Below are 144,179 nucleotides of genomic sequence, written 5' to 3'. Positions count from 1 at the left end.
ATACTCTAATGACTAGATGATATTTTGTTTTATAATAGTTGGTTAACATGACCGGAACATACTCAAAGATACATACATTTTAAGACATTTACATTTTTTTAGCTATGACAGCTCAATAACTTGGCGAAATATTACAGTCTTACAGTCCTATGGTAAATGCGAACTTTCATTCATTCATTCATTTATTTTTCCATCTTCAACAAAACTTGAAAATATGATTTTTTTTTAACAGAACATATTTGTCAACATTACAAACTATGATAAATGAAATTCATGGATATAAAATTGATATGGTGAAAAAGAAAAAAGCACAAAAACATTCTGAAGTTTAGAAAAATATACAGGAGGTGGTTGGGAATGCTGAAGAAGCAGTGCTTGTAGGGTCTGACCCCCAAACATAGTAAAACAATTATACATAACATCTTGGTTATAGTTTTACAATGACTGTTAATCAAATACATGTCAATCAAATATATTTTGATTCCTACTACGAATAAATATCAAGACATATCAGTTACTTCAAATTTCTAAGTGTAGATTATGATATACTACTACTCGATCATTCCATTTGAAACTAAATGTATCACCTCAAGCTCTCCCGTTACAAGTGACGTAATTCAATACGTCACAAGAGGGGATGATCTAATGCAGACATCGGACAGCAAAAAAAAAATCATCAGATAAAGATAATGTGGATGAAATAGAAAAATGAAGATGAGAAAAAGAGATCGATTGAGAAGAGAAAAAAAGAAGGTGAGACACAAATTCATTTTGCTTGTATATAGCGTTACCTGTTCGATCATTTATCCCAAATCTGATAGAATTCTTTAAATATCTCTCTTCTACCCAAGCAGTGACTTCTGGCTCAAAACAACAATCAGATCTCACATCTCTTATAGCTAATAAAAGCAACAGCAACTCCGTATAAGAATGGGGAATAATGCTGAAATTTCCCTAGCTGATAATTACAGCTTGTTTCCACGCATTTTAATGTTCGAATACAACATAAATTACTCTTTTAAAGTTGAAGCAGGGATCACTGTTCATCCTCATATCTTAGTCCTGTGGGATGTGAATTACCCCCCCCCCCAAAAAAAAAGATTGTAAATTAAAGTCTCACCCATTAAATCATTGAGCAAACTTTCGCATGAATACGAACAGAATAAGATAATCGAATTCAATAACAAAAAGAATTGTCCTGTTTGTTTCCCATTCGATCAAACCTAGTAATGTATGTCAAAAGCAAAACAAGCAACTGGAGTATTTCAGTTATAGCCTGCATCCGGCCTGCATGGTAACGTGTACCAGACTATTCTTATAGCTTGTGTTGAGCATAGGTAAATGCAGGAACAAATTGGCTAATGAAACAATAAACTTAAAAAGAAAATGTGCATTTTGGTCATATTCATTTTTATGGCCCTGCATGCCCTGCTAAGTTTTGTCAGTTTCACTTTGTGTAACTCCTTGAACCTGATACCAAGTTATTCACTTCCCTTCCTTATCACAGATTTAGCTTGAGATTATATCAATTTTTAAGGGGTGCAATTTAGGTTTACATGACAGGGGCGGATCCAGGAATTCCGAAAAGAGGGGGCGCGTTTACAAAATTAAAGGGGGGCGCAGGCACCCCTCCCCCATTTTTTTCTTTTTATTTCTTTTGTTTCAACAAAAAAATAAAGGGGGGGGGGGCGTGCGCCGGTTGCCTTCCTCCCAGGATCCGGCCCTGCATGAAACAGAGACTTATGGAGTAACGAGGGTTTTTTTTTTCTAACTGCATAGAATTTGAATGTCAGGTATAAGTGGAGCAACAAAATCTTTGTAACTTGTTTGTGACTTGTCAGTGAAGGTCAGACTTGTGATACTGAAAGAAGAGTAAATTGTAGTCAGACTTTATACAGTTATATGCTGTTTGTCTAGAGCTCACTGTAGGACGCTCATAATCAAACACATTTTCTTATGCCAGAATATTCAGCACCTCAACGTTAAATGTTAAAACATTCAAAGAATACTATTTCATTCGAAGACATGTAAATCAGTATTGGATGATTTTGCACAAGCATACATAAACTCATTAAACGTTTATGGATGTTTTACTTGAAATGATCAGGGACTATCATTGACTATAGACGAACTGAAGGGCAATAGATTTAGCGAGATAAAAAGAACCCATGCATTATTAATACAGTCTATAGCGCGTATCAGGGCAATAACCCCCCTCTCCCCGCCCCGGTTAAATACTGGGTGAGGTAAAATTAGGGTAAAAATTAGGGTTAGGGTTAAGTTTAGGGTTAGAGTTTGGGTTAAAGTTAGGATTAAGTTCAGGATTAGGGCTAGGGGAAGGGTACGGGTTAATTTCTCAGGGGGTAATTGCCCTAGACACCTGTAGGGAAATAAACCTTGGAGGATGCAGTGTGCACGCATTCCTCCCCGAAAGAGGGCGCTCTTCAGTTCATACATGTTCAATCTGGTAAAGGGCACTCCACGTCTTGTGTCACAGCTGTGAATTACCCCATTTCATTATTCGCATTTATTACTCATCATGGTATAGTAAAGTTCATTTCATTTTATTTCTTTATTGTTCAAATTATGTATAAAACATGACATGGCAAATTAGTTTTGTCACACATTCATAAACACATATTGACAACAGGAACCCGTTTCATAAAACTTGTCATTAGAGACAACTGGCAAATTTCTATGACAAATTTGCTCTCAGCCAATCAGATGCAAGGATTTCAGTAGCTTGTCACATCTATGACAACTTGTCACTGATGACAAGTTTTATGAAACGGGCCCCAGATAAATAACAAATTACATACAAAACATCAAATGAATACTCAAGAAATAAAGGGAACTAAGCATACATCACAACACAGACTAGCGTCATGTGTTGAACGTGCAAAGAGGACAAAAACAAAACAAATGTTGTAACTGGCCGTGCTTTACCTTTGAAATGGTCGATCATCCATAAATTACTTCAACGTTTCGACATGATTAAGGTCATTACAAGTGTATGAATATTCATGTTAGTATGCGCAGCACATGCATGTGCAGTCCGTTAACACACATGTAAACTTGATTCATTACGATATTGTACTCACTTAGAGTATCCCACAGAAGAATCCATTCTTCTAAAATGCTGCTGCACGACAAAATCGTCTATCACATTTGACATTATATCGCATCAAATATGTAAAGTCTATAAGGAGTGCAGAAAGCAATCTCACCACTCTCAAACTCTTGAAGATAGTACCACCATCTTCCTGGTTTTTGTATTTTGAAATCAGTGATGAGATTGTGCACGTGCTCCAAATCTCTAGTGTATCGATTGATATTGACGAGACCCTCCTCGCGTTTCACCCAGGCTACAATGACCGAATCATCACGACAAACAGCTGGGTAGCCAAACATACCCTCATTCATCAAGACATTTTCCCTCCTTCCCATACCATCGCCATCAAGGCAGACGACAGCAACTACTGTATCTCTCAGTATTAGTTTCCTCGTGGTGTGAAAGGAGAATAATTGCCAAGGTGTAAATCCATCACATATTATTTCCCTGACTGCCTTACCACCCTGTGGGGTAAATACTTGGATCTTTTCGGACGTCCATTGACCCACGTAGATATTATCATCTCTATGCACAGTGAGATAACCATATCGTGCTTCATTGAAGCTCATCGTCTCGAACCTTACGTCGAACTTCTCCCACTGTGGAGTGTAGAGTGATATCTTATTTTCGTGGTCACGTACAGCACTTCGACCATCAGACAGAAATCCAATGCTAGTCACACGGACATTCAACAGCACGGCCTGCTGTAACTTGCCATCAGGGGAGTAGAGATAGATTCCACCTTTATACGATCCCACCGCCATCTTACCGTCTGGTGCACGAGTCATACAGTCCATGCTGTCTGTCATAGAGAGCTCAATGTCTGCTTTGATATCCCATGTGCAACCTTCCAGCTCTCCCAAATAAAGTTCATTGACCTTCACGTGTCTACTAAATGAAATCTTCTTAGCTCGTTCTGCCACACTTCTCGGTGATTGGTCGTAAGGATCATCTCGTCCCAGAACGCTCTTCAAGTTCTCGCACAGCGTGTCGTGTGCAAGCAAGGCGTCTTTCTCTAGCGGTACCTTCACACCGTCAGTTACCAACTCTTCCATAGCGTTCATTTGACGAATTATTTGCCGATTTTCTTCCTCCATGACTTTTAAGTCCTTCTCGAATTTTTCAGACCATCGTTTCACTTGACATTTCAGGGCCTCTCTTCTGGCTGACAATAGTTGCATGTATTCCTCGTACGTCTTGTCGATGTCATCATTGAGCTTTCTCATCATGTTTGTTATTTCATTTCGTTGTATTTCTATGAAATCGATATGATTTTCAATGGTTTTTTTCTTTGATTTTGCCCTTTCTTGTAACTTCTTGATATTTTCTATCAATCTCTCCTCATGGATAGCTGCCTCTTCGATCTGATGCCCTGCTTGTAAATGTCTTAACATCCCGCACTTACAGCAGACGTACTCCCGACATCCGATACAGAAACACTCCTCATCATCGTTAGGATGTTTCTTACACTTCCGTCGTCTCTTAAGCGGAACTTTTCCCGAGAGCACCTCGCTCATGGCTACCACTGTGTGAGTGGAGAATGGTGTCCAGCCGGAATGTTTTGAGTCACATAACTTACACATATATTTCCCACAGTCCTGACAGTAGGACACAGCTGGTGGCTTTTCATCCTTCTCACAAACTGTGCATGTTGGATTCTTCGTTTTAACTTCGTCCACGAGAGAATTCAGGGGTACGACTGTTTGTAATTTACTCACATCTCCACTGGGTAGGGGCGTTCCTTTCCTGCATACAGGACATGTTATAGTTCGTTGGTTTGGCTGAGTTTGAGAGATACGTTCCAGACAGTCTTCGCAGAAGGTATGAGAACATGCCAGTGATTTCGGTTGGTTAAACAGTGTCAGACAAATGGGACACTCCAGATTCTGGCTGCTGATTTGATGAAACGTTGCCATGGTGTCTGTTTGTCTAATAGCAAGAGATTCAAACAAAACAAAACAAAAAACACATAGCGGTAAACGCACCAACGAGTACAAAGAGAAATTAGATACTAATATTAATTTATCAAAATAAAAAGAGAGGTTAATGGGAAGCATGGTGCAAAAATGTTTGGATTCGTAATAAAGGACGAAGTAACGAAGCGCAATGTAACAGAATTTTGTAACTTTGTTCACTATACCTGTTTTCAATATGAATACTTTAAAACCGGGCTCAATAAATCTGATTTGGTGGTTCATTTGAATGGAGGAGATCACAATTTGTGTAAACTTCGATGGGATGCTTTCATTATTTTCGTCTAGTAACATCCTTCATTGTTGATTTGAATACATACATCATACTTACCGCAATTCTGGATGACTCCCCCCCCCCCCCCCCCCCATCATCCCAATAACACACCCACAAATCAAGCAAATGAAAATTATTCAAACAATAAACAAAAAGAGAAAGAATAGTGACGGAGTTTTTTCAACATAGGCCCACTTCTTGCTTCTGCTAACTAAGGCGAATGCAAAATGTTTGCTTCCAAGTTATTAGATATCAACAATTCAGTTCATTTCAATTCATTTCAATTCCATTCAATTCAATTCAATTCAATTTATTCGGAATTTTCTGCATTGAGCATAATGTTACAAATGATATACAGTCATTTTTTCTAACACAATAAGGAATACAGTCTACGTACATCCAAACATTATTGAAGTTTATGCGTACAATGGGCCGTTAACAGCTTGAAGAATAGAAAAAGAAAACACGTCGGTTGGGAGCTACTCAGGATAGTGAAACAGATGGTCTGACTGAATTATGGTACATGTATTGTGGGATGCAATTCTTTAATTGGTATATGTGGGAATGAGTAAACTTTGTGGGAATTGTTTCTTTAATGAGTGATTAAGCAATGTTTTATATCATTTGTCGCATGTTTGAGCACAAATCCACGACGAATGTCTTTATTATGTGGAAGAGCTGTCTTTTATCGTTGCTTTGTTCCCCCCCCGTAAAACAAATCAAAGTCAAAGGGGCTAAACCAAAATTAACACATTTCTTTTCTCTTTCTTAAAGAGGTCTTCGTGGATTTACACCCACCACATCATTCCATTTGGATTTAATGAAATATAATTTTATTATTGTCATATTACTACTTAGAATGCATGAACTTTGCACAAAGTTTCTCTCCGCTAGTGCACAGTCGTTGGCAGGGGTTAAGCAGCATGACTCAGTAATAGCAACTGAGATATTCTTTTTTTATCTTGTTATGACCCTTTCGTCCGAATGCCGGGCCCTGCCGGCGCCGCTGCATTACCGGAAAGACTTTTTATTTACGTGCATATCTGATTATACCTAAACTGCACTTACCTTTCAACCTTGATATTGACAATGACATCAGTTGGCCGCATCTTGGTTTGTTTGTTTGTTTTTGTTTTGTTTTGTTTTGTTTTTGTTTTTTGTTTTTGTTTAAACTGAACTTCTTCCCCATAGAGCACTATTGATCAGCAGAGTATCATTTATTTCCGCTTCTGACGAATCAAACAACATACCAGCTTACATTTAAATCAGATTCTAAAAATTTTGTATAAGATAAACAAACGGCTGATGTTTTTGACGATCGGGACAAATTCAATTGGTCTGGATTTTCCTAAGCTACCCGTAGATAATGTATACAGAATGAATTTTTTTATTTTTGTCAAGACAGTGTCCGTGCACAGTTATAAATCACTCAAGAATGTCCCGTTTGCACTCTTGTAAACTTGTGAACCCTTTCATTGTAGTTTGACACAAGAATTTTCCTCCAGATGTACATTCCTCCTTCATGTCTCACCTTCACAAACTATCTCTACGTAAATGCATAGACGTTCGAAGGGGCTTGTCAGCATGACTCTGTTAAACAACCAATCAATTTTTTTTACCTTAACTGTTAGAACACCTCGTTCGTATGCTATTATTGGAGTAATTATATTTCTGTTATTACCATATAAGCGCCTTGTCTTCTTTTATAATCATTGTTATTTCATATTACGCATACGAATTTACCTCACCAACGTTAAGTGTAGGAGGATTCCATTTACTTTTGTAGACATAAATTTAGCGAGACTATATGATGTAAAATTTATTCTATTGTATAACATAAAATTTTTTTATTTTTGTCAAGACTGTGTCCGTGCACAGTTATAAATCACTCAAGAATGTTCCGTTTGCACTCTTGTAAACTTGTGAACCCTTTCATTGTAGTTTGACACAAGAATTTTTCTCCAGATGTACATTCCTCTTTCATGTCTCACCTTCACAAACTATCTCTACGTAAATGCATAGACGTTCGAAGGGGCTTGTCAGCATGACTCTGTAAAACAACCAATCTAATTTTTTTACCTTAACTGTTAGAACACCTCGTTCGTATGCTATTATTGGAGTTATTATATTTCTGTTATTACCATAGAAGCGCCTTGTCTTCTTTTATAATCATTGTTATTTCATATTACGCATACGAATTTACCTCACCAACGTTAAGTGTAGGAGGATTCCATTTACTTTTGTAGACATAAATTTAGCGAGACTATATGATGTAACATTTGTTCTATTGTATAACGTAAAAATGTATCAGTATCATTATTGTTATTATCAACGCACATGCACTGCACACCCCCACACATGCACACACTCACATTTACATTCACGCACAGACATTGCAACGTACTACACAAAATACATGGCCCCAGAACAACCATTCTCAACTTTGCACTCAAATCCTCATGACTCATAACAACGATCATCCTGACCAGGGTATCATAAGTAATCACAGTAAATACTACACTATTTCGGATTTCAATAATATGTTCAAATCTTCACTTGATTCCACTGCAAGTCATGTTAATAATTCCCGTAGTAATTCCACAAATAGGAATGATGACACTAATTATAACCCCATTAAAGATTTTAGCTTATTCCACTGGAATGCTAGAAGCTTAAACAAAAATTTTGATTCATTTGAACTACTTCTTCTTTCTTTACAAAATTTTCCCTTTTCCGCAATCGGTATAACTGAAACTTGGCTAGGGCACACGTCTCCAAATTTGTTTAGTCTTGATAGATATAAAATATTTCGCTCTGATCGTAAGAGAGGTAGAGGGGGAGGGGTAGCCCTATATATATATAACGAATTGCGAGTAAAAATAAGAACTGATATTGATATTGAAGGTTGTGAAAGCCTGTTTGTGGAAATCATTAATGATAAAATGAAAAATAAGATAATTGGTGTTATATACAGGCCACCAAATCATAAAACCGAAATGCTTTTAGAAAATTTTGATGAATGCCTCAACACGATTACACAAGAAAATAAGGAAATTTATATTATGGGCGACTATAATATTGACATGACGAAAATAGATACTTTAGCGGTAAAATTAAAAACTATTCTTTTTTCATATGCTTTCCATTCCCATATTGATAACCCAACAAGAATATCCCAAACATCTAAAACCTTGTTGGATAATATTTTTTCTAATAACTTTTCTGTAAATAAATTCTATTAATGGTATTTTATATTATGATATATCTGATCATTTACCGATATTCATTATTCTTCGTTATTCTGAAAACGTCAAAAGTATTTCAAAACCCAGGCCGATAATGTACAGAAAAGAATCAGACGAGAATATTGAATTACTTAATCTTGATTTAGTGAAGGAAGAATGGCAAGAAGTGTATCTTCAAAATAACGCCGATAAAGCTTATGATATTTTCCTAGATAAACTTTTATATTATTATCGAAAAAACATTCCTTTAGTTAAGAAAACACACGCAGAATGAACAAACATCCCTGGATTACAAAGGGAATCATCAATTCAATAAAAAACCGGTAATAAATTGTATAAAACTGGCGATTACTACCCACAATACAAAACATTTTACAGATTACAAAAAGTATAGAAATATACTCAGTAATTTGATTCGTATTTCTCGTAAAATGTATTATTCTGATAAGTTTTGATAATCAAAAGGATAACGTAAATGGTTTATGGGAAAACTATATATGAAATAACAGGTAAAAATAATAAGGAAACATTGTCCGTTTTTTATAATGACAACAAAGAACTCATAAACCCTGATGAAATATCTGACGCTTTTAACTCATACTTCGTAAATATTGGGCCCCCACATTAGCTTCAAAAATAAAAAACAAACATGTTCATTCAAACTTTACTGAATTTCTTCCACCAAACTGCGACAAATCCCTTTTCTTTACCCCAACAGATGAGGACAGAAATACTGGAGATTGTTAACAGATTAAAACCAAGTAGATCTAGTGGCCATGATGAAAATAAGTGTTTACTATACTGAAAGAAAAATCATCAAACAAATAACCACACCTTTATCTTACATTTTCAATCTTTTCACTGTCTTCTGGAATATGCCCAAACTCATTAAAAAATTGCGACAAAGCAGTTCCAATTTTCAAACAGAAAAGACGACCCTTCTCTTTTAACAAATTATAGACCAATATCGTTATTACCTAGTATTTCTAAAATTCTGAAAAAATTATTCATAAACGCCTGTACATTTTTCTTCATGTAAATGACCTACTTATACCTAATCAGTTTGGATTTAGAAAGGGCCATTCCACTGATTTAGCTATAATTCAATTGTTAGATAAGATACTGAATCTTTTGCAATAAAAAACATTTTATAGGAATTTTCATGGATTTATCAAAGGCTTTTGATACCATAGATCATGATATATTAATTTACAATTAAAAAGATATGGTATTCGTGGTTTAGCACTTTCTTAGATTACTTGATTATTTATCCAACAGAAAGCAATATGTACTATTTAAGTCATCTAAATCTCCGAATTCTAATTATTGTATGTGGTGTTCCCCAGGGATCAATTCTTGGCCCCCTACTGTTCCTTGTATATATTAATGATATAATAAATACATCTAAAACTCTTAAATTTATACTTTTTGCGGATGATACTAATATTTTTTACTCCCATGAGAACCTTGAAACACTGTTTAATACTCTGAACACGGAAATAGACAAAGTCTCCCGATGGTTTATATGTAATAATTATCCCTTAATGTCTCTAAAACAAATTTTATACGTTTCAAACCTACTGCTTCACAGAACATTAACAGCAGTTATAATATCAATATTGATGGATTATCTTTAACTGAAGTAAGATTTACTAAATTCTTAGGAATCACAATTGACTCGAGTTTAACTTGGAACGATCACATTCATAATATCCACACGTCTGTCTCAAGAAACTGTAGGAGTTTTATATCGACTGAAAAACTTCATTTCTCAAAATGTCCCTGACTATTCTATACAAATGCATTGATCTTACCACATATCACATACTGCAATATCGCTTGGGGAAACTGTGGCTCAACTAAAATTAATCCAATTTTTACTCTCCAAAAACGTGCTGTACGTTTGATTACCAATTCCCGTTACTTATCCCCATCCAATCCCCTATTTCGTCAACTAAAAACATTGAAAATTGAGGATCTTCACACCTTTCAAACTGCTGTTTTTATGTATAGATATACATTTAATTGTCTTCCAAAATTTTTTGATGGCTTCTTCACTCCAAATTTCACCGTTCATTCATATCCAACACGTCAGTCGTCCGATTACCATCTCGAAAACCCCAGAATCATTTTAGCTCAAAAATCATTAAAGCACAATGGACCAGATATTTGGAATTCTTTACCCCCTAATTTAAAACAACGTACGTCGTTGAACATTTTCAAACGAGAACTAAAAAACACCCTCATAATCCAGTATACTTCTGACACATAAATATTCATACCACCTGGTCAACAAACACCCTAAACAATGAGTTCACGGCCATAACTGAAGTAACATTCACCTCATCACACTGATACACAAAATAACACTCAACGTACAAACCAAGATTCATCCCAACACAATGCACACCGCACTGCACCGCACGCCCTTCGCACAATTACTTCCCACTCAGTGAGTGGCAAGATTTTCTTTATGTATCTCTTCGTTGAGCCCATTGCACAATTACCCCCCACTCAGTGAGTGGCAAGATTTTCTTTATGTATCTCTTTACCTGGGGCCATCATCCTCGTCAAGCTTAGCTTATGATGATGGTCCCCTGCATTTCATTTTTATCATTTCCTGTTGCTTCCTTTCATATATGATATTCGTTCTTGAAAAAAAAGAAAATGTATGTAAGATCCAAACGTTACGAATATTAGCTGTGTAAATGACTATGTAAGTATTTTGTTGATTTGTTGATTTGTATTGATTTTGAAATGCAGAAATAAAAACTGAACTGAACTGAACTGAACTGAACTGAAATATTTGACACCAGGGGGAAAGTAACTCGTGCAACAAAAGAAAGAGAACAAGGAAGAGGACGAGGACATCGTCATAAAAATTTACGGATACAAACATCCCGAGGTGTTAATACTCTCATTTATCTCTGCCCATTACAAGCTTATTCACGCGCTAGTATAACTGTGTCTATATAGTTTACAAAGTATTACCAATTTTAACTCTGCTGATGTTTCTAAAATTTTGTTGTCATGTTAACAACTTTCGGGGACTCAAATTTGTTGAAATGCATCTTAAGGAAGGGAGTATGTCTAACATCATTATTTCATGAACCAATTAGCTGCACATGACAACAAACGCTCTTTTAGTAAATTTGTCACTTATCTGCATACACTATAAAAGAGTTCAAAAATAACCATGAATAGCATGCACCTCTCTCTTGTGTTTCAGTCGTTTAAGTTATGAGGAGGACGTGATTGAGCAAGCCACTGTTAATACAGTAAAAAGGGAAGTTCTAAGGAGGTCTGACCTGTACCAAGTTCTACTCATGTCTCCCAATTCCTCAAACGTCGATCGTTCTACACTAATTTCGGATAAGTCCTAAGGCGATGGTCTATATTCAATTCAATTCAATTTTTATTTCATTTTTCGACAAGAAAATATAGACATCAATTTTTGGGGAGATAATGATAAATACATTTTAAACAAAAGCAGCAAAATCGTAACAGAAATGTTGACCTAACAAACAAGGGAGAATCAATCGTATAAGCTTATTTGATAAACATGCGACAAATTTTGTAACACTTAGTGTCACGCACGAGTAACATGCATGTGTGTATATCGTTTCCTATGCTTACCAAGTATGCCGCACTTCCCGGTTCAAAATTGCTGATTTATGTCTGGTTCCGAAGTCCCGCTCGGAAGTATGGGATCAAAACCTGTTGGTCTGTTCAGCGAAGGCGAACACATTCATATATATATTGAATGTGGTCTTACTTTTTAGACTAAGACCCAAACAAAATATGAAAAGTTAGTTTTTGGACAGAGAGGTGCACTATGTTCGCACTGACAAAATGGCAGCGATTAAAGCAGCTTTCAGAACAATGTTTGCATATTCTTCGTGACCTTACCCTCTGAACGCTTCTATTAATAGAACTGATAAGTGGGTTTTCCCCCATATCTCAAACATTATGTGTTTATCTGAAAATCACAGCGCATTGTGCCATAATTATACGCTTGAATGAATAAACAGCGCATAATGAAATTTCGCTTTGTATAGTGAGCTATTCATCTGACATTGATGAACATTTTCTGAAAAGAGAAATATATCAACAAAAGTCGTCTTTTTAAGGGATCACTTCAACGAGTATCTTAGTAAAATGAGACAATTGGTCTGTTGGTTATTCAAAAATGTCCGTCTTTTATCCTTTTGGTACATAATCATCAAATTTTCTTTTTTTTTAATTCCTGAGACTTATCAAACCACGAGAATTTAAAGAGTCTAGATTGTGTGCTGATGTATTCATCATTTGATGTTCTGATACATATCATGTAGAAAACTAAACTTTATTACTGATATATCTGGAAGCATATGATTATTGCATTCCACTTGATGCTGCATGGTGTTAACGAGGATACCGCAACCTTCTGAAGTTGGGGAGGGATGGTTTAGGATTAGGGTTTGGTGGTGGTCCTGGGTAAATTCACACAAGAAGTAAACGTTTATTTTGAGACAAGTATGCATGTCACAGTCTGCAAAAGACTTTGATAAAGTTATAGGAGGGGGAGAATATCATGTTTGATCAACAACCTCCGAAACATTCATATCGAACTGTAAAACATAGCAGGATTTTTTTTCTATTTGTTTGTTTGTTTTACTTTTAACTTAATTTAACTCCGGTTAGTTTTGTGAGACATTCTGCCGAAGATATATTTTTAATTAATCTGAAACGATGCCCTTTATCAACAACCATGAACAGGGAAAATAAAAAAAAAACAATAATTATTTTCAATCTGTTGGATTATAGAGTATAGCCATATTATTTAGAATACATGTCCTTCATGTTTTCGCATCACTAAACTGGAAACACATTTGTCATCCCTGCCATGTCATAAGCCAAAACTTCGAATTTAATGAACTGATCCTTACCAGTCATATACTTTTGTTGTTGTTGTTCTTTGGTAGCGGGTTTTTAGTTAACACCGTAGCTGACAGTTAATGCCAACGGAGACATTGGGCTGAATCATTAATCTTTATTGGGAGTTCTAAGCATCAAAAGCAAATGTGATTATGGTACTATATAGTAACGAGTCTGACTCGGTGGAGGATTAAAACATGGTTAGTACTGATACAGAATCTCCCTATGATACATCATATTAAATATTTGTCAAGAGTGAAGTGAAACTCCAGTCTGTGTCAAAGTTGACGCTGTTTTTTTGGTTGTTTGTTTGTCGTTTGTTTTGTTTTTGTTTCTTGCATGTCAGCTAAAGAAACCCGGAATTGGATAAGCTGATGAAACCCGGAAGTGCTCCCTCCCCCACACACACACACTTTTGAAAACGTGGCGCCGGCGATGAAGTGTCATCAAAATCAGAATCCCTTCCACCACCACCCTAAAAAAGAAAATAAATAGATAAAAAGTAGAATGAAACAAATTTCGAAGTTTAACATATTAAGCTCATGAAATGATGATAGCAATCAGACTGATATCGGACAACTTATATTATCATGAGGTGATAATATTAGACACATAAACCTCCACTGACTTTCCTTTATTTCATTTATTGATTTAGCATTGTTATAGAAATGAATGGTCTCATCTCCTCCAACTAAACTTGCACCTACTTCTTACAAGTACATGTACATATGTATATGTATATGTATATATATATATATATATATATATATATATATATGTGTGTGTGTGTGTGTGTGTGTGTGTGTGTATTCATTTGCTGTGTTATATAGTCAAATTATTGACAAGAAAAATAAAATCTATATTATTTTCATGCACAAACTTATAGATTTGTATTGTCATGGGAACATCACGGCGACTATATTTGCATAAAACGTGTCTTTGTGGCCTATCTCTCTTTCGACAAGGAAGGAACAACAACAACAGGAGAATATTTCAAATGCCATAACTTATCAATGCTTGTCTGGTTTTGCAGGAATATTTTTGAGATTGCCGGAATTTACACTTTTTATTGAAAAATAAAGTGAACTCATCCATTCGAGAAGTGTTGTTTTTTTTTTTAAAGAGAGGGAGAGAGAATAAGACCCTTCTGCTATAAGCTTATGTCAAACAAATATCTTCTTCACTCCTCGTTTGCTGTAGATTTGTTAAAGGCAAGAAATAAAAAAAATACCTGTCATGATATTATGAGATGTGTAACACTGTGCTGCGTGTCACTGTGGGTTTGTGTGTGTACTTACGTGTTAGTCACGCAGAAGTTTTTGCTTTTGCTTTTAACCTGATCAATTTCTACCATTATTCTCTACTGTTTCATCATTACGCCATTTCCACCTCATTCTCAATTTCACTCAAGCACAAACACACCTACGAGTTTTAACACATAAATGTTTACACACACACACACACACACACACACACACTCACACATGCATCACGTACACAAAGAAACACAGTGTAACTTATCATGCACGCACACATCCATGAATACAAATAAAACCATGTAATACTCTCAAAATGCCAACACAATGAAACAGGCTGAAATGAAGAAGATCTACATGTCAAAAGACAATGTTTATTAACAAACATCATGATAAACAACAATGTTGCTGAATTTAAGTCAGAATCATCGCGAATGTCTCAGATAACAAAACAGAGTTCTGGAGCCGGAAGCATACTGAAGGGTTTGTTTCCAGCAAAGAGTCAAATAAATATCTCAACATGTGATATTACACATCACATCTCAGTCACTTCTATAAAAGTGAGGCAGCATCTCAGCGTTCAGTGCGGTACGAAGAAGGCGCAAGGATGACCAAACATGTAGAATGGCGACGGGCTGTGGTAGAGACTCCCTTCATGGTATGGCGATGGATACGAAGAAGTTGGTCGGCTGCTTCGGGAGAGGAAGTCTACAGACATCAAGGGATTGGTGGCGCCCTGCCGCTTTCGATGAGATGTCGTCTGCTGTAAACTCAGGATGTCACGCTCGTCGCTAATACGGAAAGTCGACCAGGAATCCGGTGATCGGCTGCTACGAGACAGGAAATCGACTGACATCGCTGAGTCGTTGATGGCGACCTTCTTGGGTGGCGGTGTGTTCTGATGGTCGATGACGTCGCATTCCGTTGATCGCTTACGCTTTCCTGTGGATGAAGACTCCGGTCCCTCGATGTCGGATGGTCTGTTGATCTGGTTGTTGGTGTCTAGTCGAGTAGAGAGGGAGTTGAGTGAAGCTCGACGAAGCCGCGAACGGCGATTCTGAAACCAGACCTGAAGATTAAAAAAAAGAAAGACATGACTTTACCCTATGTGCTTCATGCAGAAACAGAACTTGTAATGGACATAAATCCTAGAATAAAGCTGATACACAATGTATTTGAGGATATTGTAGATAGTAGTTGGAGGGTATGGCAAATTGTTTTTATGCAACAACTGATTAACCACAAAGAAGTCACACATTTTGAGAAAATAATGAATTTTTAGCTCCGGGCAATGATTTTCTGGCTGGTACTGAAAATGTTTGAGTTCTATATTTACGTAGGTAACATCATGATATTCATTCTAAATAAAGAAATCCAATGTGTAAACTGCATTTAACAACAATCATATCATTTTGTCGTTCAAAGTCATTAAAACAATTTATGACATAAAATATAGACTTGATGATATATGTATACATCTCTATCATGATCATAAATGTTTAGATATCTATGAGATCAAATTAAATCATTTACAGGATTCTTCTTCCGTGGTTGATTGCATTTATTCATTCATACAAACGTAGGTGTAGAACATCTTAAGCCTTACAATCACTTTACACAGCCCTGATTTTACATACTTGTATTCTGTCTTCATCGAGGCCGAGTGAGGCAGCCAGTTTCTCTCTCGAAATGATGTCGGGATATCGGTCGATGTCGAATTCAGCCTTCAGCCTCTCGAGCTGCCATCCGGTGAACACGGTCGGACGTCGACGACGGAGGCCTTGGGTAGGAACGGACGTCGAGACTTGAGAGAGAATCGAGAGCGGTGAATCAGCCATGCTGAATTGGATTGGTTTTGTACAGATGCTGGTTTGTAGGAAAAACCTCAGAGGTGCGACTTAACTTCAAGAAAATCTGAATGAGGTGTGGTGATAGAATATATCAAAGTAGCTGGTAGCCTTGCAGTGATTAAGTGGGTTATGAATTGGAGAAGCCACGCACCACTTTCACAAGCCTTAACAAGCAAAGTTGTTTGATTGGTCTAATAAACCGACCAATAGGCGTGACAGGATTAGCGATTGAGGTAAAGTTGTAGTTTCATGAATGCCCACAGACTTCCACTATTCAAAGGGGAGTGCGAGTGTCCTAATCTATGTCGCAAATACAAGAGAGCTATCACTTTTCCTTTGTTCATCAGCGATCTGATTGTCGGTCCGCTGCCAACAAACCAAACAATACCCTTGTAGCAACTTCCTGAGAAAAGGAACAAAAGGAGTAGAGGAACAATAGACTATTTCTTGGGCTCGTCGTACAGTCGATTTTTACATCGACTGTACATCATTTTACAGAACATAGTTCTATTTACAGATCTTTGAAAACTCTGAAACCCATCTCTGAAAACTGTCTTGATGAAGAGCAAAACCAAATTTTTGCCCATGCTCAAGATGACATTATTAAATACAACTTCACTAACAGTCACCTTTGGAAAAAAGGGAAAATGAATAGATTCGAAGTTTAAATAATTTATATGGGGTACTAACGTCATCGACTCTTTCGCCTTAAAAAAGAAATACGAGGAACATAAGTCACATTAAACTCCAGTCCGACTCATTTAATGTTCTTGACTTTTTTTGTTTGTTTTTCTTTAACTTGGTGGCCCAACATTTTTTTTTTTTCTGTGGTCCCGGGCCACCTGTTCACAGCTTATGTCGATCACTGTGTAATAATAATACGCAAATATGGACATCTATTGGAGGTTGAATTTGATGCTTACTTTAACAATAATCTCAAGCTGCAATTTGCTGAACATAGTCAGGAGTCGATGTCGCTTGATAGGATCGGACTTTGAAGTGTGATCGAGAACACTAATCTCCGTGTAACTATCGATAGTTTACATAGAGTTTAGTGATCGAGAAGAGAGTGTAATAAATCAGCCATGTTGGAAAGTGGATACGACCTTAATTTAGTATAAGGCATGTAGGGTGAGAACGTTTGACGTGTGCAGCTAAGTGAAATACATGTATATATATATATATATAAGTTTGGGTGTGTGTGCAAACGAGAGAGTGAGTGAGAATGGGGGGAGAGACCTCTTTTCTGGTTTCCGAAAAAAGACACCTAATATTCAGGTTTGACTGAGATACTGTAGCGAGGGCCTTTAACAGATTCACTCTAAAGATTTGGGGTTGCAGTTGTTGACCATTTCATTGCCAGTTCACCATCTGGCTACCCCCTAATTACACCCTGCAAATGAGACTTTTACCACCAACCGAGATTCTCATATGTAATGTAATGAAAAAAAAGGACAACAGAGAAACAGGTTGTGCTTTTTTTTTTGCGACGCACCTAGCACTTAGACGATTTTCTCACGTTCCACTCGGGGTGTGTTCGATTGCTACAAACAATGACAAACAAAGCGAGATTTAGGGTCAAAACTTGTGCGCAGCTGTGACTTCTGTTTCACTGCATTCCGACATTCCGTCACGTAATGAGTAACAAAGAAATTTATCCATGCCAATGGAATGCCTCCAAAATGTTAATCTAATCTTTCTCTTCTCCAACCCTTGACACACACACACACACACACACACACACACACACACGCAAACAAACACGCACACAAACAGTCTAAGGTATCTTCAAAACAATCAATTAATGTATCCCATCATTTTATTTGATTTTGCTTCATTCGATTCAATGTCTTCACATGTACACCTCTCATACTCAGCAATGTCGTGAGTCAGTGATCTCTTGAATCATACACTTCTACGTAAATTAAAATCAGATCAAGTTGATCTAATTACACTATACTAAGGAGAAAGAAGAAAGAGAACAAATACATGCACACAAAAGGCTGTCAAAGACCAAGTTCTTGCAGAAATGTAAATAATTGTTTGATACAGATTTGCACGGTTAATTAACTTTTGTTGTTGAGAGGAACCTTAAAACTAGTCAATCTATATGGGCGTGAAATCTCTTCGTACATTTAGAGTGTACAAGTATTTTAACATTTGTGTTCATAGTGCTGTATTGTGGTGATAAATTCTTACGGTATTCTCACCATTTTGTTTTTACACGTACTATTCATGTCGGCTTCAAACCGCCACGTTTTCCCCCTTTTAATAAATAAAGCTTTCCGGACTGGCAGTATTTGGGGATGTTTTTCAAAATTTTGTTGTTTTTTTTACATCCTCACTTAATGACATACAAATAATCAATTGAATTCATATGAAGTCTAAAAGAAAAGGGTATCGTTCTCCTATTTTGAGCGTAGCTTTAACAAGTCGAGATGAAATGGTTCTTTGCTGTCAAGGGTAAGATTGGTTATCATGTTGGTCCGTATACAGGAAAAACAGGAGTTTTCGCAGATGTTCCATTCGTTATATACTACCAACTTACTATGGCGGATGACCGATCGGCGTTCAAAATGGTCACAATGTGAGCTGTCGGATTTCGCTGTGATGCCCACTTTTAATTTCTTCCTTCATATCACTGCCCTTATAAGGTAATGTGTTTGCTTTTTCTTTTCTTCAATCAAATTTTCTATTCATTTTCATCCTCCTATGTTCGGTCATTAAGATCCACTTCATTAATGTCCCTGGACTGTTGTATGTATATCAGTGAAAGAGTTAAAACAAAAAGCAAATCAATGAATTCAATTCAATTCAATTCAATTCAATTCAATTCAATTCAATTCAATTTAATTTAATTTAATTTAATTTAATTTAATTTAATTTAATTCAATTCAATTCAATTCAGTTCAGCTCAAAAGAAACCAATAGAGTTCTAATTGTTAACTCGCCTCAGCGATATTTTCGGAGAAAGTGCTTGAACTCTACAACGTTTGAACAGAACTCAAGGGTTCCGTGCATCTACACCCAAAAAAAATGATTCTTTCATATCAGTTATTACCCATTGCACGATAGGTTAACGGCCTTTACCCTGTGCAATCACCCCTGCCCTATACGAGAAGTAATACATAATAGGAAATTACTTGTTATGAGTAGCTATGAATACGCTTACGCCTAAATGGGCTTATCGAAGTTGATGTATTTCATTTATGGTAATCTCTGGCACGCTGTTCTACGCCTTGTTGCCAGTAATGCCGATCGTTCGTCATGATGAGTGCATATAGCGCCGGTATGACTGAGACAGACTCAAAATTGCTAAACGATGACATTGATTTTCATATCATGAGCATGAGTATAATAATATCAGGCCATCATCTGGAGTCAATGTCTGCATGAAACAACATGTAAATTCAGATATCATAGTACGAATTATAGGAAGGGCGTCTGATACGAAGATTGAGGGCGAAAAAGTACTTCTGAAGTTTCAAACTTCAAATCATAACGATTAGCCCTGAATCATTCGACGTCTACTTGGCAAAGGATAAGAATAAACAGGATATAAAAAAAGAAGTTATCAATATAAAGACACTGCTTGAGAGATAGGACTGTACAATATTATGAGTAAGACAAGAAGTACGATTACAACTGCAGCAAAAACAAAAACAAAAAACAACTCAACCTAAGATTTCATTAATTGTAAATATACGATGTCAAGTTTGATGTATTATTGTGAAATGTGAAGTGAAACAAAAGAAAAGTCATTTAGGCAAAACGTTCGACCAATTGTTTGATCCAAACTATGATGAAATTAATGATAATGATAAAGATGATAAAAATGATAATGATAATGATGCTAGTACTCCTAATAAGGACCATGCTAATGACAATGTCAATGATAATGATAGCAGTGACAGTTATGATATGAAGTTATAAATGGCAGTCAAGCAACATGCGTTCAAAATGAACTTTAACTATCTTCGTGCACGGGGTGTGTGTTTTCTAAGAACCATAACCAAATTTAGTTATATCATGCTATGTCATAATTCTTTTTCCATAGGCATTTTCTCTTTTACCACACTTTATACTGAGAATATTAGCAGACACATGTTTGTTTTCATAATTTTCTCCAGTTGATATGTGGGTAGGTAGCGGTGGCTCTTGATGATTAAATTCAATTAAATTAGATTCAATTCAATTTATTTCAATTCAATTCAAATTTATTTATACATTTTTTAAAGGGAATACAGCATGAACAAAAAAACAGTTCAACATGTAAATCACGTATTTGAACGTCAAAACCATAACTAAAATACAATGCGAAGTGTCAGGCAAAATGCATGGAAAATAAGGTCAGATGACATCATTATTGTCTGACACATACACGCACACACACACACACACACTCACACACACGCACACACACACACACACACACACACACACACACACACATGTGCAGCAGATGGGGGGGGGTAGCAAAAGCCACTGTCCTATAAAGCCTAATCCTTTTTTTTACTGCTCGTTATATGTTGTTACAACATAAACAAATACAAACAATAACAATAAAAACAATAACTCCCATCAAACATGGCTATAAAGCAGGGGGTTTAGCACTTCACTTTAATAGACTAACAATACGATATATTTCAACGACTTGAACTATCACGTCGGAGATATTGTCCGCCTATTTTGCAACGGTGTCGTCTTACGCAGAGGGATGTATGCCATTATTTGTCGAGATATATTCATCAGGAAAGAGAGCAACCCCCCCCCCTCCTCCTAAAAAGAAAAAAAAAGAAAGGAAAAGACATCTGGTGGAAATTGCGCTGTTTTACGGCTACTTCGTTATATCCAGATAGCGTCGATGAAAACAATGAGATCCGACACTGATCTATGGCTGCCCTGCCATTGCAACAAATCTATTATCGTTGCTGTCGACATTTGAAACTTGCATGTGAACCCGGTTTCCTTGGAACAGTGTGTTCTGTGTTCAGCACATATTTCTGTCTAGACATTTTTTTTTTTTTTTTTGGGGGGGGGGGGGTGATCATGATAAGCGATGGAAGATGACCGGGAAGGGGGAAAGGTGGGGTAAGATAAGACCCCGAATGGATGTAGAAAAAAAAACCGTAGTCGACATTACTCAGAAATACATAGACACAATTATGTCCATGTGGGGGTTGGAGAAAAAAACAGGGTCATTAAAAGAACAGTTGTTACTATTTTGTCTAATAAGTAAAGTTTAGTTCATCCATTTATCTTTTTTCTGTTTATATTGACAGAAAATACCCAAGCCGCGCGCGAACAAGACAAAAGGGCACAAAACGAAATAAATCAGGAGTAAATAAAAAATGGATCATCGAAACAATGATTTTTTTTTTTTCGATCGGCAGATTGGGCAAATTATATTCTGTACTCACACCGAAACACTTTTGCGATATGAGGGTCTTAGTGACGCACTAAAGCAGCGAGCATTGTTTAACACACATTTAACATAATGCAGCGTCTACAAGGCTATAGTTACACTGATCGCAGGAAGTACTAACTTTTACATTAAATGGGTGCAAAAAGTCATAACTGCAATGAAAGCTCAGAACTTCTCAAAAAGAGAGGATGATTTCTGAAGAAGATAAAGGATCTCCACTTTCAAATAAAAGGAGTTACATGTCCTTGATTACAAAGTAAAAGTATGAGAAATAAACCGGAATTGAAGAAAAAGATGCTCAGTTTGAAACCACAGCTAGAACTGAAGGACCTACATGTATATAGATGCCTACAATAGTCCTTTCTCCGCTTAAGACAAATGCATCGCGTCTGGAGAGTGCGCGGATGAAATTTCATATCCGCGGTGTTACATGGTAATCGCCGATGGTGAAACCAAGACGAGTTGCCACAATTCCCTGTTTCGTCACTCCAAAAAAACGAAAACGATAATAACATCGACAGCTACAACAACACAAACCAAATGTCATTCCAACCCAACCCCTCCCCCACCATTCCCTTGGTATAGGGGTCGGCATTTCCAAACTGTCGCATCGAGTGGTAGCATATGGTAGCCTCGCAATAAACAGTTCTTATACTTCTCGTGTCTTCTCCTCTTTTTGCTTTTTCATCCGTGAAATCCAAAATGATGGTGAAGGAACTGACTTGAATCGAAAGTGAACTGAATTGAAAGTGAATTGAATTGAATTGAAATTGAATTGACTGGACGGTTGATAATGTGATGAAGAGTATCGATGCCGACACTCAACCGTATTCGCAGCCTCCGTCAGTGCGCCAGTAAAATGTCACCTTCCCTTCGTGTCTGTAGTGGACTGGCAAAAAGTTTGGTTAAACATACACATTTCAATACGTGTTGCTTCATGGTTCGTTGCCACTTGCAACAGTTCCTTTTGATGTCGTCTCGCAGTTACAAACTATTCCCTTGAAACTATGACTTTCAAACATACTTATAATAATTACATAAGTTCCGTGTCATTGACAAGGTGCATTTATTCAACCGTTTACTTCCAGAGTTAGATTACTCTCATTATACATGTATTCAATTTAGTACGTCTGTACATTCTGTTGTATGTAGCTTTCACTTTGCTATCTTAAATTCCATTTTGAAAGGTCCTTTTAAACCCTTTTGTCCACTCATGTTACTACCTGACATGTCTACTAAACCATATATGATCTTTCCCTATCCATCTGTCTATCTCTGTATCTCTATCTGTCTCTATCTCTATCTATCTATCTATCTATCTATCTGTATCTCTTTCTATCTATATCTATCTAATGTATCTATCCCTATTTCTATCTATCTATATCTCTATCTATCTCTGCCTATCTATCTCTCTCTCTATCTATCTATCTTTATCCTATCTATCTATCTATCTATATCTCTATATCTCTATCTATCTTTATCTATCTATGTATTCCTCCGTCTGTGTATCTATCAATCTGTATGTATATTTCTCTGTCTGTCTATCTATCTCGGTAGCTATTATTCTTCTGAGCACCTTTGGATATCTATGCCTATGCATCACCAAAAGTAATCCCTCCTCACTCTGTCTTATCTTCCTTTGATTGGTTTCGTTTCGTTTTTGTTCTAAACCTAACTTCTGCTTCTTTCCAACAACACGAAAGAAAGCATACACAAGCGCACACACACATGCAGACACGCGCAAAGTCAACAATAGCGTGCCTAATTAGGAGCACTTCTTTTTTTTCTGTTGTGTCTCTGACTTTGTCCTCGTTATTCGATCGACCTTCAGCTTCACCTGTAGATATCACATGGACGGTATCTCGCGGGAAGAGCAGCGGGCCTGGGAAGATGGCCGGTAGCGATGAAGCTGAAAGACAAGGGGGTAGAATAGGGAGACAGAAGAAAAGAGATATAAACCGCTATCAAATTGGCGGACATTACACCGGCATTTGCCTCTGAGCTCTCCGTTAGAGACAATTACTCATCAATTATCTTCGTTAAATCACAGGGGCTCCTGACTTTTTTCTTCTTTGAAGCAACCAAGTGCTGCAAATTTCCGAGGGTTTTCTTTTTTTTTCCGAAAATACCCTGTTGCCAGGGGTGAATGAAAAAGAAAGAAGAAAAAATCCCTGGAAGGGCAGAAAGCTAAAAAGAACAATAAGATAGAAGGGAAAGCTAAACTAGATTGTATTCGTTATTTCGGGGATGTTCATGCGTTTTCCGTTGTGTTGTGTTTGTATTCTTCCGGGAAAGTGTTGTGGCGATGTTTTCGCGAGTTTTCTCCTAAAAAGTATGCTATACAAAAAGATACGGCTATAATTAGCCAAAGAGTTAGAAGAGGGCGCTATAACGATTTGAATGGAATGGGACAATTTGGCCCCATTAGACATATTGTCCACTCGGACCAATGCGGACGTTATTGTTTATAGAAATCTGTAGGAAATGGTGAGGAAACCTATAAAGAAAAAGAAAACGAACACAAAATGAACACGAACAAGTGAAATTCTTCTCTGCAGTAGGTCTTGCAGTAGAAATTATTCATTATACGTGAGATGCGTTTAATAGTTTCACCCAATTGCTTCTCCGCAAAGGTGCACCGTGCCTCTCATTCTACCCTGCCCGCATCGATTACGATGAAGCTTTACTAAAGTTCATACTCTGTACTCTAAAATACCACTTATTCCTTGTTGATAACAGAAATACAAAAAGCAGAAGAAGCACAAACACACACGCATGCACACACACACACACACACACACACACACACACACACACACACACACACACGCACACAAATAGCATATTGGTGTGACAATGTGGTTGTAATCATGAATACATGAGGTAAACTTACAACCGTATTTGGGATTCCAATATATCAGAACTGTTATGGACGTGAAAGATGCTGCTATGCTGTTGTTACTTGAAGCAAATTCTGATCGTGCGATTTCAATCAATACTCCGGTGTCGATTTACAGCTTGTTAGAACTCTTGACGCTGAGATTAGATATACAAGACGATAACCTAGAAATCACCAATAAGGAACCCATTGACAGGGACATACACTGCATTGGTCTGATGTCAGTTTCATGATATCGCCATGATCAAACTTGATGATTGTAAAGTAATTATGCTTGACTTATGTCGAAGTTCACTTTTTAATTGTTTCAGTGCATTCAAAGCGAAGACACTGATATCCAGTGGCATGGTAGCTTTGCCTGCAAACAACACAACATTACATACCAGAACGAAAATAAGCCCAACACAGCTATAATGCAGTAATGACCGGTACTTGTTTGACGCTCCCTCAAAAAAAAATATTCCCGCCATAATATTAAGTTATCTCTGATCATATAAACTTACATTAGCACGTGATTGGCGATAGAGCACGTAATCCCGCATTGAAAATCACTATTCCGGTTCACGCGTGTGGCTTGCCATGAAAAAAAAAAATGCTACTTTTTCACTGCCAGGTGTTTTCGTACGGCGATCAATACACGCAAGGCTCTATATACACAGAAACACCTGTGTTCCCCAGTCAACAAAATTCCGATAGTTGTTTTTTTTTTACGTATGTAAATTAATCTGGCCCAGCTGAAAAAGGTGGAACCACCTTGCTGTACACGTCTTTGCGAATTTTGCAGTCCGAATCATTCGATAGCCGACAGTTGGATCGATAACTCTGACACAAAATCATTCACTTACCGTTCAAAAAGAGATTATGAGTAATTATGGCAAAAAGGAGAAATTTTGGTAACAGAGCACAGCAGATGCGATTTTTTTTTTGTTAGGTATGTTCTTCAAATGCTATTTTCGGCTACCTTTAGCACACATGCTCATACGCGAGAAAAGGAGAAAACCTTCAAATTGGCGTTTAGCTCACTTCTTCCAATGCAGACTCAAACAGCCCGCCATGGATTGAAAGTAAAGACCGATCCGGTCTACAAAATCTAGAAACACACCTGCCATAAACTGCGGTGTCCCATGCACGTACGCGCATTGCGAATGCATAATTGAGCTTTTAGTTTAGTTTCGTCATATTTCACACTTTTACTCGTAACGGACCAAAGCTATGATTCCGTATTTACTCACAGATTGCCTTGTGTTGTCGATTCGCCCAAATATTGCATATAAGTTTTGTAGCGTTACGTTTATTCGTGTTATGAATTTTAATCTGACAGTTTTTATGTGTTTTGTCTAGTGATATAGACTGTATTTGGTTTTGCCTTGAACAATGACAAATACAGTCAATTCAATTCAATTCAATTCAATTCATATATTGCGGCCGCCGAAATGAAAGGGTGGCGACACCTCTGCCCATAGTTGAAACTCTCTAGGCAAACTTGTATGACAGTGTTATATAACACATGTATAGATCCTTGCCATCTGATTGGCTGAATACGGGTCACATGACATTCAGAAGAAACAACTACCCCTAATGCTCACTCTCAATGGTAGTGCAATAGTCGACTATTGAACGGTAAATCAAGCGAGCCAGCAGTGCGATAGATCCTAGGACACACTGAACTTGGGTATTGTAAAGCATTGATGCATACGCGAGTAATTACGCGCACCCGTTTGCGCTGCCAGCAAGACCGAGGTTAGAGCCAGATCTAGATCTAGACCTAACTGTAAGTCTTCCTCTTAAACAGGCTTAATGTTAGACCTAGTTTGGTCTAGACCAAGCCTGTATCATGTGTTGTATAAAACAAATATTCAATATTTTATCATTCGTACGACGGTTTGAATATTACATTCGGTGCAAGCTTACCGTTCTATTCAAGCTCGAGTTGCGTCTTTGAATAGAATGGTTAAACTTGCACGCTCAAGTAGTATTCGGAACCATCGCACTCACAAACATTGAATATTTGTATACGATTACTATTAAACAGCCCCGAAAGTTATTGGAATGCGAGTCACTTCGCATTACTACTTTATAGTGTCGTTAAAGCAGAACAAAACAACAATTACAGAACAATTTTAGTAGCGGTTTGTTAACACGCTGGCAATACAACGTCACCTGGTCACGCGTCCAATGCTTGGCATGACCATGGATATTCTTTTTTTTTTCATTAAGGTAAATCTTGGCTTTTTGTAGCACACGCAAACGCACACGGACTCACACTTACATATCAAACGTACAACTGCAGTAAGCGGAGATACAGGCGATGATAATCAATATCAATGTCGTATAGACTACGGTGTACAGATTGTTTGTGTGTTGACATTACATATTGAACCAACGGTTATACCCAAAGTATAGGCCCTACTTTGGATAACAAAGTGACCAAAGGAGCAAAAGGTTACTTTTCCATATTGTCAGCCCAAATGTTTGACGTCACACCCAGTTTAAACTTGAAGAATCAGCAAGAAAGTAGTTTTTATGTGTCTTAAACTTAGCGAACACACATTCTAGGCTTCAAATCATTCCTTCCAACTTGACCTATCAATGTACACGAATAAAGCGGCAAAATGTCAAGAATGATTTGAGATTATTATTTTTCTTTCTAGATTTAGCCGTGAAATGTCAAGAAGAACATGTTCGTGGCAGGAATAACACAAGGTGGTGCTATATAGATGAACTACAGTTGCAATTTTCCACTTCAAATTACTTGGAGCATTTCCTTTTTCCCCTCCGCGTCCTATTTGCCAGCGGGAAAAAAAATCAAGATATATATGAAGATGACAAGTGTCAATAGCAAGAGATATTGGCAATGAATTTCAGGGCGTTTTTTTCTTAAAGCTCTTTTACCTCCTTTCCAGTGATCATGAAGACGCGCCTTGGGTTTTCTCATCACGGACGGATCACGAGTTTAACATGTGATCACCACTTTGCTTCCTCGAGATAAGAGGGTGGTTTATACATGTATAAAAAAGTGACAAGATAAAAATTGATGTTACTTGTATCACTGCACATATCGAAATGCCTGACATAACTTTGTTCTGAAAGGACATAAGGATACCTACTTGAACAGCTACCAAGTACAAACTTTTGTATAACGCGTTCACACACTCACTCACAGTTAGCAACTGAATCATAAATAATATTATGTTTGTAAATATATATTCTATGTTTATAGACATACATTATCATGCGAATCTTATGTTTAAAGATATACATGATTAATGCAGAAAGATAAAAACAGAAAGCAAAGAAAACTGTAGATTTAACTTTCTGCTCTCATTCTGTATTTCTCTTTCTCAAACTTTCTGAATAATTTACCTTATTGCGATCCGAGTTTTTTTTTCACAATATTCATGGCTCATGTTCCCTCTCTATGTATCAGTTGTTGTTTATGTTGTCGTTCTCTTTCTATCTCTCTCTCTCTCTCTCTCTCTCTCTGTACAATTTTCAAACGGACTTGGTATGTTTAAGCTTATGAATATTTCATTCTTCTGTTTAGGCTGTATGATAGAATTTGTTTGTTTGTCTCATATTCAGAGTCACCCATAATCTTTATGACGAAGTAAGTTCAATCAGTCGGTCTATACCCGTTATTCACACAGGTTAAGACAAAAGTGGGAACACACAACCAGCTTTAGAGGTGAATTTGTGGTAGACCCTAGTAAAAAAAGACAACAAAATAGCAGACGACATTCTCAAGTTTGTTTCATCTTTTTTTCCGACTACTTCAAAAGAATCAGAAAGAGAGAGGGAGAGAACTTGTTTTTCAAAGATTTTGATCAAATTATCTCTTGGGAGGTCGAATGCTACGAGTCTTCCCCTGGCATATCTACGAGACAGAAAAAAAAAGAAAGGAAGAAACCGTTAGAGGATGTTTAAGATACAACTAGAGAAATTTTGCTGTAAACTGATTAAAATATTAGGTCGTTTGTTCTGCGGGCGGCTGGTAACGGACGGCACGATTTTTATATTTCACTTTGAGCTCCGAGAAGTGACAGATATCTGATTGTTAGACACCTCGAGGTTATCAACTCCTATACGTCGGGAAGGGGGGCGGGGCGGAGAAAATAAAGAAAAAAAAAGAAAAAAAGAAAAATAATAATGAAATGAGACCGTGAAGGAAACAAAGCCAGGAAACTGATTGTTATCTGTCATCGCCAATGCAAAAAACATCATAAAGGAGAGTTGTGTTATGTTTAGCATAATATCCACAGATCTACCATCCAAAGACATCTATAGAAAGGCTTATCATTGCGTATAACACCATCTGCAAGCGAAAAGGATACCCATGGATAACCTGTAAAGTATAAAGAATAAAGAGTATTCAACAAAATATAGCACGTTTTTAATGAATTCCAGAGATCTTGTTTGCCCTATTATCGCTGGTCCACATTCTACGTTGCACTTAATCTTTGGCAGTTTATTGATGGCGGGCTATTTTTTAGTGACTTATTACCGCTGGCAAACCATGTCATTATTTTGAGCCTGGATCAAAATGAGTATCGCGTGGAGGCATTATACAGTCATGTTATGTTCCTTTGATTTTGCATTTTTTTTATGTTTGTTTGTTCTTTCTGTCCTGTCTGTCCTGTCATGTCTGTCTTGTACAGAATGACTTAATATTTTTTTTGGTAAGTTTTTGAGTCGATTGGATGAGTTGTCCAAAATGTACAAGCTCTGCTTTTTTAGTGGAATCCTCATTTTTTTTCTCTCATCAGAGCATAGTAAGAAGAATGATTTAGAACTATGTTTAATGAAGTGAATTCACAATTACATTTAATATCATGGTACAGTGAACTTGTATGTACTAATGAAGATCATTTGTGGTTGTTTTTTTTTTCTTTTGAGTTCTGTGGAAGGAGAAAATTAAATAAACTTAATTGAATTGATTGAGGAATAACAACTTGTCCGGGGGCTTGGAATCGAATCCTGGATCTTCTGTGCAATTTTCTGAGTCAAGGGAACTAATCATATACCGCAGAGCTCCGAGGTTCCTAATGTTTGTGTGTTTGTTTGTTTGTTTATTTGTTTGTTTGTTTGTTTTAAATAATATCCTATGCACTTCGACCTAAATATAGGAATGAAAAGATAAACAATTTGGCGTTGTGATATACATAAAGCAACGCGTATACATTCAAGGTTCATAAACTTAATCAGATAAATTTGTTATATTATGTACATAATCATATTGAATATATGTCCAGACTCACAAAAAAGAAGACTAGCATCATGTAACCCACGTATAGAGCTCTGTGTCTTCTCTGTCACAGGGCTGTTTTAAATGCCAGTCAAGACTAACGATGAAGACTAAGATAGTCATAATAGTGATGATGACGATGACAATGATGATAAAGATGATGACAGTAAAAGTTATGATAACCAACATCATAATCGTGGTAATGATAATAACAATAAAAAGAAGGAGACTAAAAAGTAACGTTCCGCGTTCAAAGAGAGACAGAAAAAAAAAACAGGTTTTGACATTGAGAAACTCAGTTGATGTTTACCCGTCTAGAGTCACGTGGCGTCAATACCTGCGAGAGGGATATTATTGCGATAAAGATTATGATAGTAAAAGTTATGATGATAGTAAAAGTAGGTCGTTGGAACGTTGCTGAAAATCATTTATCTGGTTGATTATGACAAAATGCGTAGAGTACATAAACTAGAAAAATAACAACATTGCTGACACATGAGGTATAGGAATGACAGACAATAAAAAGTTGAATGGCAATACACTTCCAACAAGACAAGAAAAAGGTACTTCCGATAAGACTATACAAACAACATCCTGTAGTCGTAGCTCTATAGACTGATTACATTTTCCACATAGTTTTTATGTGCACGGTCTCCTATGAACTGGAAGAACTGACTGAAATTTATTTTTGTCTGCTGATGTCTTACAAGAATGACAGAATACAATAGATTGAAAAAACCCGACAGATCTGACAATTTGTACAGCATGATTCGATCGAGTGTACAGTGTGATAGATAGTGAGACCCCATTTGAGTGGTAAGAACGAGTCTTTATACGGAAGAAACAAAGTGGTTTTGTAATGATTGTTCGCTGTTTTCATTTTTTTTTCTAGCTTAAACCGGAAAGAGTGATCAGACACCCTAAATCTTGTTAATGACAAAGCAGACATAAAGTTACTATGTCTCATTGAAACTATTTCTGCATTCTTTGTATATATAGCTGGAACATTTCAGGCGTTCAGAATTAATTTGACAAAATTTTCACGGCAAGGGAAATTTTGCTTAAGGAAGCAACAATGCTTTGCCTTTATTCGTCTGCTTGTGGAAATTTCCTGAGACCACAATGAGTTTAGAACTACCTCGAGCATACAAGGCGGTATCCTGGCTGGCGTAATAATTCGTTTCAAGTGACGAAAAGTGAATTACAAGAAAGAGTAACTCTGAAACAAGCAAATCTGTCATATTTTTTTTATTACTGCGTGCAATGTTTAAGCGACTGTTTAGTAATGTCTTGATTGTAGAAATGTTGTAGGCCTATACGTCTGACCTCAAGTTAACATTGGTATTATCAGATGAAGTACTTCAGTGCGTTTGAGCAGTGAAAGTTATTATTGCCACGATCAACAATCAGATTCGGATTTTATGGTACTGGCAAACCACGGATATACATATGCTTTCCGTTGAGAAGAATTCCTTTATCAAGATTTTGGACAAGCTTTACCCCAACCTTACACACACACACACACACCACCCAAAATCAGCGTCCAAACACCTTCCTAAATCATCATTTACGACTCCTAAATTCATACCACCACTTTGTTTGTATAGTGTGTAGGACTTTTCACATTGCTCGTTCCTCTCTAAATATACTTCGTGGGTTTAAAAACAAACAAACGAACTGAACTTCCCAAAACAGGAAACGTTTTCTTTTTTCCGCCTTATCACTTCTCTGTTCTCTATAGGTGGGACCGAGGACAGGAAGGAGTCAGAGTAATTCTTGTTAAATAATATTTCGTATCAGGGCTTGACGTCAGTGGTACTTGCTTAAAGTGTACCCTACATCGAGATGAACCCACCATGATTCAGGCGCAGATAAGTTGATACTTCATTTGGTTTGGTTTGTTTGAGGTATTTTGTCACTGTAGTTGCCTTGAGGATTGAGGCAAGTTATGCTCGAAGGCATTACATAGTCTGCACCTTATGAAAGATTTTCATCACGAATGATATGATAGAGGAGGCATTTATTTTGTTAGCTTTTCCCTTATGTTTGCGTTCTCAGACTGCTTTCGCATCTTCCCTTATGATACTCAAATGATATTGAAGATTTTTTTTTACAGACAATCACTTCAAATTCAATAAGGGAACTTTACTTTTACGAAGTAGATTGGTTATGCTGGTTGAGTTAGAAAAGAACAATCGATGAATTTCTTCTTCGCTCTATAGAGTGTGGGCGTGGGCACTGTGTCAGAATGCTTGCTGGATGAAATAATTGATTTCGTCAACTTTCCACCTTTATAACAAGGTAATGACAATTACGGTGGCATGCTGTCGACAGAAACGTAAACATTTTGGAAAATCTTGATATTTGTTTTTCCAAGAAAGGGGGTGACTGGAGGAGGTGATGGCAGATGAAAGAACACAGAAAAGAAAAGGAAGAGCTAAAGACGAGCAAAGACAGGTGCCATATCACATCACACACACTTTTTAAAAACTTTTCCTTGATATTTACTTATTTCATTCAAATCATTCATTAATTAACCCATTCTGGGGGTAACATGAACAAAAACAATATAAACACAAATAAAAAACACCAAAAAAAATCCATTTTCAATTTATACTGCAAATAAACTCTGTCTTCAACATGGACAATAACTCAGTTATAAATCAATCCCAATGGTAAATTTTTCAAGAGAAAATATAAACAAATGCCAATAAATGTCCCTTAAATATATGTTGTATCATATAAATCGTACTCCACTTTATAAGAGCATCTACATAAAAACAAAAAGAAATACATTATACAAATCTAGAATGAAATCATTCATAAAACCCAACCACCCTCCCCTCCCAACCAAAACAAATTTTCATCTATCGAGATATTCAATCTTACCAAATACTATCCTAGATATTTAATCTTAACACACCCGCGCGCGCACGCACACACACACACACACACACACATAAACATAATCCTAGTGCGGATAAGAGGCCTTGGCCAATCTGGAGAGTCTGGAAAAATGAAGAACCAATGACAATAGAGAAGGTCGGTGATGAAAAAGAGATAAAGAGAAATAAAGAGATAGAGAAGAGAGATGGAAGAGTATAATGATCGGTTTCTTCGGCACACCTGCAGGATGAGAGAGACTATCACAGAAAACAAGCAGGTGTAGAGGAGAGTAAAAGATCAAACGATCAGCAGCAATGATTTTTTGTGCAAATCAGATTATATCGAAGTTTATGGGATATGATGCTCTTCGTAAGCCAGATAGATATCATCCTACCCTAATTTGAGAAGAATGCAGAAATCTAGTAGCATTAAAGGGCTCGTACAGTTTTGGTTGAGACCTATTTTCAGGATTTTAGCATTTTTGGGTGAGATAATGAGAAACCTCTTATGAAATATGAAAGAGCATGTAATTCCAAGAGGAATTCAACGTTTATTTGTTGAAAATTGGTTATGAAATGGATGAGATATCCAAAAAGAGCGATTCTGATAAAGTGTGGGACCCACACTTTTTTACGATCGCTTTGTTTTACTTTGTTTTTGGATGTCTCGGCCATTCCAAAATCAATTTTCATCAAATATACTTTGAATTGCTCTTAGAATGGCATGCTCTGTACTATTTCATAAGTGGTTTCTTGGTATCTCGCAAAAAGTTAAAAGCCAAATCCTCAGGTCTACCAATACTGTACTATCCCTTTAATTTCAATCAAATGAACATGCAAAACAAGTGTAAACGTATTTTGTATTCTATTTTGTGTAATATATACATATGAATACATTACATGTATTGCTATAACATATTGATTTTTACATCTATTTATCTATCTATCCAGCTTTATATATTACATAGATATACATACACAGATCATATACAGATGAATAGAAAGGTATGCATTTAGGCAGATAGGTAGGTTAAAGTAACGAGATAGAGATACAGAAACGCATGTTAATAACCTATCCCGTCCTGTGGTACACCATAAGTTTGATTGTTTGTTTGTGAATTAATCATTGTGGGTACATATTACGCACTACTCCTGTCATTCTTGTGCAGTTAGTCAGTTCATCTTACAATAAGTTTAAATGGCTGAACATTTCTGATAGTTGCGCAGATAATTATACCGACAGCGATATGTTAGCTATATAAACACAATGTAAAAACGATTTACACGATAAGCGTTATAATTATTATCAGTATGGTAGCAGTAGAAATACTAAGAGTTATAATCTACACCACCATCATCATATACGTGCACAAGACCCTTTCTACATAACTTCTTTTTTGGCATCCACGGCAATGTCCATGAATAACACCTTAACTCTGAGACTTACATCCTGTTTGATGTGCATTTTAAAATTTGTTTGTTTGGTGGGTGGTTTTTTTTTTTCATTTTCCTCACTGCGAACACCACTCTATGACAGACACGTGAAATGCTGCTTATTGTTTAAGATATATTGTAGATACTATGAATTAGTGGCCACCTTCTACTTCTTATCTATATGACCAACATCCATAGATATGGCATTCATTATATATTGACATATAACCATAGAATTGAATCAGAAGAGGCCAGATGTATCACATTGGATTTTTCCGATCACATCTATTGATTGTGTCACAAAAATATTCACAGTTGTAATAATCTTGACTCACCGTGTTTACTTTTATTTTATCTCTGCACAAGCTCGGTAGAGGGACATCAGACATTGAAAGGTATCATGAAATTCTCTTAATGGAAGATGTGCTTTACTTCCTGGACTAGCTTATCATAACTATCTCCTCGTGTCCTTTGAAGATGCAGAAGATTTGATTTTGATTTTTCGACGGTACCCTTCTCGACAGCCCATGTAGCTTGAAACAAAATAATTTAGGCGGCTATACTTTGAAGTTTGTCAGAGATTTCGCTTGTTGAAGGCAGAGAAGACAAATATCAGATATTTATCGCGAAGGAATCCATGTAATTAGATGCGAGATTCCAAAAGGGAGAAATGTTTATGACAATAAAAACAAAAATCGAAGCAAATGAAACAAATTCTGTTAACGTTGCTCGCTTTGAAGGTTCTTGGCTGCGGACTGCTGCTAATGAGACTCGACATAAATTTCATCTCGGAGAACGTCTTTCCACTTAGATCATATCGATCTGCCGACTGAGATCTCAATTTTGTTTCAGCTGTCAATATTTATACTAGATAATGTCAGTCAATCTATTTGCAAGGAAGGAAACGACCTTGGCTTTGTTTACAATAAGCCTTGCTGATTCTTGTAAAGATGTGTCATTCATTCTCTTCAAAGTAAAAGTAAATATAACCAGATGCTAGTTGCTTCATTGTTTTTCATCTAATAATCTTTCATCATTTTTGTTGTGTTATTTTCATCTATATTTCTTTCTTTCTCGGTACCACTGTTCTTTCTTCATATCCCTCATTTAAAGGAGACCTCCGGGTGATTTTCAGACTTCTACATTTAAACAACTATAAATTGGTTAGATTGGGTACAAGGTCTCAGAATTTGTAGTGATCGGGATAAGGAATAAAAATGTTTCAAAATTTATAGCAAAACACAATGAACAAGAATTATGTCATGGCAACTTCACCTAATGCAGGAGTGGTGGCTCAAGGAAGCAAAGCAAAAGAAGAAAGCAGGCATGACTTCTACACAGGTGAGCTAGTTTAGCTAGCGGTATTGTAATGGAATAATTACATTGCTACATTACTGAAATATGTGAGCCTCTACGTTAGCATCCGTGTTCAGTGTAATTGGTTTTGTGCTTTTACATAGTACACAGTACATGATTGTATTGGTTTATCTGCTCAAGGACCACTATAAAGTCCACAAATCTGTACTAGGAGCTTCGACTTACTAGGTAACATGATGTGAATGGTTGAATGACATTTGCTCCTGCGACAATTGCTCCCATGAAATATCTGCACGCTAAGCCAAACGTAAATTCTACCCATAAACATAACCTTAACCCTAATCCTCATCCTCACATCAAACTAAACTTAAAGCCCTAACGTAACCCTAATCCTAATCCTCAGTCCTTAGAGAAAAATAAGACCGGAGCAAAAGTCGCCGGAGCAAATGTCGCGCCACCGATGTGAATATGAAAATCGTCTGGATTTCCCCTTTAACTCTTCTTCTTCCTCTCCCAACTCTTCTTCTTCTTCCTCCTCCTCCTCCTCTTTATACTTCTCTTCTTCCTCCGTATCATCTCTTTTTCTACTTCAATTTCTTTCTCCTTCAGTCACTCCTCTTCCGTGTTTGGCGTCGAATAGTCGAGAAGAACGTAAATGTGGAAAGAAATCTATTGAAAGCTATACTGCGAGACATTTCAGCACACTTGTGTGCATTTACATGTGAGGTACACGTACAGTTTTGAATGGAATTCAAGGTTATGAAACATTAATAGGATTTTCATTACTGCGGTAACTATTGTTTGATCTGTAGATGTGTGTCACAAATGTAATTTGTGGAAATTTGATAAATAAAATGAAATAAAATGCTACTTTAATTTTGATGTGACATGTCAGGCTAACTTTGATAAAGTGGAGTGTCAAATGTGCGATGCTTTTCTGATTGTTTACATACGTCAGTCAGTCTGCAATTTCGTCATGAAATTTTCTATATATAAGTATAAACCTAATAAAAACAGAATTATATAGGCTACTTGATTCAGTGGAAGTAGGTCATGATCACGTGTGAAAACTGACAAATTCACGTTCCTTTGAGGAGCAAGAATTTAAATTCAATTGAGGTAAGTTTGAGCACGAACTATGACAATGATACCATCTTTCCGAGGCTAGATATAATGGGAGGTGAAAGGTCAGAGGTCAATGTTTAAATGCATTATTTAACAATGATTCCACTTGGGGAAAAAAAGGAAGATTATGACCAGCATGGTTCGACATGATGTGATAATAATTTGATGATAAGTAATAATAATTTTACATGTAAATCTGTGAAGAATTAAATTGAATGTTAAAGCTTGATGCTCAAGAAAGTGAAAATCTGTGGGTCGTCAGATATACCATAATCAATATTTCATGGATCTCATAATAATGACAGGGTAATTACTTGAGCTTTCCTATTGTATGATAACGGAATGCTTCCTTTCTCTGTGTTTTTGAAAATCATCATACAACTTAGACAGCAAAGTTTGGCCATTTCTGAAATTGAGTCACCACAATGTTAAACAGTAAATTAAGGGACATTCCAGACGATTTACATACTTTCACATCATGTAGTACATAAATCGACGACTCCGTGTATAGAATTGTGGAATTTATTGTGATTCTTGAGCAGAGAAACAATACTTTGAAAAACCTTAAACAAATTACACTGAACAAGGATGATGACATAGGAGGTTCACATATTTCAGAAATGTAGCAGAGTAATTCCATTACAATACCGCTTGCTTGCGAGTTCACCTGTGTATAATCTATGCATGCCTTCTTCTTTTGTTCTGCTTCCTTGCGCCCCAGCCCATGCATTCTTATGGTGACTCTGCCATGTCATCATCCTTGTTCATTGCGATTTGTTCCAAATTTTGAAAATATTCTTATTCTTCATCCCAATTATCCCAAATTCTAAAACTCTGTCCTCCGTATAACTAATTTATAGTTGTTCAAATTTAAAAATCTGAAAATCATCCGGAGGTCTAATTTAAATGATAATCATATAGTATGCTGTAGCAGACGACACGACTCATCGGCAAACTTTAATGGAGCCTAATGACATTGTGAGATTCGGGAAGCCGAGTTTCTTGGACGAGGGTTCATGATTACTTTCCATATGGTATATTAGCTCAAAGGTCAAGTTGAATCAAGTGATAAACCATGCGTTTGCGATATTATGAGTTCATGCTCAGGCACATTAGCATTGATTGAATATAAAAATGGAAGTGAACGGTAGAAGCCTACACACTTGGTACTATCTTAACTTGTGCATGATGAAACCCCACCCTTTTATAACAGAGCATCCATCTATTCCTTTTTATATGTATAAAGATTATTCAAGAGATGTTATTTTAGATTCATCCTTGTGCCAAAAAACAACAAGCAAAAGAGTAATTATACAAAAGCATATAATTAGATTAGTTGGATAATCAAGACAATAATTTTGAGAGGATATTCATACATGTATCAATATACATTTTATTCATAATATATTTCTACTATTTCTGTTGTTCATAATGTCTGTGACGTTATCAAAACCCTGTTAAGTTTTCATTGTAATTGAAAATACGATTTGTGTGAATTATTCAAATATTTTTTTGACCACCACGAAGTAACTTTTTTTTGGCAACACAAAAGTGCTGTAAATCTTTTGCAGTTACTTATCACATAATATGCAGGGTAAACAATATACAGATATACATGTTGAAATATCCTACTTATGTGTATCTTTTCATTAGTATGTATAATATATAGCCACATATACATATATATATTATCTAAAATTCAAATAGGATCTGTAACATTTCAAGATGTAGAATGAAATGCCACATAGTGCACCATAATTAGTATGTATAATATATAGCCACATATACATATTATATAAATTATCTAAAATTCTTATAGGACCTGTAACATTTCAAGATGTACAATGAAATGGCACATAGCGCACCATAATTCTTTGATGTAAGTTTACATAAAAGACAACTTTCCACACACAATATCTCTCCCGGAAAAACGGAACCATACTTCAGCTTCTAAAAAGAAATTGAAAAAAAAAGAAAGATAACTGCATAACACCTTCCCCACTTTGGAAAAAGATTCCTCACAATAGAATAATTTCTCTTCAACAAACTGACATGTGACAGCAGAAATGAAGGGCAGTTATAGTATTTGAGGAAGAAATTATCGGTTTGTCACGAAAGGCCGCAAGTTGCTGATGGAAATTCATCAAAAATTATGGGAAATGATCGTCACTATAAGCCCCCCCCCCCAAAAAAAAAAGTGATTGACAACTTCAATTTATTACGACGTGATCGGAACTCTCAAACGCATTGTTCCTCTATGGGATAATGAGGGCAAAGAGCGTAATGAAATCTTGTTTGTCGTCGTTAAGCCAATCTTATTATGATAAGCAGCAGCAACCTATAAACTCGAGCAGTTCTATTTTCTGGCATCTGACAGCTATAAATCGTTCGATCATGTTTTCCTTAAGTCTCACTATTATTAAAGCAGTCTGAACTGTCGTATATAGGCGTCGGATCTGTAATTAAAATATCTTTGCTTTGAAGCGCTATAGAGACTACGTAATATTACTCGAGTAGTTGTTCCTGCTGTAGACATGAATCTCCTAAAGGATTATTGGTCTTCTTGAATTTTCAAGATTTGTATTTTCGCGTTATGTAGAACAAAATAATAATCTACAAGAAAAACTCATATTGACTCTGTATTTTTCCACGCATGAGTCAGTTCAGCCAGCAGCTGAAAAATCAACATGTTGTAACCTAATATAACATGGTACTGTTAACTGCTATCGTCACATGATGCTATTAAATTGGAATTCGGCGGGGAGGGGTGGATGCAATTGCTATTGAGGGAGCTCCTAACCTTCAAAATCCTACAACAACTCCTCATCAAGTTTCTAATAAAGTCCTAGTCCCAGATATGTAAATATTCTCATGAAGAAGTGGAAGTCTCTAAAAGCCGAAGCAGCTTTTCCCTGTACCCAACCCGGTCAGGCGGCGGGGCGGTACGATATTTAATCTGGAGAGAAAGGCGAGCCGGACCGTCCACTCGAACTGAATAGCGGGGACGCACAATCGACCGGGTCGTGTACAAGCACCGGTTGAATCGCGAGGGGATTGCGTTACGAAGGGTCCGCCTTCGCTTCTTCATCACAAAAGCGCTACACGCAGAAATATAAACGTCTGCCTTTAATTATGACTTCAAATCCGATAGTGCAAGTACTTTTTCCAAAGCGTTTTTTTTTTTTTTTGGAGGGGGGGGGGGGGGGGGTGGGGGGTTCTATGCGTTATTAAACGTCGTCACAAGACCCAGTCTGGGTTTACATTATCGCAGATGAATGTCTATGCAAACAGTTCGAGAAAGCCAGGCTCTGTTCAACAAGCAGGAACACCCGAAGGAGAAAAAAAAAAAGACCAGTAAACAAGAACGAAATTTGGGTGATCAAGTTCGATGTTCTTTGCTATAGGACAAACATTAGGCCTGTTAGCATGCTTTATCCTAACTGAAAAAGTAAGAGATTATAATGGGGTATAAGATTAAAATTGTACAATTCATTTCTATCATGAAATACATGGAATTATTTTCTCTCTTAACGGTTGGGCAAAAAATAGTAAAAAAAATCGTTGTTTGACATGAAGACTCCACTTAGCTCAGTGTGTTCTATGGTCCTTGCACTTCATGAAAAATCAGAGAACGCGAGCGTTGTGCGCGGAGAAAAAAAAATATAAAAACGTGCGTGCGCGATTTTGCATACATCAACTGGACTGTGCATCACAGTAGTTGTACTTACCGACTATCATGTTGAGGCAGAAATTCAGCGTTTGCTTTTATTGTACAAAGTTTGAGAACATAATGGCATGTCTGAATGTCCTTGATAAGAGAATAACCATTGTGATCACCATAATCTGAAAGGGAAATTGTTACTCTCAGCATTTTCCCTAACTTTCCTATCTCTTCACATCCCACCTCCTCTTCACCTTCCCTCCCCTCTCGGTTCTCCTCTTCCCTCTCCCTCGTCCCTTTTACATTCCCATCTCCCCTCTCAATCTCCCTTCTTCACTCCTTGAGCGATTCTCTCATCTCCATTCCCCATGTCCTCTCGACATGCCCTTTTCCCTTCCCCTCTTCTCCATCTCCTGTCCCTTCTTCTCTCCCCATTTCTCCTCCCCTCCCCCTCGTTGACATCTATTATAACCATCGATCTCCTTTCCCTTTCCCCTCCCCTCCCCTTCACTCCCCCGTCCCCATCCCTCTTCTTCCGGCGTCCCTTCCCATCCCCCTTCCCATCTCCTTCCCCGCTGCTTCCCCTGCCCCTCTCCCCTCTCCTTCCCCTCCCCTTCCCCTCCCCTGCCTCTCCCCTTCCCCTCCCCTGCCCCTCCCCTGCCTCTCCCCTTCCCCTCCCCTTCCCCTCCCCTCCCCTGCCTCTCCCCTTCCCCTCCCTTTACCCTCCCCTTCACCTCTCCCCTCCTCTGCCTCTCCCCTTCCCCTCCCCTTCCCCTCCCCTCCCCTGCCTCTGCCCTTCCCCTCCTCTTCCCTTCACCTCTTCCCTCCCCTGCCTCTCCCCTTCCCCTCCCCTTCCCCTCCCCTTCCCCTCCCCTCCCCTGCCTCTCCCCTTCCCCTCCCTTTACCCTCCCCTTCACCTCTCCCCTCCTCTGCCTCTCCCCTTCCCCTCCCCTTCCCTTCCCCTCCCCTGCCTCTCCCCTTCCCCTCCCCTTCCCCTCCCCTTCCCCTCCCCTCCCCTGCCTCTCCCCTTCCCCTCCCCTTCCCTTCACCTCTTCCCTCCCCTGCCTCTCCCCTTCCCCTCCTCTTCCCATCCCCTTCCCCTCTCCTTCCCCTCCCCTTCACCTCTCCCCTCCCCTGCCTCTCCCCATCCCATCCCCTTCCCCTCCCCTTCCCCTCCCCATCCCCTCCCCTCTACCCTTCCTCTCCTCCTTCCCCTCCTCCCCTCTCCCCTTAATATTACCTTCACCCCTTCTCCTTTTCTTTTCCCTCAATCCTTTCCCCTTGTCATTTCGTCGTAATTACAAATGAATACTGTATATATTTTTTTCTCGTTCACTACTGTGTTCCTTTTGATATTTTGTTTTGATTCTTATGCCTATTGGGAGCCTTTATCAATTATTTCCCATTTTAATAGTAAAGTCTTCACCTAATTCACTGCAGGCAATATATTGTCCTTGTGTCTGAAATAGCATCGTGTATCTTCCTCTCGAAAAAAACCCCAAACAAACAAAAGCTTCTTTATAAGTTATATATTATTAGTTTTAACCACCCAAGTTATTTCAGTTTCTAGTTGCGTTTTGTACCCGTTCTGCTCCTGAGAGGCAATCGTCAAGAAAAACAAAATATCAAACTACCCATCAAAAGACAGGAAAAGAATAAGTCAAATAAAAATGAACTCTGCTCCCCGTGTTACAGTTTTATTAATTTTTTTATTTGTGTGTGTGTTTGTATGTGTGTGTGTGTGTGTGTGTGTGTGTGTGTGTGTGTGTGTGTGTGTGTGTGTGTGTGTGTGTGTGTGTAATTCGATTGTGACGTCATCATAAAGTAAAATAGGAGCTATCGTGACCAGACCAGAAAGAGAATCAGGGCAACTAATGGGTTGTGTGGAAGTGCGGAGCGCTACAATGCATACCAAGTAGGCCTAGATGGTAGTTTGGCGTTGTCATAACCAGAACGAAGCGATAAACACGCCCATATTTTTCAGGAGTCTGGCAAATGGGGGGGGGGGGGGGGGGGTACTTGAAAGGAATTTTCGGCATGAGAACTTGATATCAGTGGGTCACTCTACGTTTGACCATCGACAAACCTATTGGACATACAGAGGTGGTCAAGGAATCTTAAAAGACATCTCATTTTGCTTGAATTCAGAATTACGAGAGATGATGTACGAGAGAATACAGCCAAAGCAGTGTCTAAATACAGTCAAACCTGCCTTTAATAGCCGGCCACCTGTCTATAGCGGCCGCTGATAAATCCCCCCGAGGAAAAAGCCCTCTTGAAGACCCTGTTGATAGCGGCCACAAATTTTCTTTCTCGTGGTAGATTTTAACTTGTCTAGAGAGACCACAGAGCCGATAATTCAGTGTGGGGTTTTTTTTTCTGCTTTGCAGCCGTGCAAGTCATTCATGGGCAACATTCAGTGATCACCACTGCTGCATACGTCACTCATTCAGTCATAATAGTGCAACAATTTCGTAAACATCGGCATTGTTCAATGCATGAAACACACGTGTGCATACGTACACGCATACATGTACATTAAGTACTTATAGATGTCTACAACGATGGTACATTTATGTAGGCAACTTGGATAACCTGTCTATAGCGGCCACCTGTCTATAACGGCCACTTTTTCGTCTCCCTTAGGTGGCCGCTATAGACAGGTTTGACTGTATATATATATTTTCGATTCACCGTATGACCAGTTTTCGTTGGGAAGTTCCAATTTCCATTCAGAGAAAGTCTTACAGGTCAAATCAAAGGACCAATGGGGTTGAATAATAACGGCACAGACTGGGACGTAGTTCGTATCTTAAGTGATCTGTCACTCGAGTTCTTTCACTGGCTGATGTAGTCCCATTCTTCAGGTATAGACTGAAAGAGAACTGTGCGGCAATTGAACCGACAAAGTTATACTGAGACACTATGGCTTTCTTTCAGAGATTACATTAATCTCTATGCTTTCTTCTCACTCGAAACGCGCGCCCCGGTTGTGATGATCCTATCATAATACCTAATCACGTGTTTGCTTTTGTTCATGACAGGATGCAAGAAATTAAGGAGCAGATCGTAAAGAATAAAGACGGTCCTTTGAACAACCCACACAGAAGAAAGGTCTATCCTATCAAAGAGTTGAGATCAAAGTTTTGCCGAAGATTATTTTGGCGTAAAGTCTCCCTGTCAATCATGGCCATAATATGTCAATAGTGTTGTCTTTGCATCAGTTAAGTTGAATTGTTCTGATAGTGCTATAGACACAGGTTACGTTCAATTACTGTACAGAGAGGATGGGCCATCATCTCCTATACAATTGATGGTCATTCAATCCTCTAGGTCCTAGTTATCGGTGTGGGTATGTAAGCATACCATATATTCATTTGGTTGTGTACGTATCATATCAACGTGTCATGTATGTAAGCTTGTATGTATAAACCTGCTTTTTGATAAGAGAGAGAATATAAATGGGAGAAAGTGCAAACTTTTATATCTGATAAATGGAAGGGAAAGGTTCATGATTATGTAAATAATTATACATGCAGATAAAAAGTGAAGAAAACATAGCCTTATGATAAAAGTAATAAGACGTGTTTTACCCAGAGCACACACTGATGAGGTCCTCACGCACGAATGAATTAACAAACCAGCAACCCTTGAAAATAAGAAGGCAAAATGACAACTTCACTTCGTAATACTGTGATTCAAGAAATAAAATGCAAATCTTACAGCAACTCTTTTAAACCCTTCGATACGTATTATGCGTGTGGTAGGAATTCAACACCGTTATCAAATGTCTGTATCGCCTCTTTACTGGAATATTTGATTGTTTGTAATGATGTCATAACGACTTGATATCTGTTCAGGTTTTGTAAGAAAGCGTCGAGTCATTCTGATATAGCCACAGGGAATGCTTCCGTCTAAAGGACATGAGCTTACTGTATTACTTTTGTGCATAAGATGTATGCCGTTGTTCATGTACCTATCATAATGGCATATTTTTATACAGACATTCTGCATAGCTTGGCCTGTGAATATTTAGAAAGAATATGTGTGTCCATTTCTTTGTAGAGATTGCCGTTTGTTCGAAAGTAGTGATAGAGGTCTATAACAGGACAAACTGTTGTATCTCACATTACCTTTCCAAGCATCAAAAGACTCAACACTTCGTTTGTTTTCTTTGATCTCTCCCGTCTTCATCTCTCTCTCTCTCTCTCTCTCTCTCTCACTCACTCTCTCTAGAAATCAAGTTCATGTTGTCAATGCCAACAGTTTATTTTGGCACAAAAGCTCTTGTTTTGATAGCATGAGCTTGAGTTCTGTTCTATGTTTCGATATTATTGCAACAACACGTGGACTCCTTTCTTTCTTTCTCTCTCTCTCTTTCTATATGTATATATATATATATATATATATGTATATATATATATATATACTAGTATGAGTGTGTGTGATAAAACATCTGTGTTTATGTTTTTATGTTTTCATGGTATGGTCCTTTTGCATAGTATATGTAAGACTCATTAAAAAAAACAAAAATACTAAAAACAGAAACAAAATACACCAAATGCACAGGCACTCACTATACAGATAAACCATATGTATACACACACACACACACACACATATATATATATATATATATATATATATATATATATATATATATACACACAACTACGAGTTCATCCAGCCACACAACGGTCATACACTTCAACTTTAAACAAATATACTCCTGAATGACAAATTTGTTCAAAGAAAATGATTTGGTAATAAACCGGTGTATTTATTTACAATCATAATTCAGAATTCTGTTCAAAGCTGAAAGTCATAGTGGGTTACTATGATAACACAAACAAAACCATTGCTCCACGTCACAGAACAGGTTTCACTAGGACTCGTCACGACGAATGTCCAGGATCAAGATGGCATGATAATATATGATACTGCAATTGTTATGTAGAATGGCGATGGGCTGTGGTAATAGAGACTACAATTGCTTTGAAAGTTCGGCAGCATCACAGTGTTCAGTAAGGTACGACGAAGACATAAGGATAGTCAAACATGTAGAATGGCGACGGGTTGTGGTAGAAACTCCCTTCACGGTAAGGCGATGGATACGAAGAAGTCGGTCGGCTGCTTCGGGACAGGAAGTCTACACACATCAAGGGATTGGTGGCGCCCTGCTGCGTTCGATGAGATGTCGTCTGCTGCAAACTCATGATGTCACGCTTCTCGTTGATGCGGAGAGTCGACCAGGAATCCGGTGATCGGCTGGTACGAGACAGGAAATCGACTGACATCGGTGAGTCGTCGATGGCGAACTTCTTGGGCTGCGGTGTGCTCTCCTGGTCGATGACATCAGTTGTTGCAAAGTGTTTCCTCTTACGCAGGCAGTGGGTCTCACTTTCCGCAACACCGAGACGGTTGTCGATGGAAGGTGAGAAGGACTTGAGGGAGGATCGACGATGCCGTGAGCGACGGTTCTGAAACCAGACCTAGAAAGAAAAATGAATAAAATATGACTATTAAGAAACAAACAAAACAACAGTCTATCGTTCCATCCTAATACAAAGCCTGATCAATTCGGCCTCTTGAGACACTAGTTGCACAGCTTCGATTACAGTTTGTTTGTATAGAAACTGAATCAATATTCATTCGGTAATAAGCAGGAAGAATATTGTTGACAATAAGAGGTTACTTTATTTGCTACTATAATTTCATACTTATTATGCTATCATACTGTTTCACATAATTAAATTGGATATTTCATAGTAACAAACTCAGACTATCAGCAATATTGATATGTAGTGTCATTTAAACGCTAATTGAAATGATTTTAATTAGTTGATAACTTAAACATTGGTCGACTACATCTTTTCATACCAGATACTATGCCGTATATCTAATATGACAATGAAACCTACGTGTATTCTGTCTTCATTCAGACCCAGTGTAGCTGCCAGTTTCTTCCTGGAAACGATGTCGGGATACTGGTCGATGTCGAACTCGGCCTTCAGTCTCTCGAGTTGCCATTCGGTGAACCTAGTCTTACGTCGAGGACGAGGTCGCTTGGAAGGACCAGACATCGGGACGTGAAGCAACGAATCAGCCATGTTGGATAGCGATTTTAGCCTGGGAGATGTTTGAGCGATCGGTGACGGGTAATCGTGTTCGGATGTTCAGTCAGGTAAGAAGACAATTTGCTCGTGACTAGCTTCTATCCCAGTTGATTCCCGTCAGTAGTTTTCATTTCATGGAAAGCTACAATTCCTATCTGTGCTGTATGATATGGGAATAGTTGATTGGTCAGACTATGCAACCAATTGGATTAACGGGATGGACGAGGCGGCAGATCTATTTTGCTTTAAACAAAAGCATCCACCTCTGACCAGGCGTGGATGGTCATTAATTTGGCGGCAAAGATCAAACTGCTTATTTCAACAATACATTGACAGTATAGCCTAAAAGCTCGTGCGCGGTGCATACGCTTTAATCATTGCTCTTTTCATTCCTTTTCATTTGTCACGCTTTCCGCCTTCATTCGTGCTACTTAGCGGACCTGCCCTGCCTCCTTTTAATGGAAGTGTTATATGAGATGTGATTCAGGTTAGACTGAAGTTCCAAAGACTTCTACGCTAATGACAATGCGGAGTCTGTCAGTCAATGTCCATCTGTCAATCTCAATCTCATTCGAGACCCACTGTGTCGTCATGGGAAAGTGAAGTTGACGTTCAAACAGGATCTCATACGCTCATACAATAATACAATGTATTACCCTCTGTCCGGATTATTTCAAAGAAGTATCTTTATACGCTTCACAACAAATTGATACCCGTTCGGGGTTCATGATGTATAACTTTAAATAAAAATGAGAACTAATATGTCACTACCGTTTACTCTATTGGTATTTTTTTTAGGTAATTCAATGTTATGCATGCTTTGTTCACAATAGTTGCCCTTTGCTTTGTTCACAAAGCTTGCCGAAGGCTAGCCTTACCTATAATAACAACATCCACTGACATTGCGTTAGAAACTTACTACTGTAATACAATGCCATGTAATACTAAGCTATACGGGGGAAAAAAACATTCATGAAGGTCTAATACATTGCAGAAACGGTCTGTTTTTATGCCTGCTTCCGGGCACCATTGCGATGATGATTACGATGATGATGATGATGATGATGATGATCATTTATCTTATCTATCCAAAATAACCGACATTATAGCCAAGATATCCCAGGAGAGTCTTCATCAAATTTTGGCACTTCACTGAAGTAACAACAATGTCAGGTAGGCCTATATCCATTCGTCACCCAGATGACTCTTCAGTTACCTGCTTGCATAAAGTCCATGATGGTGCGATTTCTTTGGAAGCATGTATGGCAGTATGTATGGTAAAATAGATACCTTGACATACTATCTAGGTCTTCTTCTTGCTCGTCTTCTTTCTTTTTCTCTCTCTCTCTTTTCTTTTCTTTTTTTTTTTTGGGGGGGGGGGCACATCTATGACAGTGTTGTTAATTGCGTATACGGTATACAGCTTGGACGACACGGATTGTCTTCTTGAATATGAGTCGCAGACATCTCTATCACATCGAATGATATTTATTCTCATACATTTTTTTTAATGGTCTACATTGAATCCTTCGATACAGTACCGTAAGGCCGCATATTTTCTGTTGTTGTTCTGTTAGCTAAAGAGTTGATGATCCTGTGTCGAATAATCTTTTATACTGAAAATTCATATTGGTGGCTTTATTTGAGCACCTTCTTTCATAGTCCCATTACACTTAATATAAAAGGGGCAAATTTTTCCTATGCTATTTTGTTATGAATTATGGAATACATTTAGATGTTTATTTTTTCTTTAGAGGAAGACAGAGGTAAGCCATTTTCAGTCCATCCAATCGAGTGTAGATATTCACATTCACACTTGGGTACACACACACACACACACACACACACACACACACACACACACACGAATGTATATATATATATATATATATATATATATATATATATATATATCAGGAGCAGCAGAATTCTGCGTCATTTACAGATCAATGTCGATAGATTATTTCACAAGGATTTAAAAAGAAATGCCATAGAAAGTGTTTGAAAATTTGTTTTGCATGTGTTGTTTTAATCAAGACAATACACACACGCGATGCAAGTACACAACCGTCATGATCGTTTTAACAATTACAACAAAAAGCAGGATAAGTGAATTGGAAGTAGATCATAGATATTCATGTGCACAACATGGGAACCTCAAATCGAACCACTTTTTCAGCTACCTACGACCTTTTTGTACGAAGATTTCCGCAGATCGCGTCATAGAATGCAGTTCACATGAATATCAATGTTGTCCTTTCCAATTCGTGCTGTTGCGTGGTGAATCTTTATCTAACATCTACTTTAAAGGGATTGTATAGTTTTGGTTGAGACCTATTTCAGGTTTCTAACATTTTGGGGTGAGATAATGAGAAACCACTTATGAAATATGAAAAAGCATGTAATCATACAAGGAATTCAATGTTTTTTTGATGAAAATTGGTTTTGAAATGGCTGAGATATCCCAAAAAGAGCGATTCTAATAAGGTGTGGGACCCACACTTCATTACAATCGCTTTGTTTTACTTTGTTTGTTGATGTTCAGTCATTCCAAACCCGATTTTCATCAAATAAACTTTCAATTCCTCTTAAAATGGTATATTTTCTGTACTATATCATAAGTGTTTCTTGGTATCTCGCAAAAAGTTAAAAGCCCAATTATCATCTGCACCGATACTGTACCATCCCTTTAATTTGTGTTCATTATCAAAGGAGTATATTATACACATGTTATACAATGTTACACGTTGTATCACCGCATGAAATCCTGAGACATAGCAAATCGAGCAATGCTACATTCAGAGACTGGTCGGGCAAGTTAGTGCAGTGTTGTGAGAACAGATTTTTGGAATGAAACTAAACGATACATAATCACTGTACGAACTAATAATTATTATTTTGAATCGATCTGGACCTGAAGGAGACGTCACCGAGGAAAATAATCCTATTACATCTATTAAAAAGGAACCTTAGTAGGGGACTTCAAATTTAGCTGCAAGTACTGTGACTTTGACCGCGGCTATATATCCTTTGTTTTTGTTTGTTTTTTATTATGTTTTTTAACGGAAATAAATACCGACCTACCTACCTATGTATATGGACAACTTAAAGGGATCGTATAGCTTTGGTTGAGACCTAACTTCAGGTTTCTAACATTTTTTTTTGGGGGGGGGGGTGGAGTGAGATAATAAGAAACCTCACATGAAATGTAAATTAAAAAAACCAATTAATTCCCAGAGGGATTCAACGTTTATTTGATGAAAATTGGTTTTTAAATGGCTGAGATATCCAAAACAGAGCGATCTAAACAAAAGCTGGGACCCGCCTTTTATTACAATCGCTATGTTTTACTTTGTTTTTGGATGTCTCAGACATTCCAAAACCAATTTTCATAGAATAAACATTGAATTCCTCTTCGAACGGTATGCTCTGCGCTATTTCATATGCGGTTTCTAGGTATCTCGCAACAAAAACCTTATCCTAATCTCCACCAATATTATACTATCCCTTTAACTTGGATGATGTAGTTAGCAATGTTTCCATCGAAACCCTTTAACTTGGGTGATGGTGTTAGGAATGTTTCCATCGAAATTATTCATTACGATTTGAACAGCTCAAGGTAACATATCATCACAAGTCTTATTACAAGTCTTCTGTCACAGAACTCCCTGCTTGGTCTCGTTCAGGTTTGATTGCGTGTCCCGTCTTCTACAGCTCATCTCTGTAAAAGTCTTCTTTTATCTTCTTTGACTTTTTAAAGCCATGCTTCTTCATGAGCCGTTTCAGTCCAGCGCGATCATATGGAGCCAGATCTATTCGCTGTTAACCGACAGAATGAATTCAAGAAACAAAACACGAATATCAGACTTGATGATCGATATTTTGTCCAGCGAAAACATTATGTAAGACAGGAAATTCATGAAGCGTTGGACAGTGTACGAGGAAATGTTGGTTGCCTCTCTACAGGTATATATATTTAGTACTCCACATTGCTTAGTCGTAGGTCTGATTGATATTTCTAATACAGTGCTATTAAAACAGAAAACATTAATGATGATAATTATTGAGAGATATACATTAAGGCACGAAATAGTAAACAAATGCATAAACATGAAAGAAAATCAAACCCCAATCTAATCATTCTAACTTTTAATCCCATTCAGTGGTCAGTGGTTTGTCCCATAAGTTGCCCATAGAGGAAGAATAACATGATTTCGTTGTGTTACAAGGGATGGTTCAATCATTATAATATCACACCTTGCAGAATATTTCATTGTGGGAACCTGCATGCTGTCTTGAATGTTTGGAAATTTGAAAACGAATCTCTAAAATGCAGATGAGGTTGATGTATTCTGTTTAATGTGAAGTGATAGCGACCTGGCAGTTCTGTATAAAATCTGCTGCTTTTAACATGATACTAAGAAAAACAAACAAACAAACAAACAAACAAATAAACAAACCAGCTAAACTAAATAATACATATCAAAATAAATTATTACCTCAATCGTCTTTCCTTTAGCATCAAGAAGAAGCAAATCTGGATTAGCATGGGGGATGACTTCAAATGTGACATCATGACTGTGTGTGTATTAGAATTAAGGTTAACATGAATTCATCTTCTCTCAATTTGAACAATTCTAATCAGCGATAATGTGACAAAAAGAAAAAATGAAATTCTACTTGTCCTAATTGGTACATGTTACGCCATCAGATTCTGTAATACCCATCGATGATGCAAATTCCGCTTCATTGTCGTTATATACTAGTGCTTCTATCTGTACGTATATCACTTGAATACAACTACGGTGTATTTTGTCTCCTTTTTGAGTAATTTCCTGCCTACCTTTTTGTTGCTTATATGCGGTATGTTGTTGCTGTTCAACATTCTTTATTACATGAATAAACAATGTGACATCAAACGCCTAGGTTGCTTCCTGGATTAAACAGGAGACACAAGGTAAAGACAAAGGACAATACAGTATAACATGTAAATACATCTCACATAAAAGACATACTCAACAAATACAATAATACATAATCACGAACAAATTGATAAAAATAAATTTATATATACAAACGAATTAAGATATGCAATATTTGATTCTAAAGCATACATTTCTATCTTAATAATACAATTTTGTCTCATTCTTCTGTTTTTGTGTCTTCTATTTCCCTCTCACTAAGTCATTCTCTTTATATGTTTATGATTATAGCCATGATTTATAACATACACTATATATATATATATATATATATATATATATATATATATAATGTCAAGACTTCTGAAGAAGGCGGAGGCCGCTGAAAATTTGAGTCGAATAAAACTAATCCTTTATTGGCAAAAAAAAAAGCATTACCAGTTTATTTCTTCATTATATAATATATCATATATATTCATAAATCATGGCTCAGCAAAAACATTTTTCTCTAGTAACCCACTAACGGGGCACTAAAATCTTTGAATTTTGATTTTTGGTGAAATGAAAAAGAATTGTAGGGGCCTCAAAATGAAAAGAAATCTACAGATTTATTTTGAACGTCTTTGCCCAATTGTGCAACCAAACGATATCTTTTGAAAAATTGGTGGCCTGACATCAATAAGATATATGGCCACGGTATACATATAATTACATATATATATATACATATTTAATATATTCATAATTTCATATATATATATATATATATATATATATATATATATATATAATGATAATATACGAATACATACAAATTATCATTATCATTTACATTATTATTATTATCATTATCATTATGTGTCTGTTGTGTATAAAGTCAGTAGCGCATAAGTCGAAGCTAATTCTCCAGTCCCAATGTACAGTGTATACAAAATGCAGAGTATTATACTAAACGTGAAAAAAAAAGATATACAGTATAGAGTAAAAGAAATAGCCAACATCCCCTGAAAAAAAAAAGGATACTAATACGGCAGGTCTTCGAAGATAAATGCCCTCACTTCGGGGAGGGAGTTCAGTTGTCATCCCTGGCAGCTCTGTGAAGGGGGAGAACAAGGAGATGGAGAGAGCTCCTTAGGTTGCGGTACACTATTTCATCTGGCTCACTTCTTGTATTTCCTCATTTTCTTCAAGTGATCGCTGTGATCATTTCTATTATGACCCAAATTTTCAAAAGAATGTAAAATCATACCAAATATTCCAATTCAGTCGAACAGAAACAGGACTAAAGCATGCACGAATTTGACGAAACTAGCACACGCGCGTCAGCGTGGTTTCATCGTGTTGGTGATACATTAAGTGTAACGCCAATGTATATAAGCAGGCAAAATTTTCACAGTCTGTGGACTAGATTTCAGCTCTTCAATGTGTATTCAAAGCTATACATGATTGTACTACTACATCATTGTACCTTTAACTGATGCAATGGAGTAAGTAAATATTGACAAAAGTATAAGTTGCCACAAACTAATCCGAGAATATTGTACAGGACGCAGGATTTGTTGTGGTATGAGGAGGGAATCTACGAGAATAGTAAGTCGAAAGTCGATAGGATTTGCGGAAATAAAGGAAAAGCAGGAGATTTTTTAGTTCAACACTATAGCTCAGAAACCTATTGGTATCAACAACAAACTAGATAATCAAATATCATGATCATTTTAGAACATAAACGCGATCTCCATAATGTTAATTCTATGAACAGCAAAAACACGAAAATGCACAATTACACATTCATTATGTTATAGATTTGGATATTTATGACACTTCATTTTCACAAGATATTGTATAGTAAGCATCATAAGAATGAATGATGGTAAACTAGTTGTGAGCATGTGGTATGTATTTTGAACATTAATGTTTAATCTCGGTAATGATCAAGGTAGTAATAACACGGGAGCCTACAATATCAATTGATCTATATCTATATTGATTTGTCCTTTATTACGTGTCTTGAGAGTACAATTAAACAAATCCATCATACACCACTATTATAGTCACCTGCTAGTGTACAGCGTTTGCGCAGATGTAAGCAAGGTCATTGTGGATGAACTCACCATACAAAGGACAATAATTGGTGGTATTTCTGACACCTATCTGCTGTGCACATGAGAGATGACATAAACACTTTGGCCTATTTACGTGCGTTGTTGCAATCGCATTTTTTGATAAATCGAGGGGAAAGTAAAAAAAAAAAATAGTGTCGGCAGCTGTTCTCAACAGATGTGTTTATGTTGAGTTGAGATGATCTGTTTCATGACGTGTCTTAAAAGGGATGGAACTCAAATATTTCATATACATTGAGTAAATGCAGCAATATCATCGGAACTCATTAGTGAAACTTTGACGAAAATTGGGCAATCTCTTGAAAAGATATGATTTTTTTTTTCAAGTGTTGCCATTGCTGGATGAGAAGGCTTGATCAGACTGTGATGTCACACATAATATTATGGACAAGGATATACCGAAAGTGATTATCAAGAATGAAAAGTACACACTCCCTACCGTTTTACTATTCCCTACTAACAACAACATATTAAGGGTAATATTATAACCCCCTGTTTTCTTACAGAGATAATTCAATAAGTACTTTTTCATTATTCTAGGAAAATTAGAATAGGCAATGAATCATCTTCATTACAAAAATAGTAAATGGTAAGGCAGATAAGCCGTTTTCATGAATAGTAAAACACAGACGCAGAGGAAAGAAGAATGCACGTGTCTCACCTCGATTCTGCCACTGACAATCTTTTTCTGTTCTGTCTTTCCCAAACCTGCAGACAGTACACCGACTGCCAAAAGTAAAATGCCGACTCCAGCACCAACGAAACAGCGCGAAAGCAGCATGGTGCAACGGGCGGACCAGACCAAGTATTAAACGACAACGCCTGTGATGCAGTGAGATGTGTTTCGCTCTCGGTGGAAATCCCTGTCTGAATGCGTTACGAACAAACTGCAATCTTAACCCTCTCATGCGCCACTACTTTCAAGCATCATCGGGACCTTCCACAGTCCAGTCGCCCGTGGTAATGACTGGGTTAAATAGCTTGCGAAGCAATGGCAGATCGCGAACAAAAGACACGAGCGACAACAGATGCGTGAAACAAAAATATTGATCACACTTCCTTACAGCCGCGATCGAAATTTCTCAAATCACCAATAATTCTAGACCACTCGTTTGGTGCATCGTATCATACTATCATTGGCTACATTTGTTTCGATTTTTTTTTTCAATGACTCACTTTACTTGCCACGCAAACAGTGACAAGGCTAACTCTTTAGGGATGCATTTAGTAGCTTTTATGTTTATACTTCAACAATAAAATTGTTTCATTATAGGCCGAGGTAGAGAAATCTGATGTAGACTCTACTCCGCAGCCGGCGCGACTGGCAATTCTATACTTTGTAAAAAGAGAACTAAAATGGTGGATCACGACGTCGACAGGAAACATGTCCTGGGCCCCATTTCATAAAAGATGTTAGGATGGCAACTCTTGCTGGAATGGCAACTTTCAATAGCAACTGCCAATCAGGAAGCTGGATTCTTGTCGTTACTATGACAATTGCCATTTCAGCAAGAGTTGCTATCATATCAACTTTTCTTGAAATGGGGCACTGCAGTCTCGATGTGCCTGTATATTTTATTCGGATTGTTGTTAATGTTGTTTGTTTTGTTTTGGTGAAAATTGGAAAGTGAAATACATAGAGTAATGTATGACTGTAGTCCGGCGTCAGTGTGAAGGAAAGCTAGCGAGTGAAAATGTAGTCCTGAGCTGGTGGAGTGGGTGGGAACGCCAGTACGGATGAACGGTAAAAAACAGAGCTTACAGAGTTTTTGTATATACAGTGCCGTAGATATTGAATGTTTCATTGCAGAGAAAATGAGAGTATGCAAATGTCATTATCCATTGGTGATGTTGATAAAACTTTTCTTTGCTTGACAATAAACACATAATCTTATCTCCGTATATTTTAAAAGTAATAAGCAATCACACTAAAACATTGACTTTGGAATGTAAAGATTTATATTCTATCAATTATTTTGTTACTTTAATGTTACCATCAACACATTGGTTATATGTATCGTGTGCACCACTAGGGAAACCCCCCCTCCCAAAAAAAAAAACCCAACAACAACAACAAACAAACAACAGTACTTTCTGTGGACAGCACATACACAATCACACCCACACACACACATATATAATATACATGTATATATACATATATATATATATACATACATGATTATATAATTATATATATATATGAGAGAGAGAGATAAAGCTATATAGAGATATATACAGTGTACTCCCGTTATAACGAACATGTTATAACGAAATTCCAGTCACGACCAAGTAAAAATTCAGGCTGCAAAATCATCCGCTCTGTGTGAATGTATACACACTCAACAAAAAAGAAAGTAAACACTTTTTCCAGCACATATTTTTCATAGAAGATTTTGATCAAAATTACTGTGGTATAAACCATATTAAAGATTATCTAATTGGCTATCAACCTGGTAGGTTAATACATATGGGGAATTTCACGCATGAGTGAACACAATGAATTTTGTCCTTCAAGACACAAACGCAAAAATTGCAAAAATTGACGTTTTGTCATTCATTTGTAAACGCCCTTAAAGATAGCAATGATAACAAAAGACCAATCTAACACAACGAGATACATGAATGAAATAGCAAAAATAAGTTTTCGCCCCTCGTATCTCTTTACATCCTCAAACACAAACAAAAGGGGAAAATCAGAGTTTTCTGTCGAATCTAAATTGAAAAGACACAGGGAGTAAGCTGCAAAGGTGATGAAATTAACAGTTTCTTTATTTCATTCTTTTGATTTAGGAATAATTTAAGGGTTCACGAGACAAATTCAAAAACCAAATACAATTTTCAAATTTCTGAATTTGAAATAATATTTGAAATTTCTACCATTTTTGTTAATATTGCCTCTTTCTTGCCGTTTGAATTTGACAGAAGATTCTTAATTTTAATTAAATTACCTTTATATAAAACATTAATATTTAGCCAAATTTTCTATGAGAAATATGAACTTGAAAAAGTGTTTACATTCTTTCTTTTTTTGTGCTGAGTATATATATATATATATATATATATACACTACATACACACACGCATCATATAAACATGTAAAACATGGTTCTGCAATCCAACTACTGTATATACACTATGTACTACATGATGTACATGGAAAAAACCCACTGAGATTGTACAGCTTATCTGAATTTGATGATGAATAAAAAGTAACAAAGAAACAAAGAATGGTACATTTCAAGAGTTAGACTACAACAAGCACTACCGACAATAAGTTACAGCAATGTCTGAAAATTTCATAACATCCCTGTCAACTGAAAAGTCAAAGCACAGCCAAATTAAGTTCATATAACCTTTTATTTACATGTACATTTCAACATGACATATGTTTTACACATAAAATGGCAACCAAATTTCTTGTTCTACAGTACTCCCTGTTAGCCTTACTCAAATACATGGCATTTCATTCATATCTAGACCAGAGCAGATAACATTCAAATAGTATGTGTATGGTACTTTTGGCATTTGCTTCTTCATATAATTATCATCTAACGGACACAAACTTTGGGATACACAATCTATCAACTGGACAATGAGTGAAGCAATAGGAGATGAAATCCTGTGATCATATTTATCCATGGTCTGGCCCCCACCTATCTCAGCGAACTTCTCACCATAAAAACAACCCAGTTTTACAGACTTCGTAGCTCAAATGACATCATGCTCCTCAGTCATCCATGCTGCAAGACGAAAATTACCTCAGGAGACCGTGCTTTTGTTAGTGCTGCACCAAGACTCTGGAATAATCTCCCTCCCTCAATCAGACATAAATCATCAATGAACAGTTTCAAAAATCCTCTTAAAAACACATCTATTTCAGGAAAGCTTCCCATAGTCACAGTTCAGTACATCTCTGCATGGTTCCCAGATATCAGATATCCTTTATGAATTATGATTATGCAGTTAGTAGTCCTTTGATTTCATTATATTGTACGATCTTCAGTTAAGAATTAGATTGTGTTACTTTCTTATTAATCTATTTGGGTTTTTTTTCTTTTCATTATATCATATAGTTATGTGCAGTTGAGTATATTGACCGATTCGGGTTCGTTGAGGGCAGCAGACATTTCATGGCACTGTGCGCAGCCATAGTGGGTGTATCAGCCGACACCCCCCCCCCCCCCCGCTCTCCCCCACCCCGGGCAACATGTTTATCGCGCACTTGTAACAAAGGTTCGCGCACTAAGCAAGCATTCGCGCACTAAGCAAGCATTCGCGCATTCAGTACGAGACGCCCATTGGCTAAAGCAGTTATTCATTCTGCGCGCGTACTAATGTAGGGAGAGGGGTGGGGAATGGGAAGGGGGGTCAGCTGAGACACCCACTATGGCTGCGCCCATGCCAAAAATACACATAGCGCGTCACAGAATCGGTCAATATGCTTCATAGAAACTGTGCAATAACTATTATTATTATTAGTCCACTACTTGAGTGCCAAAGCGGCTCAATTTTGAAGTAATTTGCATTTACACCTCTCTGCATTGCACTGAACCTACGTAAAACTAGTGCATCTAAGGGGTATTTATACAAGAATTCTCAGAAACACCAGCTTCTTTTGCAGGACAAGATTAGCAGAACAAAGTTGAGTATCTGAAGTGCCAAATGTTTCTGAACTAACAGGAGCAATACAAAACGCAGGATCTGCATGTGACATGCAAATGAGGGAAAATAAGTGTTGAAATACACTGTTGGTAATGAATTGACTGACCATCAATTTTTGGATACACTCGCTTTTTGGGCTCACTTGTGATCATAGCTATGAAACATCTGATCCCTGTAACTACTATCCCCCTTGTTATAATGGACAATGAAAACAAATATTCCAGCCATAATGAACATGCCCATGAGTCATGTAGAAGTAGTACTACTGGTAATACCAAAAAAAAAGAAAGAAAAAAGCAATAAATAAATTTTCAAAAAAATCTCAGAAAACTGAAATAGACGGGCATACATAATAGATTACAGGCATGAATTACAAGTTTGCTTCCTCCATGGAATCTTAACATGTCACACTGGAGTTTTTGTTCTTAGTCACTGACTGACCACTCATTTTACCCATAGTGTGCGATTGATGAGAAAGAACAGTTGAGTACCAGTTTCCTCAAAGCAACCAGAACACTCACAAAGATGTCCAAAGCTTGGAGGTTCCAATCACAGAGGCCATTCTCACTCGCAGAGCTGTCGAGAGCTCCACACCTGACATGATGCAAAACGTCCAGCCTCTCTCTTCACGTGACCCTCCACGGCTGCCTGGCACCTGACCCGAAAGGTCCTTGCCACACCACAGGCTGCTACAGTGGACATTCAAAGGCCGAGGTCAGTGAAAGTTGAAGTAATGGTCAATGGCAGCTGAGAATGCAGCAAAGCCTGCACAACCAACAACTCCTGCCTTAAGCCCCGCTGGAAAAAAAGAGAAGAAAATAAAGATGCAAGGGAGGGAAGAAAAAAAGAAGCAATACGAGACAAAATTTTTACTGGGTTATTGTGTGCTAATTCAAATAATCAGTTGCAAGGAAGATCATTTTCATGAATCAGTACGTCTTTGCTAAAACACAACATTCTGTAATATCCATTAAAACCATTCATCATACATGAATATATTTTGAGTCCCATTGGTATGAAGAATTTCCTGAGTAAACTCATCAAGAAAAAAAAAATCCATCCTCCTAACAAATTTTTATGGCTTAATAATTGAGAGTTGTTTTTACTTCTGATATAATCATTTGGTAGCTTACCTCTGTATCCAATGAGACCTCCAGTAATACATCCAGCCATAGGACTATTCTTCCAATCACTCTGTCCACGATACTATCAAATGAGTAGACACAAGAGACAGACAGACATAAAATGAAATGAGTGAAAGACACTGCGAACTTATCAAATTTCACTGCTTTACAGGAATGCACAAGCACAATACAAGTTACACAAACTTTTTTCATTGAGTAAAGTATAATTCTTCTGACAAAATATTTCAAAATCAGCTTAAAGGGATAGTTATAGTTTTTGTTTAAATGGGGCTTCAGGTTTCTAACTGTTTTTGTGAGATAATGAGAAACCTCATATCTTCGGCTGAGAATGGTAAGGGCATTAAGTTGCCACTTAAGCCATAGTGTTTGAGGTACCTTCACGCCCTTTTCATCTCAGCGAACAATATGAAATATTATAGGGCATACAATTCTAGGAGAAATTCCAGTTTATTCGATAAAAATTGGTCTTGAAATGGTTGTTACTGTGTTTTTTTATATCTCAGCCATTTTCAAACCAATTTTCATCAAATAAACTCTGAATTCCTCTTAGAATTGTATGCTCTTTAATATTTCATGAGTGGTTTGTAATTATCTCGCAAAAAGTTAAAATCTGAATCTCCATCTCAACCAAAACTACATCACCTCTTTAATCATATGATCCAAGTCTAACATATAGCATGACAGCATTACTATAATGAACAAGTAGGTTATCACAAAATATACTGATATCTGAAAAGAGATAATGTTAGCTTATCAACAAGTTAGTTTTCATCCCGCAATTCATCACAGTCATCAAGTTAACTACTACACTGCCTAATGCTGAGAGCACTGGTGCTTATACAAGCCTTCACTTCTTCATTTTTTCCTGCTGATGTTTGCAAATTGCAGCTACATTGCATACTCACTGATTCCACGATGCACTCTGTGCCAGCAAACATAGCACCAATCAGGGCAAAGTTCTTGGCGTGGAAGAAACACTGCTTGCCCATATCCTTGATGACATCCCGTGCCCTCTGCTTTGCTGCAAGCTCAGGGTCGATGGGATTGACGCTGGCTGCAAACAGTCCAATGGCCCCACCAAGTCCAAAGCCTGTGATATAATAAACACAAACATATTTTCACTTTTGAAAGATGCAGAATTTTCCAATTTTCCAAAGTGCATACCTTTCTCATGACAATGATAAATTCTTTATAATCTAAACACAGGTTGTTTCTTGGGTAACAGACTTACCAAGTGCAAATGGTGGGTAAGTCACAACCGAAAGTTTTGTCTTCTACAATGCACTATGCATACAGCCCCCTTTAGCAAATAATTATTGGGTAAACAAAGCTAGATTTCTACTAGTATTCTGAGTGCACTTGCTAATTTTCATGAGGGGGACTCCTGCTCATGAGGCCCTCAGGGCAAGATGTTCATGAGGCCCCCTGTTCACCTCTCATCATTCTCACATCTGACATATAATTTTGTTGCTAGTTCCCACAGTGATTTTTCGTAACACACATGTCCACTCTCCATGATGAAAACAATAAAAATCTGTCTGTGCTTTTTTGACGAAAATGGAGTTTTAATCAAGCGATGTGCAGTGACCCACTGAAACATGGGTGCTACCAGGTATGTTCAATGCAGGGCTGCTGCACCTATCGGCCTGATCTGACTCAAAATTTTCAGCTGTGCGCAAAAAAGCATTTGCGTTTCTACGTATGTAAATGTACAGCTTTACCCTAGTAATAGTAGCCGGTATAGCAAAATAGCTGGCGGTCTAATTTTGGACGGTGTTCTGGGCCCCATTTCATAAAAACTTGATATGATAGCAACTCTTGCAGGAATGGCAATTGTCATAGTACCGACAAGAATCCAGCAGCTTCCTGATTGGCTGTTGCCATTCGAAGTTGCCATTCCAGCAAGAGTTGCCATCCTAACATCTTCTATGAAATAGCTTAAAGGGCCCTAGTCAAATTATGGGCAGTTTGACCTCTGTATATCATCTAGAAAAGCACTCAGAGAGTGCAGACCTCCGCCAAGTCAGCAACTCATTTCCATAATTGGCATAAAACATGCTGCAATTTCCCAATATAGAAGCGGCACCTTTGTTTAAAATGTCATCAGCAGAGCATGCGCTTTAGATATAGTGCGCGTATGTAATTCTCCAGGATGCACAGCCAGAACTCCCAAATTCCTTGACCTTATTGAATATTAGGCCCTATATGCCAAAAGTTTAAAAATTTCCTTTGAAAATCCATAAAAATTCCCTGATCACTACCAAAATCTAATCATCTGTTCCTCGAGTCATTATCAACTTTTCCTGCTTCATTTCCAGTTTCATTCAAATCCAGGCATTAAAAACTTCATCACTAATTTTAACCTCCTCCTTCCTTTTCGCCTTGGCAGAGGTAATTATCATCGGTATGAATCGTGATATAGTCCCCACCACCGCTCCCCACCGCAGTGCGCGTGCACCCGAGAGTTAGGGTTAGGGTATAGGGTTAGGTAGGGTTTTATTTAGTACGGACACTCAGCGGTGGGGACTACTGGCAGTATGTATCACGAATTACACGATTATGCCTTATAAATACGCCATCATCGATAATTTTATCGTCGTTTATTATCGACTTCTGACCGTGAGAAAGGAAAGCTCGGACACCAAGATTTTTCTAAGTGGACATTGAAATAGGCGGCGCCAGCGAGCATCCATGCGTGACTGGGCATTATTGGCATTATAAGCAGCAACGACCATGACGACCCGATAGGCGATGGATGGCTTCATCTTCGCTTCCCCCACCCACACCACACGTCCACGGCCCACGGGCACGGGCCACGCACGGCCACGTTCCCCTTCAGTACTCGGTACGTAAGTTACTCACCTAGCACTCCGCTGATGACTGTCTTGAAGGTGCAGCTGTCCATGACTCGTTCTACCGTTTGTTCTTCGGGGGTTTTAGGAGGAAAGGGAATTCCATACTGTCGCATTTCTGAGTTGTATTGTTTCTTGTTTTCCCCAACTAACGCCTCCATAACTTGAAGCAGTCCAAGTTCGCTGACTTGACCTTCATTTTGTGTCATCGACGAGGTTTCCCCGTGTGATCCACTGGAAGCGGCCATCTTACTTTGTAATACTGCCCTCAACGTTTAGTTCCGAAAGCTCGTCCTGTAAAGACTTGTGATTGATTCAAATCCATCACAAGTTTACGATTGAATGCAAATCCATCTTATAAACTAGATATATCGCTACGGCGACTGATATGCCTCCGCCATAATGCATGGCTCTCCTAATAGGTCTTAACCGTCTATAGTACAATGTCTTGACAATGTGTGATGACAGTTTCACACAATTGGCAAAATATTAAAATGACAGGTTTGCCACAAATGTGCTGAATGTTCACTGTCGTAGAACTAGGTTCAATTGGATGAATGATTAAAATGTCAGAGTGCAGGTATTTGGGGAACTGATGATTTTTACTTGACTTTTGACCCTTTTATAAGTTTATGCACTGAGTAATTTTCAAGGCATTGAGAAAAAGTATAATTTCAGTATCAAATGGGAAAATAGCATTATCTAAACCTGGCCTTTGACCTTTGACCTCACAGTTCCAAAGAGAATCACTGTTAGGTTGAACATGCATAAATATGTAAGTTTCATGAGGATACCTTGAGTTACTTTTGAGATATGGAGGAAAAAGTGCAATTCAACACTTTCACTTGACCTTTGACCTTTTGACCTTTGACCTCTTGGCAAGAAACTTCCCACAGAAAATATATCGGGTAATACATGCATACATCAAGTAAAAAAAACCTTAAGGCATTGCATAAATATAAGGAGAGTAGTGATATTTTGAGGAGTTGACCTTGACCTTTGACCCCCTGACCTTTGAACCATGACCCCCAACTTCCCTAGATAATCACTGTCCATTGGAACAAGCATATATACTAAGTTCCATGAAGATACGTTGAACCATTTGCGAGATATGGAGAAAAACATGAATTTTCAACCTTTTTTTTCACAAAATAACCTGTGACCTTTGACCTTTGACCCCGTGACCCTAAAATCCAAAAAAAGTATTATTCCCCCAGGATATACCCTCATACCAAGTTTGATGTAAAACTACCACACGGTTCTTGAGATATCGACAAAAACAAAACGGGACGGACGTACGGACGGACGGACGGACGGACGGACGGACGGACGGACGGACGACCCGAAAACATAATGCCTCCGGCCACTTCGTTGGCGGAGGCATAAAAAGTTATGATTAAAATTAAGACGGTGAACTGCAATCAATCTATCACAGGTTGCGATTTATTGCAGCTTTCAAGAGATTTGTGATTGATTGATTTCTATCACAAGGTTTACGAAAGGGCCCTGACTTTGTTTTGTTCATTCATTCTGCGGCTGAAACACCCACAATCCGTTGAGTGCAGTTACGTATCCAAGAAATGCAGTACACGTGTAATAACTTTTGAAAAAAGTGAAGAGTTGACAGGATATTTGTTTTCATATTTCGTTTCAACATGAATGATCACCCGATATTTCTTAAGGAGGCATCATTCTATAATGCAGTCTTAATCCAGGCGAGAAGAGTTTTTCATTCAGCGCAATTAGAAGGCTGTGGTCCAAGAGACTTCTTTCGCAGAGTCAGTAACATGTGGGAGAGATCAGATAAAACACTGCCAAGGGATAGTGTTGATGGTCTATCTCTGGCAGACCGGTTTTGTATCTTCTTTGCTGACAAAACAGATAACATTGTTTCCTCCCTCGATCCTGCATCTTGTCCTGAAGTTTGTGATGTTATATTTCATACAACTAACCTGAAGTTTGATGAATTTCAAGCTGTGTCTCCACTGCAGGTGAAAACAATTGTTTCTCGTTCAAAATCTACCACGTGTGAATTGGATCCAATCCCAACGGACTTGCTTAAGAGGTGCATTGATGAGCTAGCTCCTATAATCACAAGGATAGTTAATTTGGTTCTGGCAAGCGGCCGTTTCCCGGATGCATTACAAAGAAGACTCATATCTCACATATCATCAAGGGAGCTGGACTGGATCCGGAGGACTTGAAAAACTACAGGCCGATTGCTCATCTAAAATTCCTTAGCAAGACGATTGAAAGAATCATGGTCCATCAACTGAACGTTTATCTTGAGAAAAACAATTTGTATGTCATGACGCAATCTGTGTACAGACAGTACCATAGTTGTGAAACTGCATTAATTAGAGTTGTCAATGATATCCTTCAGTGCCTCGACAAAGGTGAAGAGGCAATTTTACTCCTACTTGATTATAAGGCAGCATTTGACATGATTGTACATGACACGTTGTTATCTCGTTTGCATGATAGATATGGTATTGGTGGTATGGCTCTTGAACTCATAACGTCATATTTTGAGAACAGGACACATAGAGTGGTTATAACTGACAACTGTAAATCAGATGTTAAGTTTTCCTCTGTCCGCATAAGCAAGGATCAGTTTTTGGCCCAGTTGCCTTCAGCCTTTATATTGCCCCACTATATGACATTATCTGTGCACACAAGCTAAATAGTATGATTTACGCTGATGATACACAAGTATATATTCTGGTAAAGAGAGGTAATCAGCAATTTTGCAACTCCAAGCCTGTATGGTCGACATAAGAAATTGGTCAGTTCACGATGGTCTTAAACTCAATGAAGATAAGAGTGAAATTTTGCATTTTACAAGCAAATTCAGGCAATACGGTAGGATTGAAAGCATTTCATTTGATAGCAATTGTATAGTTGACTCTGCCAGGAACCTTGGTGTACGACTGGATAAACATATGACATTGTCAGCCCATGTGAATCAAATTTGTAAAACAGCCTCGTTTGCCTTGCGCAAGATTGGAACAATCCGTCCTTTCCTTTCAAAAAAGTCGACAGAGAAACTTGTTCACGCTCACATAATGTCTCGTCTTGATTTCTGCAACGGCATTTTGTATGGTTTACCGAACAATGAAATCCAAAAGTTGCAGAGAATACAAAACTCTGCTGCTAGGTTGGTTACACGTACTCGACTCAATGAACATATAAGTCCAATTTTAAGACAACTGCATTGGCTGCCAGTAAAGCAACGGATTGATTTCAAGATCTTAATCATGGTATTTATGTGTTTGCAAGAACTAGTTCCTACTTACCTCCAACAGCTCATAACAAAATATCGTCCAGCAAGGAATCTTCGCTCTCAGTCCAAACTTCTGTTGTACACCCCCACAATATCAACACAATTTTATGGCGCAAGATCTTTTCAACTGGCAGCAGCAGAGTTATGGAACAAATTACCCACGTTATCTTAAGCAAACTAATACAGTACATAATTTTAAACGTTTGTTGAAAACATATCTCTTTAACATGTCCGTGGACCAGGTTTAAAACTAAGCAATGTTTATCACAGCTCTGTCACTTTTCATCTTGTTTTGCCTCCTCTCTCTCTCTCACACATGTCTATTTTCCTTATTTCTATTTATTAGTTCCTTTTTCCTTCAATGCGCATAGAGACATTAATCTATTTTTGTGATATGCGCCATATAAATATGGTTTATTATTATTACTATTATTATGAATGTGAGATTCAGAACAACTCAGTAGTAGACCAGTGACTTGTCAGTGCTTGTGGCAGTGTCTGTTGATTTTAATAAGGTTCTATCAATAAAGTTGTGCATGTTGAGTCTGTTACAAAGTTGTGGGTGTGTTGTATTTTTTTTAATGACTGTCATCAAGTTGGGTGTATCGATGGTAATCAACGAATTCTACACGAGGCCTATCATAGCATGGATACAGAGAAATTGATCCTGCGTTATGGAGAATATAGATTTAATGGCGAGGAACGATAAAAGAAGGTTGATACTATTGGTGATATGAGAAATTTCGATCGCGGCTAGAAACAAGTGTGTGACCATTTATTGTTTTGTTTTTGTCTCGCACATTCTGTTGTCGCTCGTGTCTTTTGTTCAGATCTTTCCCCCATATAGAAATTGAGTGAACACTGAATATATTATATGGCATGAATAATAATCATAAACATAAGGTCTCCTATGGTAGAGGACCATTATCATAATGATTAGGGATCACATATCTAGCTTTGCACATAAGCACAAGCAAGAATGCGCAGTAGTCATCGAAACACAAACCAATAATAATAATCTATTCTGCTTATATAGCGCAGGTTACACTGAAGTCTCTATGCGCTTTACAACAATACCTATGATAACAATACAATGAGAAATATTATGTAACAATACAAATGACAACAACAACAACAAGAAAGAAATTACGAAGAATGACCAAAGTATTAATTAAATAAATACGTTTTCAATTTAGTTTTGAAAGTCTCTTGTGTTGGTGCGGTGCGAACAGAGATGGGTAAAGTGTTCCAGAGGGTGGGTGCCATGACAGAAAAGGAACTTGAGCCATAGTATTGAGTGTTGAAGCGGGGGACTTGAAGAAGCATCAAAAGAATACTGCTGCAGCTCTCACGTAGGCCTAGGAGAAATAGAGCCCTATCAATATACAACTCTCACAAAAAAATCGAAAAGAAAAATTGAAAACTAACAGGACAACTTTAAGACCAGCACACAAATATATGACAAAACTTGAGAATTTATTGTTACTAGAAGATCAACCTATATCTGACGGTATGGATAATGGCGATATGAAATCAAATAAGCACACATTGTGAGTAGTAAAAGGTATAATAATCAATGAGTAGTATAGATAATTGATGCAAGAATGCTTTCTTAACTCCGATTTTTCTTTTTAGTAAAAATATTAAATTATCAAGTGCTGCCATATCATGTAATATCAGTCATAGAAAAGTATCTTGGATTATTTTACGAGATAAGAGCCTCATAGCGTGGAACACTTAATCCTGTATACTTGCCCTTATGGAAGTCACATGGTATACACATAGTATAACAATGCCTGCTAGGAGACTTGTGGACATGGATTTGAATGAAAGTTATTTACACATATGAATTGAAATCAGCCCTGTCCATTGTTTTGGTTGATCCACTTTACAGCCACTAGACTTTGCCCTATACTACACTATAGCATTTTTTAAGGCCCTCTCTCTCGCTGTATGAAGAGAGCCCTTCAACAGCCGAGTAGGGTTTCGCTTCGCTCGCCCGTTACAGTAAGAGAGCCTTGAAAAAGGCTATAATTATACAATAAAACCTTCTAATCTTGTATCTTGCACTCTATGACGACGCTCTGCAGTTACAGAGAGCTCTCCCATAGTCCCCCCCCCCATGTTATTTGACCAACTCAATCAAATACTTTCAAAAGCTATAACAAACAATTATTTTAAGAAGTACTCAAAAGACATTGTTGCAACTAAGAACCATATTAATTCTGCGTGTAGGCCTACTATATATATCGCGCGCGCGCACACACACACACACACACACACACACATACACACACAAAAGCATTGTAAGCATACTGCGCAACGTCAATAACTCTTTATAGATAAAAATGTGGTATAGTACAAGCCATTTCTGACATTCAAAATGATTGCCAGTGGCTTGCTAGCCCATCACAAATACACGCAAACTGGACTCCAAGGATTCAACTGGAACATGTAAATCAAAAACTTGGAAACAATAATTCTTTGGGAGAAACACCTATATCAGCACTTTTTAACGAGGAATCAGTTAACAGGCCTATTTTACTTGCTCTATTATTTTGTTTCAAATGTGACGTTGAAATGACAGATGTTACTAGATAATAATAGGTTCAACGTGACAGCTACAAAGATATGCAGACTACATGTTACAAAAACATAATCTTTCAGCTCAAGTGTCACGTACAGTTGAAAGACTGGCATATTAATTCCAAGTGCAATATATTAATGAAAACTGCCGTCAGATAAAGTTATTCCAGGATAGTTTCTAAACTTATCGGTAGTTTCTCATGGCCTTAACAGACTTTGAATCATGGGACACAAAGTATGCGAGCTGAAATGCAAAATAATACATGGATTGCCTTTTTCAATTTCCACCACATACGGACATCCATAAAAAAAAAACTTGAATAATAGTCATAAAAGCTAGGTTGACCCCATACAACCTCTCTCAAAAGACATTGAGCAGGGGCGGATCCAGGAATTCCGTAAAGGGCAGTGAAGGGGAGGCGCCTTTACAAGATTAAAGGGGGGGGGGGGACGCACGCGCCCACCCCATTTTTTTCTTTTTATTTATTTTGTTTTAATGAAAAATAAAGAGGGGGTCTCTCTGGATCCGCCACTGTTGAGTATTTTTGCACAATGTAAAAGAAGAGAAGGAGAAGGAGATAAGAGAGAGGAAAGAAGGAAAAGGCAGAAGAGGAGGATGAGGAAAAACATGAATGAAAAGAAGAGGATTAAGGGAAAGGAAAAGAAAGTAGATGAACAGGTAAAGATGAACTGTAAAGAACAATGAATAATCACGTGTGCCTTATACATATACAAAAAGTCCAGAACAAGCTAAAAGGGCTTATGTGACATTTGAATTCTACACACACAGAGCGCAGTCTCCCCTCCCCCCCCCCACACACACACCAGGGAGGTAACGTCTCACCTCCCTACACACACACACACACACACACACACATAATTAATTATATTGTTTAGATTACGTCTTTCATTTTAAATGTCCGCTATTTCAGCTTCATAACATGGACAAGTTCTCGCATCCAAGTGAGCCCACGCAGTCGGAATCTCGGATTCTTTTCCAGATTTTCAACATCGGACAGCAGTTCTATAGTAAACTTTTCACCTGAAGAACAGAAAGACAATCATAGACACACTTTGCATCAAGTCTTCAAAGAGCTTTCGAATCAGTTACCCCGACAACGCTCAGACAATATTTTTGTATCCTACCCGTCGACTCTCCACGCCGAATGTTGTTCGGACGTCGTCGCGGTAACTTACGTATACCTCTATTCTCATCTGCGAAATTATATACATTGCACAAAGCGAGGAATTTTGTTCTCCGGAGGTTGTCCGAACGTTGTGGGGACAACAAGGTTTCGAAAAGTTTTGATAAGACGGGTTTTGGAAAAGTTAAAATCAATAAAAATGATACCACACATTAGAGAATAAACCGAAGTAAAGTCAGGTTTAAAACTCATTGGACATTATCATACCGTGTGGTAACTCCATTCACTTGCTACATTTTGTGTTCGTCTGCCGCAGCTATTACATAAAATACTGTATTCAAGTCAGTGCCAGAGAAAATTCAATTCAGCTCAATTCAATTTGATTCATTTTATTTTCATTGTTTATTTCAAACAAAACAAAACATAAATTAATTACATAGATCTTAGGTATTTTTTGACTGTGGAAAAAATGAAACTTAACAAATAATAAAGACAATGAAACCGGATCACATAAATAATTTCTCTAACATGTCTAATGTTTCATCACATTCTAATGTTTCACTACCTAACGCCTTGCTTTGGCAGACTCTGTTGCAGATGAGGCGGTCTTCATAATATCGAGATTAATCATTCTTCTTGTTTTCTCTTCATCTTAGTCAATTTCACACGTTGTCTAGACCCTATGTGTGTCAATCATTAGGTGTAAATGAAGAGTTTGATCGCAAAAAAAGATAAGTCCATATTTGCCAAATGGAGATATTTGCGATTAAAGGTCAAGAAAAATAAAGAGAATAATAGAAAATTTTTGCTTCTTTTGACCATAACTTCAAAAATGTACCTTTGTATGTAGTGACCAATATATCATTTAAAAGGTATTATTTTGTACTTTATGACAGAGATCGTTCTTCAAAATCCTCAAAAATTGACTTATCGGTTTTTGCGAACAAACTCTTCAAATATACAAATGAGCACATACAAGTATTTATGGACCTTTATCAGTTTGAACCGTTGTAACCATTCAGTGATTGACAGAGTTTCGTTTATTTCGATCCTTCTTATACTCACCAAAAAGCCTCCGTAGACCTTCAGTTGTCACAGCGTGAGGAGCTCCTACCATTAGGAGGTGAAAATTAATCAAAGAGGGTCATTATATCTGCATTATACAAGGAATGAATCTAGATGTCTCTTATACTATGATCGTTTTGGATGTACAATATGTATCTGCTATAAAGCAAAAAAAAATAAACGAACATCACGTTCGCACAGTGTACTCCCATTATCCGCAGTATAATAAACTCGGTTGTAACAAAATTCCCGAAATGGAAGTAGAAATTAATGCCTCAACATTATCCGCTCTTTGTTTTTCATCGTTTGTTTGTTTGTTTGTTTGTTGATGCATGGTTATGACGAGATTTCGATACAACGGACAAAAATTGCCCGTCTCGAGGATTTCGTTATAACGGAAGGCCACTATAGAGGACTTCCAGTTCTGGCAACCTCCTAATATCCACTACATTCTAATCATGTGATGCCAGCTACATAGGCATTGGTTTATACATGTTCAACATAGGCCTATAACTAACATCTTATGTGTAGTCATTATCGCCGTGTTCACTACGGTAAATTAATGGGATTCAATACGTTATCTTACAGCCCAACTCTTTCTAGATTCGAATGTATAAGCACCTTATTCAATTTGAAAACAAAAAATATTCCTGACTTGGTAGACATGTTTTTTTTTTCTCTCTCTCTCTCTGTCCCTTCTATCCTAATGAACAGCATTTGTGTGTGCGTGTATCTAATACGTGTGTTCGTGCGTTGATGTTTATTTCATTTACTTGACTTCACACAGAATTATTTGTTATAAAATATGTTGCGATTATAAAGTACAGTATATTCATTTATAAGCATTCACAAGATGCTTTCAAAGCTGCATGCCTGGCTGATATTGCAAACGCCAATGTGATATAATTTTGTGTGTTATTTATTTGGCACAATGAAAAGCTTTAATTGGCCTCAGGCAATTGTGGATAGAGATACTACCAGGAATCTTTTACAAAGATCTTTTACAAAAGATAGAAAATACCTTGTCGTTCTTTTTTTTCCTTCAAAAACTAAGCAGGTGAGTTTTGAGCTGACATCATAAAATCAAACATTTTCATATTTAGTCTGGGGAGTGTATGTACTGTCACAGTTTCTTCCTGTCCTATATTCTTCTACGGTAACCATAGAACTGGTACTTGCCATACACCCTGTATGTAGTAATAGTCTGACTATACGATCTCTCGATCTATGAACTCAAAGTGCCATTGATACTGAACACAATATTGTTGCTGGTGGTTGAGAAACAGTGTAAGCAAGATACCAAGAACAGTGACTATGACGAGGATTAGCAATTTTAAAAGGAGTATGAAATAAAGTCTGAAGCCCAATTCATCAGAAGATTTGCGAACATTGCATAATTAAAAAAAAAGCGCAGTTAATTATATCAACACGATCAAGCTGCGTTACTCAGTAGCTGTTTAGTTGGTGCCCAACGGCAACTACAGTGCTTACAACTAGAAAACATTGTATATATATATATATATATATATATATATATATATAGTGATATACTGTTTTAGGAAGTGATACCCTTATATTTTTGTATCATCTTTGCCCTCAATTTTGTTTACGTTATATTTGTGTTCCCAACAAACCTTTGTGATCTTTGACTTTCTCTGCTGGATCACAGTTTACAGTCACTAGAAGCATTCTTGCACCAGGTAAGAGCAGGGAAGATATGACCTTTGCATATCTATATAAGAGTGAGAAAAAGATGACTCACACTTCTTATCTTATAGAAAATTGTGTAAAAATTTACAGAAATGCTCCCAAACTTCAAGGCACTGCTTGACATTCGATTGCTGCCACTTATATAGAAGAAGAATTATAAGAAAAAAACAACGAACTGCACTGTCCTATAAGCAACCCGAATCGGAATCACTGATTATTACTTTTTTTGTGTGTAAATATCTCTGCGAATATGACTAATATATGCAAATTCATGTTAGAAATTGATCCCACGTGGATGAACAGTTTGCGGAGAGAAGAGAGATCACATGGGCCGTATAGAAATAGAGTTAGCTCTTGTTGATTCCTTGTATAACGTTCGGTGGTGACGCAGCCGGGTCCGGTGTCACAAAAATGATGCTTGTGCTGTTGGTTACACCATCTCCTCTCTATATTGTTACAATTAACGATATGAAACTACTTATATGAAGAAAAAAATCGTGGCTGGAAATAATAGTGAAAATCTATGAGTGACTGGATTCACTAATATTTATACCCATAGATTTTGGTGTTATAAGAATAAAACAATTTCAATAGCATGGTGATATTTTGTTCACATATCTCTTGCATGATAGACAAGCAACACAATTCTGATACCTTTTGTATACAGGAGACGAGTGTCTTGTTCATCCTTTGAATATAGTCAGTCAGCAAAGTTAGACAACTTCTGTTACTGCATTTAAAGTCTATGAACAACAGCTGTATAGGCACTAGGCAAATTGCAAACTTATACTGATAGTTGCGAATGGCTCACTATAAACTCCGAGGAGCTATTTCTCTTCCACCACGTGTCCAAAGTGTCCAAAGTGGAAGATCATAAAAGTATGTTTATCTCTTTCCCGTGTAGATTTATATACCAAAATAAGAAGTGAAATTCCTTGGACATGGAATATGACATTGTAACGAGCCCTCAATAAGAGATTAATAACCACTGCAGCATTCATCATCGGCAAAAATATCATGAAGACTAGATGGAAGAGTTATTGAATTCATCCTCAAGACAGGAAAGAAAGTAATTCAGTTGATATATTTCATGTGTTGTAGACTAATTTAGAACATGAGTGATCAGTGGCTAAAAGATGATGTTTCTTGGTCACTTAATGAACAGCTGACACAAGACCTCATCTTTCTGCGAGTTTCCCTTTGACATCTGCTGATAAATATGCGAGTGCTTTTGGTATAAAATGTAGCTATCCGACTAAAAAAACAAACACACACACAATATGTCATTTTACTTTATGGGCAACAAACAAAATATTACCAGTAATATATCCACATTGTCTTCAACATGATCCAATGGTTTCAAACTATCTAGCTCCTTTCATCAGTGAAAGCTAAATCTGACTAAAAACTACATATGATTGAATTATTTAGATACTTACTCTTTTCTGTCACATTCATCAACAGCCACCACTGAACCTCGATCCCATACGGCATCAAACTGTCCTAAGATATCCCTGTACAGAGCAAACAACATACCACATACTAATTTGATTGAGCAATCCTCCTGAACATGATATTATAAACAATACAGGAAAAGCTGTTTATTATATGGTGTGTAAGGTAACATTCCCCAATTCCTCTCACTTTGTGAAGTTCTAACTTTCAATTTCATGTATTCCTTCTTTTGGAAATGATTTCAGCGAAAAGTCACACACTCATGCACACAAAGAAAAAAAAAAACAAATCTGGCATGGAACATTTTCCACATAGTCTTCGCAAATTGTTGCAGATCGCAGAGGATAACATCGTCTTCATAAATCCACCTACCAAACAGTATTATGGAATATGCGGCTATTACACAAAAATTAAAAATCTCTTCACATCATATATCTTTATATAAAGGGAATAACAAAATGTCTCTCTAACTGTATGAGAAAATAGATAAAGGAAAGAAGCCTGAGATTGATATGATCTGAACAACAAACAGAGTTGACATTTTGATAAACATATACTGTAATAGGGAACTTCCAACAGAGATAGGATTATAATTCAGATTCAGATTCAGATTCAGATTTATTTATTGTCCATTTAGGAAATTCTTCTTGTTGGCAGGTGTACACGTAGGAATATCTTCATACATATACATACGTATATTCATGTACATGTATACACATAATACAATTTTCAATATGATTATACACAATCGTACAAACATAATTTATACTCACAATACAGTAAACACATACATCATTACACATTTACATTTCAGCACAATTAATCACCTTGTAAGGTTGAACAAGTCAGACACGAATATTTTGATTCTGCCATCTTCACTCTGTTCCAAATGAAAAGAAGATACAGCTACGGTAAGCAAACGCACGGCAAGAAATATCATTCCGCATGAAAATAAAAATGTTTCTCTAATGTGCCCCTCAGAGAAATTATTTTGCTCTTTGGTTACCTCGGTCTGTGAAATATGATATCAAACTAACCAGCTTGCCACTCGATGCCTTTCAAACTTTAAAAACTAATAACATTGCGTAAGACAGAATTTGTTCAAAATATTGTGATTGACATGCTCTGTTGTACATTCAAAACTAAAAAGCAAAAGTAATGGACCGCCTGCAAGTACCAAAAACAAAGAGGTATATAGAGCTCATCTATTGGACACGTTTTTCTGAGGCTGATCATCATTGATTATCAGTTCCTGAACGCCTTCTACTTGTATGAGTTGTATGAGTTGATGTTGTTTTAGTGACTGTGGGATTATTAAAAGTAGTGGTACATTTCCAATTTAATCGTATTACTATAAGACAAGGCCTATGGCCCTTGGCTATTGATAGCTCCTTTGCAAAACATACAATGATAACTCAAACTGCATGCCCAACGATAGAGTGACACTAATCAAGTGGCAAAAGTAATGAAGATATAAAGGTTTTGTGGAATAGTGTAAGCATAAACACGGACAAAAGTTTCAGTATTTGTGGTCCTCTTTTTGATTTACTTCGTACAGCTTCCCTCCTTCCACTCCGTGGATATCACTTTTAGTGTAGGAAAGCTTCTGTTCTTGGAAGAACTCCGTCACCGGTTGGTCGATGCCCTCTACGCCAACCACCTCATGACCTTGATCAGCAAACCTGTCATCGATCATTGGCCAATATTGAAAGAGGAAAGGGTTGATTTAAAGCACCACGTAGCCAAATTATAATGTCATTTGATATGGCAATCAGGGCAATGGTGTTATAAGAAAGAGATTCCGAAAAGATTGAACATGATTTTTTTAAGCTTCGATATGATTTGACACAAATGGGTTAACACAATTATTACATATAGCAAGTGTTGTGATTTTTCCTGTTTGCTCACTTCACTGGTAAAGTATAATTGAGAGAAAAATGAATTTAGGCCAGAATCATCACATTTTTTCGTTAGCTCCTTCTGGAGTAGAGTTTCGATTTTTGTTTCAAGTGCTTACTTACTGGTTAATTCATTGCACTCTTTATTTTCTCCAGGTTCTGCCCTGTTGTATATGAATTTGACTGAATTGTGTGCTCGCTAATCACACTCAATATGAAATAAATTCCTTTGAGAATATGAAAGGCATGTAGTTTTCACATATCAGTGTCTACCATTACTGAATAATAACATTTGCTCCTTGAGAAGGTTCAGTTTCTATTTATCATGATTTCCTGATTTGTGTAATCGTTACCATCGCCATCAGGAATCGTTTTGTTTTGTTATCCAACCTCAAATGATAACATTAGAAATATGAGTACGATCACCACCTTCCTGCATAGCTCACACTACTTACCATTTCAAGTCAACTGTTTTTCCACAGAGAGGCACTAAGACACGACTCTTGTCTTTTATCAAGAGCTTATCTTTGAACTGCAGCAATGACCTGTGAGCAATAAGGATAACAATAGGGTTACAATTCGAATCTTAGAAATCGATGAGACTTATGTTAACTCTATTCTGTTAATTGAGGGAGATTTACAATTGAAGTTGGTTCTTTGCTCTGGGAATTTACTTGAAGAATCATTGGATTAATGGCAGTATTAGTTTTATATCTATAAACTTATGAAATTTAAATCTACTAATCATCTGTATTCAACAAAGAAATCGAGTTGATTTTAAAAGTTTGATAAGGAAATGAGAAAAAAATCCCATAACGAATAGTTCCGTTTTAGTTGTGTTTGCTAATCATAAGTCAAGCTATGTGATAAAGTGTGAAAATACACGTCATCATCGTGATATAATTATGTCATCACTTCATCCACTCTTGTACGGTGTACAAGCGTTATCCTATACTGAAGTTCAAGGCGTCACCGAGAAGTGTGATATAAATCCTCGTGTTCTCGACTTCTTGGGTCCGAAAAGACAAGAAGACAAGTTGTAACATCCCGTCTTCTCGGGGCTTCTCGGGTCCCATTGTGCGAGAAGACAAGATCCAATAAGTCGTCTTCTCAACTTCTCGGGCATTTGTCGGGTTCGAGAACAGAGTTGTGAGATCTCGTCTTTTCCGCTTCTCATGTTCGAGAAGGCGAGAAGTCGAGATAGATTATCTGGGCACCGTTTCATGCAATTAGTTGTCAGCCCTGACAAGTCGTCAGTGTCTGACAATTTCAGCAAAATCCCATTGGCTTTAATTGCCTGAGAAGCACTGACTGTTACTATGGTGATTGTCATAGACTGGCAGCTTGTCAGGGCTGACAACTTTCATAAAACAGCGCCCAAGGGGGCATGAATTATTATCGTGTTTACGTTTTGTCAGATATTCTGACAAACTGTCATAACTTAAATAAGCTCCTGAAATCCTTGCATCTGATTGGGCTGAGAGCAAACCGGACAGAATATTAATGAAATGCCCCCCTCCCCATCTCATATCTTCTCGCTTTTTTGGCTTCTTTAAAGGGACTGTACAGTACTGGTTGAGGTGGGGATTCATGTTTTGAACATTCCTAAGTGAGATAATGAGAAACCTCTTATGAAATATGAAAGAGCATGTAATTTTAAGAAGGATTCAACGTTTATTAGATGAAAATTGGTTTTCAAATGGCTGAGATGTCCAAAAAAAGTGATGATAATAAAAGGCGACAGGCCACGCCTTTTATTAGGATCTCCTTGTTTCACCTTGTTTTTGGATATCTCAGCCATTTCAAACCTGATTTTCATCAAATAAACTTTTGATACCCCTTAGAATTGCATGCTCTTTGACATCTCATTGAGTGGTTTCTGAATGTCTCGCAAAACGTTGAAAGCTAAATCCTCACCTCAACCAGAACTGTACACCAGACCGCCATTGAATATTCAATTCCTTAAAATGCAAAAATCCTCGTGTTGAAGGACCCATACTCGCCTCCCACGCTCCCATCCCACCCCTTCTGAATATAGAACATAATTGTCAGTGTTCTTTCTCCAAGGACAATACGGCCATGTTATAAGAAGAATAAAACTTGTCTTGCCTGTTGAAAGTTCATATCATTCAGAACGCAGACAATGGCAGAAGAGTTGTAGAAATGATAGCCTACCAATTTTAAAACTGGAATGTGACTCACTCATTAACCTCCGTCTGATGGAAATCAATCCTACCGTCTGTCCACCTGTCTTCCCACACCTGAAGGCGGGCCATCTTCGTACACCACTTATCAATTCCAAGGGGTGTACCTCTATAAAGGCAGGGGGTTTGGTAAGGGTGTTTGAGTACGGGAGCTCCCGGGTATGCGTATTATCATAATAGGGCCCATACCGTGTACTTGGCAGTCATACCACATTGCTGTATCACATGGATCTTTATGCACAGACTGCATGAGTAATGTAATAATAGCGTGATATGACAACTATGTGTGTTTGCACATGTCAGGAAGTCCAAAGTTCATGCGTCCTAAGATTAAATCATAACTCAAATGTCTTTTGAGAGCACTGTACATAGCCTAACTTTGTGAATCATGGGAACTTGACAGTGAGACCTAAATGACATCGGACCTGGGGGGGGGGGGGGAGTATAGAGGTATAGAGAGGGAGAGAGTGGCAGAGAAAGCCATGGTCACCCTCCCCCCCCCCCGTTTGCAATAGATAGATAGATAGATAGATAGATATATATATATAATAAATAGATAAAATAATTAAAAGAAAGATAATGAAAGGGGCGTGTGCTGAATCCTTTTTTTTTTTTTTTTGCTTTTTTTGCTTGTCAGCCGATAAAACTCGGAAGTGGCACGAGAAATGGAAAAATTGCAGGGGAACTTTTTTTTGGTCAGCTGATTAAACCCGGAAGTGGCAACAGAAATGTGTGTGTGTGCCCCCATGAACTAAGCTAACAAACTTGAACTTAAAGGTTATTTTTTTCTAATTCTATCCTCCCATGAAATCCTGCCACCCCCCCCCCCTCCCCTTTGCCGGAAATGATGTTTTCAACTATATGTATATTGCTTATTAGGGTGAGAAAATTTTGAAGAATTAAGGGTCTGTGCTGGCGTCGTCCTTCTTAAGAGACCGTTCGGTTATAGGGTTAAGGGGGGGGGGGGTGGCAATAATTGAGGGAGGCTTTCCACACCAAACTAAAGATAATCACTGATTTAGCTGCTTAAAGAGATAAAGTTAAAGAAATATAGATTTTCTTTTTAAGAGTTCCTTTTCGATCTACACATAATATTAGCAGTGATACTGATATCAGTGTGTAATCCCGGAGATATGTTTGGTTGTTGGTTTTAATTAAAGAAGAAGAAAAGAGAAGAGAAAGAGAAAGTGTAGAAAGAAAGAAAGAAATAAAGAAAGAAAGAAAGAAAGAAGAAGAATCTAGAAGAAGAAGAAGAAGAAGAAGAAGAAGAAGAAGAAGAAGAAGAAGAAGAAGAAGAACAACAACAACAACAACAACAACAACAACAGCAACAACAACAACAATAACAAAATCAAAGTTCATTGACCTCTGACTGAGCTCCTATATACTCAGTAGTCTACTACTCACTACTTCAATTTCTTCTTCTGACCCGTTTCTCTTACCCTGGTCCCAACTGTACGGAACCGGTACGGAAAAGCAATACGATCCATTATGATACTGTCGTCCGAGCCCGAGTGCGTGTACGTACGTTTCAGTTCGACCCTGTGTACACACCTCATTGCACCAGGGAGGTGAGAGGATTTTGTCTCACCTCCCTGATTGCACGTACACTACGAAGATGTTGACGTTATTCCGAGTTCGAGAATTGAAATTACTTCCAGTTCTTGCTAAGAAATGTTGCTCCGCTTGAGCCATGGATCTGTATTCATTCTTATTCTACGTTTTTGTATTCGTTTTATCTGTGACATTACTATCAAGGTAAGGGTCTTACATGAGTTATTTGTCTGATGTCTGTGCGTTGTATTCTTTACATGAATCGTAGTCAAATGTCAACATCACCTCCATAACAGTCCCATATATTAAAGACTGCGTAAGCGGAGGAGTTGTATGCTTCAGAAAAAAAAGAAGTTTACTATCCTACAGTCTACTTGTAGAACTAATGGTAGGGTAGCCACTTTGCAGTTCAGAATCATATAAACAGCTGAATGCAGGAATTTCCTCATCCACTTACTTTCTAACGTTAAATGTACAGTTCAGACCAGTTCAGTGTTGTTGTCATGCATGTCAATAAAAACATCGACATAACAAGAGCAAGACCACACACCACTGGCACTGCACTGTATGTAGCCACCAAATGGCTGGAGCTGTGGCTAGGTCCTGAGTTTTGCGGCCACTTTACTACAGTACAGACTTCCCTATCAGGCATGCGAAATGAGTAGGCATGGCACTTTGATTAAATTAAATACCTATTTGGGCAAGTGATTTTTTTTTTTCCGTTTCTGTTTTATGCACTTGTCAATGTAATGATGCACCCCACTACCCCCGGACATGGGTGCGTCACGGTCATTTTTTGACTGACCACACGGGGTTTTTGATGGACACCACAGTCACTTTTTTGACGAACAAAACGCTGCAAGTGACGAACACCACAGTCACTTTTTTGACGGACAACACGTTGAAAGTGACACACACCTCGGTCACTTTTTTGACGGACATCCTCGGTACATTTGACGCACCCCCGTAAATACTGAAACGATTTTTGCATACATTCTATTCAAGCAATTTCATTTTCTTTTGGTTCGTAAACATAATTTATAAAAGTTTCGGCAAATTTCCGTTACCATGGCCCTGTAAGCACCGTACCGTCATTCACCGTACATCACGCTGCTGCTACGATATTCCGTACAGTAGTATGTATTCTGTGCATGCAATCCATACATGACAATCACATGCATGTGTGCAGATGCGCTGTGTGTGCGCGGCCATTGCTAGTGCGGTGGATGCATACTGCTGCAGCACAGTACACACCACGCCACGACATTCCCGCGAGTAACTACATACAGTCTAGTCGCTGTACTGTACGTAGAGATTCGCACAGATAACAGCGTCGCACGTCTGGTTGGGCTATCCCGCGAGCAGAAAATGGCATTCGGCAGGCAGTTTCTTCTGCTGCCGCTTCTTTTACTGTCAAAAATTCGCCTTTGTCACCACAGAACATTATTTAGATGCACATTGTATTGGAATGTAAACGAACTTTCTTCGATAGCAATGTGTGTTAGTGTTGCATCGCAATATGCAATAGGCACTAAGTGTTCAACAGTAAAGGTTGAACAAGTTGTTACATCGCTGAACAGTCCCTGGTTTGAGATTGAGTATGCATGATTTCATGGGTTTGTTGGAGGGAAAATGTAAGGAGAAAGGGTGGCTTTTAAATTATTTGCTTGCCAGATTCTGGCAAGCATTTTTCCCTCTTATTCCAAAACGCTTCCGGACTTTGATTTTCACTTGCCGCGGGAAAGCGCTCACTGTAATTTCACTCGCGGTACGTGTATCCGGTACTGGTAGCGTGCAAAAATGCGTGCAGTTTTCCATAGCCAAGTGACTTACCATGACGCACCCCTCGGTCAAAATTTTGACCGACAATGATGGGATTTTGACGCACCCCTCGGTCAAAAATTTGACGGACAAAGCTGGTAAAATGACGAACACCTGGGTCACAAATTTGACGGACCAAACGAGGAAATGACGCACCCATGTCCGGGGGAAGTGGGGTGAGTCATTACATTGACAAGTGCATTATACATCATTACATTATTGCCCTGCAATGCACCTGTCTTTAATAATCCAGTACATTATGACAAGCTTTTACAGTTCCTGCTGTAGTGTAAAGTCTATTCCTTTTGACTGAACTTGTATCATAATACAACACTAAATTGTATATATTTTGCACCTCAGAAGGTGTGTTTGTAGCACAAGGCATTGATGATTTACCGCAGTTTTGATGACCAGAATGCGTTAATGCTCTGTATAAACAAGGAGGTTTCATAGCTGGAATTCCAACTGGCTATAATTATTCTAACAGTTGTCAGTTTTGTATTGATGTTCAATAGAATTTCACAGGTGCATTTGTGCCTTTGATGATCGATGTTCGATGCCACCGTCTTGCTTAGCAATCTGAAGATTAATTTTAAACGCTAACATAATTAGTGATGTTGGCCATATTTTGCTTATAATTTATTTATTAAATGAAATGAAATTTCGCGTAATGATAAAGCATGTAAAACAAAAGTCAATCCCATCCAGAAATTTGTGCAAAAGTGTAAATCAGAGCTGTATCATGTGAAAATGTTTAAAATTGTACCATCCTGGAAAGCCGGTTTTATCACTTTCCACTTAATTTCCACAAATTAAACTGATATAGAATAATCTTCAAGTATATTCTTTATTGATAGGTATATCAGATTAGTGCCCGGGTATGCCCAATCGAGTGATATTCATTTTTATTTCAGCATTTTTTGCGAAATTTATTTTGCCGCATCCTCGTGTCTGCACCATCTACCTTTTATAAGAAGGGATAGCGAAAAGTAATTACCATCACAAAGACATACACTTGTATCTTCCATAGAAAGTGACTGGTGATTATGCAATGAGACACGAGTCAATTGTCTTCCTATCTGCATGGCAGATCCTGTTTGGCACATGCTTCAAATATTTTTGAGCGGCAGCATCGAACATCTGGCAAAGGAAATAAGACGGTTGTGACTCCATTCTCTTGAACGCTGCTCCTTGGTACAAGTCTCAGGTAGTGTTACCTGACAGCACTGATGATTGTTGCAGCTAGTAGCCTTGTCATTGATCTCCTGTAATCCTAAATCAACTTTCACCTTCGCCATTTTCTCTTTTGTAGATTGAGTGCCATAGTCCTCTCCAAAGTTCTGAGTAAACTTTTCAGAAAGAGCATTTCCATTGAGTACATTGGATTCTTCTCCTGGAAAAACATTTCTGTGCAGTTGCCAAATTGCAGTGTGGTAAGTTTATAATTTTCTCATATTTTTTCCTTTTATTTCATACTCCAGGAATGATGACACAGTAGAAAACAAGGGATATGAGTTAAAAGAAGAATTAAGCAATATCGAACTTGTGTTTACTGAGAACTACGTCTACAGTATAAATCAGAGTAGCCTTGCACATTCAATATCTTTTCACTTCCCTTTAGGAAGAATTGTCATTGGAGTGTCCAGTAAATCTTATAAACTTGCACAGAGTTTCATTATCTTTGTTCAGCAGGCATGTGAAACTGTAGCACCTTATTGAAAAAAAGAAGAAAATAAAGTCACAGAGAGAATCACTGAATTCCTGTGTTGAAGAATTTTATGCAATGTTTTGTGTTAGCTTTTTTCCACATGCGTTAATTTTTTGTGCAGTTTTAGTGCTGGTCATGTCAAGGAATCAGCTTGTTTGAGTGTTTGAACCAAATCCACAGTACAAACACAAATATGAGATTGTACAGTTCTTCATAAATGTCTCCTTGTAAATATCAATAGTGAAAATGCAAATTACTATTCTCCCCCAACTAGGTTGTAGATTGCATTTGGATATCATGGAGACTCTTCAACTCACAGCAGCAGTAAGTATTCCTTCGAATTATTGAAAACAAAATCACATTTCTGGACATCGTCTTGAAATTAGTCACTTTGAAGTCTAACACATACTCTGTACATGTTCTGTTTGTAGGAGATGTATTCCCCGCACCATGTCGTACAATTCTTAATAATTTAATATATTTACTTTATCAAAGTCTCATCACAAGACTGTGAAAGCTGTTATTTGATTTTTATTGCCTCTAGATGTTGGAGCATCACACAAAATTGGGACAACAGTATTTACTGCATGTTTCTACATGTACTCTGCCTCAAGTATTTCTTTTTTCTTCTCTTTTTTTTTTTTTGATAAATGAGAACCTGGACATGTACCTTATTCATGTTTTCAACTAGTACATTTTATATATTTGAGCAAAACAGTGAATGAATTGAAACCCTGAAGGAAGAGTTTTGCAGTGGATGTTTTATCATCAATAAAAAAAATATTTCATCAAGACATATCCATAATGGCAGAGTGGAAGTCCATTTTACATATGATGTCACTCAAAGTAAGACTGATGTGAAATTCGTTTCCCCTCCCCTGTGTTTGTTGTCCTTGTTGCATCTGTCAGATGCCCAATGGCCCTGCACATAGGAGACGTGAGTGTGCGGGCGGAACTCAGCGAAGAAGAGGGCGCCCCAGATGATACTGCTCCCTTGAGACCAGTCTCCCAAGCAGACAGACCCAGAACAAGATCAGGTAATTTCATTGAGGCAATTATGGGGCGGGGGGGGGGGGGGGGGGGGGGGGGGGGGGGGGGCGGGGGGGGGGAGCTATTATTAATCTTGACCTCCCTCTGATGATGGGGATGAATGAAAGGGAAGTTTTTTCAAATGAGATGCATTGCAAATTTGAACATGTGATTTTTGGCAGGTCTTTGATATTATGAATACAAATTGACAGGATTTGCATGTTTCAGATTTTTTTTTAAAAAATTGAGTATGTATTTTGTAATTCATTTACATTTTTTATGTCTGATTTCATTATTACATGTACCTCCACCAAGGGAGGAGGAGGAGATTAAGTGATCATTGATGTTGGTTTCTTTGTTTGCAAAATAACACAAAAAGTTGTGTATGGATTTGAATTAAACTTGCAGGAAAAGTGGATAATGACACAAGGAACAGATGAGTAAATTTTGGTAGTGGTTTACATATTTTTTATGTATTTTTGACAAATTTTCATCTGTAGCATATAAGGTCAGTGAACTTGGTAGTTCTAGCGGCACATACGCGTACTTAAGTGCATACACTGCTCAGACAAGGCGCATCTCAGCTAGAAGCTGATGGCATAAACTAAAGACTGCTATATTGGGAAATTGCATGCGTGTTTGGGTGGGAATGAGTTGCTGGCTTGGCGGAGGTCTGCGCTCTCTGAGTACTTTTCAAGTTTTATTCTATTAATCATTAATGTATCTTTCTTTTCCATCTTTCTCTTTATTACACAGGGTTGACCAAGGTTTTGATGAGTAGTGTTCCCACTCTTCTCCAGTATGCTGCACAGGTAATGCTTACATATCAGGTGTTATTTACAGTCATAGTGAAATGTTGCAAGTGTGTCCAGTGGAGACTTGGTTCTCATTTTTTTATCATTTCCAAAAATAAATAATATAGCAAACAAACAAAAAATCACACAAATCATTTGGAACATGAGTGACAGCCAAAGAATGACAAAATTTGTATTTCATTTTTATAATAAAAGAATTATAAAAGAAACTGTTGATTACAACTGGAATATGAAATAAAGGAACTATCCCTAACATCTTTATCTTTCTACACTTCTGTACCAAGCAAAACAAAACAAAGTACATAAAAACAAACTCCAATGAAGAACTACATATCAGGACTTTGTTTGATAGCTGTAAATACCATGAATAATCCAATCCAAGGTTAGTGGAAGGCCTGTATTAACCATTGGTATGTCTGCTCTTTTATGGTAGGGTCATAAAGATTTTAACACAATAGCTACTAAGTTGTACTTTGAACATGGGGGGGGGGGGGGCTCAAAAACAAAGGAAACAGACTGCACACATTGTGTAATGATGGCAACATCATGCTGTCTGTAAGAAAGATAATCTTGCATGTAGTTTGGATGATTTACTCCAGAAGTTCTGTCTGGAGTTTACATGATAGTGCATATAGTGACACCTTCATGATTTGGATTAGACTACTGGTACTGATATCATTCTATTTGATCCAATCCTGTCTAAAATTGCATCGAAGAGAATGAGTAGGAAGTTGACCATTGGAGCTATTGTTAGCCACCTGCCAGTGCTGTAGTGTCATGTCTAGTGTGTGATACAAACATCTTACTTAGCACTATTTCCCTTGTCTTGCAGAGGAGGCAGATAATAAAGGTTGCTACAGTATGTGGTAATAAGGAATCAGTATGCTTTAAAACTCCTGAGAAAGAACATATCTCGGTACTTGTAATTACGTTCAATCCCATGTGGCAGATATTTCTTCCTAGCAATTATTAATTGCAAATTGTCATTTGCATCCTACATGCATGTGAGAGAAGGGATATAGATAACAAAAAATTCAGATCCTACCCCCTTCTGAATGTTGCTGTTATTGACTTGTGTGTGGCATATTGAGCATCGCAAGTTTGCAAAAAGCAAAATGAACTCAACAAGGGCTGTCACCAGTGTGATGTGACGTAGTTTCCTCAATGCGCTGTCCCAGTAATGATGATATTGCTTGTACGTGTTGTAAAGTAGTCACCTGGGGTGAATTATATAATGGTTTGGTATAAAGATTGATTTGCAATGAAGAAAAAAAATGTTGTGTCAATTTCTCACTATGTACAGGTTTGCTTTACTGAAAAGAGTGTAATCAAACAAAAGGAATTGTAGAGCTTTCATCCAAATTGGATGTAAATTTGAAAGAAATTGAAAGCATAAATGTTAATCTGTTTTCATAAAAAGAGTGCTGTCCGTAGCAGTCATAGTAGTAGCAGTCAGGTATGACTGCACAACTCTTCTCTTCTAGCTTGAGCTGCTGTGATGTTTTAAAAGAAAAACTTTTATTCTTCACACAAAAATTGTTGTTGTGCTGCAGTAACCATGCAAAGATAACTCTCACAGGCAAAAGGTGATGCTTGCTCAATCACTGACCACATTTTAAGATTATAATGATATTTTGGGGCACTAACTCATGGAAGAGTTGTTAGTTGATGACATCATCAGCTCAACTATTGGCATATGGGATTTTTACCAACATCTCTATTAGCCAAAACAAGAGAAACTTTCTAAGTTTATAACTTTATTAGGTCTAACTGTGAAGAAGCATCTACCGTTTGATTGACTGATATTAGTCTTTGTTTATTAGACACAATAAAAACTAGAAAAGCACTCTGAGAGCGCAGACCTCCGCCAAGCATGCAGCTCATTTCCACCACTGATCTTGTTCTTTTATTATTTCCACCCATACGTACTGCATTGTGTGCAGAGTCGCCCGAATCCCAATATAGAAGCCTTTGTTACGTCATAAACCCTCAGCTGCACGGCGCACCTTGCCCTTACAGAAACTAGAGCACGCATTTTAGTGCGCGCATGCAAACCTCAAATACAAGCAGCCTGAACTCTCAAGTTCATTGACCCTACCTACCAAAATGTCAAAAATCCATCATTAATTCCACCAAAATTCTCGGATCACTACCAAAAGTTAATCGTTTGGTACTTGTGTCATTCTCAACCTTTCCTGCAAGTTTCATTCCAATCTGTTTACTACTTTTTGAGTTATTTTGCACACGGACAAACGAACGAACGAACGAACGAACAAACAAACCAACGGTAACGAAAACATAACCTCCTCCCTTGGCGGAGGTAAAAAACCTGAAATTGCACTTGTTGTAAAAGAGATATGGCCAGAGTGTCATCTCTTGAGGAGTATCTACCAATCTCTATCTGCAGTAATACCACTTATGGTGTAAATGTTCACACCTTCCTATATTTCATGGTGCTCAAGATTTTCTTTGTATTTTTTTCTCAATCATTGCCACCCTTCCTCATCCACCTCAGCTGACTTCATTCCACATGGAGGCAGTGAACATCATGCTGCTAGGGGCCATGGGGGTGGACTCCCTTCTCCACGTCACGGTTTCTGGGGTCTCGCTGGTTGGACAGTCGTCCAGTGATGGGTGAGAATTCTTTACCTTTTGATCAGATACTAAATTACCTTCTTCTTGTAGATCTGATTCTGTGTAATGTTTCAGGTTGAATTCTACAGATAATTGGAGAAAAATGTTAATGTTGAATGTGATTTCCCATAATTCCTTTGAATGGAGATTAAAGAAGCACTTCCTTTGCTTTTGCTCATTGCAACTCTTTGCTGTCACCAACATTTCCCTTAACTAAAGCAATTTAATTATTCTACTTCCCGAACAGTTGATAACTTCAAAGGAAGATCAAGGTATACCTTCAAGCTCTCTGAGCATTCACTGATGTTGACTCTTTCATGAATTGTCTGGTTAGGTGCTTTATTGATACAAATGACAAGAAACTAAAAAAAAAAAAAGATGCAGAAATTTGTGCTGTCATACACACATGATTATTGTATTTTCTTGCTTTTGTTTGTTTGAATATTTTTCCATTGGATGTCACAGGGTCATTGCTGCAGACTTTTTCTCCCAGCAGCTGTCACTGAAAATGCTGCGCAGCACAAAGCCGGTATGTCACTTTCTGATCTCAGAGAATAGGGAGAGATTTGTTTTCCCCCTTCTGATTCAATCTGATTTGAATATTCATTAGGTGAAGACAGATTGCTCTGCATGTTTTGCTAATATATGACATGTGTAAACATAAAAAGTATGTCTTGTGATTTGATGTTCAATTTCCTTTTTGTTTTCTTGTATCACATCCAAATATTCATCCAATTTCACTCTGTGTTTTATTCACTCATAACAGACAACATCTTGAAAAATTGTTTATGTGTATTGGGAGACCATTTGCCAATTTCATTTTGTGTGTGTGTGTGTGTGTGTGTGTGTGTGTGTGTGTGTGATAAAGTTTACACAGAGCAGACTGCAGAGCAAGTAATTTGCCTGAAAAGTCTAACAATTTTACATTTGTGAAAAGACAAATATATAAGGTTTCATCATTGTCCTGTATAAAGTTAAGATAAGGAATGATTAGATTGGAAACTATTGTGTATCATTGACATGCTTTGCATCATTGCAAGAAAATGCCTGATATCTTTATAGATGGATTCTTATGTGAATGAAAATGTAAATATTTGTCTGACCCTGCCCCCCCCCCCTTCCCTCTCAAACTGCTGACCTGTGACCTCAGAGTGATGGAGACCAGTCGCACGTCGCACAAGCATCGGTCAGTCTAAAGGTGTCCACACAGATTGACCTGATGCAGAGAGTTCTTACGGTAAGGTCATACTTTCATCCATGAAACTTTGACCTAATAGGCATACGTGCCAACAACCTTTGATGAAGTAGTACTGATGGTAAAGTTGCCTTCTCCCAAGACTTCAGTTTTTTGTAAAATGTAAAACCATGTCCCTGAACTCACTTGGCACTCAGCTACTCAGTGTGACAAATTACATGTAATACGCATGGTGACATTGCATGGACAGTTTTTACTTACTTATTACAGTTACGTTGTAGTGTAGCTTTTGAAGAGTCTACATAGAAGGAAGAAAGAATTTCTTCATGAATATCTATGAAGGATGATTAATATGAGCACATGGATTGCAAAATGGCACAAAGAATTTAAAAGGTTGTGGCTTGCAAGTTACCTTTCTTCTTCAACCGTGCAAAAAAAAAAAAAAAAAAAAAAAATGTGAAGTATAATTATGCTCATCTGATGACAAGGATTTGTCCCCCAAAAATCCAATTGCTTTTTTAAATAAAGTGTATTTCCCCTAATTTGTTTTCTTACTGTTAAATTTCATATTCTGTTCAAATTGTGTGTTCCATTTGTAGTCAAATTGTTAAAGCATGCAGAATTGACACTTAAATGGGATTTAATTTGGAACGTTAAATTTGTGTTCTTCTCGAAGGATGTGTTATTGGTTTGATTTAGTTATTCACTTTGATTGTACTTATTTTACTGGCAGCTAATCACGAATGTATGTATCAACATTATCTATTCTATCTGTGCAAAGGTAGGCTACTAGAGCACTATGACTTATTTCAAAGATTTTCATTTGGAAACAAGTTATAGTTTCATGGCATTTAAATACATCATTTTCATGTTTTGCTGTGTCATAGACTCTCTTTGTGGAAGTTGGAAGTCCGAACATCACAATATATGATGGTAAGTTTGGATACAATTTATCGTCTACTACTGTGACTGAATTTTCATCAATATCTGACTTCTTTGACCTTTAATACATGTGAATGCACCTTTTCAATGTCAAAACCAGGATAGATTAATTTTTCTGGTTTTGTGTTTGTTTTTGAGAGCTCTTTTTCATCTCTTTCAGATAACAATTTCAATTGTCGGTAACAATACTTTTGTATGTAATGTGTGTGGATCTCACAACATCATTTTCTATCACTAACTATTTGTTACGCTTACAGCTGATGACTAATGTGTAAGTTTCTTTGGATAAAGACCAGTCAAATGTGAAATAAGCATGATTCAAGAACAATGCATTGAAACCTACCACTGTATACTTGAATCTGAGACCAAGACATGAAAAGCAAGGATTTTAATTGTGCAGCAAATGTTTTTATGAGAATATGCAACAATCATACTCTGCATGGTAAAAGTTATCTTTTATGTGTTCTATCTTGCTTTTGAAGCTACCTTCCAACCCAGGATTCCGACAGGTAGTATCAGAGCTTACAGTTATTTGATGCAGAATATTCTGAATTATTTATATTGCAATGACAAAGACATCCACGAAAGATGTTGATCATGATCATCAAATTCCCAAATTAAAAGAAAAGACAGCCACTGCAAAGCCTCCATTCATAGCAACCTTCCTTATTCGTCATCATTTCCCTTCCCTTCATCTTTCTCTCTCTTTCTCATCTGAGTCATATGATAAACACATTTATTCTTCTATTGAAACAAAATATGCGCTGTCCATAGCATGACAAAACCCTCTCGATCTGTGCTGTACTCCGTTGATGCACACAAATTTGTGACATCATCGTGAGTTGTGTTGCATAAATGATTACAGACTCCCAGCTTCCCTCTTTGTTGCCACAAAATTGATGAAAGTGTGTTATGAAACAGTGAGGAATCTGTTAGACAATTTCTGTGCCCCTCCCCCCCCCCCCAACACACACACACACACCCAAAGAAGAGGGAAAAATATAGAGCAAGAAATGTTGGGAGAGCTCTCTTGTAAACTGTGCAGTGCATTGGCCCAGTTTGGAAAGGGACCAATATGTAGCACAAAACAAAACTATGTACTATATTTTCAGTGAAATCATTGTCATTACAGGAAAGTCCAGATTTTTAGCATGCAGAAAATTTCAAATATGTGTGTGTGTGTGTAAGTGTGTATATTATGACATTTATGAAAGTCACTTGCAGAAGTTATGAGTCTTTATGATAGACTCGAATAGGGCAGAATGACATAAATTCTCAAAACTGTCACTTCATTTGTTTCTTCTCTGTGTGTGTTTATTAGGGTGGACAATTCTTGGGTGTGTTCTATCAGTCATTTCATTTTAGCTATTTTTTTTTTCTGAACCTATCATTAATAATCACCACCTCTGCACATTTCTGGTAGCCTCACTTTTCACGTTCCTCGTTTCAGGTTTCTTGCCCACTGGTCTCACACGAGTGTCTAAAGCAACCCCTGCTGTGATGCCAGGTAGAAATAACAGAATATTGAGGGAAATAACCAACAATAATATCCTTTTAGACTCTTTGATTTGTTGTTGTTGTGTGTGTGTTTTCTATTCTTGCTCTTAATCACATTAGGCAGTGAAAATAATGATTGTTGTTATGATTACTATAATTATTTTCATCGCTATCATCATTATTATTGATATGATAGTGGTGATTATGATGATGGTAACTACTATTATCATCATCATCGTCATTCAGCTATAATCAAATTTTGCTGACAGTTGTTGAGGGTGTGTAGTTACATGGCCTGGGCCCCGTTTCATCAAAAGATAAATCAATTTTAAATTTCCTGACCACACAGGTTGCCATAGACTTACAGTTGAAATCAATTATATAATCAATTTTAAGTCTTCATAAAACAGGGCCTAGAGGTATATATTTATCAGCCTATTATTTTCATTTGAGCAGTGGTAATCTCCATTACTCTGAAAGTGGAAATTTTTCTGTATTTTGAGCAACCAAAAACACATGCAAAAATAAAAGCACACAAATGTTTTTGCTTGTTGTATTTAATACAAATGTTTTAATTCCACAGAAAAAAAAAATATTGTGTTATCTGACCATGTGCGAAATATTATTGGCTGTCGATTCGCACAAAAATGTCCTCTTTTTCAGTATATTATCAATTTATTTTGTTCATTCAACATGATTATTTGCCAGTAACAGGATTGAGTAATACTCTCAACAGAGATTTGTCAGTGACCAAAAAAAAAAAAAGACAAACACCAAGTTATAGAATAATATATTAGTTAAAACTTATATCATGTCTTCAAGAATATTTGTCAAAATTTGTTTGAGTTTCATTAGTCCAAACCATCGTTTCTTGCAAAGTGCTCTTCTCCCCCTTCCAGTTCTTTTCCTTTTCTACTTCATTTCTCATGCAAAGTGAAGAAAAAACAGGATATATTGTCCTCCTCTGTGCTGTACAGTACAAGAAGTAAATGATTTGCTGTCATTCATCAAAGCATTCATACCTGCAGCATGCCAAAAATTTGTATCTGCATATTCATTAAATGTAATCCGGGTAGATTTTCTAATGATTATTGTTGGTTTTTTTTTCCTTAAATGACTTCCATATTCATGCCATGTAGAAGTATGATTGTGTCTTGGTCGTCTTTGGTATACTTAGTAATGGTCTTTATGTCCTACAGTGCAAGAGGAATTTGTCGATGCACCATCAACAGCACAGCATGAGAATGCTCTGGCACAGAAACTAAAAATCATCACCAGAACTTTTCCAGAGGTAAGATTTCCACCTTATGGCTGACTCCAAAACTCTGTGTTATGAATAGTAAAAGACATCTTTGTTTTTCATTAGAAAGGGCAATACAACACTGTATATGTCTTTAATGTTGTTCACTGCAACATACAAGATGCCACATGCTGTGGAAAAGGAAATTCTGGCCAGAGTTACCAAATGAAATGACATGGCCGAGTGATGATAGTGTCACATAATTCCAGAGTGGACCTTACCTGAAAATTCTAAGCATGTACCGATTAAACACTATTTTCTGAAAACATTGCCTCTTCTGACCCTATACCACACCAGAGACAGTATTACTAGGGAGTACCGTAGTGGTAGAGTGTGGCTTGCTATTTCTCTTCTCTTTGCTCTCAACAGGAGGCATGTTTGGACATCACGGCAGCTTCTTGGCAGATGGTCCTACAAGGAGGCCAAAGGTATGTATCTGTAATGCTTTCAATCAATGTTTTAAAAAATTGCTTTGAATGTTTCTTGTTGGAGTGATTACAATGTCTCTTCCATTCCAGTCATTCTCAAGTGTGATGAGGAAGATGAAAGAAAAACAATTTGTGCAAAAGCAAGAAGGATCCACTTTACTTTTAGTTATACATTGATGTGATTAAATTTCTCAGGAAGGAGGTACAAAGGAGTTTTATTCCCAAAGAGATAAATCATTGACAGTTGTGAGCTAAGAACTGGAAATCTATTCTTCTTAACCAGCAGCATTCTTTTTGTTCTGCATAGTTTTACATTGAGGTCTCAATGATGAAGAACTGGTGAATGAAAGTGAAAAACAAAGTGTTAATTAAGATGATACAAATTACTGTGTTCATGTTTTTCTGTGCAAGTTTTGTTCCAGTTCTTGGTGGGTACGTACATGTATATATGCTTCAGTTGTTCAACTGCTAAATGAATATTCCTGTCAACAACGATGATAATGATGAGGATAATGTCAATGATATCAATGATTATGCTGATAATGATGATAACGATGGTGATGATTAAACTATGATTGTGATGACGATGATAATGGTGGTAATGATAATGGTGATGGTGATGATAATGATGATGCTAAGAATTACTGATGTTATACTGAAACAAAGTTTGCTGTGGCATGATATTTTTTTTTTTTTTCAGGTCACTTCAGTTCAACACCCAGAGCATCACGCTGACCAGTCAGCTAGCCAGCCGGGAGGGCATCATCTGCTCACAGAATGAGGACCTCTTGCTGCCCCCACTCACCTGTCATCTAACATGCTCAGGTAGACGTCATTGACTGGAGGAGCGGGACAGAATAGTCACTCTCAATCTTGGCTGTTCTACTGTTTTATTATGGTTTATTTATAATGTGAAATCCTTTTGAACTTCTGAGCCATCTCACTTTTGATCCATTGATGCACAGTAGATATCAAGAAGCTAGTTTGCTAGTGTATACAAATTTATTGATATAGCTTTCCTGAAAAACTACTTATGAGTTGGTTGATGCATCTGTTCAATACTTTGGAATAATATAGTTGCGTTACAGTGCACTCAACGGCGTAGCCAGGATTTCATCTTAGGGGGGGAGGGTGTGGGAGGGGGGTGTCCCCCCTCCTACGGTAAGAACTTTTTGCATTTTGATGTTGTAAATGGTGCAATTTGATGCATGTTTTTGCGCGTTTTATCGAACTAAGAACTGGCGAGTGTTATCTCCACCCTTCCCTTCCGATGGAGCTTTTGCCTTTTTAAGGTTGAAATTGAGATATCTATCGTATACGCATATTTGATGGAATCAACATTTGGGAAATCACCAAAAAAAAAAAGAATGGGGGGGGGGCTGAGGGAGGAAAGGGTCGATTAAAAGGGGAAATTCCCCTTATACATGAGGGAACCTTGAGTTTTCGGAATATAAGTGATAAGTTTTGTGCACTCAGAATTATTCATAATATTTTGTAAATCTAAAAAGTGTACTTAGCTAGGGAAAGAGGTACAGAGGGGGAGGGTTTGGGAGGGGGTCCCAAGCACGAGAGATTTTGCATATTTTGAATTGAAATTCAACGATCTGGTGCACACTTTGAGTGAAATATTTAAAATAAATATATCTTATTTGATGAAAGGTTGCAAAGGAGACCCGCTTCATGTGCATACAGTATACACGCATTTTTTTTTTCCGCCTCCCAAATCCCCGGTCCAAATCTTAGGGGGGGCGACCGCCCCCATCGCCCCCCCCTGGCTACGCCAGTGAGTGCACTCCCATTATAACGACTGGGAGTGGGACTGGTGTGGGAGGGGGGTGTCCCCCCTCCTACGGTAAGAACTTTTTGCATATTGATGTTGTAAATGGTGCAATTTGATGCATGTTTTTGCGCGTTTTATCGACGTGAAACACTCCCACTTGTTTATGGTAGCAGTTTATTTTGATGTAGATTATTATTGAACAATTTGCCTATAAAATGGTATAATTTAGATACACTTCTTGTATTAATTCTTTTCACTAAATATCATGAACGCGACTGAACCCGAGCGAGCGGAGCGAGCGAGGGGGATGGGGAGGGTGTGGGAGGGGGGGTGTCCCCCCTCCCATGGTAAGAACTTTTTGCATTTTGATGTTGCAAATGGTGCAATTTGATGCATGTTTTTGCGCGTTTTATCGACGTGAAACAGTCCCACTTGTTTAAGGTAGCAGTACATTTTAGTGTAGATTATTATGGAACAATTTGCCTTTAAAATGGTGTAATCTAAATGCACTTCTTGTATTAATTCTTTTCACTGAATATCATGAACGCGACTGAACCCGAGCAAGTGGAGCGAGCGAGGGGGGAGGGGAGGGTGTGGGAGGGGGGTGTCCCCCATCTGACGGTAAGAACTTTTTGCATTTTGATATTGCAAATGGTGCATTTTGATGCATGTTTTTGCGCGTTTTATCGACGTGAAACAGTCCCACTTGTTAAGGTAGCAGTACATTTTAGTGTAGATTATTATGGAACAATTTGCCTTTAAAATGGTGTAATCTAAATGCACTTCTTGTATTAATTCTTTTCACTGAATATCATGAACGCGACTGAACCCGAGCAAGTGGAGCGAGCGAGGGGGGAGGGGAGGGTGTGGGAGGGGGGTGTCCCCCTGTGAGAACTTTTTGCATTTTGACGTTGCAAATGGTGCAATTTGATGCATGTTTTTGCGTGTTTTAATGAGTTGAAACAGTCCCACTTGTTTATGGTTGCAGTATATTTTAGTGTAGATTATTATTGAACAATTTGCCTATAAAATGGTATAATTTAAATACACTAGTCTTCTTGTATTAATTCTTACACTGAATATCATGAACGCTGTCTGTTCAGCAATCAAGCAGAAAAAGCATGCACACGAGGGTGTAGATAGGGGCATATCCCCTGCCACACGAAGGTGATTTTGCGTTTTTAGAATTGAAATAAAGCGATCTGGGTATAGCCACAGTCTACTTCTATGCATGGCGGGGGGGGGGGGGGGGGGGGCGAGCAGGGAGAAGGCGTTGGCGAGTGTTATCTCCACCCTTCCCTTCCGATGGAGCTTTTGCCTTTTTAAGGTTGAAATTGAGATATCTATCGTATACGCATATTTGATGGAATCAACATTTGGGAAATCACCAAAAAAAAAAAGAATGGGGGGGGGGGGCTGAGGGAGGAAAGGGTCGATTAAAAAGGGAAATTCCCCTTATACATGAGGGAACCTTGAGTTTTCGGAATATAAGTGATAAGTCTTGTGCACTCAGAATTATTCATAATATTTTGTAAATCTAAAAAGTGTACTTAGCTAGGGAAAGAGGTACAGAGGGGGAGGGTTTGGGAGGGGGTCCCAAGCACGAGAGATTTTGCATATTTTGAATTGAAATTCAACGATCTGGTGCACACTTTGAGTGAAATATTTTAAAAAAATATATCTTATTTGATGAAAGGTTGCAAAGGAGACCCGCTTCATGTGCATACAGTATACACACATTTTTTTTTTCCCGCCTCCCAAATCCCCGGTCCAAATCTTAGGGGGGGCGACCACCCCCATCGCCCCCCCCTGGCTACGCCAGTGAGTGCACTCCCATTATAACGAACACAGTTATAGCGAATTCCTGTTACAACGAAGTAAAAATCCAGGCCACAACATTATCCACTCTATGCATTTTTATTGTTTATTTGTTTGGTTAAAACAAAATTTTGATATAATGAAAGAAATCTGCCAGTCCCAAGGACTTTGTTATAACGGGAGTCCACTGTATGGGCTGTTGTAGCAGGTGTGGAAACCTGTGTTGTAAAGATATACCAGTACACAAAATTTGTATGGTTTATTATGAATTACTCTATTCAGCTTTCTAAAGGAGGCTTTAGTTCTTACAGCTTAAAATTTCAAAAGGTAACGGTGTGTCATTGTGACTGGTTGTGTGATCCCTTGAGGAAGAGGAAGGATTCTAAATGCAAGGACTTTGGACAATATTGACACAATTCTGGCTCCAAACTATCAATATCATGCCCCATTCATACGACATACACTGAGCATACTACGTTGCTTAGACTCTGGAAATTTATCCAATTTATGCTCCACTCATTTGAAACCTTCTGAAATGAGCGGTCAAAGTTCTAAGTATTGTTGTCCAAAGGCCTCGCATTTAAAACCCTTCCTTTTCCTCAATTAGTACTTCGTCCATTGATAATCACAGAACCAGTCACAACAGTAGACTATGGAAACCGTGAATGCTATGTGCTATTCTTTTCAGTGATTTATGCCATGTGGAAAAGGCCTATACACTGCATGTACGACATACGTCCACATACATAGGTTAGTCTCTCTTTCTGAGCTTGTGTAATTTTTAGGCATTTAACAATGATTGTATATGTAAAAATTTGACCAATAGAAGTTTTGATAAGCAGAATATCTGAAATGCTAAGTGTATCTATTAAAACATTCTTTGCAGGTGTTGAAATTGTGAATGCAGCTTCAACAAAATTGCTCAGGATGACGAGTCTCAAGACGTACCTTGTGGTAAGAATATCCTGCCATTCTGGTATTGAGATCACTCTGCCTTTGGAAACATGTTTTTAAATATGTGTCATATGATATAGATGTGCTGGAGGAGGCGAACTCTTTTTTCATGAAGATAAGATAAGTGGATACAGTGGGTAGATGGTCGAGATGTAAGTGTTCACACTGAAGGAAATTCATGAATGGACTGTGTTTCATTTTTGTAAAGTATCATTCATTTGACATTCCTGTCAAAATATGCCTGAATGGATTCTAACCATTACATTTTGTAAGGCCATTATATGGATACTTGGAGGCTAGATGGTTCGTACTCCTGTATTTTCACCTCCCTTTTTCATTTCTTGCTTTGGTTGCATGTAGATCAATGAGAGGTGCGTTCAGATCGGCATAGAACTGCAGCGAGGCCACTCCCTGTACAATGAAGAGGAGATCATATTCTGGGCTGCCTGGGTGATGGAGACCGTGGCCCAGCGCAAGCCCCGCTCCACCTCAGCCTCGTCCACAGGATCGACGGCATCGACATCATCGTCCAGGTCATCATCGCCTCCATCATCGAGGTCATCTTCACCGCCTCCTCCTCGAAAGCCATCTCCACCTCCATGCTTGTCACCACCATCTTTCACAGGAACAAGGTAGAGCTCTCCCAGCTGAGTTTGCTGATACCAAGTGCATCCATGAAATGAACATGGCATTCAATTGTAGCCGTCAAATATGGGAGAATAGATCAGTTCATTCAATCCGAGTGTCATTCAATTCCATGGCATTTAAGACTCAATAAATGTCTGTGAAAGTTCATTTAGCTCGATAATGACAGAGTGTAGTATGAAAGAAGAGCCGATCAGCACATGTTTGAATTAGATGGTGAGTTTCAATTTGAATTCAAATTTCAGCACTGTGAATGACAAGCCTGTATTGAGTCACACCAAAGTTCTTAACTTTGCATTTACACATATATACCTAAAGAGAGTTTCTCAGGAAGCAACTTGAGAAGCCCTAGAATTGGCTTCTTGAGAAAAGAAATCTTTGTGCATGGGTGTGTTCTCACTGGGCTGATAATCATGATTCTACAACATTATCTGAATATACTGTATATGACGTATATTTTGTGGGGGCTTATTTTCAAGAATTTTGCAATAGGGTGCTATTCTTGAATTTAACAATTCGCAAAAATGTAGACTCTGATTCTGACAAGAATGCAAGATGCATGCATGCATTCCTAAGATGCATGCATGCATTCTTGTATTCTATTCCTGTACTCCAGATTAGGAATTTAACCACTCACAAATACTCGCTATCGCCAATGACGTAAAAAGTACCCGGATGTGGCTTTTTCGTCAAGATTTAGTGTACTTGGTAGCAAGGGCACTTCCGGCGCGGGGCATAATTTGCACAACGCTAGCGTGCGCGTACGTGTACCTTACCTATAGCGCTGCGCCGACCACGGATACTAGTACAGTAGGCGGCTGTACCGCCCGAGTGGCCAGGCCTGTCATACTCGTACACTGTAGTCCCCGCCGGCGGCCGGCCTTGCATTAGCATGCACCACTGCACGCAGCGCATAAGCTAACACATACCGGTACAGCGTACTGCTTGATCATGCGATCGATGTGCACATCACAGATCAGTCATCTCTGCATACGCTGAAAATAAATTATGCTGGAAAATATTCACCCACCTGGATATCGTCATGGAATGCCCATCTTTTTTTTATTTGTTCTCTGTCGAAATGTCGCGAACACAATCGGGAACGAACAGTGATCTCGAACTTATCCTGTCTCCGAAGCAACTTCTTCCAAGTAAGTACGTACAATGTACGTAGGCACTAGGCCTAAATACTACCACTGCTAGTAAGTCGCGCGTGCACGTACTGCGCTGTGGAGTCATCCGCAAACTTCACCCACGCGGCCACGTCACGTCTCGCATGCCAGTAAGGGTCCTATTTCTACAGATTTTTTTCATTTATTGTCGTGCGAACAACACATGGCAGCTTCGCAGCAACAACCAATAGTCGTATTAACAGCAATTTCTTAAGAATGGAGAAATTTCAAGTCATATTAAAGCTGTAATTCAAGTTGAGAAAACAGGAAGTACATGTAGAATACGGTCGGTTGTGTGTGTAAATAGCATTAGTCACTTATCGCGCGTACGAACGGAAGTGACTTTGCTACTGGACTATCCCATAATGCACCGTAAATGACGCTTGAATCAACATCCGGGTACTTTTTACGTCATTGGCGATAGCGAGAATTGTCAGGTAGTTTTGATCCATGAAAAATTGAGACTCACTATAAAAGTATGCTGTATGCTGTTCAGTTGTAGACACTTCTCCCTCCATCAGTCATTATTTTAAAAAAATTCCCTGTCTTACCTATATCTAATATAATCAGACGAGGAAACACATAACCTGTTGCTAATCTCAACTGTTGATTTAATTTTTGATTCCAGATCAGAGTGGGAGTCGTGGCAACACTTCTGTCTCCCGGTTGACCTTGACCTCAACCTGTCTGACCTCTCGTGTCAGGTCATGTGCCAGGACGTGCCCCAGTGTGCCGTGAGACTCGCCACCCTACACGGCAGCTGGAGTGTGACCTCCGATGCAGGGAAGTCTGTCCAGAAGCCGTTTGCCTACATCAGGTGAGATGTCTCTACTGCACTTTCAATCACTATGCTGTGTAGAAATTCAGGTAATGCAAATATAATCCCTTTTATTAACCCTTTGAGGACGAGTCCTGAGTATACTCGAGCAAGCGTCTATGAGAAATATGTGTTGTAGCAAAATCAAACCGTCGTCAACGGGTTAATTATGAAATTATTTTTACACTTGCCGTATTGCAGACACGGTACAAAATCACAGCACATTGCTGGTTTACATACCAACATTCTTGCAGTATTTATTGCATTTGCAGAGACATACTGTAAAACACAATATTTTCACGGCATGAAATTTCGCAAATTGGAGCCAACAGCCTTTTTCGCAGCATGAAATTTCCGCGAGTTGCCTCTAACATTCAATGCATTATAAAGTGGAGACAAGAACTTTTGTGTGCATTTTAATTTTGTGAATTTTGGCTCTTTCAAAATTTTGGAAATTAGAATGCATGCAAACATTCCTTGTTTTAGTAGTGCTTTTGTGAGATAATTTGTTTTGAAGTATTGTTGTGTTGATATGTATTTCCTACACACTTTGTATGAATCTATTAAAATAGGATTCAACTTATTTCCAATTGCAATCAGTATTTTCATGACAGACGGAAACATAAAAGTCTTCAGCATTACTAGGCAATTGATGTTTACACTTGCTTTCCATTGACAGCAGCACAATGCTAAAGAGTTATCATCCATGAAACAGTATTCTATTTTGATGTTCTATGTAAATTTCAGAGGGAGTATGCACAGTGAGCAGCTGTACCTGCTGGTAGGTGACTCAGTGCGCACCCCCTCTGGAGCCATGCTACCCACCAGACATGTGTGGGGAACTGTTTGTGCAATAGAAGCCTTGGATGCAAAGGTATTGACACTTCTTCACACACTTAGTCTCTAACTTTATGGCATGATGTTGTCACAAGTATGGGTCTCATTTAACCAAAGCTTGGAATGAAACATAGTGAATGTCCTCATGTGTTAGGCATTATTCATGTCAAGTTGAAAAGATCTAATTTCAGTAAGGGGAAAAATGTCATATCGACTGTGTATGGTGTCTGATTTTGAATAACGTGATGCAAAGCTGTGCCAAGAACATGCAACATTTAGAGTGCAAGGTGAAGGGTACAAACTAACTTCAGTAACATATAGCACCTTTATGCAAAAAGAGTCAAGGAAAACTTCTGAAATGGATGTTGTTGGATTTGTATGAGCACTGTGATGCTATTTTCAAGCCCTTTTGTCAATTAGGCTATCCATCTTCAATACCTGACTTTCTATATATTGGACCATCTTGCTTCTGTTATCTATCTAGCTATCAATCTACAGATGTATATATCTATCCATCTATGCCCTCCTCTTTATGCACTGCTGCATCACATTGAATGTTTACTTTCCTTGTTGACCAAGATTCACTGTGTCACCAGCCCTTTGAAAACCAGCTTTTACTCTGAAAGGCATATTTATCCATGATGAAATAAATGAATAGAGTGAAATCTGTCAGTCTATCTATCAATCTCTCTCTTCTCTTTTTCTCTCTGTCTCTTTATCTATCAATCTAGCTATCTATACATGTATGTATCTATCTGATGATATCTGTTTATGTGACCCGCCACAACAAAAGGATCCAAAAGTCGCTGACGGCTGAGCTGAGAAAATCGAGTGTGAAGTCAGATCATCAAGATCAGTTAAAACTGTTGGAATTTCTGTTTTTGGCATAATGTTGTAGTCGTATGGTTCATCTATCAGTTGCTGAAATTTCTAAGCAAAAGGAGGAAAGGACAGACAAGAAATTAATGTTTTTCTGGGTCATGATTTTCCGACTTTCCACGGAACATAAACATGTCCAAAGATTTGGATTTTGCACCGCAGATAGACTCTGCCCTTAGCAACGAGGGAGTAATCTTATTGATCAGTGTGTGGCATCCTGGTTACTGATTGGTCGTGCGTAGACCACTGGCTCTAAGCTTTAATGAACATCACAGAGGTTTCTATGAGTAGACCTTCTATTGTCAAGAGGTGAAAACTGTCTTACCTCCCCGTGGTCATGATTGTGTTGGAAAGAAAACTTTGAAGGCAGTTTTCTCAAAACGTGGATTTCCTAGCCCACTCGACATGGTCTCATAAAATAATCAATATCTCTGAAACCGAGTATTTTTTTTATTTGTGTTATATATGAAAGTAAAGCGGAAGAGTGAGGGAATAGTATCATGTCATTTCCAGAAAATTGACCTCCCTCAACTTTCGGATCCTTTTGTTGTAGCGGGTCACATGGTGTGTATATGTATAGTATAAATCTGTCTGTCTGTCTATGTACATGCAAATAATTTTTTTGGGGGGATGGATATTGTTCACTATACATCAGATGGATCTGTCCCCCCTGCTTGTGGATGTTGAGTGCTCCCTTCATTCCCTTCACCTGGAGAGCTCTCCTTCCCTCCACCTCATCATACAACATGTCCTCAAGACTGTCCTAGACCTCAGGGGGCCACCGCGGCACCCCGCCGCCGCCAGACGGAAGGTACGGGTGGACCCCACCATGGGCCGCGCCCGCAGGAAGCACGGCTTTGCCCTCCGACTGGACGACTTCAACACTTTTTTTTGCAGCTCCATGAAAGGTTTGCAATAGATAGTCTAGGAATTTCAAGAACTTTGGAAATACATTAGTGACAATAAAGTGTTTCATGCATGTATGAGCTTACATTGTGAGTTTAGATCTTCTCATCTTTACATTACATTATGTTGAGTGATATCTGTAAATAGCTGGTGATTTGCTTTGCAACCTGCCCTCACAAAGTTGTAACCATGATGGCCCTATAATGTAAAACTAGCAGTCAATGATCAATATTAGGTCTCAATTGACAGTTGCCTATACCTGATACTGATAATGGAAATGGCATATCTTCCTCTACTGCACCATGTGTTATGCTGTATTCAAGTCAGACAAATTTTTGATTATTTTGTTGCAATCCTGTAAAAACATGTTATGCTATCTCTGAAAAATCCACTTCAATGAATACTGGAATGAGACCTGGTCATCATTACTGGATCAATAAACAACAGTACTTTATCCATACATTTATTTTTACTGGTTATTGACTATGTGTTAGTTAGCCTTTAGTGCAGTTTAGCTTTGTGAAGAATATAAAGACTGAAATCACATCTTTCCCTCTCAGAGAGTCTTCTCCTTCATGTTGACATGATTGAGATGAGCTCAGGCACCACTCAGTCCACCTCCATGGTAGAAGGTCTCAAGTTCCTTATCATGAACAGGGAATCCAAGGTGAGGCAACAGAGAAGTGACCAAAGCTTCACAGGAGACAAATGAGATTTTACCAAATCATATTACTTGTTTCTTATGTCTTTCTGTTTATGAATGCCCTTTGTGTAAAGTCAATATAAACATTCACTTTCTTATGTTGATAAGTGATCTTCATGTTGTAAGATGTTTGCCTCTCTGTTTTAAATGTCAAATCAATGCATATATTATGTAGCATTCACACTAATGTCCTTGTTTTTATCTGTGATGTATTTGTCATGATTTACGTTGGATATTTTGCCAGGTTCTGAACTGCCCCAAGTATGCCAAACTTCCCCAAGGCCTGCTACAAGTGAAGGAGATCTCAACAAACTACACTGAGGCTGAAAAGGTGGGTGTAAGTTATGTTGTTAAGGCCCTGAGTCTTCCAATTTACTATCGACTGGGGGGCAGTGGACGAAGTGATATTAGCTGAAATGTCCATAGACCAAATGATAAATAGACTAAATGGAATTTAGACGAACTGACAATGGACCAAATGATATTAGACGGTGTGGGGAAATCCACATTAACAGAGTGACAATCAGACCATCTGGTCATTAGAAGAAATTATAATTAGCCTAACTGGGCATAAGACCAAGTGAGGATTTGCCCAAATAAGCATTAGACGAAATCGATGGTAGACCAAATGAGTTTAGCCATTGTGGTGTTAGACAAACTGGGAAGTAGACCGTCTGATAGTAGACCAAGTGGCAATAAACTGTTGTGTAATCTTGGCAATCAGCAAGTTTAAAACAGCCCTGAAGCTGGTGGTTCATACTTAAAGCAATCGTTATTCACATCATGGGACAAAAAATTAAATGCCATCAGGAACAGTTCATCATGTTTGAACGGCTATGTTTAAATCAACTGTTGAAATTCAAGGTAGTTGAATTTGGTAGTGTCCAAAATGTGCCACTTACTACAAGTTGTGAAAATTACATTACTTACTACAAGTTGTGGGAATTGCATTAGTCTTTCACAATCCTTAAATTGTCATTAGCTGTGCTGACAATCAAAGTTTCTGATTTCATTTTTACACAATCAGGAAACTATGTACCAGTATGTGTTGTTTATTGTGTGTCAAAAAAGGCACTTAATTCATCCACATTATTTCTCCTTTTTTCTGTGTCAAAGAAAGTGGCATTCAGTCTAAATAGAATTGATCAGGAAGGTTCATAAGATATAATGTCATTTTGAGAGGGAGCAAATTTTATTTTACACTTTGATATTGCAATGGGGAAAAATGCTACATCATGGAGATCAAAATAGCTTGACTTCTGTAAGAAATGCCATCAGCATGTTGAATGGCTTAGTTACGGTGTAAATGTCATAGATAGTTATTGGTACTTTTTTATGTCAACATTTTGCAGAAAGTGATGGTTCAGCTTCCAGAAGGTGTACGGGCATCATGGGATACATCAAGTCACATGACCATCTTCCACCATGTGAAAGAGTTGCTGACCTTTGCCACTGAATTGAAAGGTAAACCACATTATCCAGTGGCGGATCCAGAGGGGGGCGCACCGGGCGCACACCCCCTCTTTATTTTTTGCTAAAACAAAAGAAATAAAAAGAAAAAAATTGGGGGGCGCTTGTGCTCCCTGTAATTTTGTAAAGGCGCTTCCCCTTTACGGAATTCCTGGATCCGCCACTGTTATCACAGGAATATGACTCTATCCACTGTCATTGCATTCATATAGCATATACTCCTTCACCTCTGCTTCTTTCGACTGTTCTTGAATGACAGAAATGAAAACAACATTCAAATACAGGCAACTCCTGTTATAACAAAGTCCTTTGGACCAGCAGTTCATTTTTATTAAACCAAAATTTTGTTATAGCCAACCAGAAAAGTACATAAAAGAATATAGATGATAGTTTTGGGACCTGAATATTTACTTCATTGTAACAAGAATTTTGTGTTTATTACAACGGGACTGCACTGTACAGTATTCATATCATTGCAGATTGTGCATGAAAAAAATATTGAACATTGTAGTATAAGAACATATAAGAACTTATGAAAAAAATTTGAACATTGTAGTATGAGAACATAAGAACTTCTGAAGTAGATAGTTGAATTATCTTGCTGGAAGATTCTGGAGTGGAGACATGTGTTGAGTTTAGGAACCTTAATTTACATCTTTTTATCACTTCAATGTACTATCAAATTATGTGAAAATATTCAGACTTGACTTGTGGCAGAAGCAGTTCAAGTGACATTTTTAAAACTTGAAATAAAGTGTGATAATTTCAGTTCAAAATTGTGAATGTTGCTTCAGTGCTTCATGTGTCGTACTCGTCCAGTTTGCCAAAGTTGTTTTGGAGTGTTTGGAAATTTGCATAAATGCTAAAAAATTGTTATGTCATACTTTAAAACATCAAAGTTCATGCAAAGGTGTCATTGTTGGTAATTGACGCTAATATCATTTTGTATGCTTTAGTGATAAAATGATAGCTTTGTTTAAAATTGTGGTTGCCATAGCAACCTTGTCTCCAGCAGGTGATGCTGGTTTGGCATTGAGCGACTCGGTTTCGTCATCATCAGCGTCCTCCTCGTCGCCATCATCATCGACATCCTCCTCCTCCTCATCATCATCATCATCACCAGCCCATTCTGATGGCATCAACGCGGTGGTCAAGGTGCGACTGATGGAGTTCCACTACGAGTTGTCCTCCAAACACAAGTGAGATGGCATCTTTGTAGAGGAACACCACTCCACGTGTATGTTCTGATTGGATTTTAACCTCTCTGTGCCAGGGACTTTGGACATTGTGCCTAATGTTATGGGGTTTTCTGTGCCCATCAGCACTCTAGCTCACTCAGTCTTATCCCCAACACTATTATTCATAAGGTGTTTGTAGGTGTGTTTCTAGATGTTTCGTTGTGTTTGAATTATAGACACAGTCTTTTCTATGACTCATAAGGTGGGTATTAGTGGAGTATTATTGTGTGACATGAAAATCTTGTGTATTTTGATTTTGGAGAACTATGTTATAAATTTTCACACTGGGCTTGTGGAAGCAGCATCCTGTAATGTGATGCAATATCAAGGAATCTCAGTAACTCTTGTTCATTGAACTTTGCAAGCGATATGATGTGAATTTTTCTCACCGCTTTATCCAGAAACTACATACAGGCTAAAGAGCTGTATCTGGTCAAAGAGGGCAGTAGAGTACTGAAGGCGACGTCCACTGAGGTCATCCTTGGGTTTGATGATCGGCCAGTCATCACAGTGCAGGTTGGTGGACTACAGAAACAAAATGAACACTAGTCATGTGATTTATCTGTCCAATTCCCTCTCTTCCCCCAGCTCAGCTGCAACCACTTTAAACTTCCTTATTATTGTGCAATCAAATTTTTGCACTGAGTAGCGAAACGGCATATTCATGGGTCTTCAAATTTATGCTGAGCAATTGCTTACTTGTAGGTTTTCATCCAGGTCACAAAAAAGACCGGCTTTGCCTTGACATTTCCATGTACTAAAATAGATGTTCTACTCCTACTTTGCTGTGCACACAACATGAATACCTACGTGCGTGCAGCATGCGTCACTATAGACAATTACACTTTGCACAAGTACGCACATTTGACTACAGTATACATGTAAAAAGTGATTGATTTGAATGTATGTAGAACCTGCACAGAAAACTACTAGTACCATACACACATGCGCAGTAGTATTTATCAGAATAAATGAATGAATGGCACATTACCACATATGTAACACAAATGTGAATTATTTTTGGGAGATGGGACAAGAAGGGTTGATGCATACGGCCTAGCTCACAAATCCTCACTCAAGAGTGGTCCCAGCTGCTCCTAAGGGAGTCAGTATGCAGACATTACAGACATGTTTGTGTGCACATACTTAGTGACAAAATAAGATTTTAAGTTGTATAGAGGAAGGTGTCGCACTTGTAAGAACTCTTTCAGCCAGAGAGCAGTGAATTCTTGGAAAAGCCTTTGTGCTGATACTGTCAAGGCAACGATAGTTAAATCCTTAAAGTGTAAACTCAATGATCACTGGAAACAGAAGTATGATAAATTTTGCATAAATTGACCACCCCGTGGATACATCACTTTGGAATCTCCAGGCTCGGAACTGGATCTGTTGCATGGCTCTCTACAAGTCTGACTCACTGGGCGTCATAATAGGCAATTCAACTATAAAGTGATTGGATTTCAGTCAGATACTACAAATATGAATTCTGAGTATGCAGTCAAGCCCATACGGCCATATCTCAAGTGCTTTTTGAAGGGACTAAATGTGCTTAGGTTTTTAGCCTTTGTATCTTCAGTGGCCAGGTATGAGAGTTAATGAAAAGAAATTCATCTGATCATAGGCAGCTGAGTATATAACTATGTCCCTTTAAACTTGGTTTCTTTCAAACCAGGCGGCTTGTGTAGAGAAACTGGTGGACAGTCCACAGCTTCTGGACGACAGGATGAGCTTTGCTGACCTCAATTCAAAAAATAGAGCATGGTAAGGCTACTAGCTTCGGTTTGCACAAGAGCTACATCACAACCAATCTCTTCTATTATATTTCTCGTGGCTTTTCATGATTCCACAATGTTAGTCACTTACATGCAGTGCTTGCACACTTATGTACTCATCAGTCTCTCCTGCAGCTCTTTGTTTTTCAAAATTTAATGTGATAAATTGGTAACAGACTTAAATTACATGAGGAAGACAAAAATCTGACAAGAGTGATATCACAAAGATATGATAATGGCAGCCATTTTAAGATGTCTCAAGGACGTTACTGTAGTTGAATTTTGTCTCTGTAAGGTTGGTCTTAATCTTTGTATCAGTAATAGATTTTGCTCAACGTTTGATGAAACTATTGGGTTTGTTTGATTGCTCTCTTTCCAAAGAATGTTTACAACATGGAATGTTTAGACATATCCTGCACAGCAGATAAGTTCCAAGAAGAGCAAGGATGAATGAAATCTAGTTTATCTGTCAGAAATAGAAAATCTTAGGGGCAAGGCACATGATGATCAGATTTCATAAAACATTTTATGCTAGTGATTTTAAGTTGACTGTACATAACACTTCTATTTGGTATTTGGCAGAAATAAGTGCATCTGTTACCAAGCATTGTCAGATGCAACTTTCTATTTAAAAGGCATCTCTGCATTGCCACCTAAGATGTGTGGTGTGACGTGTTTCACCTCCACAAATTCATGTTCGATCTTCTGTCATACGTACACTCTTTTCAGGGGAATTTTCATGCGATCACTGGACATCACATTCCCACATCAATATGACTTCGCTGACAACTACACGGAGGTGAGTAACATCTTGACAGAGGATGTGAGGTTTATGAGGAATTGTTTGTATAATGCCCTCTCTACACATCCTGCACATGGTCGTGACACAATGGCTACTTTATGCCAGAGAGAGTGTAAAATGTATCATGAAGGACTATTTTTTACAGGAGTGATACTCAAGAGAAAGCAAATCAATAAGCACAAGATGAAAATAAAAATGTATTTTAGGAATTACCAGGATCTGGTGAATACCCACTATGAACCATGAATATTTTGTAACTCTTCAAAGATGGGGGAAAAGAAGACAGTTATCGTGCTCTCTACTGATCTACATGATACCTGTAGAGATGATAAACAATGTAGTCCTGCCTTCTTATATTCTCATTCAGTCACATCTCTTTTTAGATATACTTATTCAAACCAGCACATTGTGTTATGAACGACATCTATTCCAAATTAATGAAATTCTTGCGGTGATCAGGAAGTCATAGGTTCAAATCCTGCCTAAGTATTTATGCCCATAATTTTTTATAGTGGCTGCTACTAAACACTGCTTAATTTGATGTTTATATACATTGATGTACAATATGTATGGCAATTTGTCAATCAGTTGCAACATCTATCTATATGAATTTCCATACTCCATACTAGACTTAGAGCGAAGTGCCCCTTTCCTATTCACAGATCATCAACATCAGGAAGTGGTTGAAGATGCTGCACCAGAAGAAGCGAGTTGGGGAGGAGAAGCTGTATGCTGACATCCTCATTAGAGCCCAGGTGAGCACCACCGTCCCCATTTTATATGTCTACATGCATGGGTAGCACACCACACACATGGATGGTTAATTCTTATACAACCTGACACAGGTTACAGTTTGTTACTCTTAAGTTATTCTGAAGGTCTATTAATTGAAAAATGAAGTAAGGTTTGTTATTCCAAAGGTTCCTTAAACCAAAAATGAAATAAAGTTTTGTCATTTTGAAGGTTCGTTAGTATGCACTTGCTTTTCATTTTGGGATTAATGAAGGACAACCTTATTTCATTTTTGGATTAACAAACCTTCAGAATAATGAACTGTATGATTTTGAGAACTTCAAACCTTTGGAATAACAAACCTTCAAAATAATGCCACAAACCTTCAGAATATCAAACATCACCCCTGAAACATGCTGACATTCATGTTGATTTATCACTGTGGCACACACGAGGTGTAGCACTCTCAAGCTAACAATTGTTGACGTCACTGGCCCATTCATGACAATAGTGTGGTCTTGCTACACCCTCTCCACTTTGTACCCCTCGAAAATTGCTTTATTCACGAGTATAAACTCATCAGTAAGAGGAGCCCTTGAAGTGGCTTATTAAATTCTACTTTATGATGCATACATTGGTTGATGTTGAAGCAGACAATTGCGTAGGACTTTTTCCAAAACATACTGTATGTCTTTTGTGTCTTTTCTTTTCAGGTCTTCAAAATGCAGATTGATGATGATCCCTTTGAAGTCAAACTTGGAGTGAACTATGAGGTGATGACCAATGTTTTAGTTTCTGGATTGTGTCTATGAGTGGTAATGTAATGATGTTACACCTGTCAGCTGATATTTTATCTGTCAGCATTTTTTTTTTTTTTTTTTGGATGCTCTAACAAACAACCTGAGGGTAACACTATCATTGATTATTTCTGCCTGATGCAATGCAGAATACTCTGCAAGCCGATGTTTTTGCATACAAATACTGATTCAGGAATGGCAGTCAATTGAACATATTTTAGATTATTTGATTTTGTGCTTTGTGGTCTTCTCATTATGATAATTGAACAAATAAAAGATTTAGCACAAACAATCAGAAGAAAGTTTGACTTGAAAGTGTCTCTTGACATTTCATTGCTGTTGCGCTTGTCTGGAACAGTGCATGCAAGGCAATTTTTTTTTTCCTCTCCATTTTTGCCAATATTTTTGTGATGAAGAGCCTATTTGTGAAATTTGCAAAATAAAGACTACTGTGAAAATGTCAGTGTGTACCATATATTGATAAATTAAATTAATGTACCATACATTGATAAATTTGTAATGAATATGGGAGAGAGGTTGACAGTGGTCTCTCATGCTAGTCTGTTATCTGTCTCATCCCATGCAGCTGATGAAGGATGAGCACGCAGAGAGCGAGAGAAGGAGGGAGCTGCTGGATAAAAAGGTGGAAGACTTAAAGAGGAGCCATGGTCAGCTGCTTCCAGGTGAGGAGGAAGGCACCTTGTCTTTAACAAGGCACCTTGTCTTCAACAAGGCACCATGTCTTTAACATCAGTCTGTTCAGGGTATAGAATTTAAGGTTTACCGTGTGAGTAGACTTGAAATGATCTGTTTGGGTAGTGAGATTGGAATAAGAAGGTTCGAGAGGTAAGAGACTATGAAGGATATGAAAAGGAAACAAAAAAGAAGCAGAAAGTGGCGACATTATTGCACATCATCTTTGCGATATTGCATTTTGCTCTGAATGAAATCGATATCGCATATGTCAAGATTGAGTCTTCCATTTTGCCAGTATTCAAAGTACTGTATGTCCCCCCAAAAATTACAACGGTAAATTCCGCAATGATAACTTTAAAAATAGTAAATCAATCCAAACACAGTTTCAGGGTATGAAACTGTAACTCATTGCCCACATCTTACAGAAAACCCCATTCAATTTGCTCTAGTGGTCAAAGAGAAATGAGGATTTTTGTAGAGCATGTCAGGAATCACTTCCCTCCAAGTTTTGTCTATTGTGTTTACACATTAATATGCAGTTCCAAGAGCATCCAAGTGCTGAACTTGGAAGAATCAGACTCATGACATGCTATACAACAATCCAAATTTCTCTGTGACTGCTTAATGAAATTGAATGGGGTTTTCTGCAAAATAGAGCTGAGATGTTATATTTTAAGACCCTAAAGTAGCACTTAGATGGTTTAATCATATTGGGTGTTATCAATGCAAAAATCTGATTGTAATTTTTTGGGGGACAAACTGTAAATCTATCACCAATCTTGTGCCAATTCTTTTTTTTTCCAGCCAAGAAGATCGAGGAACTTTACATCTCGCTGGAGAAGAAGTGCATCGAGATCTTCCAGACTCGTTCCAAGTCGCTCTACGCGTCCACTCCGATGCGACAAGCCCTGGTGACCTTTACCCTCACTGGACTGGAGATTAGCGCCCTCGCCGACGAGTCCATGAATGGACGGGCAAACATCCTGAGACATATGAGAGGAATAGATAGTGCCAGGTGAGGTGGGGGGGGGGATTGATTTGTTTTTCTCTTTTCTATAATTCTATGTATACTGAAGATTATATTCTATAATTGCTCTATATACAATTGCCTTTTTCATTGCCATTCTGGCTTTTTTGTGTGTGTGTGTATGAGGTTAGGATTAGTTAAGCATTCATTCTTCACAGTTATAAAATGTTTGTACACTTGTTTGAATTACTAGTCTTGTTCAAAGACAGATACATGTAGTATAAATAAGATGTCAAAAGCTTTATGAATATGTAGTAGATAAAATGCACGTAGTCTTGGATACTTTCTATCATGCGTACAGGTGTATATACAACACATAAAATGTCTTTGGAGAATTTGCAGTATCATTTTAGTTGTCAAGAGTCCTCCATGTGGATTGAGGGATTTACAAGAATGTCTCAAGCCTCTTGCTTCCATCCTTCCATCCGCCCCAGCCCTCCGCCAGGTGACGATGTGGAGTTCAGCACCCTCTGGTGCCGCATGGTGCGTGGCCACTGCAAGCAGTTCTCCCTCAAGCTTCGAGACTACCCCCAGAGCCTGTGGCAGATTGACGACTGGCACTGGTGGGGCAAGCTCCTGGGAGCGGAGCAGACAGGGCTGCCTAGAGGTGAGAGTGTGGCCTTTGACCCTTGACCTGATAGGATTAGTGTGTAGACATATGGGATGCAAGTTAAACTAATCCTACAGTGTGACTTGTGTACATACACTAATGTGGCCATCATGTCTGTTCATAGACACAACATAGCAAATAATGAATGAATAATTTGAACAATTACCTGATTTTCCTTGCACTGTAAGAACAATTACTGAAAAAGTGGATATTTTCGTGCGACTAATTTTTCGTGCTCGGCGGGGTAAAAAGAGTTTCGCATGTTTTTAATTCTGCAGAATCAAGTCATCAACTGCTGGAACATATGGCAAACAAAAATATTCGCGTGCTTTTATTTTCGCACTAGTTTCGGGTTGCGCAAAATGCGCGAAAATTTCAACACTGCAAAAATTTCCACTTTTACAGTAGTAAGAGTGCTTAGCTCAGTTTGGATGAAAGTGTTACAGTAAGTTTGCTAGCTCTACCGTTTGCGTCCCTGTGATTTTCTGTAAATGATGGTTGATGTCATTTCATTGAGTAATTTTTCCCTTTACTGAAGTGTGAAATTAACAGTCCTTCCAAAGAAGATAGTATGAACATACATATATTTGCACTCCTATGAAATGCTCAGTGTGCCTTGCTGATAGTATAAGATAAACATTGTGTATGTTGTACATGTCTGGCAAGAATATGCTTTTGCGCTGTAGTGATTTGAGAACAATTGTCAAGTGTCACTTTTGATTTTGGTACCAGTAAGTAGATATATCCTGATTCTTTTGTGTTCTTTTGTAGCAAAACGTGAGGGGTTAGTTGAGGTCGGTGACCCCTGGGAGGATGTCACGGTCACCCGCAACATGCCGCCTCTCAAGTTCTTCCATGACCTTACAACAGGTAAGCAGTCCTGAGATGGGTGGAGTTAAGAGAAAGAGACAGTATTCCATTATGTTTATTTGACTCAAAGATGGAATCGATTTTTCTGTTTGCTGTGTCTTGAGAACTGGCTCGATTTTACACCAGCATCATGTACTTTGGGAAGTGATTGACATCCATTGTGTCATATTCCAGGAGAATTTAAACTAAATGTACATTCAGACATTTACTGAAAAAGATTTGACTACAGCTGATATAAGAAATTCACACTGTGATGTATTTGTCAGTAGGTGGTAGTCAGGAAGAAGACCTACCACAAAAAAACAACAACACCAAATCATCTGCCATATATCTTTCTCTTTCTGAGATGTTTGCAGATGAGTGAGTTACATGAGTCCCAGAAAGGGTATATTTGATATAACAATCATTTAATGTGCCTGTTGCTGGTTGTGTTGCAGCATTTTAGTCATCTGTACATTTACAAGAGTATTTTAGGCGATTAGGTAGTTTATACTTAGAAAAAGGAAGATCAAAACACATTTTCAGGTTGAATACAGAAACTTTACAGATAAAAATCTCTTATGTTGAGAAGCAGAGAAACGTTGATGCCAGTGCCTTGTGCAAATGATATGAGCAACATGTTTCTGATGCACATCAGCTGGGTGATTTACCACTCCTCTGTGCTTTATTGTGAGATGAGGTCTCTTCTTGTATATTTTACATGTAGGCCTGGATTCACAAAGGTTGTGTAAATTCAATCCATGCATTGTGCAAATTTCAGCTTCATAAATACCAGTGACCTATTGCATATTATGCTGTAGACATCCAGTATTATGAATGTATGTGTGGTGACACACCCATTTCAAAGGTACAATGTATACATATTTTATGCCTCCGCCACAAAGTGTCGCCGGAGGCATTATTTTTGTGCTTGTTTTAGTCCACGAAGTGAATTTAAATCTCGATTCAATATGAACTCCATGTACTTTTGTGAATTCAGGTCAAAGTGTTTCTAGTTCTTGTATTATTAATTGTATCCATTTGCTTGCTTATTGTCATCGTCATTCTCCCTTCTCTCCTGGATACTTCCAGATGCCACTGAGATGAGTATGGCGTATGGCCCAAGCATCGAGTCGGCCTGGAACCAGATCGGGCTGGCTGCCAACCTCCTGAACCGCCCCTCCGTGGACCCCAGCAAGCCCCTCCCCTTCTGGGACAAGTCCCGCCTCCTGTTCCACGGCCGGCTGACCATCTCGCTGCAGCAGTGCAACATGCTGTGGCTGACCACCAAGGACCCCTACAACACCACTGAGCAGCTGGACTGGGAGTGGACGGACATCTACCTAGACTGGACGAATGGTGGGTGTGAGCTTACAAGCTTATTGCATCCAGTATGATTTTTATATAGATTTGCAATGTGCAGAATCACTGCCAAAAGTCAGTGCAACAGAAAGACTCATATGAGTCATTGCAAGAAGCTCTGATGAAAGTCAACATGGAAATATCCTTCACTGTAAGACCATTCTGCATTTTTGGCAGTCTTGGCCTTTGCAAGATGACTTTATGATAGATTTAGTTATGTCTAAGGTTGATTATGTTCAAAGGAAAATGAAAACAAATGAGAAAAAGAGTGCTCTTGATAGACCTTATCGCTCTATGGTTTCCAATGAACAATAATGATGATTTTTATATGTCTGTTCTGTACAAAGCCAAAATCTGAAAGTAAAACAGTTTGTTCATAAGACAGCTCTCTAATACACACACATACACAACCACATGCACACACAATGCAGTTTATTTGCATTTTCTGCAAGGGATTACACAAGCAAAACATGTGCAAAGCTTAAGAAGGTACTCACTGTTATGCGCTGCTTTGGATGCATAATTGTCATATTTGCTCATGTTTGTTGCAGCACACTTTCTGATCAAGGGCAATCTGGACATCTTTCTGAGAACAGCATCCAAGTATGATGATGTGAGACTGATCCACCTTCCAAGATTCCGACTAGAGTGAGTGAAATCTTCCTTAACATACTCTTTTTCGTCCAAACTCATCCTCCTCAGATAATCCGAGCTGTCTTCAAATTACTCAGTGCTTGAGGAACAAGTGAAACGAATGATGAGAGACGATGGAAAAGTACATGTAACCCTGAATTAATTCAAAATCTAAATTTAAGAAATATGCACTGTTTTCTCACTGATGACTATACTATATATCATGTCAAATCTGTTTCACCTTTATAGTTTTTGCCTGTTTTACTTTCATTGTGGTTGATGCCATTATGTTTGTATGTGTTTATTACATGTAAACCATAGATGATTCATCAAACAAACTATTAAAGTGTGTCATTGGACGTCACATTTATCTCCCGTCTAGTGAACACAGCTTTTAAAATGCTTTATGTTTTGTAATATTGAGTTGTCCTACTACATCAAAGTAGTAGACAACTCTCTTCGACCATCTGTCTCTTTTCCTTTCTATCTGTCTATCAATCCATCTCTTGTTTCTCTCCCTCCCTCTTCATCTCCATCGGTCTCGTTATCCCTCACTCTCTTTCTCAATCTATTCATCTGTCTATCTATCAATCCACCTCCATCTGCCTGTTTTTCTTTCTTTCTCACATTCTTTCTTTCTCTCTTCTCCCACTGTACCTCTCCCTGACAGTATTGACCTAGGCTGGGTGTGTAACGGAGACTGCAATGATCATCACAGTGTTGTGCCGTGTGCTCCTGATAAAGTTCCCGCACATTCCACCAACCAGGTATCAATCTCTTCCTGTCGTCATGGCAACGTTTTGTCCTCTTGAGTGCTCTTATTTTCTTTGCACTGATGCAAAGAGTACCATTCCATCTATTTTATGATTCTAAAGCTATCTAGTAAACAGCACTACACACCAATCTTTTGTTTTCATTGCATTTAAATCTTTACTCTTTGATTGTATTGAAAATAACAGAATTTCAGGTGTTCTAGCATTGCTTAGCATGCTCTCAGAGTTGTACTAGAATTTGTTGGAAGGGGAAATTAATAGTTGTTGGTTTTTCTAGTTGATCGGCTTTATTTTTATTATGTGTTTCTGTGTGTGATATTACAGGAAGGTATAGCAGTAAACCCTCACTTGTAATTACAATTAGAATAACTTGTCAGATGAAAAGAGATACATAAAAAAAGATAGAAACCAGTGGCTGGAGAACAGATAGCATGACATTCATGTATTAAAAGGTCATCATGATCACTGATACACAAACACAGAAATAGTATGAGCAGCATTACATTGGTTTTGATATTATAGAATAAGAACAAAAGTATCACATCAGCATGCTTTAGTACAAATGATAAACCCCTGTTTTATCTGCCTTTGGAATTGAGAATTTTCTTCAAAAGCTAACTGTACAACTCTTGCTTATGATAGTCTGAAACTGTCATGTTTTGAATTCCAGAGGGGGATGTACAATGTGATCATTCAGCATTCTTCCAGAATAGCTTGAAGTGATGATTAAGTGCTAAGTTATGTAAGATACTGCGATGCAAGTCTTGTGACCATTTCTTTTTGCTTTCCTTTCTCACACGTGATGTCAGGTTCACGATTCCTACGCAGCTTTCCGCTCCCAGAACCTCAACCTGAAGATGTCGTTGGACATCAGGGGGACGAAGGTAAGTGATCAGCTGTGTTTCCAGAGGAGGAGACACTGTTATCATTGATACCTTGTGGTATGCATTTCTCTACTAATTGCCCAGTAGAATATACTATTGAAGAAACTGTACTCATAGTGTTCTGTTTTAGGCCGTTGAAGTACATTAAATTAATTCCTCTCCTTTCTGCAATATTTAACCGTATGAAGTAACAGATATATCTTACTTGCCTGGATTTCTTCAGTTTAGATTGTTTTATCATAGCAAATGCTGCAAATATTATCTTACCCTTTACTTATGATATTGGAAAAAATGTAATCTATGCAAATACTGCCTTCTGCAGTTATTTTTTATGAATGTAAGCTTAATTTATGCCAAATTGCGTACAATCGGTTCATGCTGTTATTTTTGTGTATGTGTGTGTGTCTGTGTGTGTGTGTGTATGCTAATTCTTATGAACACTTCAGAATTGATCTAGAATTCCCTTCTTTTCGTTTTTTTTTTCTGCAATAATTTCAAAGCTTCCCAAGGGATAAAGTCTCATTTTCACATATATTTCTGTTCTGCTCCCCCCCCCCCCCCTCTTCTGCCTGATTTTGCCTGTACCTTTCCAGGAGGGGGAAGAAGAGGATACCCCAAATTGTCTCTTCTACAGCAGCACCATGAGGTGGCTACAGAACTTTCAGGTTTGTAATAATCTTTTCATGGCGTTCACAATATCAAAGGCAAGAATCTATATGAGATATTCATTAAATCTCTTTTTTTCTTCTAAGCAATCAGGGGCTGGTGTATATTTAGAATTTGCAGTTGACATGTTCCCCAAAAAATGAAACCCCAGAATTGTAAAAATTCAAAGGAAATTTAAAAAAAAAAGGCTAGTTCCAGATTGTGCTCGTATTGATTTTAGCTGCATTTGGAGATTCAGTGTAAACGTGAATAACCTCACTTTTGAGTTGTTGTTGATTATTTGTTTTCATTGAGAGGTGCCATTTTGATTGTGATAAAGATGATAATGATGATTTTGGGGTACTGGGACTGTGTATAGCATGTGTATAATGGCTCAAAATCTTTTCGAAGAAAATTTTAGAGTTCACACAAAACATTCTACAGGAACACTTCTTCACACAAACTGAGATGAACATAGCATATATCTTACAGAAGTGTAAGTAAAACCTATCATACTGCATACTGCCAGTTGATAGAATTCTGTTTCAAACGTGCTATTGAAAGACTATGCAAAATAAAATGGATCCCACAGTTACACATGTATGTGCAAATTACTCTTTGCTGTAAGATTGGAGTTTAAGATCAGACTTTGAAGTACTGGCATTCAGGCCTTGAAATAGGATTTTGGAGGGGCACGGCCATTTAGAAAAGGGCACTTTTTCCAAGAGGCCAGGGCACTTAAGTCAGTCAGAGGGGCACCAAGGCCACATTGGAAAGGGCATGTTTGGTGTTTATGAAAAAAGACAAGAAAAACAAACCGAGAAAAACAAACAAACACACACACACACACACACACACACACAAAGTGCAACACACAACAAAAACCTCTTCCCTACAGCTGTAACACTTTCCCGATCTCCGCGTTTCTATCAGGTGAAACAACATTTTTTTAAACACGAATAAAACAACAGTAGGTATTGATTGAAACTCGACACCCTTTCAGGCTGCCATGAAACTTCAAAGCACATTCCGACAGCTGGCTGGCAAAACCACAAGGCAAAGGAATTTGCGTGCGCGTGTAGACATTGCTATGATTAGTCTGTGACAGACAGTTCATGACCTCCAAGAATGCGCCAGTACGCGCGGTTTCTTCTGTTGATTGGTCTCTCTCTCTCCACCCCTCCCATTCCCCAGTCTGGCACACCTTGGCATCGTGGCATTTTTCTTTTTTCTTGGTGAACTTGGAGTTCACTCTTCACTACTCTATCTGAATACTAGTATGTGCTGCCTAGCTAGTACATACATTTACTCGCGGCCGCTGCGCTGTGGAGGCAGTCGGGTCGGCAAAAGCCGGTCGGGCGTACATGTACGTACACGTCGTCTCGCTCTCGTATCTCGGAAAGATACTTTGAGTTTGAATCAGATATATCGGGATGCGAGTGAACTGAAGGTATGATATTTGAGATCAGGAAAGTTGTTCAAGCTTATTAAAGAGACTTTGAGAAAGGGCATATCATACGTCATAAATAATAACTTTCATTCTAAAAGGGCACCACGGCCCCAAGAAAAAGGGCACATTTTTTTTGGCCGTAACTTTGATCAAAAAACAAAAGGCATTGCGGCCAACGAGAGGGGCACCGACGGCCATGGCCGTCGGTGGCCGTCGGTTAATTCGAGGCCTAGGCATTACCTGAGAAGCTACCGATCTCTTTGTACCCAACAGACCTGCGTACTGGGAAATGTGACAAGGCCAATCAAGCGAGGGAAGGTGTTCAACAACACTGTGCCAAAGAAGAAAGCTCTGAGTAGACACTACAAGTGAGTTGTTTCAACATTGTTTCATTCTTGTATTTTATTGCTTTTCATTGCTTGTATTTTATTGCTCTGTTGACCGTCCTTACTCAGGTGAATTACATATTGCAATATAAGATGCCTCTGGAATATTTTGTTGTTGGTGGTGATGGTGTTGTTATTTGTCAATGTGTATTTTTATTTATTTATTTTTTTTTTCAGACTAATTGATTTCCAGGCAAAGTTTCCCAACTTCCAAGTGAACTACTGGGCCTCCTTTGCCAAGCAGAGGGGCATTGAGGTGTGCCTGGGGCCCGGTATGTTCCACTCCCAGAACAGCCTTCAGCTGGTGGAGATGAACGATGGGCTCATTCACAGACCCATGGTAGGTTTCCTCAGCATGATCGTGATGATGATGATGATGATGATGAAGATGATTATGAAGAGAATGATGATGAAAGCAGTTATGACATGAAATAGGTCATCATACTTCATGCATTCTTGTTCAACTGTAAGAATTTTTTGTATCCTGCCATAACGGAAAAAATAATTCTTGATTGCAGTCTAAATTAAGACGAAAACTTTCTGATAATTCGATACATGTGTGTTCAAGATGTTTATTACAGTGTTTTCATATAGTTTCCTGTTATATGCAGTTGATGGCTCTGAACTTTGTGACACAAATAACTTGAATTTCAGAGTCTCATTTCTGTTGTATGTTTGCCATTATTTTGTGTATCTACCAGTCAGGTACATTTTCCGTGTTAACAATGTCTTTGATTTTATTTCAGGCGGACTGGAGCGTTGTGGAGCTTGAATACGAGGTCGGAGAGAGTCACGTCTACCTCTACACTTCCAATGGAGATGAAGTCAAAGTGAGTATGCATAATATCTCATGATGCTGGAAGTTCTCACATACTGTATGCAAGTATATCCCGTCACAGATTAAAATAAAAGCAGTCAACTGCGTTATCCCAAATGCCTGAAGTCCTTACCTGTTTCACGATTGCACCCTTGTCAATTTAGATTCTTCTGAAATTTTCCTCAATGAAATCTTCATTCATTCATAAAATAAAGAAAATATGGTAAGTAGTGTTAGCCTTTTAAGCTTGAGTCTTGCGAATCTGAAAATAATTGTTCACATTGAATACATCCATATACATGGAATAGCAATGTGAATGTAAATATTATCATGTAGGAGTCTTTAGATGTCTTTGAAATTGTTTTGACAAAGGTTTAGAGGAAGTTGGAACCTGCGTAGTGTCTGATAGTGTTGATTAAAGCGATGATGCTCCTGAAGATGATGCTGTTGATAACAATCAGGCGATGTCTGATTGGTGATGATGAATATGGCATTAGGCTCAATTCACAATATAATGAAGTTGTACCATGATAGTACATGTATATTGTAGCAAGAACAAATTGATTTTCATAGCAACAATGTCCGTTCTACATGATGTTCATGATTAATATGGGCAATACAAATAGTGGTGATATTTCAACAATGAAATTGTACTATTTATTATGTAATATTTGAGGCTGAGCTAGAAATTCATCTCTTTAATGTACACCATCTTTAGTGTGCATTGTGTGAATTGTGTCCATGTTAGTGTAACACTTTTGACGTAGATCACTTTTTATGCCTCCGCAACGAAGTGGCCGGAGGCATTATGTTTTCGGGTCGTCCGTCCGTCCGTCCGTCCGTCCGTCCGTCCGTCCGTACGTCCGTACGTCCGTACGTCCGTCCGTACGTCCGTCCGTACGTCCGTCCGTCCCGTTTTGTTTTTGTCGATATCTCAAGAACCGTGTGGTGGTTTTACATCAAACTTGGTATGAGGGTATATCCTTGGGGGATGATACTTTGTGTGGATTTTAAGGTCACAGGGTCAAAGGTCAAAGGTCACTGGTTATTTTGTGAAAAAAAATTGAAATTTCATGTTTTTCTCCATATCTCGCAAATGGTTCAAGGTATCTTCATGGAACTTAGTATATATGCTTGTACCGATGGGCAGTGATTATCTAGGGAAGTTGGGGTCATGGGTCAAAGGTCAGGGGGTCAAAGGTCAAGGTCAACTCCTCAAAATATCACTACTTTCCTTAAAATGCAATATGCCTGAAGGGGTTTTTTTTCAAACTTGATGTATGGCATGTATTACCCAATATATATTTTTGGGGAAGTTTCTTGCCAAAAGGTCAAAGGTCAAAAGGTAAAAGGTCAAGTGAAAGTGCTAAATTGCACTTTTTCCTCCATATCTCGAAAGTAACTCAAGGTATCGTCATGAAACTTACATATTTATGCATGTTCAACCTAACAGTGATTCTCTTTGGAACTGTGAGGTCAAAGGTCAAAGGCCAGGTTTAGATAATGCTATTTTCCCATTTGATACTGAAATTATGCTTTTTCTCAATACCTTGAAAATTACTCAATGCATAGACTTATAAAAGGGTCAAAAGTCAAGTAAAAATCATCAGTTCCCCAAATACCTGCACTCTGACATTTTAATCATTCATCCAATTGAACCTAGTTCTAGAAAAAGTGAACATTCAGCACATTTGTGTCAAACCTGTCATTTTAATATTTTGCCAATTGTGTGAAACTGTCATCACACATTGTCAAGACATTGTACTATAGACCTATTAGGAGAACCATGCATTATGGCGGAGGCATATCAGTAGCCGTAGCGATATATCTAGTTTGTTATTGAAACTCTCTTGACAGAACTTGGTCATCAACAAAGCTGAGGCAGAGAAGCACCATTTGGCCAGTGTCTCAAAGTGAGTCTTGGCTGCTGTTCATTTTCTCCCTGATACTAAATGATTGATGATGATAGAATTGTTTGTTATCTCCCTGATACTTAATGATTGATGTTGATAAAATTGTTTGTTTTGGATGGTTAAGACCCTCATTTGAAGTGGAAAAATAGATACCCAAAACACAGACATCAAAATTGATACATGAATAAGTGAATGCATGAATAGATAAATAAAAACTGAAATAAATAGATAAACAAAAATTGATACAAATTGATATAGACATCAAATTCTATCTCTGACTCAATAAGTCATTCGATCTGTTGATACTGCCTACTTCGGATTTGAGGTCACAGTGACCATAATATTCCATATTTTGTCATCTCTAGGGTACAAGGTGATATTTTGATTTAAAAGCAAAGGGAATGAAAAGGAAATCCAAAGCAGATTTGCCATCAGTTTGAAAGTGCCTCATTAGAATTTACCAGAATATTATTTGATGATCATTGATCAGTCAGTTGTAAACGGAAGGATCACTCACAATGAACTTTAACCTCTATCAGAAACATGTTTCAAGCAACTACACAATGTTTAAAGTACAAAGGTATGCATACAAGATTCATGAAGTTCTAATGCAGTTCAGATGTAAAATGCGCAAAAAAATATATCAACAATATGAATGTCGTTGTAGGGCACATTTTCATGTCTTTTTAAGCCAAAACATTTTGAATGGTACAAATCTGTGGAGTTTTCCAACTCTCAACCCTGGAGTGATGTGTGTTCACTCTGTGACCTATGTCTTACTCCGCACTGTAGGGTCAACTACAGCCGGCTGAAGTGCAAGACCTTGGGGCCAGACCTGGATGAGATGCAGGAAGTGTTGGAGGAGGAGGAGGAGGAGGTTAAGGACGCTAAGAGGATGAACACAGAGAATGAAGAGAAGGTATGAAAGTGCCACGCCCACTGGTAGTACTCTCCAATGTCAAGATTGTCAATATTAAGTCTCCCTGTGACGTGTTGATTTGATTCGTGGGAGTGAATGAATGGATGTAGAGTGAAAACTATTCATTCACCATTTTCTCCCCGTTGCAATGGGAGACTATTCAAGGAATGACGCTCATTTGCGAATGAGCATTTGTGATCAAATATACTGTAAAACATGATATATTCGCGGCATGAAATTTTCGTGAATTGGAGCCGACAGCCTTTCTCGCTGCATGAAATTTTCGCGAATTGCCACTGGCGTTCAATGCATGTAGTGTAGACAAAAACTTTCGCGTGCATTTTAATTTCGCGAAATTCGCGAAATTAAAATGCACGCGAAAATTCCTCGTTTTACAGTACATATGAGCAGAAATTTATAACACTGAAATTTGACTGACAAGTCTTTAGAATTGTTATAGATGGTCAGTTGCATTGTGAAATACAAAATACACCATGACTTATGAAATGTATGTTTTTGAGTACTCTTTTATTCATTTCATCTGAATCCTAAAGTATTCTGTGTCTTGATGTTGACTCTGAATCTCACCAAAGGATTTCATCCACAAGCTGGTGGTGGAGGAGTTCAGAGGCTCGTGGACGAGGTTCAATCGAGATGTTGTGTTAGGTCTCTACGACTCTTACAGCAAGGCTCAGGTATTGGGATGTAATGCATTTTGGCACTGAAAACTTTTGTTGGAAGAATTTCATTCAAGCAATTATCTTGTGATCATTCAGAATATTCTTGTTCCCTGTTTAAGACAAAATAAATTTCTGCATTCATAGTTAACCTAAGTAAGTATCAAAACAAAACCTATCTGCAACTTCTTTAAATTTATAAACAGAACTGAGTAGTATTAGTATAATTATGTCATTATACGTAAATGACAAGATTTTTTGGTTTGTATTTATCCTATGAATTTAAATTTTGAATTTTCAATTTTCAATCGAGATTGAGAATAGAAAAGAAAAAAAACATGTCTCACCATATTAGAAAAGAAAATAATGGCGCAGAAGAAAAAAAATTGAGGAATGTGAACCTGAAACTTAGATTGCACTTGAATGGATCTTTGAAAGTAAATATAACATCTCTAGATATACAAATGAATCATGCAATAGTCTTTGAACATTTTGTAGGAATTAAAAAAATGTTGTGAATGATCCAAAAGATACACATCATTTTTACCTATGTCTCCTCATGCTGACTTCCTTCTCACCCACATTTAGACCCTGAAGCAAAATCTCTCAACAGAAGCCCTGAAAGGAGTAAAGATGGACAGCAGTGCTCAGGCAGTAAGTGGCAGTAGGACTGTTGATTATAGAGTCTCAATTCTTTGAGAGATGACCCCAATATTAACAGAAACAGTGGTATATCAAATTCTGATGAGTCAGTGTGTTAGATGACTGCAGTGGTGTTTGGCAGATTGGCAAAGTTAGCATTTTTTTTTTTGCTTGATTTTTACCTGATTTGATTGACGCTTGAGAATGATTCTAAATCAGAACACGAGATATAACTTTTGCATAGCAATCATGACATCGTAAGACATTGTATTGTATTGTATTAATTCATGTAAGCAATCAGGAGATATCTATCACTCAATAAATAGACTCAGCAGTGTTGTATGTTCGTGTTTTCATTCAGCGAAGGCCGGCGGGTGGTCAGCAGAGTGGACCGGGCACTCCTTCCAGTGGGGCATCCAGCTCAGCAGCCGGAGCAGCTGGTCACTCCCCTAGCCCTGCGAGCAAGACACAGACGGGCCACGGGGCCAACATGCTACAGCAACTACTGGCCGAGACCAGCACCAAATTTATGGTCTTTACAGAAGAGGTGGGTCCATCATACGGAATGAGATGACCATCAGAATGATGAGGGATTGTGGTAATATTGAGACAATGATTATTAACCCTTGCCTGAAACTGTTTTCATCAACTGTCTTTTAGCACATCAAAACACCTGTGATTGAGAGTGTGAAGAATAGGATAGAACCATGGGTAGAGGGAGAATGTAGAGCTGTTTGTGAATAATTGATAAAGTCAACATACATACCTTATATCACTTACTGTTTGCTTTGTCTGTCTGTTTGTTTGTTTGTTTGTTTGTTTGTTCAGACCACAGGCAGTAACGAGCAGCTTTCAGGGGTAGTGGCTTGCACCAAAGATGATGTAATGACCAACAACTGGCATGGTGAGTTTATCTTACTGCCTGTCTGATTCAGTTTGCTCCATTAGATTCAAATTTCCTTTTTTATATGTCCAGAGTATTGCATAAGAAAGATTTTGGACTGTAATTATTACCACTAATAAGCATGCTGCAAATTGCTGATTAGATTTCAGATTTCTGATTAGATATCAGATTTGTCTGTTTTGGCTTGTCATTATTTCAAGATAAGTTTAGGGTCTGTTGATATAAGGTGACCTGTAAGGACACAGAATTGCATATGATACAGAAATAATATTCAAGTTTCTGAAAATGTTGGTCAATTCATTTTGAAGTCGATTATATTCATGATTGTGAAGCTAGCAAAAGTCTTTGACTTGCCCATAACTGTATTATTTTGTTAGTGACAATGATCACATGAGAAAATTGAGATGTTGCTATATTTGTGTGTGTATGTGCGTGATTTCCCAAAATTTTCTATAATTGTCTTTTTCTTGTCGTGTGATTGAAAGCATAATCAGTGTGTTACCAATTACCATGGTAACTGATTAGAGTCCTTGTTAGTCATGATTGCGAGTGAATATGAGGAAAAGAAAAGATTTGTTAGCACTTGACGATACTTTCACCTGCAGTGGAGCTTGTCAACAGTCAGGTGATGCTGCGAGGGTCAGATAGCTCAGGCTACGTGCTGGTGTGTGCGGCCAACGCACAGGTCATGCAGAGGTCACACTGGCCCAAGGTCATGGAGGGCAAGCTGACCAGCAAGACCACTCTAATGGGCAACCTGGACAGGATGCAGGTAAGTCCATTGTCAAACTGATAACCAGTCCCTTCTCCTTCTATCTTTGACCTCATCAGGTGGGGGGAGGGGTGGGATGAGAGAGCACTAAAATGTTTGATTTGTAAAGTTTGTAATGCTGTGTCCCATGTGTCTTTCTCTAATTTTCTGCAATATGACAGTAAACCTAGTACATTACATTGCACAATGTGTTAAAAGCTTGTCTCAATATATTATTCTGTGCTTCATTTTGTGCACCATGAGTTTCTACTTTGTAGATGTAATTGCCGTATGAGATACCATTAACATAAAAACAAAAACTCCCAATCTGTTTGTATATATTCAATTAAAGTTGTATGATCGTTTTAGATGAACAAGATTTGGTTGCACTCTAAGGTCATGTATTCATACTCACTTTTGTGTCCTCCAACACCACAGTACTTTGCCACCGTGGGTTCTCCATCCCAGAGAGCGGGCAAACCCGTCGGCAACCAGGCAGACGACGTCAAGTGGCTGGCCGTCTCCAACATCGAGAAGAACCCCAACCACCACCGCAGCATGAACGACGTCCCCGCCCTGGTCGGCAGTGGGGAGTCCGTGGGGGGAGTGGTCAGCGACACTGTGGGCGGGGCCTCGGAAGACGTAGAGAATGACGCCGTCCAGCTGCAGCGAATCATCTCGCGCTGCTCCTGCCACTTCTATTACACCATGTATGGGAGGAATGTGAACCCTTCGGCAGCAGCCCAGGTCTTAGCCAGAGGAGATGCAGACAGGGTGAGTGATGGGAGACGATATTCAAAAAGAAACTTCTGAGGAAAACTCTGGCAGGTACTACCGAGGATTCCGTAGGCAGTCAGAACAGGGAATGATGCTGCTGTGCAACCAGATAATGGCATTAATTTGCAAGACTGGTTTATATTTTTTCTTGAAAATTTCATTAAAAAATCGCCTTTCAGCATTAATCAATCAGATGAATTAACTGAATGGAGAACTGTAGGACAACTACCAGTACATTACTTTATGCATCAAATGATATGCATTAGCTTCCTAATGTGATTCAGAGATCCTATGAGATGTGGGGAAGTTTTAAATATTCATTTGTTTTAGTTCTGAGGCTAGGCAAAAGAATAATGAATAAAATTTGTGTAGTAGTATAGCTGGAAATATGACTGTATTTATGACATCTTGTGATTGAAATTTGACATTTTGTCGATAATGACATTTTTTAATGAAAATATAATGTATGATATAGTGAAACTTTTAGTCGTAGGTAAAGAATAGAGTGTTCAGTATGAATTACATTAGAGTTCAAGATTCTAAGGAAATAGAAGTGAAGAAAGATGGTTTGTGGGTTCTGCCTGAGAAATGTGTATTCATTCAGGTATTACAAATTCACACAATTTACACAGGATTGTGGATAGGGAGGGAGGGTCATGATGACCTGAGTGCACCAAAGGTTTCAGTCATGGTATTACATCACAATGATGTAACAATGTTTTTTCCTAGGACGATGGCGACGATGATGACCCACTGGGTCGCGAGGAGGCCATCGACTCCATCACCGTGGTCCACCACGACCTCGACATCTGCACCAACTCAGCCCAGTACTCCATGATCATGGACATCATCAACAACTTACTGCTCTATGTAGAGCCAAAAAGAAAGGCGAGTCCAACATCTTGAAGTTTTCTCTTTCTTCATTGTTATTGTGAAGATCATTTATGATCATCAATGGGTAATGGCAGTTGTATAGATGTCTGTGTACCAGAAAATAGATTTAGTAAGCCTTGTGTGTGTTTGATATTTAAAGAAGAAATGGAAAAAAAGAAAGATTGATGTGTCCACTGCTTGAATGTAAGCAACTGTGATTATGTTCCTTGCCTGCAGTGTGCAATTGTTATACAATGTAATTGCAAGTCTGCATGATCTCTGTATTCTTGCACTGTGTCAGACTCATGTCCTGAATTATTCCAACGTGAATGGAGACACAATAACTTGAGTTGGACCAAAGTGTTTGGGGGGTCTTAGGAATCGGCAGATCTCTTTCAGCTCCATTATTTGAGATTGTCCTTTGTTCATACTACACTTACTCTCAGAGGGATCGTTTTGTAAAACTAAAATCTGACATGTGTGTGAACACATCAGATTTTAACCTGCTGGATACCTCACTGGTTAAGTGTCAAGGATTGACCCATGTTCACACTGGACTGCAGACAGACTTTTTATTCTGGTCTGGCTTTGTGTTTGTTGTGCAGGAAGCCATGGCCAGAATGCAGCACATGAGGTTCGCCCTGCAGCTGAACACCATGGAGGACCAGAAGGGACCAATCATGCAGCTACAAAACTCACTCAGGTGTGGCTCTGGGAACCTCAGCTCACAGAACCATCAGTGCGATGACCCTCCCTCATATGGGGGGGGGGGGGGGGGGGGGGAGGGGAAGGGGGTGATAGAGGCCATGCCCTGTCTGGTCCTGTACCTCATTTCCGTCCACTTTCATCCCCTGAGTGGGGAAATAACATTCCTTAATGCATTCACAAATCTGTCCATTCGAAATGGGCACAATTGTCAAAGTCTGTATCATCAGTTCATTGCAAAGCAAATTGTGGTGACATATTCATTTTGATCAAAAACAGATATCAGTAAGAGTACCTACCAGATATTGAATTTAACTAAAGAAAAAAAAAATGCTAATGCTAAGAAATATCTGTTAACCAATTGAGATGGAATTAATTGACAGTCAGTGCTGTATCCATCTGTTGCCATCTCTGCTACATGTCAACCTAACATACTGTTTGAGTATACTTGAATATTTCAGTTATGTATTCAATCTCAATATGAATATACTACTTTATAGTAAGGAGACCTGACTACACATGGCTAGGCCTGATGTGAAATACCAGCTACTATAAAGTCACACTATTTTTCTGTGTGAATGTGTGTGTATTTCTTTCAGAAATTTCATCTCCCACAATCGGCAGATAGAGAAGGATTTGTTTAATGCTCACAGAGCCTTGGATGACTCGCCAAACGACCAAGTGTGAGTATATTCTCATCACCATGTCCATCACCTAGGTTACCATGGTTTTTATGGTTGTCAGCATAAAAACTACAACAACAAAATTAGAGAGGGGCAGTACATCCATATGAAAATCACAACCTTCTCACAACAACCCTCTGCTCACCCCATGTGTGATGCTCAGTGTGTGAGTTATCCCAAAACATGATCATAAGTGGAATCAATATACAACATACTCTTGCTGTGTGAAAGTCATAAGCTGTTTTCGGATGTGTTGTCCTGTTATCTTCACAATCCCTTGTACTTCACATATAAGTTAACCCGTCGAAGACTACTTCAGATTATACTCGAGCAGGTGTTGATGCAAAGTGTGTGTTATATCAAAATCAGCTTGTTCTCGATGGGGTTAAAAGAGTCTTTAGCAAGGTTCTGCTCCCCCCTTCCCCCCCCCCCCCCAGTATCGAAACCTAATCACTCATTAAAAGAAAATGTGCTTCTGCATTTGTATGTTTTTCTAGGTTGATGCGACGTGTATCAGACTTGAAGAAGCAGCTGTTTGAATCCAAAGAATCGCTCCTGAACGCTGCCGAAGACCTCCGCATCATGGTCAGGTAGGTGCTGAGAGAAGAACGATCATACTGCTAGTTATCTTCCGAGAAGTGATGTACCGCTAGCAAGATGACAGTCAGAGGGATCAATGATGAAAGAAAATTTTTAGCTGCTGGCAGACATCATTGGATACTGATTAAATGCTTGAACATGTGAAGACAGAGTATGGGTGGAATATGTCTTGGATATACGTTATCCCTTGGCTGCATAGTTGCTGTTTGCACTGAAGGTTTGTTTATGCAGTGTGCATGTTGCTAATTTGTGCATTACAATATTTATTGTTTACCTTACACTTGGAACATTTACTATGCATCTGACCATCATAGGAGACAACAAAAATTGTACAATGAGATGTGGAATGGCAATATTGACAATGGGAGTAAATCCATTCGACAATCTTCCTTATAGCAGATGATGAGATACAAGCACACCATGAAGTTTTGAATGTTTTCGCATATTTATATCTTTCCTTTTTCACTGTTGCTAGTTGCTACAAGGAGATTCAGCTTCAGATGGCCTTGAAAAGAAAGCTCCATCAAGGTAAAAACTAATCAATGCATCAAACTGATTTTATTATTGAGATGTAAAACAAAATGCAACAATAAAAGAAGAAAAAGCAGTGACCAGCACAAGTAGTGTTGATATTTCAGCACCAGTCTTGGTAAAGATTTCAATGGTTAAGGTTTGTTTGTTCAATAGATAGGTATATTTGTATTTTCATTTTGAGGTCTACCAAATTGGCAGGGTTGTATTTGTGTGTGTGTGTGTGTGTGTGTTTCTGCTAAATAGAGCTAAGATGTAATATTCTAAGACCCTGAAGTACATTGTAGCATTTAGACAGTTGAATCATATTGGGAGTTATCAATGCGAAAATCTGTTTGTAATTTTTTATTTTTTTTTTGATATACTGTATGATATACTCACACACACACTGTCATTTCTCATCTCCCACTCACTCCTGTCTTTCCCTACCAGCGGAGAGTGTGCGCATCGCTTGGAGGGTGGAGGTCTGCTTCAGTCTGGCCAAGTGGAGGTTGACGGAGGAGGACGGGCAACTGGGCATCGCTGACCTCGAACTCAGACATTTCAAGTACAGACACCACCTCCTCTCCCCTCCCCCCCCCCCCCCCCCCCAACCCCAACCCCAACCTTCTCCTAAACTTGCCCAGAAATTTGCTCATTAACCTTCACTGTGCTCTGGTAGCCTCTCAGGTCTAGATGTACCCTCAAACCTCTGTCAATGAAGAGGAATTATGTAATCTTTACAATTTCTATCCCATTCCAACAATCTGTAGTAGTATAAGACTGTTGCATTGCTACAATTGCATGCACTTGTATAACTTACATCATGACTTAAGTTTGAAAGGAAGTTAGCAGAATGCAAGAAAAATAAATGAGCAAGTTTTGACTGAATGCAGGGGTGGGGAAAAAAGGGAAAAATAGTGATGCATATTTTCATGTTGATAAGCCTCTTTCAATGCAATGTGCCAAGTGATATTACTCACATCCAAAATGTTCAAAATGATGTGTCATAAAAGAGGGACTTCATGAAATGTTTACACTGTCTTCTCATAATTCTTAGAATTAGCCATGTTAATGATAAAGGAAGAGGAGACTTCGTTTATCTGACTCCTTGGGATGCAGCCTGATTAGTGAGACTCTAAAATGTTGTCTCTCTTGCCTTCCTAGACTGTGTGCATACTGTGTGACAAAAACATTGATAATGACACTTACCACAGATGACATTCAACTTGATCTGTTGATACCGTAATGCTCTGAAAGAGGGTAATGAAATGAAGTGATCGTCATTTTCCAGTGTTGAATAAGAAATAAATTGATGGCCACTTTTTCTGTGTATACTGCGGACCTCTTCCTTTCTCCTCTCAGGTACAGCCGCAACACCAAGTCTGACGACTCCACCGAGAATCTGATGGAGCTTGGCTATGTGACCATCACAAACCTCCTGCCCAATGACGTCTACAAGGTAGGTAACTCCTGTGTAATTCTGCATTTGTTTGTTGTTTTTGTTTGGTTTTGGGGTTTTTTTTTTGGGGGGGGGGAGCTATGTCTAAACCCTTTGTCAAGAAGACTCTACTGGAAACTGAAGAATACAGTAAAAATTCACAAAATTTATGGGAGATAAAATTGTAGCGTTATATAAACATGATATGAATAACTGTTGAAGTTATCAATTGCTGATTTGATAAACTGACACGTTTGTGAAAGTCACAGCTTATGTACATATTGTACTATTTGAATTAATCCATAAGTTCATTAGACTCCATAAAACCAAGGCACCATCCCATTGTCATTTTCTTTGTGGCTGCATATACAGAGACCGCTGGAATAAGAACAATGTTTATATCTGTTGATTATTAGAAAAAATGCATTTTGATAATCTATAATATTCTGTCAGGAAAATAACACATAAATATGTGTATGTATGTATGTATATATATTTTTTTTTTCAACAGTGTAGCATATGACAAGTGCTATGCTTACTCATTAGTGTTTTGTTCTCTTACACTGTCCAGGAGGTGCTCAGACCACAAGACACCAGTGGACGGTCAGCTCAAGTAGCTCTCAGGGTCATTGCAAGGGGGAAGCCACCAGGTCAGCCTTGTCCTTTGCACCTATTGTGTAATCTGAAAAAGCTTGTCATACTCCCGAGACTGGGCAGTCAAAGTCTTTTGCACAATGTTGGGTCTTCATTATTGACTACAAGAACTTTATCACAGGCATAATTATGTTTGTCCTCCGCTAGACTTGTCATGAAAGTATATTAGAATTGATCAAGTTTTCTTCTCTTCCTGCCTTCATGCCCACTAGGGTGGATGGCTGGTGTGGATACACCTCCTCTATTCATCTCTATCCTGAGCATCCTTCTCTTTCCTTACTACTGTTAGGTCTCATCGATACAGTCCTGTTGCCTTCTTAAGTGTCTTCACTTCTTTCTCTCATCCACTGCGAGTCTTCTTCTCCTCCTCCCCTCTCCTCCTTCTATCCTCCTCCTCCTCCTCTTCCTCCTCTTCCTCTTCCTCCTCCTCCTCCTCGTCCTCCTCCTCGTCCTCCTCCTCCTCTCTTCTTCCTCTTCCTCCTCCTTCTCCCTTCCTCCTCCACCTATTCCTCTTCTTACCTCATACATCCACCCTCCCCAGCCTCATTCCCTCAGCTTCTAGCTCAGTTTGATGTCAAAATAAGATTTTTTACAATTTTTTTCTAATTCTCAGACATCTTAAGAATTGTCAGCAAATTGTCAGCACTTAAGGCAAATTGATGCTGTACCATGGGTGAACCAGACATGAGTATTTCTGTTGTAGGGGAGAGAATGAATGGACTTCAGTGACTGTTCTCCTCCTGCTTCTCTCCTAGTGGGTGGGATCTCTATGCAGGAGAACTTTGAGGTCAACGTGGTGCCGCTGACCATCCAGCTGACCAATCGCTTCTTCAAAAAGACCATGGCCTTCTTCTTCCCTGGCCGCCACATGGAGCCGGACGGGGCGTCGGCTGCCTCCGCCGCGTCATCTGCCACCAACGAGGACATCCTCAAGAGTGAGTCATAGGTCAAGGGTCAGATAAATGTGTGGCGTTTGGAAGTCTTTGGTCAAGTTTTACACAAGAGCAACTTTTGATATCTTATGAATGGATATAAAAACTTTGACAGTGGACGTGCTGAATGAAGGAAGTTTGATTTCCATACATTTGAGATACTTGTGCATTAAATGTATTACTCATTTGAGTATGTTCTTGTCGAGTGTGAGCTTTAAAATTTCTATCAAGGAATTATATCATTACTACCGTACGTGTGAAATGAATGTTTTTGCCTTCTCTCCTTCATCATGCATAATGGTTTCACTGCGTGATGTTAATATTTGCACTTTTGAAATCTTACACATGCACATCTACTGTAGTATACAAAGGTACCTAAATTATGAAGTAATGCAGTGTGCAGGCTTAAAACCTATTTATTATGCAGTAAAATGTAATCATAGAAATTTCCCTTGATGCCATTTGATACTCAATTCTCCATCATTTCACCAAAAAAAAATAAAATGGATGAAAACAGATTGGACTACTATGAAATTTAACTTTAGTGCAAAGATTACAATCATTGTGTGTGCCTACGTTATATAAGATGAGGTTTGTGTTAATTTCCGGTGTATTCTTTTTCTATTACATCGAAGAAATCGACTCGGATGAAACTGATACAAACACATTCACGAGGGTAAGACTTTTCTCCATGTACTTTCATGTTGGTGGGGAAAGAATTATGTGGATGGATGGGATATAGCCAGGAATCAGAATTTTCTGTTAGGAAGTATGAGATTTTTTTTTATGCCTCCGCAACGAAGTGGCCGGAGGCATTATGTTTTCGGGTCGTCCGTCCGTCCGTCCGTCCGTCCGTCCGTCCGTCCGTACGTCCGTACATCCGTCCGTACGTCCGTCCGTCCCGTTTTGTTTTTGTCGATATCTCAAGAACCGTGTCGTGGTTTTACATCAAACTTGGTATGAGGGTATATCCTTGGGGGATAATACTTTGGTGTGGATTTTAGGGTCACTGGGTCAAAGGTCAAAGGTCACAGGTTATTTTGTGAAAAAAAATATTGAAATTTCATGTTTTTCTCCATATCTCGCAAATGGTTCAAGGTATCTTCATGGAACTTAGTATATATGCTTGTACCGATGGGCAATGATTATCTAGGGAAGTTGGCGGTCATGGGTCAAAGGTCAGGGGGGTCAAAGGTCAAGGTCAACTCCTCAAAATATCACTACTTTCCTTAAAATGCAATATGCCTGAAGGTTTGTTTTTTTTTTTAACTTGATGTATGGCATGTATTACCCAATATATATTTTTGGGGAGGTTTCTTGCCGAAAGGTCAAAGGTCAAAAGGTAAAAGGTCAAGTGAAGGTGCTAAATTGCACTTTTTCCTCCATATCTCGAAAGTAACTCAAGGTATCATCATGAAACTTACATATTTATGCATGTTCAACCTAACAGTGATTCTCTTTGGAACTGTGAGGTCAAAGGTCAAAGGCCAGGTTTAGATAATGCTATTTTCCCATTTGATACTGAAATTATGCTTTTTCTCAATACCTTGAAAATTACTCAATGCATAAACTTATAAAAGGGTCAAAAGTCAAGTAAAAATCATCAGTTCCCCAAATACCTGCACTCTGACATTTTAATCATTCATCCAATTGAACCTAGTTCTAGGAAAGTGAACATTCAGCACATATGTGTCAAACCTGTCATTTTAATATTTTGCCACTTGTGTGAAACTGTCATCACACATTGTGACATTGTACTATAGACCTATTAGGAGAACCATGCATTATGGCGGAGGCATATCAGTAGCCGTAGCGATATATCTAGTTTCTTTCAGTGATGAAGAAAGTGGCAATAGGGCATATAACTACAATGTACATGTGTGAGTTGCATACAAGTAAGACCATAAACACTTGCATGTCATGGCATTGGGATTTTGGAATGAGCTACCAAGAGAGCAAGGTTTGTTAGATTATATTGTATTCCAGAGCTCTGTGACTTTCTTGCATGTAAAGTGTACATTAAGGAAACAAAGTGCACTCATACTGAGCAGCTCTGCCCGGCTGCATGTCATGTGACAAGTATTAAATCCACTTTCTTGTTATTTCGTTGTTTCAATTTTTTATTATCCCTGTAAACAGCCTCTGTGGTCCAGCATAAACCTGCTGGTTTTCAGCCACGGCTGAATTTGTGTCAATTTTAGAACTTGATGTGCTGATGCATACTCTAATTGACACAGGTGTCCAAAACATGAGAAAAATTGAAGATGTGTTACATTGTAACTTTGATGTTTATGTTCAAACTGTGCTATTGGATTATACCAGAAGATGACATTGCCTGTGTTTGGTTTTAATGATTATGTCATTGATAAGAGACAGAGGCTGCGTTTATCAACTTTCCCCTGTTTAAACGGCTTTCAAAAGCCGTTTCCAAAGCCCTTTAGAAACGGCTTCCAAAATAGTTGCATTTATCAACTCTTCGCGAACACGATAACTGGCCTGTCACTGTACAGCTGCATTGCGCAATTCGACCCGAGGAGAAGAGGTCATGTAAGGCGTGCATTGTTCGTAACTGCAGTACAATACTACAAAGCCGTTTCAAAACAGCTTTGTGTTTATCAACTTCAAAAGGCTTTTACAAACAGGTTTCTGAAAACCTGTTTAGGAAACCTGTTTGGAAAGCCACAAATTTGCAGCTTTCGAAAAGGCTTTCCGAAAGGGCTTTCAAAACAGATTTGCGTTTATCAACTCGTAAAAATTCCTTGAAAGCTGTTTGGAAAACCTGTTTCTGCTGAAAAAAAAGAGTTGATGAATGCACCCAGAAAGACAGAGAAACATCTACTTGTATTAATGCTAAATCAAGATTAGTTCAGTATGTCTGTGTGTTTGTTTTCCTCACAGAGTGGCAGCATGAGATCTACCAGTAGTGATGAGTCCAGTGTGAGTGGCACGCTACAGAGAGACGTCCAACCGCCAAAGGTATCAGTGCCTTCTTTTTCTTACACTTTACCACTTGGCTGAAATCATAAATGGCAGTTGTTAAGACTACAGCTCAGTTCTTGTTGATGTTTTATGGCAAACTGTAAAAGAGATATTCCGCCAGCAAAAGTGTGATTGCATTCTCATTGGTAGAGGAGGCATCTTGTCCAAAGTCATGCATGCCATCCATTAAACTTGTAATCAAATTCCTGGTAAGTTTTCCAGCACACTTTCAAGAAATGATCTACCAATAAAGGCATCATACTACTTCATTATAGATTAGACAGTTATCTATCCATGAGGCAGATGGCATTTATCAAAAGCAGTGTTAAATCACCTGTCAATTCTTGTGGTGTAGTTCAAGATGTTCAGCTGACGGGTGTAATTACTGCTGCACATTAGATTCATTTTTTTGTCTGATATAGAAATGTGCCTGTAGGAATTTACAGAACTTCTTCATGGAATGATACTTGCACATACAGTTGAACCTCTCTTATCCGGCCATATCCGGATCTCTCTATTATACGGACGCAATCTCGCCGTGATTTTTTTAAATAATTACGGGAGGAAAGGGGGATTCCCAACTCCTTGAGAACTCCTACACAAACACACATGAATTACATATACTTGATACATTTCTTAATAATTATTTAGGTAAATGATCCCAAGAATGTATAAAAGAAAATGATTTCATTCTTGCAAACACGAACCTCTATTTTGGGGTCTGTTACTGAGTGTAACAATGAAAAGGTTGCAGTATACACATTACTACATGTGGTACTACAATGGGCTACATCAGTACATGTGTATGTATATGTACATGTATAAAGCATTGAGTCTCCCGTATCCGGCCAAATCCCTTATCCGGATGAGCCCCGGTCCCGACTTGTCCGGATACGAGAGGTTCAACTGTACATGTACCTGGTAGATTTTCATGCCTACGAGTGAATCATGCCAACAGTGGTAATTTATGATTTTGTTCACCCTTTTTGAGTATTGTTCTAGTTTGCTCTTAGGTTTAATTCTCTCATGGGCATTATTAGTTCACACTTGATTGATGAGGTACAGTAGGACAGTACCTGAACAACATTTCTATGCTAGATTATGTGAGAAATACTACCTCGTAAATGTGATTTTGGCTCCTTTAATGTTATATTTTGCTCTTTTACAGCCCAAACGGAAACAGTTGCTGTCCAAGTTGAAGAAAACTGACGACATCGACAAGATGAAGGTGAGACCTTACAAATTCTTTACAAAACATTTGATGGAAAGCATGAGATGTAAATTAACCAGACATAGGTTTTTCTTGCATTACTGTAAATAAATGCCAAGCGCTTACCAGCGATTGCACGATTTTCATCATTTCTTTTCCCCAAACTGTGACCATGTTCTTGTGAAAGGAGATCTGTACAAGGGAACGTCACTGCTTTCTGAGTGCCTGGATGTCATCTATTACCTACAGACCTACAGTTATTTCCACCCCATCCACTCAAATCTACTTTTCTCCCCCACTCTATAGGAGCGAGCTGCCCAGAACACCATGTTCTTGTACATCAAGATCCCAGCTGTTGCCCTTCTAGTCAGCTACAAGGTGAGACTCATTCAGCGTGCTACCTCTTTATAGTTCCATGGTGCCTTGTTTGAATCTTAAAGCTTTGAATTAAAGGTACTGTGTACAATAAGGAGCAGTGATTTAAAAAATGTCAAAATATCACATTTGATGCATTACATGTGTAGGTCAGTTGTACGTATCATAAAACAGCCTACCATTTAAAATTCCATGAAAAAGCCTAAAATATAAGGAGATATCACTATTTTTCTCAATACACCATAACTATGGATGGTTTATTCTAGAAATAATTTTATCATAACTATTGTTCACATCTTGTATATTTAACAATACTTAAAATTGATTATACTGATTAACATTTTTACATCGGTTGTATCTATTGCCAACTCACATTTTAGAACTATTTTGAAGCACAAAAGCTGGGTTTTTGTTTCATCTGCAAATGGTAAATAATGCATAAAAAAAAAAAAATGATATCTTGCATTTGTCATGATGCTAAATGTTGCCTCACAAGTAGTGCACACTTCAAGGCTTCTGCCAAAGTGCGGATTATTTTGCAATACATGATGCAGTTTGTGGTGAAAATGATTAATATAGCAGATGCAATAAACGATCCATCATTTAAAAAGCTTGTATCCCACTTCTCATTATTGAATTCCCCTACAGGGAGAGAAGGACAAGAACATTGAGGACGTACACAACTTCCACCTGATCCTACCCTCCCTGGAGTACCACAACAGGACCTGGACCTGGCTAGATTTCCTCATGGCCATGAAGAAGGAGTACAAGAATGCCCTGGTGTCACAGGTGAGGGGTCAAGGGTCAAGGGAGGGGAAAGGTCACTGAGGTTTGTGCAGCTTTAAAAAACAAACAAACAGATATGGAGTTGTTTGGGATGAAATTTGTGCCAAGGTAGAATTCAAGACCAGCCTGTGGAATGCCATTAACATTGTGTGCAACAGGTCACCAGTGGCAGTGAGAGATGAAAGGGGATTGGAGGGTGATTATTACCTCCACCAAGGGAGGAGGTTATGTTTTCGTTACCGTTGGTTTGTTTGTTCGTTTGTTAGTTTGTCCTTGTGCAAAATAACTCAAAAAGTAGTCAACGGATTTGGATGAAACTTGCAGGAAAGGTTTAGAATGATGCAAGTAACAGATGATTAAATTTTGGTAGTGATCCGAGAATTTTGGGGGAATTTATGAAGGATTATGAACTTGGGAGTTCAGGCTGCGCGTATTGAGGTTTGCATGCGCGCACTAAAGTGCGTGCTCTAGTTTCTGCTAGGGCGAGGCGTGCCGTGCAGCTGAGGGTTTATGACGTAACAAAGGCTTCTATATTGGGAAATCAGGCGACTTTCAGCACACAATGCTACGAGTAAGTATTGGTGGAAATCACTGATATCTCTATGGAAAAACAAGATCATATCAGTGGTGGAAATGAGCTGCATGCTTGGCGGAGGTCTGCGCTCTCAGAGTGCTTCTCTAGTTAAGTGAATATTTTCTTGTTAGCGTGAACATTGTTTACATGTGATTTTCTGAAGACTTTTAAAAGCCCAGGTTAAAGGATGGACACTGATGGTAAATCCTGGCAGTGTAGCTTAAAAAAGTAGCAATGCTGTAATTTCTCAAAAGCCATGAGCAACAAAATCCGGATCTTTCCCACAATCTTTGCAGGCAATCAAGGAGAAGTTGTGGTTCAAGATCGGTAAGGAGGACCCAACACCAGCGAGTGATGCGAGGTATGTCCATCATCATCATTGTCACCATGACCTCATCGTGGCTGTCATGTCATCCATTCCTCACAGTTTTTGTTTGTTTGTTTTGTAAAGAATACTACATTAACCCTTAATCATGTGCTATGTGCAATCCTTTGCCATGCTGTTTAATTTGTAAATTGTTCTGCCACAAAAAAAAAAAAAAACGAAACAAAAAAGTTACAATGATTATTGCATTTACATCTGTAGGAAGGGTGAGTGTTTCCCCTTGCCCTGTGCAAATAGATTAGATTGTTATTTCTTGCAAGGGAAACAGGCTTTATGCAAGTATGTCTTTTAATCTACAGATGATAGCAACTGTAAATGTTCCTCTATAGTCAGTGTAAGCCAAATATGATGATGTCTAGTTAATAGTAATAGTAATCATGGTTAGATTTTCTGCTTTGTATGTTTTAGTGACTGTAAAAGTGGAAATCTTTACCGCATTTTGGGCAACGTGAAACTAGCGCAAAAATAAATGCACAAACAATTTTTATTTTGATTGTGCCGAATTTAAAACATGCTAAATTCATCTTCCCCAGGTAGCTTGAAAAATTGCTATTGCCTCAATTTCACAGTAGTGTGCACAGTATTCAGAAAGCTTGATGTGGTACACTATTCGTTTGTTTACAGAGAGGATGTTGACAAGGCCAGACTCTTGATGGGACAAAAGGCAACCAACATAGTAAGTATTCAAACAGAATTTTCAGTAATTGTAGAGTTACTACAAGTCATGTTTGTCATGATTCAGCCAGATTCTTCTTTTTTTCAGATACACAATCTCTTCATAAGAAATCTAATGGAAGGAAATGTTGTCATAATGGTTTTGTTCATTGATTTTTTTTTTTTTTTTTTTTTTTTGGGGGGGGGTTAATGTGTTGTTTTATGCATTAGAATAAAAAGAAAATGACACTTTTATATCACAGTATGTACATAAAGCACAGCGCTTAGTAGTATCACCTCTTCTTCTAATGTTCTTTCTATTTTTGTTTAAATCCTCCATTGGGTCTGATGATGTATTACACCTGTTGAATATCAGAAATTTGTTGAAATGAATTAAAATTCTATTTCACGCCAAATAATGTAGTGAAAGTTATTATGAAATGATCACAGAGTCAGTGTATAACAAAATCCTTTAAGTGTTCTTCATGATCAAGCAAATTGTCAAGATGTACATAAATAAAGACAGAGTGCAATGGGCATGTCACAAGGACTAATTTGGAAGCATCTGTCACTTTTTACTTTCAGGCTACTGAAGAGAAGCACTCTAGTAGGCGGAGCCTGTTTGGAAAGGGGCAGACTGGTCACTGATGAATGATGATTATAGAGAGAGATGGTAAGAGAGAGGGATAGCACTCTGGTAGGCGGAGCCTGTTTAGAAAGGGGCAGACTGGTCACTGATGAATGATGATTATAGAGAGAGATGGTAAGAGAGAGGGATAGCACTCTGGTAGGCGGAGCCTGTTTGGAAAGGGGCAGACTGGTCACTGATGAATGATGATTATAGAGAGGGATGGTAAGAGAGAGGGATAGCACTCTGGTAGGCGGAGCCTGTTTGGAAAGGGGCAGACTGGTCACTGATGAATGATGATTATAGAGAGAGATGGTAAGAGAGAGGGATAGCACTCTGGTAGGCGGAGCCTGTTTGGAAAGGGGCAGACTGGTCACTGATGAATGATGATTATAGAGAGAGATGGTAAGAGAGAGGGATAGCACTCTGGTAGGCGGAGCCTGTTTGGAAAGGGGCAGACTGGTCACTGATGAATGATGATTATAGAGAGGGATAGTAAGAGAGAGGGTAGCACTCTGGTAGGCGGAGCCTGTTTGGAAAGGGGCAGACTGGTCACTGATGAATGATGATTATAGAGAGGGATGGTAAGAGAGAGGGATAGCACTCTGGTAGGCGGAGCCTGTTTGGAAAGGGGCAGACTGGTCACTGATGAATGATGATTATAGAGAGGGATGGTAAGAGAGAGGGATAGCACTCTGGTAGGCGGAGCCTGTTTGGAAAGGGGCAGACTGGTCACTGATGAATGATGATTATAGAGAGGGATGGTAAGAGAGAAGGATAGCACTCTGGTAGGCGGAGCCTGTTTGGAAAGGGGCAGACTGGTCACTGATGAATGATGATTATAGAGAGGGATGGTAAGAGAGAGGGATAGTACGATTATAGAGAGATATAAAGAGAGAGGGATAGTACAATATGTAAGAGAAAGAGAGAAAGAGACATTACAAATGCTGACATGTGTCAGTGGTCCATTGAAGTTACAGTATTTTATTCATATTTAAAAGAATGAAGATATTGAAAGGATGGGCAATATATTGCTAGATAGAGATAGGTAGAGTGGTAGATGATGTACACTGCTAGATATAGAATGGTATATAGATGGATAGGGAGATAGAAAGACATAGATGCAGGAATATATTTATTTTCAAGTTGTGTAAAGAAGAGAGAGAGAATGAGTGGGAGAATGGAGAGTGAGCGAGAGAAGGAGAGAGAAAATTGTGAAGAGTGAGTGCCAGAGGGCATTATATCCTACCATGTAGACAGAGAAAGAGGGAGGTAATATAGTGATGTATGGATTTTGCATAAAGAATACCTACTGAAAACATTTATCTCGCCCAATAAGGACTCACAGCATAGCAGCATTACATTCCTTGGTTTGTAAATGAAGCTGATTCATCATATTTGCATTAGACGTGTATAAGGTTGGACATAGTTGGCCTCTATGTGAGGACCGTATTTCATATGGCAGCATAACACAGGATTCTGTGGATGATTTATTAATCATGTGCAAGTAATTGATTCACCAAAAAGAGCAAGGATGGTTTCCTATGGCAATAATCAAACAAACTGTGGTGACTTGCTCTGCATGTAGTCCTGGCTTTTTGAGCTTTTCTTGTAGGTTTCTACTATTTTCCTATTAAGTCAAGATTTGACAACCAGAATGTAGTCTCTGTAGTTCACACAAGATGATCGCTACTTTGGTAATGCAGGTGGTCCCTTTGGTTATTATGAGTGTCACCTGAACAATGTAATAATGAACAAGATATAAGTGGTGTTGTTGGTATAGAGCCTCTTCGTCCAGTCAGGTTTTTCCGCACTGCAGGGCACTCAAAATGTCACAGTTGTTTGCATAACTTTGAAACTTTTCATCTGCAAAAGTGGTGACAATTTTATTTATATGACAGATAAAACAGGACATGATTGAAAGATAACTTTTTTCCTGAATTCATCGTTCTCGCAAAGTATGCAGGCAAAATGAACAGAGGTTGAATTTTCGGCAGTTCATTTTACCAAAGTTTTCACACCTTGTTCTTATTTCAAGAGGCTGTTTTGGATTGCATTTTCTCTGATCATATTTAAAGGGGATGGCTGGTAACTGATCAGTGGGAATGCTGGGGATGATTGTTCCGATCCTTGTGGGATTCATTTAAGAGTACATTATATATCTATTGTTGTGTGAAAATCATTTGCTTCAGAATGGTCTCATATTCAAGTAATGTGCAGTTTAATATTTCCAGGTTTGCATGCCTGTACCGTGACGGGGCGATCGTTAACGATCGCCCCGTCACTGTAACGTTAAATTTCATTGTCTGTCACTTTTGCAAAAGATCTGTGTAAGAGACAAAATAAAAACACTTCTGGTTTTACAAATATTTTAAGTAGGGACATCAGTAGCTGCAACTGTAATGGGAAAGTTGGTATGGTGGCAATTTCACCAGGCTTTTCAACTTCTGCATACATCAGTGGAACGGTGAAGAAGTTCAAAACAAATTTAACTCAGTAACTGAGGAAACTTGAAGGCCAAGTATGCTAAAAACTTGTAGCATTTTTGAAGTCACTGTTAAATTATTAGCAGCTAATTTAGTGACTTGATCTCAAATTTGATGTGTCACCTCAGCTTCTTCGCTTCCCATGCAAGATAGCATGGAACTATGAAACACACACATACACAAATGAATACATTTGTCTAAATGCTGTTTTTGCTAGGCAGTTGAAACCCATGTTATCATACAGTATAATGATATTTATTAGTGTAACTTATCGATATCTTTAGCCTGGGACAAATAAGTCTCATATTTGTATGGTATGGATACTAAAGTAATTTGCTTCAAGAGATACACATACAATACTAATGTTTGTAAATACAGTAGCTTATGTGTATTTGTACATTCATTTTTTATGACTTACATATGCCGATTTTTTATGCTGTTGCTAAGATATAGGAATATGGCGATTTATGTAAAAGACATCTAAAGATGTTTGTGGTGCAATGTCCTCGTTTTTGTGTAATTTCTTTTCTTTTTGCATGCAAAATTAATTATCTATTCCTGTCTTAATTTCCATGTAAAACATGGGTTAATTTGTATATTTTGTAAATGAATATATTAAGTATTATGAATATATCAAGAATTACCTTGCAATTTGTAATGTTGTGCATGATCAGTGTTCCGAAATCTCAAACAACTTTTGATATCTTGTTATCTTTTATGAATCATACGCTGATAACAATGCATCAGTTTTGTTGATTTAAAAAAAAAAAATAAAAAAAAAAAGAAATTCCAGTAGTGTAATTTGAGATAAATCCTGTAGCTCTCGAAGATTCTGGAGATGTTAGCATCTATTGACTGGATGGAGCAAAATATCTTGAACCAGTTAGTGTTGGTGTGGACAGTTGATTCTCCATGGAAATTATCTTGTTAATTAGGGTAATGAATGAATGCTATAAACCACAC

At 38.1% G+C, this 144,179-nt stretch overlaps 5 protein-coding genes across 5 annotated transcripts; 1 reads left to right on the top strand and 4 right to left on the bottom strand.

Annotated features, from left to right (window-relative positions):
• Nucleotides 1-15,357: 15,357 nt before the first annotated feature.
• Nucleotides 15,358-16,615, bottom strand: LOC139717851 (uncharacterized). Its single transcript, XM_071629340.1, has 2 exons — nt 16,415-16,615; nt 15,358-15,846 (listed from the first exon to the last, which is right to left on the bottom strand). Exons 1-2 carry the CDS (start codon nt 16,613-16,615, stop codon nt 15,358-15,360), a joined length of 690 nt encoding a protein of 229 aa, XP_071485441.1.
• A 29,021-nt stretch (nt 16,616-45,636) lies between these two features.
• On the bottom strand, nt 45,637-46,725 carry LOC139717849 (uncharacterized). The gene is made up of 2 exons (XM_071629339.1): nt 46,537-46,725; nt 45,637-46,107 (listed from the first exon to the last, which is right to left on the bottom strand). The coding sequence occupies exons 1-2, from the start codon at nt 46,723-46,725 to the stop codon at nt 45,637-45,639; spliced, it is 660 nt and encodes a 219-aa protein (XP_071485440.1).
• A 12,155-nt stretch (nt 46,726-58,880) lies between these two features.
• Nucleotides 58,881-62,789, bottom strand: LOC139717875 (mitochondrial import inner membrane translocase subunit Tim22-like). The gene is made up of 4 exons (XM_071629363.1): nt 62,446-62,789; nt 60,489-60,673; nt 59,572-59,644; nt 58,881-59,236 (listed from the first exon to the last, which is right to left on the bottom strand). Exons 1-4 carry the CDS (start codon nt 62,681-62,683, stop codon nt 59,154-59,156), a joined length of 579 nt encoding a protein of 192 aa, XP_071485464.1. The 5' UTR covers nt 62,684-62,789; the 3' UTR covers nt 58,881-59,153.
• A 6,371-nt stretch (nt 62,790-69,160) lies between these two features.
• LOC139717874 (probable thiopurine S-methyltransferase) lies at nt 69,161-77,955 on the bottom strand. Its single transcript, XM_071629362.1, has 8 exons — nt 77,780-77,955; nt 76,033-76,122; nt 75,229-75,361; nt 74,507-74,559; nt 73,664-73,738; nt 72,149-72,246; nt 70,515-70,559; nt 69,161-69,346 (listed from the first exon to the last, which is right to left on the bottom strand). The coding sequence occupies exons 1-8, from the start codon at nt 77,851-77,853 to the stop codon at nt 69,228-69,230; spliced, it is 687 nt and encodes a 228-aa protein (XP_071485463.1). The 5' UTR covers nt 77,854-77,955; the 3' UTR covers nt 69,161-69,227.
• A 1,436-nt stretch (nt 77,956-79,391) lies between these two features.
• On the top strand, nt 79,392-140,852 carry LOC139717889 (bridge-like lipid transfer protein family member 2). Its single transcript, XM_071629377.1, has 64 exons — nt 79,392-79,539; nt 82,469-82,589; nt 83,139-83,188; nt 83,774-83,901; nt 84,650-84,705; nt 87,224-87,342; nt 87,808-87,871; nt 88,493-88,579; nt 89,425-89,470; nt 90,930-90,986; nt 92,176-92,267; nt 92,646-92,704; nt 93,405-93,529; nt 97,189-97,256; nt 97,617-97,888; nt 99,702-99,890; nt 100,638-100,764; nt 102,262-102,514; nt 103,073-103,179; nt 103,460-103,546; nt 104,568-104,679; nt 105,683-105,884; nt 106,325-106,439; nt 107,596-107,684; nt 108,425-108,494; nt 109,160-109,252; nt 109,943-110,002; nt 110,613-110,709; nt 111,527-111,737; nt 112,184-112,356; nt 113,131-113,229; nt 114,301-114,567; nt 115,122-115,218; nt 115,874-115,970; nt 116,786-116,860; nt 117,454-117,525; nt 119,229-119,323; nt 119,519-119,681; nt 120,088-120,171; nt 122,016-122,071; nt 122,864-122,990; nt 123,584-123,685; nt 124,256-124,321; nt 124,671-124,856; nt 125,138-125,213; nt 125,819-125,985; nt 126,403-126,738; nt 127,471-127,629; nt 128,220-128,317; nt 128,919-129,002; nt 129,500-129,592; nt 130,078-130,130; nt 130,566-130,680; nt 131,478-131,574; nt 132,125-132,203; nt 132,963-133,142; nt 133,775-133,815; nt 136,038-136,115; nt 137,287-137,346; nt 137,635-137,706; nt 138,352-138,492; nt 139,360-139,424; nt 140,073-140,124; nt 140,688-140,852. The coding sequence occupies exons 1-64, from the start codon at nt 79,475-79,477 to the stop codon at nt 140,748-140,750; spliced, it is 7,089 nt and encodes a 2,362-aa protein (XP_071485478.1). The 5' UTR covers nt 79,392-79,474; the 3' UTR covers nt 140,751-140,852.
• The last annotated feature ends 3,327 nt before the right edge of the window (nt 140,853-144,179 follow it).

This window comes from Diadema antillarum, unplaced genomic scaffold (assembly GCF_040938485.1).
Source record: "Diadema antillarum isolate AM-2024a unplaced genomic scaffold, OU_Dant_1.0 scf00000084, whole genome shotgun sequence".
NCBI lineage: Eukaryota > Metazoa > Echinodermata > Echinoidea > Diadematoida > Diadematidae > Diadema > Diadema antillarum.
Note: the sequence above shows the minus strand (reverse complement) of the source record. Positions and strands in the feature narration are given on the sequence as shown.

What these genes read in the sequence shown, in the direction of transcription:
- LOC139717851 (XM_071629340.1), bottom strand. Translation starts at nt 16,615, where the DNA reads ATGGCTGATTCACCGCTCTCGATTCTCTCTCAAGTCTCGACGTCCGTT. An exon ending in TCGATGAAGACAGAATACAA is followed by an intron (nt 15,847 to 16,414) that starts GTATGTAAAATC and finishes TTTAATCTTCAG; the next exon opens with GTCTGGTTTCAGAATCGCCG.
- LOC139717849 (XM_071629339.1), bottom strand. Translation starts at nt 46,725, where the DNA reads ATGGCTGATTCGTTGCTTCACGTCCCGATGTCTGGTCCTTCCAAGCGA. An exon ending in TGAATGAAGACAGAATACAC is followed by an intron (nt 46,108 to 46,536) that starts GTAGGTTTCATT and finishes TTTTCTTTCTAG; the next exon opens with GTCTGGTTTCAGAACCGTCG.
- LOC139717875 (XM_071629363.1), bottom strand. Translation starts at nt 62,683, where the DNA reads ATGGCCGCTTCCAGTGGATCACACGGGGAAACCTCGTCGATGACACAA. An exon ending in AGTCATCAGCGGAGTGCTAG is followed by an intron (nt 60,674 to 62,445) that starts GTGAGTAACTTA and finishes ATTATATCACAG; the next exon opens with GCTTTGGACTTGGTGGGGCC. An exon ending in CAGAGTGCATCGTGGAATCA is followed by an intron (nt 59,645 to 60,488) that starts GTGAGTATGCAA and finishes CTCATTTGATAG; the next exon opens with TATCGTGGACAGAGTGATTG.
- LOC139717874 (XM_071629362.1), bottom strand. Translation starts at nt 77,853, where the DNA reads ATGGCCCGCCTTCAGGTGTGGGAAGACAGGTGGACAGACGGTAGGATT. An exon ending in AAAACAGTTGACTTGAAATG is followed by an intron (nt 75,362 to 76,032) that starts GTAAGTAGTGTG and finishes GATCGATGACAG; the next exon opens with GTTTGCTGATCAAGGTCATG. An exon ending in AGGTCTACGGAGGCTTTTTG is followed by an intron (nt 69,347 to 70,514) that starts GTGAGTATAAGA and finishes TCTGTTCTTCAG; the next exon opens with GTGAAAAGTTTACTATAGAA.
- LOC139717889 (XM_071629377.1), top strand. Translation starts at nt 79,475, where the DNA reads ATGGATCTGTATTCATTCTTATTCTACGTTTTTGTATTCGTTTTATCT. An exon ending in TTCTCCAGTATGCTGCACAG is followed by an intron (nt 84,706 to 87,223) that starts GTAATGCTTACA and finishes CATCCACCTCAG; the next exon opens with CTGACTTCATTCCACATGGA. An exon ending in CCAATGGAGATGAAGTCAAA is followed by an intron (nt 120,172 to 122,015) that starts GTGAGTATGCAT and finishes CTCTCTTGACAG; the next exon opens with AACTTGGTCATCAACAAAGC.